Genomic DNA, 144,179 nt, shown 5'->3' with positions numbered 1-144,179 from the left:
TATATTAGAGAATGTTCCCAGCTACGTTTTATCCAGTAAAATCAATGTTCTTGAACTTATTTTTCTAAATAGAATGTGGTTAAACATTTGAGTGTATATCTAGTCTTTCCTTAATTGGGCCCATAAAGAAGGGACCAAGCTTAACATCTCATCTCTTTCCAATTTCTTTTTTTTTTTAAGATTTTATTTATGTATTTGACAGAAATCACAAGTAGGCAGAGAGGCAGGCAGAGAGAGAGGAGGAAGCAGGCTCCCCGTTGAGCAGAGAGCCGGGTGCAGGGCTCCATCCCAGGACCCTGGGATTATGACCTGACCCGAAAGCAGAGGCTTTAACCCACTGAGCCACCCAGGCGCCCCTCATCTCTTTCCAATTTCTTTGCAGAATGTTTTTGTTTCCTTGGTAAGAAATCAACTACCACATAGTACCTAATAGATGCTATCTCTCTGGAAAAATTTCACTTCCACACATGAAAATTTTAACCTTAAAGTATTCCTTTTAATTGAAGCTTTAGTTACTTATACTCATTTTGAATTGAAATAAAACTTGTTCACTTAGCTCAGTTTAAACTAAATTACCTCAACTGGAAACAAGTAATGTTTTTAGTTTAGTTTAATAGCTTGTTCTTAGTTTTAGTTTAGTTTAATAGCTTGCCCTTACCTAGAATTGTATCTTATCTAAAAAAAAAAAGTGGCTGGTGTATTTCCTACACACTTCTCTATATGAAAGTGCAACAACACAGGTTTTCTTCTAATTTAACAAACTATCAAGCATCAGCTGCACATAGGAACATATACCAATCTAATGTCAGAGGCCACTGAGTTTAAAATAGATTTTCTCTACTCTCAGGCAAACTTCATCACTTGCTAGGGCATATCTGATATCTTTATCCACATTATTCAGATGGAATATCAGCAAAGATTTAACTCAACTCTTTAGTGCAAAATTTCCAGGAAGCATTATAGTAGCAGCATGACACAGAAGCACACATTCAGTCTTTGGAGACAGGCAGGGATTTTAATTCTGGCTCTGTCCCCTATCAGCTGTGTGATTTGGAATAAATTAATTAACCTCTCTAAGCCACAGTGTCTTTATCTGTAAAATAATACCTACCTCTGGGATGTTCAGCCACCAGAGGTGATACAGTTAATAAATAATTGAAGCACTTCCCTGTATTGGTAAATGGCTACTGCCCAAATCTTGCCAATCCCCATACCTGCCCCCCTACACCAGGATCCTGGGGACCTCCCCCAAATTTGGGAACCAAAGGGTCAAACCTCACCAGGCAGAGAGACTTCTGGGATTCTACTCCAGTGCTGCTATTCTGATTGGTCAGTGCCCTTGCTCTACTGCTTCTTACACATAAAATCATAAACATAAAATACTTCGCAGTTGCTCCTAGGATTTAGTGGGAGAGAAACGCTTAACATTTAGCAGGGATTTGTGTCCTATGCCATCAACTGTTCTATCTATACACAACCTCACAGTGCTGAATGTGTCTGCTGTGGCTTATCAAGAAAATTTCTCACTTCATAAGATCATAGAAGCTTTTTCCCCCAAATTACCTCTTCCTTTCTTTGATTGCTGGCAATTCTGACTCACACATCCTATTTAGTAATCTTAAAATGCAGGAGAAATAAAGGATTTCTAAACTACATCAAAATGGGTTAGCAAATGGACTTTGGCTTTCAAGATGACTTTTTTTGACCTTCATAACAAATTAGTGAAAGTCTGTACATTGTTTCTATGTGTATATGGTTTGTTTGACATTATAGGATCACATACATACCATATTAAGGAAACAATAAGGTTTGCAATTTGGTTTAACTCTGAAGTAGGAATCCAAATAATTTTAATTTCCTTGTTTCAGGCAAAGAAATGTTCAATTCTCAGAAGAAACCATAAAATATATTCCTTTGACGCAACCTGACAGCTGAAGAAAATGGCTAATTCAGAAAAACCAACACGTAAGATCTATATAAATTTTTGACTTTGAAATGACCAAGTGTGAAAAAAAGAGTAAACAGATGCATTGCCAAGATTTTTTTTTCCCCCTGGTTTGCTGCTCATCCCTTTAGCAGGGTATGAAAATGTGACCATGCATCCCTACATCCCTACGTTTTCCTCCTCAAAACTGACTTGTGTGCATTGGGTTAGAAGCATTTCTGCTCCTCTACTGCTGTTAGCCTGATAAGGCATAATTAGCATAGAATACTAGGTAGGGCAAAGAGCAGGTAGCTTGCCAATCGGATTTACTACTGAAACAGTGGGTGTTGCCACTTCTAGCCATTTGTGACAGTACTGTTAGGAATTAAATCATGGCATCAGCTGAGTGCTATTTGGCGGTGGAAACCTAGTAGGTCATCAGTTTATGCCCCCACCCTCCAGACAAGTGGCAGGTGGAGCACCACTGGCCCCTGCTAGTGCCATGAGCTGGAGGCTCTGGCCCGTAGATGAGACTTTACAGGGTTTTGTTTTTTTTAATTCATCAGGCCATATGCTGCCAGGCTCTCATGCAAATAGACAAAATTACAAATAATAAAAGAGAACCAACTGTTTTAGTGGTTGGCTGTTTTGTGTCACTATTGCCATCGATGTGAGAGGCCAGTTAATGAAAGAGGAGTCTTGGACTCCCAGTGACATCAACCTAAAGGGATGGATACTTTGAAATCCAAGCTTCATTCAAACCGTGTTAAACCTCTGCCCTAGGGTAACTCAGCGCCAGTGTCTATTTGGCTGAAAAGCAGGGAAGCCTGGCCTTCCAGCTGGCCTAGAGACTGGGCAAGCTTCTCTAATGCTCTGTGCAGCTGAGACCCATTGTCCACTCATGTAAGAAGGGAGAAAAGGTTAAGTTTCATTTAGGATGGGTTAAGTCGGGGCTCCTGAGTTTATCAGATTCAGACACACTTAGAATAAGCAGCTTTTGAAATAAAAGAGATTAGTCAAGGCAATTTTCTGTTTAAAAATTATAAGAAAATTAGCATTTATAAAAGCTGGTTGGAAATCCCTAACTTTTTAGTATCAAAGACTGCAAGAAAAGCTCTACAAGCAGATTTAAACTCTTCCCCTGAAATACTTGCATTTAAAATTAAAATGTTGCTAAACTTTTGTATAATTTCTGCTATTTCTAGATTCATAATTATTACCAAGTTTCCAGTCTGTACAAATGGAGGATTTCACACCCTTGATAGCAGTCACACATTTATTTCCCATTTTAAGGCAGTAAACTCCCGACCAAAAAATGAAGTAGATGGACTTGGAATTCACATCTATATATGTATATTTAAAACGATTCTATTTTAGAAATGTTGTGCTAACATTCATTTGCACCTCTATCGGGTCACTTTGGAGCCATAATTTGCACCTTTCTAAAAACAATTCAGAACCAGTTGTACTTAATTAATATGCAATGGGTTGCCGTTCCAGAATTGTCAAAATCCAAGTCCAAGGGAATACATATACACTCATGTGTGATACTGGCTGAAATTTGTGATGAGAGTCTCTTGTTCGACTCCTGCTACACAGCAAGGATGTACTGATGAGCATGTTTGCCCACAGTGGCTGAGGCACAACAAAGGTCTTATAGGCCAAAAAAAATGCAAATAATTTTCCCTCTTTTTTCCCGACCATGCCACCAAAACCCGTGCTCCTTAGAACGTGACTGGGTTTGTTCTTACCTCCTGGCGAATTTCTAATCTCAAGTGTGCTTATGAAACCCACATGGGCTTAGCTCTACTTGTGGGGAATGGTTCCCAGATCTACTGAGGGGGCGAATCATAATCAGAGGCTGCAAAGGTTTGTCTCCAATAAACTGTCACAAATACATTTTTATCAAAATCTGGCAGATCTTCCATAAGGAAAAAATGTTAGTTCATAGATTAAATGAACATTGTGAGAAAAACTATTTCATGTTGTGTATAAACAACAAGGACAATGAAAGATAATGCTCCATTTAACTGTTCAAAAGAGAGTGATTATAGAGTCCTATAAGGGTAGTAATAAACTCTACTGTCATTGCTATTAGAATCCTGTATCCTAACATAATTGACTTTTTTTTTCTCATTTGAAAGGATTCACTGCCCTAGTAGGTAAGGCCCATAGTATAATGTCTCACAAAGAAAGGTCTACCTTTGCCACAAATTCACAGCTCAGAAAACAGCACCCACATTGACCTTAAATTGAACATATGTTGAAGCAAGGAGTAATTCAGCCAGTTCATGAGGTTTTCCAACGTTTTCATGTTATGAGAGATTACATAAGTGAAGTATGGAAGAACAGGTGATGTTCTAATAGCTTGGTAGGAGATTACAAGATGTACTACTTTCCACGATGAATTCTAAAATTTACCATTCACATTTCATGGTGCTAAAAATTCCTCTTGCACATGAAAATGCATGCCCCCAACAGGCAAATTTATTTATATCATCCAAAAATGTACCTAGACATTATCATGTGCTCAGGTATGACAGCTCATCATAAATTTTAGGAACAAAACGGCTAAATTTAGTTGCTAAAAACACAAACACATAAACAACTTACTGATGAAAATCCCACTTTTGATTAGCTAAAGTGATAAGCCATAAATAAATAAAATGCAGATGGTGTGTGTGTGTGTATATATATAGCAAAACATTCAATCGTATCCTCGAGTAATTATTTTACATAAATGGTAGTTTCAACCACATCTTTATTCCACTGAACTCCAAGCGAAGTTGTTTTAAAGGGTAAAGAGGCTGTACTATGGGGACAGGGCTGAATTCATGTACTCATTCATTCATTCAGCAAATATTTCTTGGACTCCTCATGTGGCAGGCACTCAGTTTTTCTAAGCACTGGGCATCGATATGTGAACAAGAGAGTTTCCAGCCTCATGAAGAGGCAAACCCCAAACAGGAGAATAAACAAATAAACAAGATAATTATAGGCTGTGGTAAAAGCTATAAAGAAAATGAATAGGTTATATAATCTAGAATAACTGACTAAAAAGAGCCATTTCAGATAGCTGAAGATGATTCTTTCCCTGGTGTAAATAGTGTAGTATCATTCACTTATGACATACTCAGAAACACAGAAAATTAGAGCCAAATCCTTTCAGAGCTAAAAATGGCCTTAGAGATCATAAAACACAACTCCCTTATTCTATACAATAAAACCAAACTTCAGGTGTGTTAAATGACTCCCTCAATGTCCTATGACTTAAGCTGAACAATTAGCTTTCACAGTTAAAGAGTAAAGGGAAAAGTTTTGTTGGTGTACATTGTCTAATTATTCCATGTTGGTGAGACATACATCTAGGTGGCATAACCAAATCTGGTTATCAATCTAGTTATGAGAAGAAACCATATAAATAATGGTTTTCACCTAATTAGAATGTTTCATAATTCTTATATAGCATGCAGACCCGAATATTTGATATCAAGTTTCCAAATTTATCCCTTCATAATGATTTTTCCTTCCTGAATGACCTAAGAAGACTCTATTGCTTAAGTACAAGATACATGATAGCTGCAGAAAAGACATTAGCAATAAAATGTTCCCGTAAACTTTGTAAAAAAGGTCAACATAATATTAAAATCTATAGGGCTAGATCAGATCCTAAAGTCTACTTAATAAATCATCAACATCATCATCATCTCAATCTTCACATATTTTCACTAGAACACCCATCCCCTCACAAACACATATTATAAAGCCATTGAGTACTTAACATGGTACCAAGATCCAGGACAGAAAAGAAGAGACATGTTCTTTATCCTTCAGCAGTTCATAGTGTAAATGTACACACACACACACACACACACACACACACACACATACACACACACCAAAACAGATAAGCTTGCTTGAAGAATTAAAGAAGCAATGGCCCTCAGCGGCCAGCTCTTTCTTCACAGCTTCTCACCCACACACATTTCCCTCTTAAAATGTCCCATTAGTAAATTCTCAGACATGAAAGTATTAGTAGTTCCCAGGGTGAGAGCGCTATCTGGCTAGCTTATCTCCCAGCTTTCTGAGGGCCATATTAAAGAATACACCAAAGAAGTGCACGAGGAATTATAACAGACTAGTTTGCTTCTACCATTAAAATAAATGCCGTATATTTAAACTATAATGGACAAATAGAGGCGGCCTGAGCTCAAGAAGTGCCCCCAGCATCAGAACGGTATCATTAAGTAGGAAATTTGTCACACCAGGCTAAAGAAATCCACTATTGAAAGATTGATTATTCCATCACCTTGTGGCCAATATTGCTATTATGTGAGTCCCGCTCAGTACCACATCCCTAACTGCAGATGAGGTAGCCATTGGGATTGCAACTGCTCTTGCAGAGGCTTGCATGGAAAGGTCAAAAATGGCCCATTACATCAGGTGGTTTGGAGGCATTTCACAATCCCGACTTCCAGAACAAGCATAGATAATTAATAAGGCTGACAGAGCCCATTATTTTTACACTCAAGTGCATCACATTAAATTAACAGACAGAGGCCACATGATGTGTGACATTTTTTCCACCAATAATCATTCACATGGTGCCACTTTTGCTACCACATTTTTCTCTTTCACTGGCTGAACTCCAACAGCCAGTCGCAATGCAGCCTTTCTATCAGCACCCAGTTTTTTGTTCTGTTGTGTTTTGATTCTCCTTGACTGGGAAAGCTATTTTGAGTCATTCTCACTGGTGGGACTTTGACATGGAGGGAAAGAAGCTTGACACCAAATATTAGCATAAAGACAGACAAAATACACAGCTGACACAGTCTCAGCCAAAGGATGTCCAGTGTAGACAGGGAAAAAATATGGCTTCAGAGTTTCTGTTAGCAAAGAATGGACTCTACCTTCATATATTAGGAGACGGTATTATATTTGTTGATTTTAATGAATTACTTCATAAAATGCAGTGATTCTTTGAGGAATTAAAAAAATATTCTTACTTGCTCTATACTTTCCAATTACACGAAGTGTTGTAAATTCTTGTTCTCATACATAAAAAATCTACCTTAGAACTTCTGTTATCAGTAATGATAAGATATAGTTCACGTGTATATTTAATTGGCTGTCATTAAGAAATTATAATTGAATGCTTGCTAAAATTAAGTAATTCATATGCATTAAATCTGACTGAAAAACAATGAAACCTATTTTGGACAAATGCACTGAAAGAGGTATATTCAACTGTTTACTGCCATCACAGTCTCTTTGGAATGAATTGTGAGGCCAATGCCGCTACCATTTGGAAATAAGCAAGAATTTTCATACATAAGTATAAAACTATTCTTCATAGTTACACTATCTTTTTTCCTTCCCTTCTCTTTCCTTCCTTCCATTCACCCTTCCTTCCATCTTTCTTTTGACTTAAGACAGTTAGTTAGAAATTGACCACCTAAGTAATTTTCATATATGGCTCCAGATGATCTTTGTAAGTAAAATAATAATCTTAATCTACCTTAAATATCAAAGAACAGCCACCAGCAAAATACTCACCCACCACATAGCTCATATTTGTAGTGCAACACGCCTTCTATGGAACTCAAAATTATGACACGTATTATTGGCCTTTAAACACTATCCATTTACTAATGTTCAATATAGCTACTAATTCATTTGATGAGGGGACATTTCTATGGCTATGTAGAGAGTGTTCACCCAAAAACAGAGTCTATCTAAATTACAATAAAATAATTTCACTTTGAAGATACTATTCCAAATTATTAGATCAATTAATCTTGCAATTTGCTACAAAACTGTCACCTATGGACCTTGCCTCCATTTAAAAACTCCTCTTCCAAACCCCTACATAGTCACAATTACTTCTCCAGCTTTCTGTGTTTGTGGCTAAAGTTGTTTTGAGACATTCTAGTCAGAGTAAAGAATATTTCTCACCATTCTGCTGATACATTTGAAACAACAGCACTGAAAATTCTCAGATAGCGTTCTCTGAGCTTTTTGTAAGGTCAACTCTGTCCGGCATGCTGCTCTAGGCTCTACATCTCACTGACTGAGTCTGCCATTTATTGGAGAGCTGCAGGCTTCTCCCTGTCAGCTCAGGTTTGTGTGCAGATAAGTCATGTGTGTAAAGCACATGGAATGCTACCGTAACAGATGTCCATAAAACATGAGATATGGATGTCATTTTCAAATATCTCAGAAACAAAATAATCTGCTGAGGTGGTCTTAAGAACCCAATAAGCAAATGTAAAGTTTTCTGATTGTCATAGGGTTGACTGGAGTCGGCCCCTCAAATTCTTACAAAACTGAGAATGGAAGGGTCCCTGTGTAGAGGACAGACCGTACATGAGGGCAGAAACCATGTGGCACAGTGTAGTTCAAAAAGATGTACTTGGTTTGGTCATCAGTCCCTCCCTGTATTACCCTTATTGGCATTTGCCATAATGCTATCTTCATTTTCTCATGTGTTAAAGACCAGAGAGTTTGGGTGGGTGGATGGGGCAGGTAAAAGGAGGATGACTGAAGTAGATTAATTAATTGATCTAATTAATGGTAGAAAGGCATTACAGATCAAATTCATTTTCTCATACTCTTGTGGAGGACCTCGCTTGATTATAAAGATAGACCTCTATGTAAAAATGTAAAGTCTTTTCCCCCTAAATAACACCTTCCATTAATTTAGAAGCAAGACTACTGATCCCAATACCTCCTTTTTCTCCCATACCTAAGGTCTACTAAATTAGATATGTTTTAGAAAAATTGGTATATATAAAATGCTATACTGGGGCACCTGGGTGGCTCAGTGGGTTAAGTCTCTGCCTTCGGCTCAGATCATGATCCCAGGGTCCTGCGATCAAGCCCCACATCAGGCTCTCTGCTCAGCGGGGAGCCTGCTTCCCTTCCTCTCTCTCTGCCTGACTCTCTGCCTACTTGTGATCTCTGTCAAATAAATAAATAAAATCTTTAAAAAAATTTAAAAAATAAAATGCTATACCTTGATTTGTATCTACTTATTAACTAACACTATAATTTTGGGATTCAAAAACATCAAGCCAAAAAATTAATTTAAAAGTCATCTTTTAGAGTATTAACAGTTACCGCCACAGGCTCTGGATAAGAAACTCCTACGACCAGGGACTGCATCACCATTGGCAACCCATCCCTACTTTGGTGTCTAGAATCTAAACCATTCTCCTCCCTCCCAGTTTTGAATTTCCTATTATCATGTTATCAATCTCTATTCTCTGTGGATCATCACAAATTACAGGATCATGAAAGAGCTAGCTTCCAAAACTTCACTTCTTTAATCGTATTCAGATTATATCTATTCCCCTCTGGTATCACAGAATGTTTATGTCCCCTCAAAATTGATGCTGAAACCTATTCCCCAGTGTGAGGGTATTAGAAGAGAGGGCCTTTGAGAGGTGATAAGGTCATGCAAGATGACCCCTCATGAATGGGATTAGTGCCCTTATAAAGAGACCCCAGAGAGTCCCATTGCTCCTTTTGCCCTGTGAGGTTACAGAGATGACAGAGGTCTATGAACCAGGAAGCAAGCCCACATCAGTCACCATATCTCCTGGTGCCTTGATCTTGGAATCCCAGCTTCCAGAACTGTTTGAAATAAACTTCCGTTGTTTATTATGTATTTAATATATATTATATTACAAAGTCACCCGGTCTGATATTCTGATATAAGAGTAAGAAAAGGACCTTAACCTGCCTCAATTTGCCTTCCCTCCTCTTTTAGTAAGACTTGGTGACGCCTTCCTATTTCAACTCCTGTACAGAGCATTCTATACTCCTTGTAGCCAGTGCTTTTAAAACTTCACTTCAAGTCACTTGGGCATCTGGTTAAAATGCAGATCTGGATTTAATAGATCTGGAAGGGGCCTGAGATCTTGCATTTCTCACCAGCCCCTGGGGGATGCCTGAGCTGAGGATCTGTGGCTATGCTTTGAGTAAAAAAATTCTCTTCTACGAGGGTATCTATTTCCTCTAAAAAGAGCAGACAGGCACCATGTATGATTTATTCATGTTTATATCTCCAGTGAATCACACTGTACTTGACACATCACAACACTCAATAAATATTTGTTGAGTCAATGATTGACTGAATGAATAAGTGTGTAACATTCACTCTGGCACTTAGAAAATTCTGCTTAAAATGGAATATTTTTATGTATATTTTTCCTTTGGCTGAAATTTAGTCGAGGGCGGGTATCACAGTGTACTTCTTTGTGTCCTTAAAGGGCTGTATATGCCCTGTGTGTCCACAGAAAACAGGCACTCAGTATAATACAGATTATACAGTCAGTTGATAAAAAGGAATTGATGGAATAAGTAACTGGCCAAAGAGAGGCATCAGGTGTAGCCTGCACATGAGGCACCTGGAATGCAGAGGTCATTTGACAAGCTTGCTATATAATACAGAGAAGGCTTCAAGTTCAGCAAAAGGCAGAGTAAGGGGGCAAAAATACAAAAATGAGCAACCAGGAGAAAAGGCCCTTTGTAGACACAGACACACTCTAATGAGAAAAGTGCTTCAGTTAGTTAAAATGCCAAGCCAGTGGTTGATATGCTTGGGAATAAAACCAAGCATTATTACATGGGTAGGCAGATGGTGCATTTTTTTTTCTTAATTCAAAGCTTCACTTTTGTAAATAACAATGGAAATTGAACAACTGACACATACCAAGCTTTGCAGACTGTGTTAAGGGTTTTCAGAAATGAATTTCCTCAACAATTTCTGCCTTTGGAGTATTTAAATGTATACTGACTTGCAGTATTATTTATTCAATATTTCACATCTGTACGTTCTCTTCTCAATCAGGCTACAGCTACAGCCACCCAGGGGTAGGGAGGGACCTTATCTATGCATATGGTGGCCCATGGTGATGCTTGCCCAATTAATAAAATACTTAGAAGAACTTGGATGGCACACCACTTTGTTTCCCGATATGCATCCAGTATTAAGGGGAGAAGAGCAGGACGGCTCAGGAAGCTGAATCTGAGGCATGTAACTTCAGTGGATTCCCAGACTCAAGAGGGACTTCAAATGTACTTGACATGGATTTCTTGGCTTTCTTTCCTTCCTCCTTTCCTTCCCCCTTTCCTTTCCCCTTTCTTTCCCTTCCCTTCCCTTTCCTTTTTTATTTACATTCCCAGAAGATGAACTGAGAATTCTGCCAGTGACTGGTTCTTAAAAATATTATGTCAGGTAAACAGATGATAACAGCTTTACCCTGGAGGGTAAGCATTTCACCAAACATTGACTGTCACCAGATTACAAGTAGGCCAGACACAAACAGCTTCTCAGTTGAGGCAGTGTGATATTATTTTCTGACTACATTATATTTGTCAGAAAAGTAATTAAGGTCTTGAATCTTAGAAATACACATACACGCACACATGCACTTAAAGGTACAGATAGCTATATGGTTCAAAATTTGCCTATACTGCCTCAGATTCATGCTTTAATCTATTAATTACCTATTCTATAATTACTTAGACAATTATGCTTTAATTCTTCTTAAAAAGGATTCTGGAAGAACAAAGGGGCTTCTCATAGAGTATTTAAAATAGAATGGAATTAGAAATCTGTAACTTAAAATTATACATGACATTTAGCTTCATTTAAAATTAGAGCACCAGAAGAAGCAGATTTCCATGGCATTTTCATTATGCAGAGAGGTAAACAACAAATAAATAAGCCATACATGAATATGAAATTAACAGCATGATAATTGCTTTACTCCTAGAGTGTATGCGATATTAAATCCTCAAATAAACACTTACTTAACCTCATTCTCACATATGCCTACTGCTTTTATCAAAAGCAGCCTACCTGGAAAGCTCCAACTAAGGCAGCTTCCACAATGAGGTATGAAGTCCACAGAAATGACTGCCACCCCCTGGAAATTTCAGAGTGATTTTTTCTAAGATCTAGTATCAGAGGTATAGTCGAGAACCCATAAAAGTGAGAGGAAATTTAGAAGTGGGTTTTAAAAAGGCATTTCACAAATCACAATTAGTTTACATATGACATCATACTTAACTCCTCTGCTAAGTTCTTCAAAGAGCCTCAACCAGATCCCGAGCAGGACCATTCCAGGGAAATCCGACCCTCCTGCTGAGACCAGGCCCAAAATCTCCCTAATACAAGACTTGTTGGTCTTGTGTTAGTCCTTGTTTGTCCCTGGTCACTTGTTTGACAACATTTATGCATGAAACTGACCAACCTTACTTCTCCTGAACTGTTTCTTCTCTGCGGTAAACAAAACTTTCGTAGTTTCCTTATGGAGCTTAATAACAGCTAAAGCCTATCTTATGCTCTGGGCCCAGCCTTGCCCTAACTTTAACCCCGAGAAATGGTTTCTCTAACTTACTCAGAACCTGAAACTGACTCATTCATAAAGAGGCTTCTGGCACTGTTGGGAGTTTTCCAGCAAGCAAGAGTTAAAGGCCCAGTAATAACGTTACCTCTCCCCTTACGAGTATGAAACTGTTGAGTTTCACAGAGTCCAAAGTTGTTCGATAGAACTTGAAAAAATGGCTTATCATTTTCCATCATGGACTCAAAGGTAAGGTTTTTAAGGGACATATGGCTTGTATCCAGATGACACGGTCTTTCCTTGAAGGAAAGACCAACCACTTCACTGGAAGCCAGTGACTAAAAAATAAAAGAAACAGGAAAAAAAAAAAAAAAAGAAAGAAAGAAAATTATAAAGTCCAAAAAAACCAAAAACAAAACCCAAAAAAAACCCTTGTTGTCTCAAATAAGCATCTTTTAAAATTATTAAGTTCTGTTGTCCCAGTGATGAAACTGGTATGTCTTTGTTGATCTGAACTTCAATTGGACACAATGGGTAAATTGAAGCCTGAGGCTTCAATGCCATTATCAGAGCCCTCTGTCAGTGAGTGCTTTAACCTAATTACATTTGATGCAGCAAATCAGCAAAGCCACTGCTGGTTATGACCTCTGCCAAGAGCACTAGCGAGCTAGACAAATGGAGCTTAAGATGCTATTAGTTGTTCTGTTGCAAAGTTCCAGATATAACCCGACAGGAGGCAGTTGCGGGGCCTGGGTGTGCACCCTCCAGATGGCATTCTGCATTGGCTTGTGGCAAAGCTCGCAGGGATACTGGCACATTTTCTCTGTCAAAATGAAAGTTTTCCAATTACAAGGAGATAATGTGAGGAGATGCAAACTTAATCTCTTGAACAAAAGGTTGCAAGCTGTGTCATAGCCATTTCAGGGGAGAGATTTCAGGATCGTTCAATTGATTTAAACATTACAGATCACAGAATGGGCTGTCTTTCCTAATAAAACCACGGAATCGGCTGTAGTTGATTTTATTTCCTCGAACAATGTTGTAACACTTTCATTATCTAAGGGAGGCTTCTTTTAAATTAGTGCTCTTCCACTGAATTGGACTCCGTGATTTTCTTTTTTTTTTCCCCCTAATGTGTTAACAGGTACTAAGAAAACATTTTTCTTTTTAGTTAAACCCCAAATGCCTTACATGAAGCTTCCGGTGTAATGTTCTAATACACTGCGAGTGGACACCAGATCATAGAACTTCATTAGGAAGACTGCACATGTTAAATGGCAAGACAGCACTATTATCATCAAAACCTGTGAGATAATTGAGCTAAAATGTTTGCTTCTTCATTGGCTAACCCAGCAAGCTCTAGTAAAACTGATATGTACAACTATCCACAGCTATGGAAATGAGGTGATGGGCCTCGAAGCTCCTCCAAAAACAGCCAGCCCATCAAAACAAGTCTGTTGGAACTTTGTTAGAAGGTTACTTCCCAGGAAGATGAGGATTTGCCACTTGACAAGATACACTGTGACAGAGGGGAGCCATTGTCTATCTGCCTCTTTGAACCACCAGGGACCCAAACAGGATGAGGGCGTCCACGTGCCAGCTTCCAAGCAGAATGTTCCCAGGTAGCTGCAACCACACCTCGGTACTGAATCTGTGATACAGAATTTCAGCAGAAGGTATATGCAAACGATTAGACGACTTCAATGGAAGCAGAGATCTTCGATATTTAAGCTGGTTTCCTTTGTGTGTGTGTGATTTAAGGGGAACTAACCCATCCAAAATTTCTAAGCAGAGATTCAGAATATTAAAATCAACAAGGTAGAGGGGTGCCTGGGTGGCTCAGTCAGTTAAAAGGGACAAGGTAGACTTTTAAAAATTAATTAAGCTAACCCACACACAGAAGACACTTTTATATCAAATTCTGAAATCATTTTAAATACATGTTTAACTCATTTAGATGAGGATCAATGTTGCGAGGTTGAATAAAACACCAGATTGCCATCGATAGGGTAAAACCATAGTAAGCAGATGCCTTTTGTCGTTTCCATAGGAAGTAGCTAGGAAACTGTCATTTCTTTACTGAAAATTCAGTCAGCTAAATAAAGCAGGATTATAAATTCTAAGTAGTCTCCACTGTAACATTGTAAGATGTGTAAATCAGTCAGAAATATAAGCAAGCCCTTCACATCACTCAGAAAACTTAACAGATTCCTACGGAAGAGTTAACATTTTCAAGCAATGAGCATTTTTAAGAAGTCTCAACATCAACATAAAGTGGTCCAGAACAGCTGTTGTAAAGCTCAACATCAATTTTATGTCGGCTCAACTGCTAAACAGCAATCACAATGACATCCCTTAGGAGGCATTTAAGGGCCCAAGTGTATAGCAATTTAAAAACTGAGCAGGAAATCAAAACTAATTCCATGTCTGTTTACGAAAATACTTCTCCCTATGTTCTCGTACCACCACCTAGTGGTTACATAGCTCTCAATTGGCCCATTAATAAAAACCAAACAGTAGCTGTTGGGATATTTTAAAATGAAAAGAAGAAATAAAGGAAGAGGAGAGGGAGGGAAGGAAGGAAGGAAGGAGTGAGAAAAGAAGAAAGGGAGGAGAAAAAGAAAGAGAGACAAGAGAATATAAAAAGAAAAAAGGAAAGAAAAAAGAAATAAACAAATACACATAAAATTTCTAGGTCTTTTGATCTACTTCATAAAATTCACAGAATGTTATCAGCTAAAGTTAAAACATCATTTAAAAAACCAATTTTGCTTTTTGCATTTATCAAGTACATGGAAATTCTATGGTTGACTTAACTGCCTGTTTAAAAAAAAAAAAAAGGAAAAAGGTGGGTGAATTTCTAGAAAATTGTCCCACACTATAGAACCTACAGATATACTGGCCTAAGATGATATAATTATTTGTGAGAGCATCACCACTGATCAGTAGAGTTGCTTGCTTAACTTATGGCACAGACATAAAGAATAAAATAGATCTTTATCTTGTTATGGAATAATCTCTTAAGTATTGGGTAAGTGGGGGAAAAGCAACATGTAGAACAATGTGTTTTGAATACTACCACTTGTATAAAAATATAGGCCTTCGTTAACAAGTATACAGTCTCTCTGGAAGGACAGAAAAGAAGCCAGAAAAATTACATCCACAGAGGGGAACTGGGTGAAATGGAAACCAAGGTGGGAAGGAGATATTTTGTAGTTTAAACCGAAGAGCGGGCTTACGGGAACACCAAAGGAAGGAAGCCCAGCGCAGTCCAGGGAGAGGAGAGGACATGCTGCTTCTGCCCACTGCCCTCCTAAAAGCGAAATGCGTCGGAATGCCTGACTTTTCTTTCATGACTCATTAAAAACTTTCTACTCTTGATTTGCCTCTTTTGTTGATATTCATCGTATTCACTAGATTTGAAAGGTCACTATCAGCTTAATTTTACGTGACAACTGGACAGGGCTGTGAGGTACCCAGATATTTGGTTTGATATTATTCTGTGTAGGTCTGTGAGGGTGTTTCTAGATACGATTAATGAGTAAAGCAAATTACCCTCCTAGCGTGGGTGGCCCTCATCTAATCACTTGAAGTCCTGATAGAATAAAAGGCTGAGTAAGAAAATTTTCTGTGCCTGTCTTTGAGCTGGGACATCAGCCTTCTGCCTCCAGACCCAAAACCAACCTTGCCCAAGGAGAAAAGGAAGTACGTCCAGAAATGACCATGTTAAGATTTACAGGAACGACAAGACCAGAATCCCACATGCAAAGGTCACCAAGAACAAAGTTGCATGACCTTCCTCAGATGTCTACTGACATCAGTCACCTTTTGACTCCAAACCCTTCCCTCTTTCCCCCTTTTGCAGACATAAAAGCAGCTTGGATTTCCTGCAGAGGGCAGGTGGTTCTTTGGGACAACAGTCAGCCATCCCCTCGGTTTGCTGGCTTTCCGAATAAAGTTGTTTTTTGTTTGTTTGTTTGTTTGTTTGTTTTGGCCTCTCAGCTCATTGGCCCATTGTACAGTGAGCAGAACAAGTCTGGGGTCTGGGGTCAGTTACATTATACCCTGGGCTCTCCTGGGTCATAGCCCTGCAGTTTCAGACTGTAACTACACGAGGCCCTGGACTTCTCAGCCTCCATAATCACATGAATCAATTCCTTATAATAAAGAAACACCGACGTACCTACCTACAAACACACACACACACACACACACACACACACGTGCGCGCCCTATTTTTGTTTTTCTGGAGAACTCTAATACAGGTACAAATTTTGCCGGTGTTAAATTCTATAGAAAGTTCTTAAATAAGTAAACATGTTTCTTCATTGACATTCTATTTAACCTAAGTCTATACTTAGACTTTCAACTACAAATAGTTTCTGGGACTTGGCATGAAATAGGTACTATATCCCATTGAAGGTAAAAGATATCCTGCATTAATGCATTCTGTAAACCTAACATTTGAAATACTGAAATACTGAAAAGTATTACTGAATGTTTTAGAATATCCAATAATCAGAAGGGACAGGTTCTGTTCAGGCAAAGGTATGGGGAAGAAGAAGATGTGGTCAAGAAACAATACCACAAAGCGAGACATTCTCACCAGTCTAGTATAGCCTTTTGCATAGAAATGCATCCAAAAAAAAAAAAAAAAAAAAGGCATCACTGCTCACTACCACAGGTGCTGACCCTTGAAAACAACATAACAAATGTAGTTCTCCATTAAATTTACATACTCTTTTCAACACGGTTAATTTTTTAAAAAATCACGTTTTTGTTTTGAGATTTTTATACATTAAAACGCAGTTGTGAGAAATAATACAGGAGATTCTGTGTACCCTTTACTGAGTTTCCCCTAATAGCGACATAATGCAAAACTGCAGCACAAAATCACAATCAAGATAGTGACATACAGTCAAAATAGAGAATATTTTCGTCAAGAAAAACACCACTCAGGCTGCCCTTTCATGGCCACCACCAGGGCTCTCCAACCCCCAGCACCTTCTTAACCCCTGGCAACCACTAATTTGTCCTTGATTTCTTAATTTTATCATTTCCAGAAGGTTATGCAAAGGGAATCGAGCATTATGTAACTTTGCGGGACTGGTTCTTTTCCCTTGACACAGTTCTCTGGAGATTCACCCAGCTGTTGTCCATACTCATAGTTCATTCCTTTTCATTGCTAAGTGATATCCCTTCATACAGACGGCCCCTGGCTTGTTTAAAAACACACTGTACGACATCTAGGTTGCTTCTAGTTTGAGGCTGTTACCAAGAAGATTTCTCTAATTATGTGTGTACAAGTTTTTGCATGAATATAACTCTTCCTTTCTCTGGGATTAATACCCAGGAGTTCAATTGTTGGGTTGTGTTGTAGTTGCACACTTGTTTTTTTGCGTTTTGTTAACAAAATGCGACCTGCTTTCCAGAATAGCTGTTCCATTTTACATTCCCCCCAGCAATGCATGCGTGATTCAGTTTCTCTGACTCCTTGCCATCATTTGATATGGTCACTGTTTTATTTGAGCTGACCTACTGCTGTGTCTAGTGACATCTCACTGTGGTCTTAATTTGCATTTCCCAACTAGCTAGAACATCTTTCCCTGTGCTCATTTGCCATTGGTATATCCTCTTCAGTGAAATGATTCTTCGCACCTTCTGTTCATTTTCATATTGGATTGTTTTAAAGGTTGACTTTTGAGGGTTCTTTATGTATTCTACAAATCACTTATTTGTCAGTTATGTTTGTAAATACTTTCTCCCAGTCTGTACTTGTCTTTTTATCCTCTTCGCAGGATCTTTCCCAGATTGAAAGATTTGTTTTTTAATTTTGATGAAATCTAATTCCATTTAGGGATTGGGGTGTTGCTGCCGAGTTTAAGAACACTTTGCCTAGGGGCGCGTGGGTGGCTCAGTGGGTTAAGCCTCTGCCTTCATCTCAGGTCATGATCTCCGGGTCCTGGGATCGGGCCCCAGGTCGGGCTCTCTGCCAAGCTCTCTGCTCAGGGGGAGGGACTGATTCCCGCCCCCTTGCCCCAGTCTGTCTCTCTGCCTACTTGTGATCTCTGTCAAATAAATAAATAAAATATTAAAAAAAAAAAAAAGAACACTTTGCCTAGCTCTATATTCCGAATTTTCTTGCATTTTTTTAACCTATAAGTTTTAGGGGTGCCTGGGTGGCTCAGTGGGTTAAAGCTTCTGCCTTCAGCTCGGGTCATGATCTCAGGGTCCTGGGATCGAGCCCCACATCGGGCTCTCTGCTCAGGGGGCAGCCTGCTTCCCTCTCTCTCTCTCTCTGCCTACTTGTGATCTCTGTCAAATAAATAAATGAAATCTTAAAAAAAAAAAAAAACCTGTAAGTTTTAGAGGTTTATGGTTTAAGTACATTCTCCAATTTAATTTTTCTATAAAGTGTTTTTTGTAAAAATATTTAATTCAAATTTCAATTTTTGGCCTACAGAGAGATGTTCAGTTGTTCTAGCATCCTTTGTTTTTTTAACAACATTATCTTCCCTCCATTGAACTGCTTGTGCCCATTTGTCCAAAACTAGTTGGGCATATTTCTGTGAATCTATTTCTAGGTTCTGTTCCTCAGCCAGTACAGCAGTCTTGATTACCATAGCTATATAATGTCTTGAAATTGGGTACACAAATTCCTCTCACTTTATTCTCCTTTTCCAAAATGGTTTTAGCTCGGGGCACCTGGGTATCTCAGTTGGTTAAGCAACTGACTTCAGCTCAGGTCATGATTCTAGAGTACAAGAATCAAGTCCCACATTGGGCTCCCTGCTCACTGGTGAGTCTGCTTCTCCCTCTGACTTCTCCACTTTCATGCTTTCTTTCATTCTCTCTCTCAAATAAATAAATAAATAAATAAATAAAAATAAAATAGATATTTTAGTTCTTTTGCTTTTCCATATTTATTCTAGAATAATATTTCTTATGTCTACAAATAACCTTGCTGGGATTTCGATAATTGAGTTAAAACACAAATATCAATTTGGAGAGACTGGACGTTTGCTCATTAAGTCTGCCAATCTGTTAATATGGTGTGGCTTTGCATTTATATAGGTCTTTGATTTCTTCCATCAGTGCGTAGTTTTCACCATACAGATCCCCCACGTTTGGTTAGATTTATGTGTTTCTTTCCTTTTGTGAGTGATTTTATTTATTTATTTTTAAAGATTTTATTTTTTTGAGAGAGAGAGAACCACAGAGAGCACTAGTAAGGGGAACAGCTGAGGAAGAGGGAAAAGCAGGCTCCCAACATGGGGCCAATCCCAGGAGCCTAGGATCATGACCTGAAGGCAGATGCTTAATCAACTGAGCCACCCAGGCGCCCCTGTGAGTGGTTTTACATACTGTATTTTGAATTTCTATGTCCATAGTTTGTCAGTACATAGAAATCTATTTTTTTTATGTTTGTCTTGTATCTTGTGGACCTTACTAAACTTATTAGTTCTAGAGGTTTTTTTTGTAGATTCCTTGGGTTTTCCTCATGAACAACCATGCCATCTGCAAGTATGGACAGCTTTATTCTTTTCCAACTTGCATTCCTTTTTAAATTTCCTTTTCTTGTCTTAATGTACAGGCTGGAACTAGTTGAATAAGAATGGTATGTGTGGGGGCACCTGGATGGCTCAGTAGGTTAAAGCCTCTGCCTTCGGCTCAGGTCATGATCCCAGAGTCCTGGGACAGAGCCCCGCATCGGGCTCTCTGCTCAGCGGGGAGCCTGCTTCCTCCTCTCTCTCTGCCTGCTTCTCTGCCTACTTGTGATCTCCATCTGTCAAATAAATAAATTTAAAAAAAAAAAAAAAAGAATGGTATGTGTGGATATCCTTGCTTTGCTCTTAGAGGGAAAGCATTCAATCTTTCATCATTAAGAATGATGTTAAGTGTAGTTGTTTTATGGGTTATCTTTATCAAGCTAAGGAAGTTCTCTATTTCTCTTTTTCTGAGATTTTTAATCATGAATGGTTATTACATTTCATCCAGTGCTTTTTCCGCATCAATTGATACGATGTGATTTTTTTTCTTCTTTAGTCTGTCAATATAGTGGGCTATATTGACTGATTTTCATATATTGAAGCAGGCTTGCATACCTGGAATGAAATCCATTTGGTCATGAATTCTGTTTAGATATTTCTGTTTCATTTAATATTTATTGTTAAGCATTTTTGTGTCTATATTCATGAAGGTTAGTCATCTGTAGTTTTGTTGTTGTTGCTGTTGTCTTGTCACTGTCTTAGTATCAGGTCACTGTCTTAGTATCAGGTTATTACTAGCTTTATATAAATAAATTGGAATTACTCCCTCATCTCCTCTTTTCTGGAAGACACTGTATAGAATTGGCATGAGTTTTTTCTTTACACATTCAGTAGAATTTTCTTGTAAAGGTATCTGTACTGCCTCTTTGTTTTGCTGTTTGCTTCGCTGTGCAGAAGCTTCTGATCTTGATGAAGTCCCAAAAGTTCATTTTCGCTTTTGTTTTCTTTGTCTTTGGAGACACATCTTGAAAAAAGTTGCTGTGGCCGATGTCGAAGAGGTTACTGCCTATGTTCTCCTCTAGGATTCTGATGGATTCCTGCCTCAACAAAGAGGCAACCCACAGAATGGGAAAAGATACTCACAAATGATAGTACACACAAAGGGCTGATATCCAAGATCTATAAAGAACTCCTCAAATTCAACAACACAAAACAGATAATCACATCAAAAAATGGGCAGAAGACATGAACAGACACTTCTACAAAGAAGACATACAAATGGCTAACAGACACATGAAAAAATGTTCATCATCGTTAGCCATCAGGGAGATTCAAATCAAAACCACACTGAGATACCACCTTACGCCAGTTAGAATGACCAAAATTAACAAGACAGTAAACAACACTTGCTGGAGAGGATGTGGAAAAAGGGGAATCCTCTTACATTGCTGGTGGGAATGCAAGTTGGTGCAGCCACTTTGGAAAACAGTGTGGAGATTCCTTAAGAAATTAAAAACAGAGCTTCCCTATGACCCTGCAATTGCACTACTGGGTATTTACCCCAGAGATACAGATGTAGTGAAAAGAAGGACAATCTCAGGGTGTCTGGGTGGCTCAGTGGGTTAAAGCCTCTGCCTTCAGCTCAGGTCATGATCCCAGGGTTCTGGGAATCGAGCCTCACATTGGGCTCTCTGCTCAGTGGGGAGCCTGCTTCCCTTCTCTCTCTGCCTGCCTCTCTGCCTACTTGTGATCTCTCTCTCTCTCTGTCAAATAAATAAATAAAATCTTTAAAAAAAAAAAAAAGAAGGACCATCTCTACCCCAATGTTCTTAGCAGCAACGGCCACTGTCGCCAAACTGTGGAAAGAACTAAGATGCCCTTCAATGGACGAATGGATAAAGACGATGTGGTCCATATATACTATGGAGTATTATGCTTCCATCAGAAAAGATGAATACCCAAATTTTGTATCAACATGGATGGGACTGGAAGAGATTATGCTAAGTGAAATAAGTCAAGCAGGGAGAGCCAGTTATCATATGGTTTCTCTTACTTGTGGAGTATAAGAAATAACACAGAGGACATGGGGAGATAGAAGGGGAGCTGGGGGAAATTGGAGGGGGACATGAACCATGAGAGAATGTGAACTCTGAGAAACAAACTGAGGGTTTTGGTGGGGAGCAAGATGCGAGGTTGATTGAGTCTGGTGGTGGGTATTAAGAAGGGCACGTATTGCACGGAGCCCTGGGTGTGGTGCATAAACAATGAATTCTGGAACACTGAAAATAAATTAAATTAAAATAAATAAATAAATAAAGGCTTCTGGGCCTGGAGATTTTTTTTTAATTTCTTTTCAGTGAAACAGAATTCATTGTCTATTATATATATTTTTTTGCCTATGGGAAGGCCTCAGAACTAAAAGCATCTGGTACCTCTGAAGGCAGAAGCCTGGGTATGTAGTATTGAAAGTTCAGTCTGTCCAACTGGCAATTGGACACCTAGACTCCCACCACCACCCTGTACAAACCTTCCACTATTCACATACTGTAAGTACATCCAGGACAACAACAACTAAAGAAAGGGTGAGATATCTATGGAAAATAGGGATACTAAATAAAGTATTTGCCTAACAACAGTAGCAATAGTCCATTCCTCACCCCACCCCCAACATCACCATGCTCCACTCTGTACTCAGATGCTGGCAAGCAAGATTATCCTCCTACACTGAACTGGAAGGTTCTTTCGATTAGTAAACTAAACCCAAAAGAAAAATGCTACATATACCAAAAGAAAAATCCTACATATACTGGCCCTTTCACCAGTTTTTACCATTGAAAATCCTGATCATCCTCTGGTGAAACCCACACCGTCAAGAAGCACAACCACACACGAAAAAATTTTCCATCAGCTTTTTAGTGACTGACTCTTAAATATGAAGAGTCAAGAAGCATGAGGCATTTAAGGGAAGCTTCTGATGTGAAAGACAGAAACCAAAGCAAATAAACAGGAATGGTAGAGTTTTGAAGAATCAGGACAAGGCAGTAAGCACTGCAGTAAGAAGAATGCAAGGAGAGAGAGAAGACAGTGCATTCATGAAGAGGATACCAGAAAAAGAAAGGAACATACAGAGAGTAATAAAGAGCTCCTGAAAACTAAAAAATATAACAGATATAAAAGATTCAACAATAGTCGGGAGGTAATGTGGAAGACTCTCGGAAAATAAAAATAGCTTTGCCTCTGGGATCCCGACATGCCATTCCAACTGAGGAAGACCTGGAAACGTTGGGGCAACATGAGCCAGGGACTCATTGGCAAACACAGGAAGCACCAAGCAGGCCGGGGTAATGTTGGTGGCGGGCGTCACCACAGGGTCAACTTCAATGACTATCACCAGGGTTACTTTGGAAAAGCCAGTATGAGTCATTACCACTGAAAGAGGAACCAGAGCATCTGCCCAACTGCCAACCTTGATAAACTGTGGCCCTCAGTCAGGAGAGAGATGCAGGTAAATGCTGCCAAAACCAAGACTGGAGCTGCACCTATCACCGAGGTGGTGTGATCAGGCTACTGCAGAGTTTTAGGGGAGAGATGGCTCCCCAAACAGCCTGTAGTCATGAAGGCCACATTCTTCAGTAGAAGAGCTGAGAAGATTAGGGGTGTGTGTTTGTGTGGAGGGGAGGATGCACTGTGTCCTGGTAGCTCGAAGCCCCACGGAGGGAGGTTCATTAAATGGTAACAAGTGCATTTCTAAAAAAAGAAAAGAAAAAAACAAACAGAAAAACCCTGAAATTAACAGAGAAGAAATAACAAAACAAAACAAACAAGAGAGGAGTTCCCATATCCATTAATAAGAGTTCCAGAAAACTAATTCAGATAAAATGAATGAGAAAGAAATTATTAAATGAAAAGTAGTATATGATTCAGACTAGAATGGAAGACAGAGTCCAGGAGTGTGGATTTTGAAGGGAGAATGGAAACTGATCTGTTAGCTACGTGCTAAATTCTAGAAAGAGTTTTAGAGATCTACCGAACAGTTTGAAAATGAGTTAACAGAACAAAGAAAAGTAAACCATATACAATTAGGGAATTCTCAGGGGAGAAAAGTTGTATAAGAAAGGAAATGTAATCATACACTATTATAGTGCTTTGCTGTGGAAGACTTAAGCTGCCATAATACTGTAACACTGAAGAGATAGTTAAGCCAAATGTGATGTGGTCTGGGAGAATGAAACGAGGGAAACCCGGAGAGGGCCTGCGGGAGGGTGACGGTAAACTCCATGTTCCACGATAGAACGTCCTGTCAGGAGATAATGTCTCAAACTGGAAAGCCAAGAAATAACAGTATAAATATGCTATTGGAAACAGAGTTCAAAACCAGAACGAAAGAGTTAAAAGTCAATGTCTGTGGGAACCAGGAATGGGGTGGGGGGGTAGAACAGAGGCCTATGAAATTCCCCATTAGCTTTGTAGTATTATTTTATCTTAACGATATGTATGCGTTATTTTGACTCAAAACTAATTTGAAAATATAACTAATGTTAATCCCAATGCATTCTTAAAAAAAAACGAGCAATGCAGAATGATACTACCAAAAAAGTAAGTCTCTCCCCCTTCCCCACTGCCCAGGGTGACAAATCCTCTCTCGTTTCGATGAATATGGTGTGGATGTTTCAGGACTTTTTTCTTTTTTCTACTTTTCTTCTTCTTCTTCTTTTTCTTTTCTTTTTTTTTTTTTTCTTTCTTTTTTTTTTTTTTTTTTTGTAACCTTAGTAAAAGCAGCAGCTCAGGGGTAAGTAGCTGTTGTGGTTAATTTTATGTGTCAACTTGGTGAGGTCACAGTACCCAGCTAATTGGTTCAACAGTATTCTAGATGCCTCTGTGAAGAAATTTGTCAGATGGGCCTAATATTTAAGTCAGTAGACTTTGAGTCAAGCAAATAACCCTCCATAATGGAGGTTAAAAAAAATTTTTTTTAAGATTTATTTATTTATTTGATAGAGATCACAAGTATGCAGTGAGGCAGGCAGAGAGAGAGGAGGAAGCAGGCTCCCCACTGAGCAGAGAGGGGCTCGATCCCAGGACCCCGAGATCATGACCTGAACTGAAGGCAGAGGCTTTAACCCACTGAGACATCCAGATGCCCCGTAGGTTGAAAATCTTCAGAGAAAACATTCAATCAGTTGAAGATCTTAAGAGAAAACAGGATGAGATCCCCAGAAAAGGCACTTCCTCCCTGGGTCTCCAGCCTGCCAGCCTCCTTGGCAGATTTTGCCTTTGCTACCCCCCTAAAATCATGTGAGCTAATTCCTTAACATAAACCTTTCTTGTTTTTTATCTGTGTGTTTCCCTACATCATATTGGTCCTGATTCTCTGGAGGACCTAATACTATAGTTTTTTAAAGATATATTGAGAATAGATGTGAAAGCTGAGAGGAAGAAGTCTGAACTGAGTAACAGAAGATACACTCTAGGAAAGCCTTAGAAAAGGGAAAAGCAAAGATAAACTGGTTAGGTGCTTTGTGTGATTTTGGTGCAGAAAAATGCATAAAAAGGATCATTAATATGAGGCATGTTTGTTAAAGGATTTAAATTTTAATAGTAATTCCAGAGATGACATGCTGGTGGTTATGCTCACATTCACACAGCTACAATTCTTCTTTCACTCGGGCAAAAGACTGAGGAAAAAAATTGGAAGAGAAGCTGAAATAGTAGAAAGTCGTTAGGAATCACATGAACTTACTTTCAAATGCCTGGAGACAGTGGGTTTCAAATCCTTATTTTGCCTTGATTTTGCTGTACTGTCTTAGAACCATTTTCCCATTTGGGTTCCATCTTGTGTTCTCACATATATTCAGATGGGGATAATTATACCTCTCTCGCATGATTATAGAAATGATTAAATAAGAGGATGCTTGTGAATATAAAACTCACATCATGTTGGGCAAGAAGTCATTAATAAGTAATGAATATTAGCTCCTTCCAGGGACCACGTTAAAGGACACCGAGTCTTAAGTGACTTTTGCTGGCAGGGGGAATTTCATAGCTCTCTTCTCAGCACCACAGAGCGAAGGGAGACAGGAAAGGGGAAGAGGAGAGAGAGAAGGAAGGAAGGAGGGAGACAGAGAGAGGACCCCGATGACCCAAAATAAAAAGACCGCCGCCTAGAAAAAGAAAGTAGGAAGAGTGTACAAGTTAGTGGAGGCAGAGAACTTGAGGTACAGGAGGTGAGAAGGAAGAGGAAAAAATACATTTTGTTATAATCCTCATTTGTCATTGTAGGTACAATGAGGTTAATTTTTTTGTAGGACTTTAATAGCTGGCATCAGAATTTTTCCTCAGGAGAGGCTGTCTTTATTCAGGAAAATGTGCTTGTGTGGTTGTTCCCACCGTGGCATACAGCACGATGTTAGCCGGCAACACGGCGTGAGGACAGGGAAGCTCAAAGGGAGAGATTTGTTTTTTTTCCCCTCTCAGTGGAATGAGGAAAGGTCAGAGTGAAGGAGGAAGGGGAAATCAGCAAGATGGGAAAAACCTGGGAGGAGGTGAGAGGAGTCGGCAAAGCCCTCGGGTGGTGGCGTGACCAGAGAGGGAATGCCTGATAGGGACTGTGCAACTTCAGGGGATTTGCTTTGCGGCTATAGATAGCAAGATGGTGTCATTCATGTCAGGCATCGGTGCAGGCTGCCAAGGGCACTGTGGCTAAGACCAGATATCTCCAAAACCAGCCCAGGTTGAAGATGCCCAGAACAACGCACAGAACCACAAGAGGCCGGCAAAGGCCCAAGACTGACAAAACTCCTTCAAAGAGGGAGAACTTCTGCAGCACACTGTCAGACTCTCCAGATGCGGATCCTTTCACTTCCGACCACATCAGAAAGGCAACTGCCACTGGGGGCTCCACCCAAGTGATTTCTGAGCAGAAAAGACCCTCCACGGCTTGAACAGAAGCAGCAGTAAGTGCAGAGAGCCGTCCAGGACGCAGAACCGAGGCCTCACCTCCACCACGCATGCAGGGACCCACTTCACATTTGGTTAACTTCCTAGCCCTTGCTCTACCCTGTTTGTTATGTGACTTTGTATTGAGCTTTGCTTTGTGTGATGGGTAGGAAGCCAATTTAGATGTGTAGGGAGGGGGGCTCAGGCAGAAGAGCGTCAACTCTTAACCTTAGGGTTTTGAGTTTGACCCCACAATGGGTGTACAGATTACTTCCTTACTAAATAAATAGGCATACTGAAAGGTCAATGAGTTGGAAATACTGAACCTGCTTTACAATGATGTTAACCTTGCCTTGTGATCAAATAAAGTTGATACTGTAAGAAGACACAACGAGGGGCGTCTGGGTGGCTCAGTGGGTTAAGCCTCTGCCTTCAGCTCAGGTCATGATCCCAGAGTCCTGGGATCGAGCCCCACATCGGTCTCTCTGCTCAGCCGGGAGCCTGCTTCCTCCTCTCTCTCTCTCTCTCTCTCTCTCTCTCTGCCTGCCTCTCTGCCTACTTGTGATCTCCGTCAAATAAATAAATAAATAATCTTAAAAAAAAAAAAAAAAAGACACAACGAACACGTGTGCCTTCATAGCATGCTGGAGACGGGGGTACCACAAGTCCCTATCTGCACTGTGGCCCCTCTCAACCTTTGTGGGAGGAACGTAAGCTCATGGATGTTGAGAGGGGCTTCCCTCTGTACACTGGTACTTTTATTCTTAGGAGCATGTATTTTGAAGACCCCGGGATAGAAGGTGTTGGATGTGCCCCGTAAGTCTCAAGGAAAGTACTAGTTTTTAAGAATTCACTTTTCCAGGGGCACCTGGGTGGCTCAGTTGGTTAAGCGTCTGACTCTTGATTTCAGCTCAGGTCATGAGATCAAGCCCCTCATTGGACTCCATGCTGGGTGAGGAGTCAGCTTTAGATCCTCTCATTCCCTCTCCCTCTATCCTTCCTCCTACTCAGGGGCTTTCTAATTAAAAAAAAAAAAAAATACACTTTTCCAGACTTATTTCTCACTCCATCTCAATGCAACTGTTCTCCTACAACTATTTCTCAGTACATCACCTACCAAATGCACCTTTTTTAGGGGTCTTACTTACACTCATTGTCTTCTCCTTACTTAATTTTTAAGTAAGTTTCAGCTCAATGGTCCCCTCTTCACTTCAGCCTTCTTAGTACTCCAACAGAGCCTCTATCGCCACTCCTACCCCTCACTTTACTGTCTTCAGTACTTCTGTGTGTATCATTCATTTGATGATCAATCCTTGTCTTTTCATAATCATATACCTTAGTCTCTAGACCACTGCAGAGATGGGGCAGGAAATCCAGTAAAAATAACCCATTAACAGGGTAACCTGTGATTGTTTAATGTTGTACAAACGTCAACTTGTCCAAGCTTTTCTAATTTTCAGCTGTATGTTTTAAGCAAAAACTATTCATGAAGCATAAAATCAGGTTAGCTCTCATTTGAGATTTTATACCAATTCCATGTCACATTGCTTTGGCTAATACTTCCAAATTAAGCATCATAATCACAGAGAACAAAATGTACCATTTGGGAAAAGTAGGACTTTGGCTCCCCTGGGGAGCAGAGCGAATCTACTGTGTGTATTGATTAGATGCTCAGTGAAGTACCTCTTGGAAAGGACTCCCTGCTAGTACTAAGTAGAGTTCCCTGCGCACAACATGTTTTTGGCTGAGGGTCCTCAATCAACATCTCATACCTATAATAACACGGATAGGTGCATCAAATTGTTTTATTGATCACTCTATAAATACAGAAATAATGGAATTCTGGAGCCACAAAGCTGTTCACAGAAACACTTTGCTTTGCTTTTTCTTGGTCGCTTTTGGCGCCCTGTGATACTGTTCAAGAAATCAGAGTGCTGGTGGCACGCTGTGTTCCCTAGAGACATCTTTTGCTTCCAGGGGCATTGGCTGAACATTATATTGGGGTAGCACTGCACAGCACTGTAATAGAGCATTAGTTGGGGGGAAAATATTCTTGGCTAACTCCAACAAAAACCACTGCAGATTACAACTACAGAAATTAAATCATACCATGAAAACTCAACACAATATGATCCACCCCCTTACTAAAATACATAACCTTTTAACCAGCAAGAGACATCTTTTTAATTTTTTTTTAATGATTTTCTTTATTTGAGAGAAAGAGTGAGTGAGTGAGAGAGAGAGAAAGAGCATAAGCAGGGGTGGAGAGGTGTGGGGGAGAGAGAGAAGCAGACTCCCCGCTGAGCAGGGATCCAGACCTGGGGCTTGATCCCAGGCAGACACTTAAGTGACTGAGCCACCCAGGCACCCCAAGACATCTTTTTAGAAACTGTTGCTATACTGTAGGTATCTTGACTGTAGCAATGACCATAAACAAATAAAAAGGAGGACTTTTTGTGTTCCAATCTATCTCAGGATGTCTATAAGAAAATGAATGAGGGGTGCCTGGGTGACTCAGTGGGTTAAGCATCTCTCTGCAGCTCAGATCATGATCTCAGGGTCCTGGGATCAAGCCCCACATGGGGCTCCCTGCTCAGCAGGGAGTCTGCTTCTCCCTCTCTCTCTAACCCATCCCCTACCCTCATGCTCTCTCTCTCAAATAAACAAAATTTAAAAAAAAAATGAATGATAGGTGGTCAAAGAAAAACATTTCTAAAGGCATGTTCTTTTCTGTTACCCTAGGAGGAATGCATCCAGTCAATGACACTATATTCCAACAATGGCCTATCTACAAACTTCTTGACCAGTGGTTTTAAACATTAGTGTACATGAAAATCCTATCGGACATTATAAAAATGCAGATTCTTGGGCCACTCAGCAGTAATTTCTGTTAAGAGTACCTCTGGAGTGGGGCCCAAGCACCCACAGATCAGCTCTCCAGCCAGATGAGTTGTGGGACCACACTTTAAAGAAACACTGCTTTGGATCTTGGATAATATAGGTCCTATGCTCTCTATAATGAGAAATGGAAATAATGTTGCTGGGTCTCCCCTCTCCATCCCAGTATCATTCTGGATCTGAGCCAATCTGGGCTCTGAGGCAGTTCATCAGGTCAGAGACAGTGTGCTGCACTAGGGAAGGAAGGATGTCGGTGCTGTATTTTTAGTGATTTGATTGTATGGATAAGTTTCTCTTCAATTAAATAGTTAGCATTTGGTGCAAACTGAGAAGTATGATGGGTTTCCTGGCATTTCAGTCCATAGGATCATTCTTAGAATTGGGGCTCGGTACAAGAAGCATAAGGAGCGTCCTCTCTAAGATAGGGTAGCATGTGTTCCTCTTTGTTATGGTATCACAAAAGGCCATGGCTTAGCAGTTATAGGGCCCTGAATATGAATCCGGATTCTGCCACTTTAGCGTTGCCACCTTGAGCAAATTCAGCTCAATAAAATCTCTTGAACTGTGGTTTTTTAAGGAATCAGAGAAATCTCATATGGACAAGGCACAGAAGTAGTGAGCGCACACTTTCTCTCACTCCCTTTCTTAGTAGCATTTCCTTTCTTGACTGACAGTATGACTACATTGTAAGTCTTCCAAACTAGCAGGTTCAGGGTCATTTTTAAAAATCCACCCCTTCCTCAAGTTTCTTATCCAATTAGTCACCAGGTCTCTCAGCTCTCTTCCTGAAAACCTCATCGACTGCCACCTGCTCTAGCAGGCCTTTATCTCTGACACCTCCTTTATCTAGAATGTTCTGCCCCTTCTATTCCTCTGTAGGAGAGGGGTGTCTCATGCTGTCAGAATGTCACAATGCCTTTGATCACTCAGGGCTGCATGGGCTTCCCAAGGGTCACAAGGCAGCTGAGCGCCATATAGTGCTACAGTCAAAGCAGTGACTCTCTCTCTCTCTACACGTGGATTCCTATGATAGAGCTCCTTCCTCATCTGGATCCCTTCTGGAGGGGTTACAGAGTGACCTTTTCACATAAGCTCTGGTGGAGTACTGAAGATAAATGTCATCCTTAATGTCTGTCACCAGTACCTGCATCTGCCCTCTTGAGGCTCCTAGGGCTGCCTATGCAAAACAACGCCTACTACCTGCTTACCCTGGGCTCACCTCTTAGGAAAGACACCTGAATCTCCCCTTGCACAGATCTCTTGGGTCAGATAAACGACACCATTGTTTCAGTTTGAGTAAAGGGCTTTTCCTTTGAGTGTATGTTAACAAAAGGAATTGAGATATAAAGATCATCTATGCTAATTAGAAATAGAGACATCCAGGCAACAAGAAATCAAGAGACATTTCCAGAGAAAAAGATTTCTTTCTAATACCTGAATTACGAATTTAAGAGTGAAAGGGGCACCTGGGTAGCTCAGTGGGTTAAAGCCTCTGCCTTCAGTTTGGGTCATGATCCCAGGGTCTTGGGATGGAGTCCCACGTCAGGCTCTCTGCTCAGCAGGGAGCCGGCTTCCTCCTCTCTCTTGCTCTGCCTGCCTCTCTGCCTACTTGTGATCTCTGTCAATAAACAAATAAAAATCTTTAAAAAAAAAAAAGAATGAAAAACATTTCAAATGATTTATCTTGAAGCACAGCTACTCTACCACCCTACCTGGGTTTCTGCAAATAGTTACTCAAAGCTGAACGCCAAGAACTATTGTTAGGAAACCAATAAATCCATAAACATCTGTTAAATAAGTGAAGTTCAGAAATCAATATATAGATGATAGATCTAGGTATTAAAGAGTACAATTACATAAAATATAAAGTAATGGTAAAAAACAGAAACAAAAACAAAACCCAAGAAGAATTTTCTTGCCTTGGTCTTGCTGCTGCCTGCTCCAGGAACCAAGTTTTGAAGGCTCCAATGTCCATGATTGACAGCATAGTCATACAACCAGCAGTAACCAACTTGAAACTAGCAGGGAAAGAAAAGCAGCAGGTGTGAACCCCAGGGACTGGTCCATCATGTGTGGTCAAGAAGAGCAGTCTTCAACTGGGTTAAAACACATTCAGGACTTTATAATGATTAAGAGATTTATTCAAGCATTTGCCTAATAAGAGCTTCAAGAGGTTACTACAAGAATGTGTTCTGGGACTTTGGTGGAAGCACTGATGCTTCTGCAAATTCATAAGGAGGATTTTCTAGGACACAAGTTACCTACTGCTTTATTATCCTTTAGTAGTATTTTTTAAAGTTCATTTATGGTTGGAAATGCTTATGGGAACTAAAGAAACGAGCCTCCTAGAAGGGGGTGAAGTAGGTACAGTTAATCATGAGCGCAAGGCTAGTCAGGATATCTGGGAAATAGGGTGCCTTTTCTGCAAATAAGACTCTCAGAAGCCATTTGATATTGTGTACATTCAAAAACCGTAACGGACATTGACGGAGAACCTGCCATGTGCCAGGTGAATGGTAGCTCTTTCGACCCTCATGGAATAAGTACTACTGTTATATACATGTTACAGATGAAATATTTAAACCACAGAGAGGTCAAGTAATTTACCCAAGGTTAAACAGCTAGCATGAGGTAGAGAGCACATGTTGTTAACTGCCACACTATATGTATGGCCAGTCTTACCATGTAATACTGAAATTCCTTTTAACTAATCACCTTTGTCTTCTTCTCATAAAGTAGCAAAATGAGACACAATCTTGTTAAAAGCTTTAAGGTAACTATCAACTCTTTCTTTTTCCTGAACATAAAACTAAGGATGTAATTAGTCCAGATAAGTGAATTATAAGGTGAAAAATATACCAGAAGAATAGAGAAAAGGAAAGCGCTATCTTGATGAAAATGAGGGTGTGGAAGAGCCAACAATGTTCCTAAGGTCTAAAACAAAGTTGTCCTACTAAAAACAAAAAGAAATTAATCCTGAGCAAATGTACCAGGATAGTACAAATGTAAGACCTGCTTAACATCTTATTTTAAACCCATAAAACTCTTAGAACACTTTATATCTACAACCCTTGCCAATAGCAACAATACTAAACGCAGAAATAAATTTGATGCAAAACGTTTGCTTCTATCTATTTCCTTAATGTCACATTTTAAGATATGAAAGAGCACTTTTGTAGTCAAAAATCTCCACCCCCTGTCCCACAGGAAACTATGCCAGGGAATGAGAGACACGTGGCCGGCCCAGGAGAGGATTTGGGACACACGAGGCAGGACACAGCCTGACTAAGAACACCTCCCTGGAAGGGGAAGAAGAAAAAGCTCAGGCTGGGTTGGGTTGAGAATGGTAAGAAACAACTCCTCAAACAGCTTCAGAAGCACCGCGAACACTGTGCCTCATTAGCTAGCCCCTCTGAAGACGGGCTCTCGGGGGTGCGGGGGGTGTTCAGTTTTACCAGAAGGAACAAAGCCAAAGCCTCAAGTTCCTAGCACTGAAGTAGAAAATACACCCCCCTCAATTATGCTTCATCCACAAGAATTTATTAAAGGTACAAAAATATGACAGTCATCAGGTTAGACACAGAGTCCAGAAAAATGACAAGTCTGTTTCCTAGGAGCCTATTTATCATCTAGGAGGAGACCAACGTGATTTTCAACAGTCCCCAGCACCAGGGGGCTGCTGAGTTCACCAGGAATGGAAACAGAAAAGTATGGTTTCATGATATGCCAGAGAAAGCTGACTCTGCATGCCTCAAGAGCTCCCACCTCCACGGAGGAGGCAGCCTTTGTGGGAAGGGCCGGCACCCAGGGCACAGGGGCAGGTGCTAGGGGGGATGGGGCAGCGGCCACAGCCATGGCCAGTGTGTTCTCAGGCTAGCCCTGGGAGATGAGGCAGAGAAAGCCAAAGGGGTCACATTTTAACAAAATGTTGGGAGACTTCCCAAGCAATCATCTCTCCTTTATTAACTAGAAAGAAATCTGAGGAACCAAGAGACAAAGTAACTATTAACACACATTTTGATTGGCCCCCATGCCAAGGACCTCGGGAAATAATATCTGTTACACAGGAGTGGAGAGGCACTTAGAATAGCAAATAACTGGTAAGTATTTCTTGAGCTATCACCATGCTAGGCCCCAAGCACGCCATGAAGATAAAGAAGGCCCAGTCCTTGTGCTCACCGGCTTCAGACGCTCAGGTGGGGAAGATCTACAGCCAAATAGATGCACATGGGAATATAGCCTAACTACAGACTGAAATGATTTATGCTAAGGAAAGAGCCTGGTTATAGGAGAGAATATAACAAAGAAAATTGGCCTAAGTGGGTTGGCGTGGTGATGAGGGTTTCCCACGTGAAAATCTTTTATAGTAATAGAACGGTACAGAAGTTAACTGAACTATTAGCGTTGAAAGTTATTTAAGAAATCCATCCACTACAGTCGATGACCTATAGGTTTCTGTAAGGAAGGAAGGAAAAGAAATGTGATTTGGATTTGTTCTGCTTAGCACTGCTAAGCACCAGTGTCTCACAATATTTGATGAATCTTATTATTGCAGATTCATATAGAAGTTGTTATGAAACCAGGGTTTCTTAGCTATTTCCAATTGTAATACCCAGCTGTGGCACGGGATACTTGATTATTTATCAGTTGTCTCACAAATTACCGACAAGGAAAGCTAATGTTCTTAAATTCATGCCCACTGAAAGAGATTTCACAAATCGCAGCACACTGTATAGTTCAAATAGAATGGCTATGTATAAATGAAAGGAGTAAATTTCCCTTAACATGTTTTAAAATGTATTTTTGAACATTATATTTACCATATTTAATCTTTGAAACAAATTAAATTTTGTTGACCCTTAAGCTGAAACAATTATTATCAAATACTGCTATGTAAAGTTTAAAGAACTGTAACCATATTTCTCGTAATGATGGTGATAGCACATTCAAAGATACTAAGAAGAGAGCTGATTAAAATGGAAAGGGAAATGCTAGTTGGAAAATAAAAATCTGAGTAACAGTTTAGTGTTTTAAGTCGTCCCAATAATGATTAAGATTGAAATTCCTTTCAAGGTAACTTATTTAATAAGTTACAATACTTTTATATTTAGCCTCATCCTTATCCTTTAACTTTAGAATAAGCATTGTTCTAAGGAGATGCAAACTTCTCAGCAGTTTCTCTACAGACCTTTTTTTCCCCAGTACTTTCAAAATGTTGAATTCTTAAAACACTTCTATCGAAGTTTCGAAGAGATTTTGCCAAGAAAAGCCTGAAATAATTAAAACAGTATCATTCCTAACTCCCGCCGAATATCCTGAAGCAAGGTGTGGATTTTAAGCAATTCTCCCCACCACGGTCAGGCAACCGCGACTGACGTAGTTTTGAGGTCCTGTGCCTACTGAAATTCTATTCTTCATCCTTCTGTAACTCAGTATGCAAGGCAATAATACAAAACCGTGACCTTACTGCGTGTGGCTAAGCTTACAAAGACAAAAACCAAAAACCAAAACCATCATGAGAGTTTGAAAGACGAGCTCTCCTAGCTGGTATGTTTTTGGCAAAAACACGAAAGCCGGGCTCACCTCGGCAGCATGTCTGGAAGCACCCAGAACCCGGAACCTCGGCACCTGGTGGCACATGGTAGGGTATCGGGCTCTCTCCCGGAGTCGCAGACACGGCTTGTGAGAGCGTGACCCCGAGCATGGCGGCTCCACGTCTGTTCTGGGCCTCAGAAGCTAGACTGACTAGTTCCTGGTCCTCGCTCAAGCAGAGTCTCTGTGGGAGGGGCCAGCAACCTCCCCACGTGATTCCTGGTCTCGCTCAAGCGCAGGAACTTCCGGTCTAACGGACCGCTGCGGGCCGAGGTATAGGTCTCCCTACAGACAAGCAGGTGAAGGAGTTTGGACGTCACCTGGGAGCGTGCTAGACAGACGGAATCTCCGGCCCCCGCCCTATGGAATCAGATTCTGCGTTGTAGTTGACAGTCCCATCTCCTCCGTTCTCCTGGAGGTTCCAGTCAGCCCTGCTGGCTCTTGAGCAGTAGCTGGGGGCGCTCTGGGCTTGTTTCATGCTCTCCTGTCAAAAATCTCCATTTACCCAACAGCTTGCTTAACCAGAGTGGTCGGGGATAGGGGGTGATTCTTCTGAGCTCATGAGCTTTAGCGTATAGTCACTGATCAACTCAATGTGCTACTGATTCCTGTAGTATCAGTAGTAAGAAGAAAAGATTTCTGAAATGATTATAAGTTAAGCCAAAGAATGAACTTCTAATGGTGGGATTCAAAGCACAGTGAGAGACCAGTAGAGAAAATAGAGGTTTTGTGGAAGTTACAGGTTTGATACGCCACAGATCAGACTGGAGGTAGGCTGAGCGGGTCTTGGTCTTCCTTGCATTCCTTTCCTTTATGGTAAAGAATTCACCCCCATTGGGAATCCAGTCACCTCCATTAACCTACCACCTAGATATATTCCAACGATCTCCTAACTCCAGACGATTGTGAGCCCCATATTCACGGTGTTTTAGGCCAGTAACAATCTAGTGGCTCCTAGGGCCCAAGAATTAATTTAAACTGAGCATACACCTGGGGTGGGGTGATTTTGCACCAATAAATGCGTATGATACATGCACCAGTATTTGGCAGCACCCTGAAAAGTCCTGGAATTGCACATTCTTGCTTCCTCCATCCACCTACCCCAGCACCACATCTGGAAATCCAGGTTTCCAAATGTCCCGGTTATAGGATAGGGCTGGTGTCAGGGAAAAACATATAGTTTAAATTTTCTAGGTGATTCGGATACACATGCCCCGCTTCTCCAACTGATAATCACTGATCATTTGTGTAAGTTTTACTACTGCTCATGAAATCTTCTTACATAATTCAATGTTGACTACTGTTATTACTTGAAATGAGATGTACCATAAAAGTACAAGTTTTCTTTCACATATGTCAAGTTTCTTTATATTTCAATCTGAAATCCATGTATGATCTGATATGTACAAGTTCTAAATCAGAACATAGGTCTAAGCATGTAAAATCAGCAGCTATTGTGATTTTTAATTTTGAAAAATTTTCTAACCTTACTGTAACTCTTCTAATCTTGCACCTTTCAAAATTAAAACATAGACTGAGGAGAGCTACATTTATTCAACACTTCTTCATCGCTATTTAGTTAACATTGACAGCACACTAAATACTACAGCAAACAGCCTGCTGGGATTTGGACATTTATTTTCAATTAAAATTCATAGTTAGGTTTGAAAACATGACCCTGTACTTCTGCCAGTTTAAGCTTGATTTCTGATTTAACTGACACAGTTGAAGTAAACAAACCAAATCAAATCTTCTTGAATTTTGATTGTTTACAATATACCTCATCGATATGAAACAAGCCTTTCTAAAACTGAGATCAGAAGAAATCTTTACAAGATGGACAGGAAAGGAGAAATCATTGTTTCTCTATTTTTATTTATTATAAAAACAATATTACCACATAAAGGGAAAGATTAAATTTACCCACAAATCCACCACCCTAACATCTCTTCTGTGGATTTTTAAAATCTTTATCCACAAACATAATTTTTACATAGTTATAACCTGCGTATTTACACAATTTAGGGAAAATCACTATTTAAGTACTAATATACAGGATTATATGTAGATTCCTCTTTAAGGAAATTATACAGTGTAAAACCTACAATATGCCTTGTAATCCCCAAATACCCAAGGGCTTAAAACTTGATGGCCAAATTACAACTGCCTTTCTTTCCTTCTCTACTTGCGTACATGAACGAAGATGAGGCTCACGTTAATCTGAGTTCATCCTCTCTAAAACAGGATATGTGAAATAAGGCTGTTACCATCTTGGTTGTTGAGCACATTGTCTTTGTACAATCTTGCCACAATCATAAAATTACACCTGTGATATCCCCATACTAACCTAACCAATAACCACAATGATCACTTTTCTGCTCTTTTCGAACTCGGTTTAGAGGCAAGGTAGTGAATACAACCAGCAGACAAAGGGAATCTGCAGCTAAATACACTTTCACACCTAACCACTACTTAGGTAGACAGGGTGAGACGACAACTATGTGATCTCGGGCCAATCATTCTGTCTGTCCTCATGTACTTCAGCTTATGCTACTGGAAAATGTGAAACGAATATTTGCATTCTATCGCTTTGAGGATATGATGGCAAAATGAGAATACAAGGGAAGAAATCCTCAGATAAAAGGTACTGGATTTTTTAAATAAAATAATTCACTTATTAATATTGACTAAGACAAATATAACTTATTACTAACCTGTATACTAAAAGTTCTCTGTATCATTTTGATTACAAATCATAAATTAGTTCCTTTCTGATGTGTTTCAAGAACAGATCTGGAAAGCATGCTGAACCAGTTTCATTTAGTGACACACTGACATCTAGTGGAGATTTATGGTGCACAATGGGATGGGATGCTTGCACACCCCAAATTAACTTCACAGTCTTAGTGGGGCCAGAGAGAAACCAAAAGCTCTTTTTGGCCTTTATGCAAAGCATCAAGAAAAAAATATAAATGAATTAAAAAATAAAGGTACAGTTCTTATATATTTATATTTGGCTTGTTACTGAATTAAAAACACTGTCCAGTTCACAAGATACTGAAAAGTTAGGGGATGATAGGAGAGGGTGGCAAAGAGCTGGTTAGCGTTGCAGTCTTGAGATATCCCCAAAACCCTTCCTCTGACTCAGTTTGAAAGAGTAAGTGTGTGTTCGCCTGCTCTTTTCTTTCTATAGTGAGTGCAGGGAAGGGTTAGGGAGGAGAAGTGATGGGAAGGGAAACGGAAGAAGTTAAGTTTTCCAGGTTTTTCATTATATCCCTTGAATATTAATTTCTGTACCTCTCTGTGGTGAGAATTTTATTAAATCCACAGGTAAATTTCCTTTAAGCAAATATATGTGTAAGCTTTTTCACCTAACATTAAGAATTTACCTAAACATGCTCATCTAAATATATTGCATTTACTTTGTAATAAATATATAAAATGTTTCTATTGCCCTGGGCTTTCACAAATGTCTAGCACCTTCAGTGAAGTGTGGCTCTATTTCCTCTCTGTCCTTTCCAGAGGCTACAGGAAATAATGTTGAGTGGCTTTAGGAAAAAGACAATTTGACACCTGCAAAGTTTAACATGTGATTATTTAAATTAAGATCACAAACACTCATTGGAACATTGTCACCATCTCATTATGTGAGCTACAGGACAAGTTACATTTAAATGTTGCAGCCCCCCCCCCCCCCACCTTTAGAGATTGTGGGAAGGACTGAATGCTCAATCTACATAAGCCTTCGTCTTTGTTTCTACCAAGCTTCAGCCACCGGATGGGACTTCTGTACAGGTCCACTTAATGGCTTCATTATTTCATTAAATAGGGAAGGTTGAAGAGGAAGAATTCTGGAAGCTAGAAAAAAGATTTTTAATTTTTTTGTTTGTTTAATTGCTGTATTTTTAGCCTCTGGTTCTGACAGACCCTCTACCACCACCACTCCTCTTCTAGTGGGGGGCGGAGAGAGAAAGTAAGAAAGAGAAGGAAGGAACGAAGGAAGGATGGAAGGAAGGAATGGAGGGAGGAAAAAAGAAAAGAGAGAGGGACGGAGACAGGAAGGAAGGAGGGAAGAAAGAAAAAGAAAAGGAAGAGAAAACATCTTACTTTCAGACTGGAGGAAATAGTGGATTAGGAAATGCGTGATTTTTCTCTTGAGAAGAATGTGCATGAGTTTGTTCCCACAACACCCAGAATGCTGCTTAATTCTTTAACTCCTTCAGTCTTTCATTTATGTCTGAGAATCAGAAGAATCATCTAGAAATGATTAGACTAGACCAGCTCCCAAATGTAAAAATCCTAGAAGAATCTTAAGGCAGCTACATTGCTTAATCATAACCAAACACCCTCCAGTAAATATGTACCCATCATTGGTGTTGTTAAACTTAAAAGAAGAAATATACTCACTTATGTCCTTCTTGGGAATTAATAGTACACTCCAATCTTCCAAGCCCAGAGACAAAAACAAACAAAAACAACAACAAAAAAGATATGACACAACCTATTAGCATAAGCAAAAACAATGTTCTGATAGTGAAGCTTCATACTGCACTCAAACATATAATTATTCATACAATTTGCAATTGTCTTTACTGCTTAAAAAGTCTTTCCAGATCCCTTATAATGCCATGTTTTACCAATTTTTTCTAATCACTATAATATTTCCACAGTGTTGTTCATTATTTTTTGTTCAATCATAGAACTGAGAAAACTCAGGCCCAGAGAAGTAAAAAAAAAAAAAATTTTTTTAAACAAACAAGACAGTAAGAAAGGAATTTGAAAGCTTACTCTCCTGCAGGCTGGTGGTTAATTAAACTTATGGCTCTAGAGTTCAGTATCCTAAAGACCCACAAGTTGCAACTGAAATTATTGGGTGTTTTACTCACATACAAACTGTTGTGATAAATCAATGACTTCTATTTACTGTAAGTGATAATACAACTAAAATTTGAAAGTCGTGATCTCCATATTCATTTCTTTCAAGAGAAAGTGTCAAAATATGTCAGGCTCCAACCCTTGGTAATTTGCTCTCATATATGTGTAATTCAGATTTCATTTGATGATATTTGAAATTATTTTAAAGATTTCTGGGCAGCACCCGAACTTTGGAGTTAAGGTCACTAACCCTACCGTGCTGAATAAGCAGAGTCCCGTGATATTCAGAGAAGTCATTGGTCATTTGGCATGTTTGGGGTGGGGGAGTGTCCTCATCAGTCACTCTTCTAGTTCCATGCTCCCAAAGTGTGCATATGCCACTACGTAATAGATAGGAACAGAGTCTTCCAGACATGCGAAATGCTGTAGCTGCTCAAGAACAGGCCATTTACTAGATTAGTCCACGGGTATGTAACGTGACACAAATCTCGAGGAGTGGTCAGTGTACAATGTGTGCACAGTACATTTCATGTTAGAAAAAGAACTTACAGTAACACTATAGAACTAATACTAATATTCCCACCACCAGAATCCACCAGTCTTTGTGGGCTTGACTTCCAGGAAATGTAGAGAAAACAGAGACAAGTCTGATTTACAGAATCTGAAGAAATTTTTATTGATCTTGTTATCCTTCCAGTGTTATGAGAGCAGGCAATATAACAATCTCAAAAGTGTATTCTTTTTCCCAAAGCTTAAACCGTCTGGCGTTTTCTTCACCATACAGGACCTTCTCCTAAGTCAACTATCATTGCTCTCCATCAACATCATAACCCACAACCTAGTGCCGAATAGGGGTGCTTTGGCTCTTTTTCTTCAGAGATCCCTATTGGTGTGTCATCTTGTGGGCTTCTGGCATCCTATATTTAACACCCAGTGTTCCCCAAAGGATAACCACAGAGTTACATAAGCCCTACTTTGAAAACACATGAATAAGAAAAAGTACATTTCTAGCTAATCACCAAGAAGGCTCTAACAAGCTGCACATCAAAAGGAATACAAATGATTTCTAATTTTGAGTAACAAAATATAGGGCTTTAGAGACGTTTCTCATTGCAGTCTTCCAGCCCGGCCTTAAATAAGGAAATGCCGTCTCTGCAAGGGGCCTGAGAAGAGGTGTTTAACCAGGGGAATGAAATGAAACTGGGGACAATGACCAACAGGAGACTTCAAAACCTCTGCTCCTTTAAACTCGTGTCCATATCCTTTGGGAAGCTTCCTTTTGGATCTTCACTGACATTAGCCTAGCTAACAGTTAACTTTAAATCTGCAAAGTTTGATATGCCTGTGTTTAAATGTGGCCAAATACTTGTTAATCTTACTGGAAACAAATCACTGTAATGAAAATAAAAACAAGCGGTGCCATATGCCAAACTGACACACAGGGCTTATCTGTTGGTTATGTACTTACCTGCACCTGTAACGTCATCTGAGGAAGCCACTTACCGTTAATATATAAGCTAAAACACTTCCAAATATTCAAATCCAGCAGAAAAAAATGTACAAAGTTGCCCACTCATCACTGAATTATTCTGGACCGAACAGAAGGCTCAATTTCAGCACTGCCAAATGCTCTTAGCACAGAAGCAATGCACCATCTGTCTTGAAGCACCAAGTGTATCAATTCAGATTTAAAATACTGGTGCGCCCAGCAACGTCTCTTAAGCAATCCCTTTTCTGAGGCTTGAAACTTAACATGGCCCACAACAAGGTTACAGGCATCCATACTCTGAACTGCTAGTTGTAAAAGAAATTACAAAAATGTCAGAGCATCAAGCATTGTAGTTCTACGAGCAGAAAGCCTTGAAGAGGAAGAGGATTAAGAGAGTTCTCAATGAGTCACTATTGCTATTTCTCTGAGCAAATATTTTTAAGTGGGAAATAGCACCACTGCCGTTGGCCAGAGTGGCTCTGGGATTTCACTACGAAAAGCTGGGACTGAAAGTGGACCAGGCTTCATCACAGGAGCACACGGCTGTCCCTGACCAAAAAGCAAAGCTTCTAGGAGTTTGCACTTTGTAAACAATGGGCAACCATTTGAACTAGTCTTAGTAGCAAGGCGTATCCTGATAAAGTGCTTACTCTGGGAAGATTAAAGTGATAGGGGTGTGAAGGAGACCAGGAGTCCTTTGTATGGACAGGAGGGTAACTTAAAAGGCTTCTAGAGATAAGGGATGACTGTGAGAGCCTGAATAAAACAAGGACAGGAACCAGTGGCTATCTAAATTTAAACAATACATTAAGATAATAGGGGCACCTTGGGGCAAGGGCGCAGTCGGTTGAGCATCTGACTCCTGATCTCAGCTCAAGTCTTTCTGTCCGGGTTGAGAGTTCAAGCCTCACACTGAGCTCCACACTCAGTGTGGAGCTTCCTTTAAACAAACAAATAAAATAGAGATTAGAACTGGAAAGGAGAACAGAACATGGAAAACATGTCCTCCAGAAATAAGAAGAGACAGCAACCATTAGCCCGTATAAGATATGTGAAATACTCTAAAAGACATGGAGAAAGAAGAGTCATGCCCTACTTAATTTCAGATCTTTAAGTATAGCTAGGTTTAAATGTGCAATAATCACAGCAAAGGTACTGTCCCAGAAAGACTCAATCAGGAAAAAAAAAACTGCAACTTGTAACAATTTGTTGACTCTAAGAAAATTAAGTGGTTGAACCAGTGATGAATCAGGCCTGACTAGGTTTTCAGTGAAAATAAGCTAAGCTGCGCCCCCTGTCTTAGGTATGGATCCTTGGGAAGCAGGAAGTCAGAAGAGCAGCAGGAAGGTGGGAGCCCTAGTTCACTGCCCCTTTGGTTCTCTAGAAATGAAACCTGCTCTTCAAATTCCCTACTTCCTGGGCAAGGGAAGGCTTCATCCAAAGGGATGCAGGCTGGAACTGAGAGTGTCTTACCACGAGACTAGCGTAGAAGTGAGGGTAACAGGAACTGGTGTTACTATGTCTTTCTCTGACCATCACATCCACAAAGCTGACCTGGGGTAATGCTCAATTTCTTAGAATCATCTGAATGGGCAAGAAGGGATCTCTAATAAACCATTCTGCTGTACCAATTAAGAAAAGTCTTTTGCAAAATGAATAAAATGTTAAAGAAAAAAAAAAGTGGGGAGGAGGGGCATCTGTCTTCAGCTCAGGTCATGATCCTGGGGTCCCGGGATGGAGTCCCACATAGGGCTCCCTGCTCAGCGGGAAGCCTCCTTTCCCTCTTCAGCTGCCCCTCTCCACCTCACCCTGCCCATGCTTGTTTGCTTGCTCTCTCTCAAAAATAAAATCTTAAAAAAAAAAAAAAAAGTCTTCTGCCACATCATCTCTCCAAAGCTCTCTGTACTTAACTAGGACATCACTTTTCCTGATTAGCCTATGATGAGCTCTTTAAGACACCAAAGTTTCTTCCACTTCCAAGATGTACAGCAGTATTAGCTTTCAATAAACACTTAAATTCCTCTAGTTAAACATGGTGTCAAAGTAGATTCTTCAGTGACAAAAGGAAAATCACTTGAAGGAAAGAAAATATTAAGGTGCTTAAGACTGAAACCAACTAAGCTGATAAAAAGAGCTGTTCCAAATGTTATTGGAATTTTAAATTACTTCATTCTTATCATGTTAACCATGAAATTAAAGGCCCATCTAGATAAACAAAAATCACTTAGTCATACATTGATTCTCCAGGGCACAGAGGAGTCACACAAACACATGAGCTCTTGTCCTGACATCCTCGGTTTCGGTCAATAACCACCTCCTAGTCCAGGGAGGCGTAAGGACAACGAGAAAGCTTGGCAGCTGCATCTCCCCTCCAACCTCGCCCTATCCTCGTGTCCTCTGCCTCCTGTTGACTCCGGATGTGATGAGATGTCTGAGTTCCCAGCAAAGGACAACCGCTTTGCTTGTGTGTTAGATCCCATCCCCTCCTGCCTACCTAGGAGAATTTAAGAATTTTGTGAAGGCCTCGACTGCTGTACAGCCTCGACTGCTGTTCCGCAAAGGGTTCGTCAGTCAGAAAGAGAGGAATGTCCTAGGCAAGTGCAGAGAGCTTTGGAAACACCCACAGGGAAAAGTGGAGCGGACGATTGTCTCCAGGATATTGCTTCTCTGCCCCACTCATTCGTTTCTTCCTATTTAATCTTTCCCATCAACAATCAGTCGTTTTTTTCTATCTAAAACAACCACCCTCCAGAAAACTCCAATTATTCCCTATTTCTCAACTTCACAACAAAATTGTGAGGTATCTCCAGTTTCTCTCTTTCCATTATCTTTGAAATCCACTCCAGTGCAGCTTTGGTTCTCCCCACTCCACAAGACTGCTAATAAAAGTCACGAATGTCCACTACCCACCAGTCACTAAATAAAATGGACACTTCAGTCCTTATCTTATCTGACTTACCAGCTGGCACTAGATCCAGAAGATCACTCCCACCTCCTCCAAGAAACTCCTCACTCCTTTTCCAGGTACCCACAAGCCCCTGGGGTTTTCCTCTTACTTCTCTGATTGCTCCCTCCCAGGTTCCTTGACTGATTCATCATCTCCTGGCTTCCAAAGTTGGAGTGCCCAGACTTAGTTCTTCTCTAGCAGCCCTCATTTCCTTGATGGATCTCATACAGTCTCATAATTGCATCACCTATGCACGCAGGAGTCCCAAATGTACATGCCTAGCCCAGAATTACTCCTGAATTCCAGATTTGCTTATCTACTACTCTGACACCTGCATTTGCATACTGAATAGGTATTTCAAACTTCACCTGTCAAAAACTGAGCTCTCAATTTTCCCTATTCCTGCTCCACCTCCAGGTTCCTCATTTTTGTTAACTGCAACTCCAGCCTTTTAATTTGCTCTGGTGCCAAATGGATTTCTTTTCCACACCACACAGTTAAATGCATCATCAGCCAATCTTGTTAGCCCCACCTTCAACCAGCATCTGATCATTTCTCACCACCTACTATTACTAGCACCTGCTACTGCTACCAAGGTAGATGTCATCACATATCTTTTACCCTGCTCCCTCCTCTTTCTCCCCTCCACCAATTCTCTTCCCTAACAGTAATCAGAGATTTTAATAAAACACACCATATCCTATCACTCTGGCTAAAAAACCTTCCAATGGCTTCCCTTAGAAGTCTACCCAACTCCCTACGATGGACTACAAGACCCTATGGAGTCTGTCCAGCTGTCACAGTCCTGATCTTGCCTTCCACTTTCCCTAGCTGCTCACTCTTGTCCACCTTCCACAGCCGCTGCTGGTTTTTGCATGCACTGGGCATGATCTCACCGCTGGGTTTTACATTTGCTATTCCCTTTGCCTGAAATACTCTTCCCCCATGTGGCTTCTCTCTCCCCATCTTCAGCTCCTGACTCACCTTTTTGGTCAGATCTTCTCTGACTACCCATTTTATAACCACAACGCAACCTCCCCTTCCTCCGGCTCAGCACACTGTGTCTCTTTTCCTTCCCTGCTTTAGTTTTCTCCACAGCACTTAACCATCTAATACACACACACCTTTTTTTTTTTGTTTGTTTTTAACCTTGTAAAAACTTTTGTCTGGGGGAGCCTGGCTGGCTCAGTTGGTTAAAACTTCTGCTTTCAGCTCACATAGTGATCCCAGGGTGCTGGGATCGAGCCCCATTATCAGGCTCCCTGCTTTTTGGAGAGCCTATTTCTCCCTCTCCCTCTACTGCTCCCCCTGCTTATGTGCTCTCTGTCAAATAAATAAAATCTTAAAAAAAAAACAAACCCCCACAAACTTTTGTCTGTTTCCTTCCAATGGCAAATAAACACCATAAAGAAAGGGATTCTCATGTGCTTTGGTCACTGCTATTTCTAACCACCTACAATATTTAGGTGAGTATATAACTGGTAACTTATTGACTAAGTGGAGTGCATTGGATCCTTGATCTCTAGGATCTCATGATCAAAAAAGATGACACACAAACACAAATAAAATGTGTCATTAAAAAGAACATCAGGGTGCCTGGGTGGCTCAGTCGTTAAGCATCTGCCTTTAGCTCAGGTAATGATCCCAGGGTCCTGGGATTGAGCCCCACATCAAGCTCTCTGCTCAGCAGGAAGCCTGCTCTCCCTCTCCCACTCTCCCTGCCTGTGTTCCCTCTCTCACTGTGTCTCTCTTTCTGCCACATAAATAAAATAAAAATCTAAAAAAAAAAAGAAAGAAAAGAAACATCATCTTGGGGCGCCTGGGTGGCTTAGTTGGTTGGGCATCCGACTCTTGGGTTTCGGCTTAGGTCATGATCTCAGGGTCCTGGGATCAAGCCCCACATCAAGTTCTGGGGCTCTGTATGGAATCTGCTTAAGACTCTCTGCCCTTTTTGCCCTCCCCCGACACATTCTCTCTCCCCATCTTTCCAAAATAAATAAGTCTTAAAAAAAAAAAATCATCTCACATGTGTATTTTAAATGACTTTTACCATCTGGGAGTTGAGTGGCCAGAAAGTTTAGTAGAGGGGGAAAGTGCTCTAAAAACATGATAAAGGAAATCAGGGAAGGGGTGCCAATGATCCACTGGCGTAGAACTTTATTTTTCACTGCTTTGTGTTCCTAAGTTACTTTTCTTCATCACTTTGTAGATGAAAACATGAAATGTTTATATAAAGACCTGTCAAAACACTGAACTTTACCTACTAAGGAATCTAATTTTCCTTATAGCCATGGCCCCATAATTGTCAGGATTTCTCTTGGTGTCAATATCCCCTTGGTCTGAGCTGAGTCTGGTGTAATGGGCAGCTAGCCTACCTGAGCTTACTCAGCTGACCGATGAAATACTCTTGTTACAATGAGTGAAAAGTTGCTGGAATTACATTTCTGGAATTGGGGAGCTTCTACCCACTCGCCTTTCAATTATACCTACTGACGTTACATGTTACTCAATAACATAGGGCAACAAAGAAAAAAATAGCCTCTTTGATTCTTTATCCTATTCCCTTTCTCACAGAAGCTAGAAGTGGAGAAGACAAATACATGAGAAGACAGAGATAATATTTCAAAAACCAACTTGCAACACTCCTCAAGGACTGCCCCTCCATACTACTGTATAGTATACTAGTTCCTTTCCCCTAAAATATTTATCTTAACAGAATTTTTTTCAAAGGCTGTAACTTTTCATTTTTTCTTAGATTTTCCTAAAAGAGTACTATAAACAGATACATGTATTCCTTTGTGTCTTTTTTCTTTTTACCAATAAAAAAATACATCAATTCAAGAAGAGAGTAATAACATGGGAAAATTATGTAAACTCTATAGGACAAAATGCATTTTGGTATATTTAAGGACTGTAAAATTACAAGATTAAGTTATTCTCCATTTTAAACAAGCAGACATCAAGTAGGTTATTGGAACAACCCATTGCTACTTCAGATATTTCAAGTTAACAGGACTATATCCAACACGAACTACATATTAAGCACTGAATCAGTACAACAGGGAATTAAAGAAGACATGACTGATTTGTTTCTTATGGTCTCTGGATAACCTTCTGGAAAACTTGTACCTATGACATAATATTAATTCATTCAGCAAACATACATCATGTTAGGTATTATACTGAGATACAGAGACAAGGAGTATAGTTATCCTCCAAAAGCTCACTGTACAGAAATATGTGGAAGGTATTAAACTGAATGTAATAAAATGCCAAAATGCACACTATAGACACTGGGTACTAAGAGTAGCCTGAAAGAAAGTTAATTATTTTAAAAGTGCCAAATAGTATTAAGTATGTTTAATATCATATAGATTGGGTAAAACAAAAGTATTATACCAATATTTTCATAACTAAATCAGCAGGGACATCTGCTCAATTTCTTATTCAACAGAAAATAGATACACATTAGCAAAGATGTGTTCTCCTCTGCTAAGATGAGGGGAAAATCTCATGGAAAATGATAAACTATTTAAGGATGTGACAATGTATTCATCTCTGTATGCATCACTGTGCCTGGAAGAATCTTCAATTAGCAAGCACCTAAAATGTGTAGAATGAACTGGAGGTCAGTTAAGGGGTTCTATAGCATAACCAACCTAGACCCCCTCCGACAGAAAAAAAATAAAGAAAAAGAAAAAAGTATTCTTGCTAAGAAAGGCTCCTGGCTTGTTCCTGGCACTTGGAAATACACACATGCTTAAATTCTTTCTATTGTATCTGAGGTTTGTGCACATGGTTTCTCAGGGAAACAGACGGACTAAAAGTACATGATAGTAAAATGCAAGGGTTTCATGGAAGGATTTGGACTTGAGATAAACTTTAGGGATTGGAGGATTTAGGGGAAAAACTGCTCTTAATGTTCTGTGTTGGGAAGACTGGCGTAATCGGCTTTAGCCTTAGTGGATTTCAACAAGGTAACCAATAGCTGTGGCAGACTTAAAGTGAATTTAAATTATCTCCAAATATACTCATTGGTAATATCTAGATTTGTTGACCAATTCCTTTGCTCTGCCACAGCTCTGTTTATTTCTGAATATATCCAGGGCTAGGACCCAGAACTCTGCTGCCTAATCAGAGTAAAATCACTCTTTCTCATAGACAATGAAATTAATGATAATACTGTCAAATGATAAATGTTTAATACTGTGTACTTCAAGCTGGATCTTTTTTTTTTTTTTTTTAATTTTTAAACTTAGCATCTGAACATTTGGTATTGCTAATAGGATACTATCACTTAAAAATCACCTAGGGCTTCCTGTTATATGAGCACAAGAAACCACAAGAAGCTGAGAGCACAGATGGCAAAATAAAACAAGAGACCCTGCTCAAAATCCAGGATATCCCCTTCAGATAAGTGCTTATGAGTGTATGGAGAGCATCAGGGAGAAAAAGAGGTCAGTGAGGACAGGTGGCAATATGCATGCACCTCAGAGGATCATTTCTCATTCCTAATTAAAAAGGTTTATTCTGTCCGACAAGGCTCTAACACTAGCCATCCCTGCTGGCAATTCGGTTTACAAACTAGTCTCAGAAATTCTTTTTTATAGAAATTCATTTTATAACATCATTTTGAAAGGCCTATGTAAAATCATGAACAAACTTTACTCCCAAAAAAGTTGACAAATTAGTTATAAAAAACTGATGTTTCAAATAATGCCTATATATCAAAATGTAATTATGAATTCTTTTCTATTATTTGTGAATTACTTGAAAAACCTAGTAATGTATTTAGACATGAAACAAATCTATTTATTTATATACTCTACTCATTTAAAATAAAGAACACTAACTGAAATATGTGGATAATGTAATCATTGTAGATTAATTATCTCAGCCTCTTAAAATTATTTGCATTGGTTTTATAAAAATAATGTTTTCATATCATGCCATAATTCTGTCCAAAGACCACAATGTAAATGTCAAGTGAAAATGTGTTAATGCACTGCATTAACATAGCTACAACACAAGTTAATATGTGAAGTCATAGGATGGAAATTGACTTAAATTTTATAATATAGTCATTCTTGTATTGTTATAATACATTTAGACAAATTAGTGGACTGACTCTAAGTCCAACACCTCAAAGTTCTTATTCGAACTCTTAGGGTCAATCCAAACCACAAATGCCTACACAATTTTATCCCTTGATTACTTAAGATTTCCTGCTTAAAAAAAAAAAAAAAGCCACCTCTAGATAACTAATACATCTTGTTAGCTTGAAAAAGGTAGTTATTAAATGCTTGATACATATTTATCAATATAAATTTCCTGATGGGGTTATGTGATGTATAACTAAAAAAAAAAAATTAAGATGACATTTATCTCATTTTCCCAATTAACAAAGGGAAATTAGTGATGTTAAAAGTATTCTTAAGTATCTAAGGCAGAAGATAAACATATCTCATCTTCATTGGAATCAATTAATAAAGCCTTATTTTGTAAGGTTACATTTGAGACTTTAAACCAGAATTTAAAATAAGAATTTACTAAGATGCAAATTGTACTTTATTCTAGAGAGTCATTTTCAGAAGTTATCAATCTATGAATATCTGCTGTTACATAGATACAGTCAATATTAACTGTGATGTTACAAATCACAACCTGGTGAAGAATGGAGACTGTACCTTCCCCCACCGTACTGGCCATGTAATATGGGCAAGTTACTGAACCCACCTGTGCATCAGTTTCACTCTGTCAACCAAACATGGTCAGAGGGTCTCCTCTCATGAGCTCTGCAGGGAACATTCAGTAGCTAAGCAGTGGCTGGCATGCAGTGGCTGCATGGCCCTGCATGGCACACTGCAGGGCTCCTCTGAGAGCACTGGACCAAAATTTGAGCACGGCAGGCTCAATGCGATGCTCAAGGCCATGACTACTCTTGAACACCTACAAAGTGATATTTGGACTTTCACTTACACAATTTGTTCTTAATGGGTAAGAAAAAAAATCCAGTTTCTGAAATACCACAATTTATATCCAGAGCAAAGTTTTATGGGGAGAAAAAACCCCACCCTATTTGTAGATGAATACCTATATAACTGAAAAGCGGACCTACAGTTTTTCAGAAATAGAAAACAAGGTAAAAAGAAATAGTCAGGATTTTAAGGGAAACTAATAGTAAAAACCAAATGACAATTGTTATTTTTCAGTCCCTTTGAAATTGTAGCCTGTTTCCTGAAAGAGAAAGCAGAACAAGGATAACAAATGTTATAGCATTAGACCTACTGAGTTTGAGGGCTAACAGAGAATAAGGAGATAATCAGAATCAACTTTTGTTTCATATATGAATAAACTAAAACTCAAAGAAGTTAAAGTGTCTTACTAAGGCCATAAAGGTAGTTTGTGAAAGAGCCAGGAACATTTTTAAGTAACCACGTTCTTCTTCTCTGTCTCAAGTAAGCCTACAAAGTAGCAAAAAGGTTGGTGGTAGTAATTAGGGGGTAACAAATAAAGAAAGTCTAATGATAGCATCCGAAACATCCTAATACTCATTATGATGAAAGCTTTTCTGGCATCAGAGAGAGGTTCACTACTTTAGGATGCAGAATATACGATACTGGAAGTGGGGAAAAAAACACCTTTTGCAGCTCACCTACACAAAAATCCTTACAGTTTACATAAAAGGTCCTCACTCTCATCACACTGACTTGAACTCCATTATCGATTATTACCACCTAAAATAGTCAAGCCTCAGAGGCTTTCATAGACCTAAGCCTAAATTCTTCAAAATACTACCTATTTGCTTAGTGTTGCTCTGTAATATGGAGAGATGGAGTAAGACAATTTAAGACTTCTATTGAAAATTCTCAAGTAGGAGGCACATTACTCTTAGTGAGGGTATGCGCAACTATAAATGTTTTATTTTATTAGCTTAAAGCAATGTATTTTTATGCTAATAACTCCACTCTATAAATTTTAAGATGGTACGCTAAACTAGAGAAGACATTTGTACCACATTCCACAACCTTGGCTACAGGACCGGAGAATTACCTCAATAGTTATCATAGTCATAGAAAAAAATTAAGCACATTTATAACATTTACCAAACCTGAATATTGCAAAGTAATTCTCCTATAAGAAATCTAATATTTGATAACTATAACCAAAAAGAAGTAACCTGTAAAACCCTTAAAATTTAGTTATTTTTTCAAATAAGAAAAAAATGCCACATTCGTACACTAATCCAGAGTTCTGTCCCATTTCCAGGCCAGACAACGGTTTCTGTGTTCAACTCTGCTTCATCTGCTGGCTAAGGGCCTAAAAAGAATGGTAGTACACACAATACACCATGAAAATTCAAGACCAGGATTAGTAGCAAAGTAAAAAATGTACCAATGACACAGAAGTACTATCAGATTAAAGTTATCTGACAACACTGTCCAATGGTGGATGGAAATCACCACTTGGGAAACAAAATGTTCCATAAGTTAATACCAGATTCCTGAGTGAGTCACAATTTACATTATCTTTTGCTTAAATATCATCTTATCGAAGTAGAGCATTGTGTGTTTTGAGATCAATGATTTAAAATCCAGTTTTACATATTTAAGCTCATTATATGCTCTCATTAGTAAGTACTTCAAGGAAAAAAAACTACACATTTAACAAGATTTCAAATGTTTTCACTTCAACAATTCCTTTATTTGTACTGGTCCTTAGTAGTCAATCTTCATATCCGCATTTTTGTTTCATCAACAATCATCTCAGACACACCTTCTAACAAGATTGACTTAAAATATTACGACAGGAAACTATGCCTTCAGGAGCATGTTTATTGTGTTTGAGATGATACATCAGGTGCTCTCTGAGCTACAAAGGGTAAAAGGAAATCCTCTCATTACAAACTGACAAAGGTAAAAGGTAAAACATTTTTCACAACAGCATGAACCACATACTCAGAAATAGATCTGGGTTTAATACAAATGACATAATTCCTAGTCATCTACGGCTACTTTTATAACTTCATACAGATAATGAATTAGGCTAAAATGCACTATAATATTTGGTAGACTTCAGGACCAGTATCCTTAGTACATCACAAAATACATTTTGATATCCCAAAGAAGCAAGACTTGCAAGTAGGCGTTTTAAACATAACTAATCTACAGCTACAAAGTTCTACTCTTGATAGCATTTACCTTTTTGGGGAGTCTCCCAGTCTCCAAAGGATAAAAGCAGAGAGTAGAATCAGTATAACATATACACAGAAGTCCGTATTGTAAAGGCTATAAAGATTTGCAGCACAGTGGGAAGGGGCCCTCTGCTCCTTCACACCGCATACAAATTCTGTGAATTATGTGGCGTATCTCTTGGTCCACTGTCTGGCTATCCTGTCATGTTCTGCTCTGTTGGTCAAATACTGAGTGGCTATGCTTCCAACCAGAGGATCCGCTGGAAAAATAGAACAGTAAGAGATATTACACAGTGTCTTATTACAGTTTTAATACTCTATTAAATTTCAGCAGCACCTTTTTATATAATGGCTAAATTTTCAAGATTAAAATGCTTTAAATAACATAAGCATCTGTATATTTTAATATTCAAATTAGAAAAGCCCTTTTAACTAAAAAATACATGCTGACTTAAACTTGATTTTTTTAATACTACTACTCTGCATTTTATTCAGCAATGGAAGTGTGGTTGGTGATTATATTTCTACCTTCTTCTGGATGTTTAAAAATGTGATTTTTAAATAAAAATGCTAATCTTACAATATAGTTTACAGCATTTCTATCTAGATATTATGCACATTCACAAGCATTTAAAATATTATTAAGCATATGTACTTTCCTTCAGTGCCTTGCTCTTTCCCTATCAGTTCACTTAGAGCTGCCTCACCCTTTTTAATTCTATTGGGCATAGGTAAAACTGCTGGGCTTACAATAAAAGTAAAAGCCTTTGGTGATTAGTTCAATATGTAAAAAAAGTAATTCAACTTTTTAAAAAATGACCACTTAGTAAGATAACATATGTAAAATCCCAGGCTTTCAAGTCAACTATACATGTTAATATGTGGTAATTAAGCATTTCTTGAAAATGTTAGAACTATGTTATTAATGACTTTATCTGAGTTAATACAATCATAATCTAGTCCAACACATCAACTATAACTTTAATATCCACTATTACTACTTATAAAACCTAACTATAAGAGAGAAGGGAGAACAAGAAGCCATACATTAATTACTAAGTAAGCAGTTGCTTTAGAGCACACGACAGCATGAAGGAGCTAGAAAAGGAGGCACTGGTGCCAGTCACAGCTTTCTTCCTATCAAACAGGTTTGTACCACTACATAATTTAGAAAAAAGTCCATCAACGACAGAAAGAAAGTAATTATAGGTAGCATGCCATTAATAAACTAAACAAAGTTACTCTGAGACTTTTGGTCTATTCTAAATGAAATGGCTTTGATAATTTTCTTGCAAAATGATTTATGCTTATCTTTCCACCAACAGCATTTACTTCCTCAAATCCATAGTTAAGGCAAGAACACAATGGTTTCTGTAGCCCCACTGCGTGTGTTAATAAAGGTTTGCTTACCAGGGTTGCAATCTGTCAAAAGAGAACAAATCGACAGCAAAACCTTTGAAATAGTCAAAGCAGGACTCCAGTTGTCTTTAAGGATGTCCAGACAGATGACTCCCTGACTGTTGATGTTGCAGTGATAGATTCTGGTGCGGAAAGTAACCTAAGGGCAATTCCATTAAAAACAAAGAAAAGGAATGCTTTATTACCAACTAAAACTCTCATCAGCAAAAGTAAAGTACAATACATCATAGACACTAAATAGAAAATAATTTACTGAAGAGCTAATAAATATCAGATTTAACTAATATCAAAAGTAAATGATTTTAGGGGCGCCTGGGTGGCTCAGTGGTTAAGCAACTGCCTTTTAGCTCAGGTCATGATCCTGGAGTCCCCAGATCGAGTCAGGCATCGGGCTCCCTGCTCGGCAGGGAGACTGCTTCTCCTGCTGACCTCTCTCTCCTCTCATGCTCTCTCTCTCTCACTCTCAAAGAAATAAATAAAAATCTTAAAAAAAAAAAAAAAAGTAAATGATTTTATTTGGGACACCTGGGTTAAGCATCCAACTCAATCTCAGCTCACGTCTTAATCTCAGGGTAGTGAGTTCAAGCCCCACACTGAGCGTGGAGCCTAGTTTAAAAAGAAAAAAAATAAAAATAAAAAAGGAAATGGTTTTATTCAGTTCAGTTGAGATTTTTTTACCCAGCGGGTTAGGTACTATATCAGTTTTACACCAAAGTAAGCGCTGATTTGGTTGGTTTACTGTAATCAAATGACACAAAATAATTTTGTGTATGTATGACCATATATATATAGACCATATACACATGCACACATGTGCACGCACAGCTCTGTTTTAGCATCAAAGGTAAGAAGGAACTTAGGAAGAATTTATTTTACCATAAAACAAAAGTTACATTAGTTTCTTAGTAGAAAAGATCAGTATCAACTCAGCTAATGTCCTGTCATGTATCAGAAAATACTGGACAAAGATTTAGAGGAAGGTTGATGAAATCACCAGTCTATTTTTTAGCCTTTTGTTTCTGCAACTGGTTCAGTGCCTTGTTAGACTAAGACAGTAAAATGAAATAAAAGCAAGGTTGTTAGGTAATGAATAAAGGAAACTATTTATCTCTTAGATATATGAAAAAAGGGGGTAAATCGTAGGAACAAATACTGGCAAGTTTCAAAACAGTCACAAGGGGCACCTGGGTGGCTCAGTGGGTTAAATAAAGCCTCTGCCTTCAGCTCATCAGCTCAGATCATGGTCCCGGGGTCATGGGATTGGGCCCCGCATCAGGCTCTCTGCTAGGCGGGGAGCCTGCTTCCTCCTCTCTATCTGCCTGCCTGTGATCTCTGTCAGATAAATAAATAAAACCTTAAAAAAAAAAAACAAACAGTCACAAATACTAATGGGTTGACTAATTCTTAATTTAGAGTAGCTGAGAAAAAAGAAAAAAACAGCTCCCGATCTCTTGGAACTACCAGTGTACTATATGATCTCTCTGGTAGAGTCTAGAAAGAAAATATTAAAAGCCCTTTAAAGGGCAACTGGGTGGCTCAGTTGGTGAGGTAACTGCCTTCGGCTCAGGTCATGATCCCGGAGTCCTTGAACTGAGTCCCGCATCAGCCTCCCAGCTCCACGGGGAGTCTGCTTCTCCCTCTGACTGTCTCCCCTCTCATGCTCTATCTCACTCTCAAATAAATAAATAAAATCTTTAAAAAAATAAATAAAAAATAAAAGCCCTCAAAAGTATATTTCTGATAAGGATGTATAATTAAAAACAAGAAAGAAACCAGTGGTCTAGCAAGGAAGAAAAAGGGAAGAATCTGTACCTCCAGAACCTCTGTGTAACAGAGTGGACATGTTACCTTTATAGCTCTTAAAATACGGCTTGTTGAAGTGAGACCGGCTAAAAATATACAATACATACCAACATTTCAAAGACACAGTACCAAAAAGAGAATGAAACCCTGACATTAATAATATGCTTTCATTGATTTTATGTTCAAAAGACAATATTTTGGATATAATGGATGTTATTAAAATTAATTTCACTGTCTTTTTCTACACTTTATAATGTAGCTCATAGAAAATTTAAAATTACACATGTAGCTTGCATCAGATTTCTGTCAGATGCTTCTGCTCTAGAATATGGGAATAATACATGTTTAGATTACCAAGAGCTGACTACTTAACAGACATGCGTGATTTATAAACACAATTAATAATATGAGTCCTTTTGGGGCACCTGGGTGGCTCAGCAGGTTAAGCGTGTGTCTTTGGCTCCGGTCATGATCCCAGGGTTCTGGGATCAAGTACTGAGTTGGGCTCCCTGCTCAGTAGGGAGTGGCTTCTCTCTCTCCCCCTGCTCGCTCGTGGCACGTGCGTGTGTGCAAACTTTCTCTCTCAAATAAATAAATTTCAGAAAATCTTTAAAAAATACTTCGAATCCATTCAACTATTAATAGTTGATGAACAGAAGAGAATTAAATTTTTATTATTCCTCAAGAAGTTCAACACTTTACCTGAACTTCAAGAATAAGCAGAATTGTATAGAAATAATTGCATCTAACACCAAAAATAACAGCAGTATTCTTTCTTTCTCACTTGTTCAACCACAGATCTGGATAGTGCTTCATAATACTGTGTCAGATATCTTAGGCAAGAGGAATGATTCACCATGGAAGGATTAGAAAATTAAAATACTGAGACTTCAGCAAAAAAATTAAATGCTAAATTAAAACATAACCACTATATTAACCAGAACAACTAATAAATCATACACAGAATCACGGTTTGAAAGGTTTTTGTTAGTCATTTTCTATTTTACATTAAAAGAGGCCAAGAAAAATAGGAAAGTCCTTTTCTTTAACAAATATTCCCTCATAAAAATAATTTGGTAAAAAATAAATCTTGCAAACTTTTTTCTAATTTTGCTACCACATTAAAACCAATTTCAAGAAAAATGAGGCATCTAGAAATAAGTTATCACTATTTATCAAAGACAGCTATGATTTTGTTTTCTGTAATACCGGAAACTTAACCAATGAATACAAATTGAGCAGTTAGTGATACACCAGCACTTAACACGTGTCATTCTGAATGTTAATACAATTTGTAGTATTATTCACATGAAGGCTTTGTTCCTTTATTTGAACTAGCAAGATATACTCTACATACGTGAGCTCATTCAATAAGACAATCATTTAAAAATCTTAAATTCTAATGGGATCACATAGTATAATACTCAAAAAATACTGATAACTAGTTCACAGCAAAATACCTCTAGGTGATAGGGAACCTTGGTGTCTGTACTTTGAGGTAAATACCACTAGGTGGAACTGTTATCTTATTAGATAATGGGAGAAATAATCCCAGGTCTAAAAACAAACAAAAAAACAAACAAAAAAACCTTAATTTTTACTCTCCAGGCACCCCAACCCAAGCATGCAAGTGAGCACAGGCATTAAATTGCCACGCAGGCATTAAATTGCTACATGTATTTTAAATAGTGTAGGGAACATAAGGAACTATGTTGAAAAGAAAAACATTTCATCATAGTTCAAGGCTTGATAACAACATACTTTTCCCCTGACATATCAGAAGTCTCTGTAACTAGACCATAATTATGTTCAGGCTTAACACTGGCAGTTTTTACCTGTTGGCTTGACCACTTTATAATGAGAAGTGAGAGGAGGAAACCATCCAGGTAATTGTTACGTTTAAGACTTGAAAAATAATTGCCAGTCATTACAAGGTACAACTCAACCCTTCTGTTATCCATCTAGTTCATATTGTGAGCCAGCTGAGACATAAGCCACCCAGCCACCCTTACTCCCATTACTACATCTTATCTACAGAGGTCACAGAGTAAGCTGATTAAATAATAGTAGTTTCCCTCTTCTTTGCTGTTTTTCTAGTTTTTGCTTATCTGTAAAGATAAGGTATTGAGCATAAAAATTCAAGTTATTTAATTCTTATTTCTGCAAGTTGTCCAACAGGTTTACTTTTTTTTTTTAACCCCAATATCTTTCTCAAGGAAAGTCCATAGGATATTTTCCCTTACAACATAAATCTAAAATGTATGCTGGTATGCAAAGTGGCATACTTTTATTTACAATTAACAAACCCTCTTCCTGCTGATTATAAAGTTATTTGTATAAGGCAGTAATCAATTTCTTTCAGTTTTAAAATTCTTGGTTACATGAGAGCTTCTGTATCAATTCATGAAAAATAATGAAATAAAAATGATTACATCAATACACATTTAACCTCTAGAATTTTGGAAAAGGATAAATATTAAAGAATGGACTTCTAAGGTTCTTACCTTTGGTGGCTTAAATGGATAATCAGATGAAAAAGTGATATCCAGAAAAAACACACCACCTTCATATACAGAACCTGGTGGACCAAGTATAGTTGATCTCCATTCATAAATGTTATCTCCTTTAGGCCCAGCACTATTTAAAAGAAATTAAAAATCAATGTGTATATCTGTAAGTAATGAACGTTAACATCTAAAACCAATTAAGTATTAAGAGTAAATTAGCAATCTAGAACAATGAGATAAATATAATTCCCAGTGTGTGCATACATATATGTATAAAATTATTTGCAAATATTTCAAATTTACAGAAAAACTGCAAGAACAAAGAACACAAGTATAATCTTACTCAGACTATTCCTGTTAGCATTTGGACCCATCAACTCTTTCATCTTCTCCCTCCCTCCCCCGCTTTCTCTCTATGTACGTGTATATGTACACATACACACACACACGGACACCCACAGTGCTTTTTTTGAGCCATGTGAGAATAAGCTGAATGAATACATCTGGCCCCCTCCCCATAAATACTTAAGTGTGCACATTTCCTAAATTAACCTCCAATATAATCACAATACAGCTACAACTTCAGTAATATATCAATAAAACACTTTAACCTATAATCTGCAAAATAATGTCTTTTAAAAAATTTAATTTTCCTTCAGATACAGAATCTACTCTTGTGATCATCTTGTGATCACCTATGTTCTACGTCTTTTGTTTCCTTTAATATGGCACTTTTCCACCTTTGACTTTTATAACAAACATTAACATTTTGGAAGAATACAGTCATCTTCCTCCCTATCACCTCCTTCTTCTTTTAATAGAATGCTCATCTTTTTGGAATTATCTGGTTTCCTCATAATTAGATGCAGACAGTGAATTCCCGGCCAAACAGTACATAAGTGATGTGTTCTCAAGCTACCATGGTATTCATTTACCTATCTCTAATTGGTGATGTTAATTTTTATCACCTAGATCAAGTGCTGTCTGATTTTCCTACTGCTTACTATTTTTCCCCGCAACCAATAAATAACATTTGGATAGACACTTTAAGACCATGCAAACACTCTGCTCTTCATCAAAATTTCTCCCCTAGATTTAACATCCAAGCTATAAAATATAAACTATATATAGTCACAGTATATAAACTATACTGTGATGGTGATAAAATCATGGTTTTTCCAATTTCAGTATTTCTTCTACATTTACCAGCTAGCCCTTGATCCCTCTCATTTCCCATTTGTATGAATCTGTGTATTACTGGTGTGGTTTTCATGGATTTTTTTCCCTGATGATTTATATAATTCATTACTACCTTTAACTGTTTTTGATGACAAATTTGGCCAGTGAGAGCCCCTTCCCAATCGCCCCTCTATTCCTGGGACAGGCTGCTGTGATGTTAGGAGTACTTCCTTACTTTCTGCCATAACTAGATGTCCCAGAATTCCAGCCTTGGAATCAGCCATTTCCTCAGGGAGCCCTGGTTCCTTTTAGTCTCACATTTAGGGAATGTTAGAAACCAAAGTCTGAATGCTAGATGCTATTAAGTCCCAGGTACATTACATTGTGCTTAACAATACATCATTTCACTTACAAAATTCGAAACAAGAGAATTAATTCAAATACAATCTAGCCTCACAATTATTTGCTGGTAAGGCACATCCATTACTCCTTAAATTCTCTTCCAATTTTCCCTCAGACTTCCTTTCTTCCCTAATCTTTGCCATCATGAATTATCTTGACTTTCTGAACTAACTAAATATACAGCATTTCTTCTTTAAAAGTAACCACCAGTTTAGAAATTCACCTGCATGTTTAATTTAAAATAAGGGTAAACCAGCATTGATAAATCACCCACATTAATCACAACAGAACTTTGAAGTATAGTTACAATAATTTGACTGTATCTTATTAATTCTGTAAAATAAACTGTGAATTGTAAACATGATGGTAAGTGATGCTATCAATAATCAAATGTGTGCTCTGAAAAAATAGTTCATACAGAGATGGTGTAGAAAACTTGATGGTATACTCAAAATGTTTACAGCATGTTTTAAAGACCTATCTTTAAGGTACTTAAATAAAAGCCTTACTATTTTGGCCTATTTAGGGAAAAACATTTTTCAAAATAAATACTGTTTTATATGTTTCAAGTATACACAGAAACAAACTAATTACAATAATGGCTCACTGTTCTGTCATCATTTGAGAATCAGGTATATTCCCTAAGTGAATTTTTACTGTAACTAAAAACATCAAACTGAGTCCTAATTTTGTAAACAAACAAAAAAGGTTTAACCCGATTCAAAAGCATTTTCCTTTCCAAGTTAATTTTTCCCTTGGTGACTTAAGGTAATCATTATATGATTAAATTATAGTGTCAAAGACATCTATGGTGTGGCTGTCTTACTAAAATGATTCTAAACTACATGTGCCACACAGTGGTGGTGGTAGTAGTAACAACAGTAGTTAAGGTTTAGCCCATCCTTATTACATGCCAGGCATTGTTCAAAGCATCATAGTGTATAACTCATTTAATTCTCCTTAAAAATCCATGAAGTAGGTACTGTTAGTACATTCCTATTTTTAGATGAGGAAACAAAGGTTCAGAGAGTTAAATAATTTTCCATGTGTCCCATGGCCAGAAAATGACTCAGACAGAACTTAGACAAAGTCTGTGAACTAGTCTGCATTGTCCTCAATCGTTCACTATATTTCCTCTTATTAATTTCAGTGCTACTACACCTAATTTAATCTCCAAATTCTGCTGATACTTACTTGTGTAAGAATCCAAGGGGCGCTGTTATCCAAACAAAACAAAACAAAAACCCCAAAACAAACTTCCTCAGTGATATTAGTTCTCAGTAGAACTATGCTATGCTTCAGGGGATATATTCAAGTTAAGTTGGGGATTACTACATTTTAATGAATCACAGAATTTCAGACTGAAAAGAATCTGGTAGAAGCCACCCCTGCCCCTGCCCCTTATACTTGAAAAAGCCAAGGCAGAGAAAGCAAATGATGAATCTTAAATCCCCTCTGCCAGTTGGCAGAACTGGGATTCCTAAACCAAATTCGTACCGGTTCTTAAGTTTGCTTTCTTCTCACTTAATGCTGTTTTGCCATAGGACAAAGGATATGTTTATTATAGCAGAATATTAAATGTGACTTTCCTTCTTGTCTTAGGGGAGACTGAGCAAGGCAGAAGCTTGTAGCAGTATGATTCTTTTACTATTCCAAGAATCTAAGCCTAGGGTGAGTGACAGCTAAAATCCAGCCCTTGTTTTAGCTGCTTTGTTTAGAATAAGGATCCCTTTTTCTTCTCACAAGGGTGCCATCTGCAAATCAAAACATTCTTGGTGGTGCGGGTGGGGGGGGTGAGATGTTGGATGCAAAAGTTGACTCCATTCAAATTCAAGCAAAGGATTTTACAGGCTAGCATCTGATCTGCCACTGAGGTTTCACAGCTGAGTAGAAAATGACTGATCAATGCTAACAATCTCAAGACAGGTACTATCCATACCTTCTCACTAGTTCACCTTCTTTCTTTTTTACGCAAGCAGTTCCACATGCCATCCTAGATCATTTGTTTTTCCCTCTCTGGTGAATCATGTTCAGAAGAATATCACAATACTATTTTCCCAACCTTTTTTAAAAAAACAAACTTCTATTACTCTATGCCTTCCAGGTCCCATCTCAATATCTCTTAGCAGGCTTTTACTCCTCTTCACTACACTGAAACAGCATTCATCAAAGGTCACCAATGACCTCACAGGAGACCCAGTGCTTATTTCTCAATCTTCATCTTCTTTGGCCCAACATTAGACACAGTTGATCACTTCTTCCTCCTTGATATAACTTGTCTGTTTTGTTCCTAAAAAAACATACTTGCTGGTTTTCCTCCTAACTTTTCTGGTCCTTCCTTCTCAACCACTAAGTACAGCTCCTTAACTCCCTAACCTAACAATACAGCCAGTCCTCGAGAACTCAGTGCTTGGACCTCTTCTCTGTTGTACTCACAACCCTTTTTTTGCTGACCTCATGCCGTTTTATGGCTTCCAACAGCACCAGTAGGCTCTCAATTCCCAAATCTCTATCTCCAGACCAGATTTTTTTATCCTGAGTTCCAGAGCTATACATCTAAATGCCTACTAAACAGTTTTTATTTTGAAATCTAATATTTCAAAACCTATTTATTTTGAAAAGTGCCTCATTTTTAACATGTCCCAAACTAAGTTCCTGGACTCCTCATACAATCTTCCCTGTTTCAGTTAATGCCAACAACATTCTTCTAGTTCCTCAGAACAAAAACAAAGACCTCACCTTTGATAACACTCTTTCCCACATCCAGTATCTTGACAAATTCTGTTGATTTTATCTCCAAAACAAACTCAAAATTCTGCTTCTCCCACTCCTACCATCTCGACCTTGATTCAAAACACTAGAATCCTCTCCTGGTTAGTTACAATAGCTCTCTGCTTCCACTTTTGGCCCTATTTCCACAGTGGTAGTCTATTTGCAAACGACAATTAGGCAAAGCAATAGTTAGTAAATCAGATCATGTAAGTCTGGTCAAAACTTTCCAAAGACTTATTACCCTATTCTGTGTTCAAGTCAAAGACTTATGAGACTCACAAGGCAATGTTGAGACCCAACAATCTGTTGCCACCACCATTACCAATATCCTTCTTATCTGTTCCTCTCTTCCTTGTTCAACTGGCTGTAGCAACCTGTTTCTCCAACACACAGCATACACTTCCACTGCAGGGCTTCTGCAGGGATGTAGCTCTGCCTGGAATGTTTTTCTTCGTGATGGCAACATGGCTTGGGTTCATCACCTTCTGCAGGTCTTGACAAAAAAGTCACCTTTTCAGTGAGGCCTTTCTTGGACACTCTATCTAAAAATGTCACACATGAGCTCCACACATTTTATGTATTCCTTTCAATGTTTTTCTCCATATTACTTATCACTCTCTAACATATTATATAGTTCACCCATTTATCTTACTTATCATCTGTCTGTCTCACTAGAATGTAAGCTTCAAGAGGTTATAAGATAGAGACTGGGCTCTACAACTTACAGTGGATTGTGCTTTTTATGCCCTGAAAGTTAAAAGTATTTGAGTAACCCAAAGTGACAGAAGAGCTGCAGGACCTGCCCGAGAAGAAAGGGAGATGCCATAGAGGCACTTTAATAGCAGGGGAAAGGAAAGGAAGGGAGGGGGATGGAAGGGGAAGGGAACGTTTTCTTATATTACCTTCATAAAGAGTTCATTTACTTAATTTACTTCATCAATACAGCAAAAGTAAAATTTATTCCAGTTCTAAGTCAAGTTATGGGAAAACAGAGACAAAATTAACAGGAGCTTTGTTTACTGAAACCTCAATGTGCACAAATGTCAAAAAAAAAAATCAATTATTAAGTTCCATAATTGAGGACGCAATTTTTGGTTTAAATGCTATTAAGAAAATGACAAGTAGCTTTATTCTATTGTTTTTTGCCCTACAAACATTCATCCCTTCTTTTAAATACCATGTTTCCCATAAGCTATTATTGTATGTTCTATACAAAACAACAGAAGTAAAAAGCAGGTAAAAAGCTTAGATAGCAACAAACTTAACCTAAAAATTTTTTGATACTAGTTGCTCTTATTGTTAACCAGTGACATAACTTTAAACATTAGCAGCATGTGGACTCATATCTTAGCAAAATCCATTTTCTCATTGCTTGAATATTAATTCAACAATTACGATCACTTCAAGGATCATTAACACTATCCTTTTCCAGCACTGGAGTGATTCTCAATACAAGGTTTCAAGTGTTCAATTTAATAATTGATTCATTCTATAAATAAGCATTTGTTTAAACAATGCTTTTACATACAACTTTTTAGTCCCCCACCAAGATAAATGCAAAGATTTATACTAAAATTCTATGTTTTTTTATCCCTGTGGAAAAAAGTTTTATCTTAAAATGAGCTAAACTAAGTTCAAAGAGAAAAGGACATAACAACAACTTAAGTCAAGACTTGACATAACTGTGAAAATTGTGGTATAATGCTGTGTTCCATTTTAAATCATTACAGTGTTAAAATGAATATTCCTATGTATATTGCATATGTGTGAATATATACAATGTAGGATGCATTTGAAATTAAAAAAAAAAAAAACTAACACAAAGTTCTTATTGAAGCATGGGTTACATAATGGAAGAGCCTGAATTAAGATGCCGTATTGATTTAACTTCAATAGGACTTATCCACCCCTCCCTGAGTTTTAACATACTATGTAGTAATACAAAACCTATTAAAAATACCAATAAAACAAAAAAAGAGAACTAAATACAGGCAGAGATACTTTATCTATGTTTATGGGTAAGATAACTCAAGTGTCAACATGTCAGTTCCTCCCAACTTCATGTATAGGTTCAGTACAAACCTAGTCAAAATCCCACCAAGTTAGTTTGTGGCTAGCAGCAAACTGATTACGAAGTTTATATGGAGAGGCAAAAGAATAGCTGACACAATATTGAAGGAGAATCAAGCCAGACACTACCCAACAACTCTAAGACTTAGTATAAAAGCAACAGTAATCAAGTCAGTGTGGTATTGACAAAAGAACAGAAAAACAGATCAATGGAACAGAATAGAAAGCCCAGAAATAGACCCACATAGATAAAGTCAAGTGACCTTTGACAAAGGAGCAAAGGAAAGAGAATGGAGCAAAAATAAAGATAATCTCAAAAAATGATGCTGAAACAACCGGACATCCTCATGTAAAAAAATAAAAGTTAGAGACCTTTTATCTTCCACAAATATTAACTCAAAATGGATCACGGAACTACTATAAAATGCAAAACTTTAAGAACTCCTAGAAGAGAACATAGGAAAAAACCTATATGAGTTTGGGTATGGCAGTAAATTTTTAGCTAAAACAGCAAAGACACAGTCCATTAAAAAAAAAATTGATAAGCTGGACTACATTAAAATTAAAATCTTCTGCTCTGTAAAAGACAATGTCAAGAGAATGAAAGAGAAGTCACTGTAACTATCCCAGCTTCACAGATCAGAAAACCAAAGCTCATTGCAGCTAAGCAGCTTCCCCTAAAGTCTTCTGGCTAGTAGGAGGAAGGCAGATGATTATATCCAGAGAGGGATGGAAGGATGAATGTTTTAGGGCAAAAAACAACAGAATAAAGCTACTTCTCAACTTCTCAACAGTGATTCTATCCAGAAAGAATATAAGCCTAACCACATCTATGTATTTCCTTCCAGACTTCAGGCAATTTGTTTTAGGTAAACAAGTGCTATTCCTAAGTGCTTTGGAAACAGTCATAGTTCTTTAGTTTGAATGTAGTTAGAAGTTCACGATTTATTAGGGTGAGATACAAGACAATGGGAAAGGGGAGATGGTTTAGGAAACAATACAAGGAAATAATTCTACTAACTAAAGAGAGACCAACCTATCTGCTACCAGATCACAATTATTTTATCTTCCTATTCCCCTCCCCCAGAATGACTTCTTTCCAGTAAATATAAGACCTGTGAAGTCTGATGGAAAATGATGGTATTTATTGCTTATTAATCCATACTGTACCTTGTGCACCATATGAATTCACTCTGAATCTGAAAAATGCATTTGAGCTTTTATGATATGCAAAGTACAGCACTTTGCATACTTTCCTCAGTAGATTCAATGGAAAAAATAGAAATAAATTCATTCATTCACTAAAGATTTAACTGTCTGCTCTTTTGTGCTGGGTTCCTATGCTGGAAACTAAAGATATAATGGCCATTGCCTTCAGGGAGATTACCATCTAGTGGGGGATATAAATATTATTCAAATATAAGTGTACACACAAAAAAAGCAAAATAGAAAATTTGCTACAAAGGAGCAAATACCTTGCTCAGTGCCAGAGGAAGTGACCTAGTTAGGTAGATCAGGGAAGTTTCACAAAGGAAGCAATGCTTGAGATGATATTTGAAACACCCAACGGAGTTAACTAGGAGAAGGTAAAAGGGAAGAGCTGGGGATGACTAAACAGCATATGCAAATGCCTTGAGGCAGTAAGGAGCAAGGTGGTGTAGCAGGGACTAGAAATAAAGCCAATGTGGCAGGAACAAAGAGAACAAAGGGAGAGTGCACTAGGAGATAATGAAAGAGGGAGGTAGTAATGGATGTCCACGCAGGACTTTGTCAGGCTATATTAAAAATATTTGGCTTCATCCTAAAAGCAACAGAAAGTCAGTAAACAATTTAAGCATGGGGGGGGTGTCATACAATATTTACATTTTGAAAGCTTCCTCAGGTTGCTGTGTGGAGAATGGTCTGGAAGAGGACCAGAGGGGCTATGGGTGGACTACTGTGGCAATCCAGGGGAAGATGGTAGGCTAGACTAAGACAGTATTAGAGGCAAACAGAAGAGGATGGATTTGAGAGGGATACAGGAGATAAAAATCAACCAAAGTTATGTTTTTGCAACATGGAACATGAGAAGGGGCTATCAAGAATAGCTCATAGTTTTCTGGAATATACAACTGAGATGGATATAGATGGCATTTACTAAGATAGTGACACTGAAAAAGGAGCTGATTTTGGACATTTGGGGATTATGAGGTCTCAGAGATATACAAGAAATAGATATGTCAAGGAGATGCATATTGACAACTCAGTAATTGGGGCCTGGGCTGTACATATATATTTGTGAAACCTCGCTACTTAGTTGCGGATGAAGTACTGGAGGTGGGATGAACCAGACTGAGATAAGGGACACCTGGGATGAGAGAATCATATAGAAGCCATGAAAGGGCAGACCTGTGAAAAGTGTTTAAGAGAAAGATGAAGAAAGTAAATGGAATCAAAGCAGAGGAGAGATTAACTACATGAAGAGATATAAGAAGAAGCTGGGTTTGAAAGGGATGTTAGAAAAAGTAGAGAAGACTTCACCTGGTAAAGATACAGAGATCGTACCAACTCACAATGAGGAAAATTAAAAAGTAATCTAGAAAGATATTTAAGACATATTATTAAGTTTTTAAAAAAGGAAGTGTAAAGCAGTGGATATCAATGTTTCTATTACAGTATAAACTACAAAAGCTATCTGCATGTGTATTCTGGCCATAAGAATGGACTCTCTGGAAAGATAAACAAGAAAATCCTAATAGTGGTTTCCTCTAAGAAGGATCTGATACTCTGGGATAGAAAGGAACCCACTTTTCACTGAATTATTTCAACCCACTTTTCTGAATTATTTACTTGTCCAAAAAAGGTTTTTTTTTTTTTGTTTTAGCTTCTTTTTTTTAAAAAAATAAAGGGGAAAAATTCCCAGTGAGTTTTATATCACTGAAGCACTAATAAGATTACAGAAGAAAATCTAAACCATAAAGGATTTTAAATATGCAGAGCGAATTTATATGACATATTTTGTTATCCTCAATTCTAGAACTGGAGAATTCTGGCGCCAGAGACTCCTTAATTCTGAAATAACATAGATTTAAGAAGAGCTTTTAGATATGCTGGCTAGAGCTACTTACACTTTCTTTGGTACCTTCACCCCATTCTTTATACTGTAAAATTAAGGGCTCATCCAAAATTTAAGCCATTTTGCCAATATGCTGTAAATCTGTATCACAAATCAAGTACATTTGACAGTGTCACCTCATTTTTAATTTCCACCTTATACAAGACAGACTATGACTGGGTAAAATACAACTAACAGGCTGATATATGTGCCTAGACTCTAGTTTATCATGCAGTTTAAACTAAGCACAGACTCTTAAGAGTACCTGTTTGTTCACTAGCTTTTCTATACGTTCTGGTTTGACAGTTGATATGAGGGTCAAATACGCAAATGCATACTTCTACCAGTAAATGTTTGTATTGTAAGCTCAATTCTGTTCAAACCTTAATAATGTCCACACAGAATCCCTGACCTGAAAAGGACTTTCAAAATTTAATAACTCTATTTCCTGTTTATGTTCTGCTTTACAGATCTTTTTCCTCAGTGGAAATATAATTATAAAGCTTAATAATATAGGTAGGTAGTGCATACAGACATAAAATAGTGAGGTATTCCCAAAACTCAGTGTTAATGATTCCTTCTTGTAACATTTACTGAGTACCCACTATGTGTTGGGCACTGTTAGGTACTGAAAATAGGAGTGATGAACAGAACAGATATGAGAATATGCAAATAGCGAACAAACACCACAAAATCATTAATATGTGGATAAATGCAAAGTCACTTACATAAGCAGAATATCTACCAAAAAGAGTACAGGAAAACAGTACTTAAAGGTATTGATTCTTTGGTTTTTTGGTCCTAACTCGTCAAAGGCACAGGGGCTATACTCCCATCAGTTAACACTGGTTCACTTAAGTAGTAAGGGGAAAGGGGAGGGAAGGAACACTGTGGAGAAATCTTCCAGGTGATTTGAATAAACAGCCCCCTTAAGAACTACGAAGTTCACTGATGGCATTACTACATCTAAAATCATAAATCAAAACCCTGGCCGCCCAAGGAGCTTTTAAATTACTGATTCCTAGGTCCTACACCTAGGAGATTCTGATTTACTCAGAACAGGTGTGATCCAAGCTTAGCAAAGTTTAAAAACTCTCAGGTGCAGTTGAGATTCAAAACAACTGCGGGAAAGAAGAGATCTGACATGCAAGAAGGGTGGGGAATGACAGAATGGAATATAAGAAAATATTCCAGTTCTCATATATGGCATAACTACCTGGGCTCTGTAACTGTTATTCCTACTGGGTAGACAGATGTTAAGAGACTATAGTAACTTTTTGCCAAAACTCATTATGGTCTTTGGACTACAGTGAATTTACTAAGGTAATGCTGCTGCTCTGCTGGGCTCAGCCAGGTGCATGCCAGCCTTCCTGGACAACTTCCCTATCATCATCTCAAAAAGTTGCAATGATAAAACCAGCAGAATACAACAACTTTTTTCAAAACATTGGTCATGAGGAAAGGTCTCAAAAGTACTCTTACTCACATAATGCGCAAGTAGTTGTGCCTATAACATTTGTCATTACAAAGTAAAATGCTGTTACCACAGTTTAAGATCCTTGCTCTTTCTGCTCTATGCTTTCTTGCCTTTTCCCTCCCTTTCTGCTACAAAGCAGAAAGAATTAAAAGCGTAAACACGAAGCAGAGCTATCAAAAACAGGTAAAATCTTACTTTAAAATCCTACTTAAGGGGCACCTGGGTGGCTCAGTGTGTTAAGCCTCTGCCTTCGGCTCAGGTCATGATCTCAGGGTCCTGGGATCGAGCCCCGCATCGGGTTCTCTGCTCGGCAGTGAGCCTGCTTCCCCCTCTCTGCCTGCCTCTCTGTCTACTTGTGCTCTCTCTCTCTCTCTCTCTGTCAAATAAATAAATAAATAAAATCTTTAAAAAAAAAAATAAATAAAAAAAAATAAAATCCTACTTAAACATTTATTAAATCCTCTCACTTTATAGTCGACATTTAGAAAATGTTACATAATGGGAAAATATATTAATTATACATAGTATATAATTATTAAGTCTAGAATATGCACTAGTGATGTTACTAGTTACTGTATGACCGTTGTGTTATAAAATACTTTTACACAGAATTGAACAGTTTTGAGGCCTGTAACTGCCATTCAAGGACTTCAGTAATACCTTACCATCTAAAAGAATATAAGAAGCAAAGATTCACTAGAAAGATCAAGAATATATTAATCCATGTGACATAAAAGTATTTTATTGGTTTAACAGTAGAATATGGAGATTGGGTCGGAAATCTGAATTACAAAAGCAGTTGCTATACAGTAAGTAAAACCAAATACTCCTTAGGATAGGCCTTAGAGAAAATATAACCTGCTGCTAATATAAACCCACATTCTGTATCATCTCCTGCATCGTCTTTCACCTTGAAAGACCCTTTTCTCCACTTCCATCCTATATTACCTGGGCTTTCCCTGAATTTCCGTCTTTAGCTCCCCCTTTTTGCCATATGTAATGCCACAGATACAATTACCCATACTATATATCTTTATTGCTTAGAAATATCCTATTTCATAAAACTATACGTAGAGTTTCTAAATCTTCAGTTGTAGCATTATATATTTGCATTTATCGCTTTGCTTCTTCTAGTACTACTTACTAAACGTTGTACTTGTCTGTTCAATTGTCACCTGAAACTCCACAAAGTCAAAATAATCTTCAAAACAAACCTGGCCCTTCTAAAGTCCAACAATTATAGTATTTGATAGCCAAAGTGTGAGAGGGACAATGATGCTTATACACTACCAGTGGAAGGAGAAAGGAGCACATTTTAAAGGTTCCTTAGCCACGTGTGTAAAACCCATTTGATAAGTAATCCCACCCCTAGGAAACTGTCCTAAGAGAATAAATACAGATGTGGATAAAGACTTTTCTATAAGGAGGCTAAAAGTGATATTATCAGTAATGAGAATCAAGATAACTTCAATGTCCAACAAAAAGGTAATAGTTAAATCACTTCTGGTATTCAACAAACTATGATGTAGCCACAAAAAATCAAGTTTTTGAAGGCTATTTAATGGTGTGGAAAAATATGATGGATTAAGGTTAGAAAGGTTACAAGAACTGTATATCCGGGGCGCCTAGGTGGTTCAGTGGGTTAAAGCCTCTGCCTTCAGCTCAGGTCATTATCTCAGGGTCCTGGGATCAAGCCCTGCATCACGCTCTCTGCTCAGCAGAGAGCCTACTTCTTCCTCTCTCTCTCTCTCTCTCCCTGTCTCTCTGCCTACTTGTGATCTCTGTCAAATAAATAAATATAATCTTTAAAAAAAAAAAAAAAGAACTGTATATCAGTAATCTAAATTTGTAAAATATGTATATGTATAAAAACATCAACAGTGGTTTTAACTACAGTAAACTCAGTTTTTATTATGCATTTTTTTGCCTGTGTGTCTTACCAAACATTTATGATAATTATACTTTTATAATAAAAAAAGTTGTTTCTTTTTCTTAATGGCACTTTCATTTATGATTTCAGTGCAGACACAAAACTTAAGTTTTAAGCTTCCTTCCTCACTAGGGCCCACATCCAATCATTCAGGAAGTGCTTTTGTGCCATCCTTCTTATATCCCAAGAATGGCAGTAGCAAACCAACTGTACTGAAAAGGCACGAAGTCCTTCAGAATCCTTGCAAATATTCTCAAGCCTCTGTTCATGTCATTTCTTCTACCTCCGTAATTACCCTGCTTCTCTCAATACTCTATCTGAATTCATTAATAAATAGAAGACCTTCCACAATGCCACAATACTCTTCCCTCTTTTTCAACTTCTTTGGTACATACTGCTGTTTGGCTTTTTGGTTAGGACACAATGACGAAAGGCCAACTAGAAGAAGAGCAAGGTGGCTTGAGGTCAAGGCAAAAACATGAAATATGTAAACGACCTCTGAAGGCACAGAATAGTAACCTGTTTCAAAATACAGCCTTGAGTTAACAAGAAAAGACTGAGTGATGTTCAGCACATACTCTGTTTCCTAATACAGGCAAACATTAATTTTCAGACATCTGCAAAACTTAAAAAGCACTTGAAAATTACTATGTTAGACCAAGGAGACGTAACAGCCAAATTCAACGTGGTATCCTTGAATAGATCCTGGAATCAAAAAAGGATATTAGTGAAAACTGGTAATATATGAATAAAGCTTAGAGTTAAACTAATAGTAACTTACCAATATTAATTTTTTTTTTAAAGATTTTATTTATTGATTTGACAGAGAGAGATCACAAGTAGACAGAGAGGCAGGCAGAGAGAGAGAGAGAGAGAGAGGGAAGCAGGCTCCCTGCTGAGCAGAGAGCCCGATGCGGGACTCGATCCCAGGACCCTGAGATCATGACCTGAGCCGAAGGCAGCAGCTTTACCCACTGAGCCACCCAGGCGCCCACCAATATTAATTTTTAATCATCTAGTATTAATTAGTTTTAACAAATGTAGCAGAAGCCTTCAAAAAGTAGTACTCATTTACAATTGCTTTCTATTTCCTAAGGGACAGGCATCTGTACAGTACTAAGTCAACAGTATTAAGAAATACTTTCCCTGACCCTCCACTTTATGATGGTAGAGAGGAGGTCTTCTGCTTGGTCACTCCAGCGCTCTTCTGGACCACACCCTTCATGTCCAAGGCTTGGTTTTCATTTAATCCTCTGAGTGAACGTATCAGCCATGAATAATTCTATTTGACAACAGCTTATTACAATTTGCAGTATTAAGAATCCTTCTGTTTCACAACATTCACAGAAAACTCTGACATCCATTTTAACAATTAGTTAGGAGCTATAATGATCATTTATATAAAAAATACTTCATATTAAGCTACTATTTCCTGTTAAATGCCCCTAGGAGGAGAGGTAAAGGTTTTATCTCATAGCTATTTGACACCCTATATGAAGACTGAGATCTACTTAAAAGGGTAAAAAAACAACGAACAGTGAATCTCAGAGGCACCATTCTTTCTTGTACTTCTTTAGAGAAAAGGAAATATGCTGAAGCATTAAAAGGAAACTCTAAGAGCCTACTTATGAAAATTCAAGTCTTCCGTTCTTCTAAGGTGAAGAGCATTTCATTTACTGCACAGTCCAACTTTTTTTATCAACCTAACAATGACAGTAAGGAGAATGGTTTTATAAAAATCCCAAGAAGAGTTTTGTTAAATAACATTTAACCTGTGAATGTTTTGAATATTACGGCTGAAGTGATTTCTTCTGTCATCAAACTAAACAGTTTTTCCAGTTTTTTTAAACTATGATCTACCTAAAAACTCTAGTGATTACCTACCCTCATCCTTTTTGTTGTACCTTTCACTAAATAGAGATTACATTTTATTCTAACCTTAAAAGTTTAGCTGTTACAGCATTTTTATATGTCCCAAAGCAGCTAGTATAATGTTTTCGACATAACACTCAATAAGTACTTGCTGAATAAATACCAAACACTATAAAAGGCATGATGGCACAAGACTGATTCTTTGTAAAAATTGTTCTGTCCTATCCAATTTTTTTACTTTATGTATACCAGTAGCCAGGTACTGTAGACTGTGGTAGGGATAAATAAGATATCACCTAACTAAACTTACAGATACGGAAATGTTAGATCCAATACAGTGTAACAGGTACAGAACTAGACACAGTTCAACGACCCATGCAAGGAAGAAAGAGGATTTAATCAACTCTGTTTAACTGGGTATAACAAGACGCTCTGTGCATGCCTAAATATATGGCAATCCTCCATTTTCCTTGTAAAAAAGATAAAGACCCCCCCCCAACTTAAATGTATGATTTTTAGAATGCCAAGGAAAATACTTCAAATAACTAGTTCAGCTACAGATACTTAAAATCACCCAACATAATAATAAATTAACTTGCAAATAATGCTTTCCTAAACTCTGTTTCATTAAAATTTTATTCAACTCCTTGAGATTAGTGTCATTATCATCACTAGAATCCTTTTCCAGAGTACATTATCTTCACTTCTAAGTTACTGAGATGCAGCACTTTTTCACTGTGCAATTAATGCCGTTATCAAAAATTTTATCAGCTAGAAGTATCATTTGTACAATGTTAAGATCAATGTTTTTCTCCACTCAACCTAAAAGTATGTTCATTAAATACTCAATATAACCATTTATTACATTCTTTTAACTGCTTTAATCAGCTTTGTTGAGGTAGAATTTACTTATAATAAAATTCACCATTTTGAAGTAAATAATTTGATAGGTTTTAACAAACATATACGATCTTACATCACTGCCATAATCATGATATAGAACATTTCTACAATCTGAAGAGCTCCCTGGTGTTCCTTTGCAGTTAATCTCCTCTCTCCACCCTTGGCTCCTCAGAACTACTGACCTACTTTGCCATTACAGTCTTGTCTTTTCCAGAAGGTCCTATCACTAGCAGCATACAGTATATAGAATTTTGTAACTGCGTTGATTCGTTGAGCATAATCCCTTTACACTTATCCATGTTGTGGTGTGTATCAGTTCATTCAATCACACAAGTATGTCACAATTTGTTTATTCATTCAACTACCAGTAGACACTGGTAGATTGCTTTCAACTTTTGGCTACTAGGACTAAACAACCACTATGAACATTCAAGCACGTATTTGTGAACGTATGCTTTCATTTCTCTTAAGTAAATGCCTGTAAGTGATATTACTGAGTGGATTAGCTTCCTAAAGCTACTACAACAAAGTATCACAATATGGGTAGCTTTAAACAGAAATGTATTCCTTTACAAGTGTTTAGGCTAGAAGTGTGAGATCAAGGTGTAAGGTAGAGCCATGTTCTCTTCAAGCCTTTAGGAACGAATCTGTTCTATGTTTTTTTTTTTTTTTTTCTTAGCTTCTCCTACAGTACTGATACTGGCAGCCCTTGGTTTAAAGCTGCATAACTAACCTCTGCTTCCATCCTCATATGGCATTCTCTTTTTATGTCTCTATATGAGGCTATCTCTCCTTTGTATGTCTTCTGTGGCTCACTCTTTTTGTAAGAACACAAATCATACTGTATTAAGAACTCCCTACTCTAATATGACCTTACTTTAAGCTGCAATGACCCTATTTCCAAATAAGGTCATATTCTAAGGTACTGAGGGGCAGAGAACTTAAATAAACCCTTTTGGAGGGACACAGCTTAACCCCCTGTACTGGTCATAAGGTAAGTGCATGTTTACAATAACAAAATACTAACCTATTATTCAAAGGGATGATATAATTTTGCCTTTTCAAAAGCGATGTGTGGCAACTCCACATCCTCCCTAACCCTTGGTATATGTTTTTTCTCTTTAAAATGTTAAAGTCCATGTGTAGTTGTACCTCACTGTGGTTTTAATTCAAATTTCCTTCATTACTAATGATGTTAAGCATCACTAAAATTTATAAAGTTTTGTAGGTGACCTGTCTATTCAATCTTTTGCCCATTTTGGATTTTTCTCACAATTAAGATGTCAGAATTTTTTTGAACGTTCTGGATACAAGTCTTTTATCTGATATAGGTTTTGCAAATATTTTCTCCCTGTCTATAACTTGACTTTTCATTTTCTCAACAGAATCTTCTATTTTGATGAGGTCAATTTACCCATTTTTTTTCTTTTCTTTTTTTTTTTTTTTGGTATCCTAAGAAATCTTTGCACTAAGGTCATGAAAACTTTCTCATGTTTTATTCTTGAAGTTCTATCATGTTAGTTTCTACATGTAAATCTATGACCCACTGAGTTAATTTTTGTGTACAATGAGAGGCAAAAGTTAAAGCTCATTGTTCTACAAATAGAAATAGGAAATTCAGTTATTTTAGCACTGTCTGTTGAAATCCTTTCCCTATTGAATTACTTTGGCACTTTTGTCAAAAGTCAACTGACCATATTTATGTGTAGATCTATTTGGGGGCTCTCTACTCTGTTCCACCGATCTATAGGCCTTTCCTCTTGCCAGTACCACACTATCTTGATTACTGTAGCTTTATACGGTATGTCTTAGAATCAGGTAGGGCAAGTCCTCCTATTTTTTTGTTTTCAAAAGTTAGAATGTCCAAAATGGTACGAGACACAATCCAGTCCCTTCAACCTGTCCATTTCAATTAAAAAATTGGTATTTTAGGGGTGCCTGAGTGGCTCAGTCAGTTAAGCATCTGACTCTTGATTTTGGCTCAGGTCATGATCTCAAGGCCCTGGGATCAAGCCCCATGTCTGGCTCTGAGCTTATTAGCAGGGAGTCTCCTTTGGGGGTTTCTCTCCCTCTCCCTCTGCCCCTCCACCTGCTCACCCTCTCTAAAATAAATACATAAATCTAAATAAATTCTATTTCAAAAATACCATTCAAGAAGATAAGACATATCTCTGCTGTTAAAAGAATGTATTTTATTGACTTCACACTGGAGGCTTACTTTAACATATACCAAGAACTCAATTTCACATAAAATCAATCCTGAACCCTAAGACAGCAGACTACTAAAAGAGCAAAAGAATGCATTACAAGCTTACACTGCCTATTAGACAACCCTCCTCTTGCCCCTACTCCCCCAGGACAAGAACCCTGAGAACATATGGAGTAAGATTTGTATTACAAATAATAATAATTTAAAAACTAATTCATACTCTTTAAAAACACATTTAAAATTCAATAAAATAATTCCTGCATATGAAGAAGAAAAGTCGCTATAAGGACTATTACAATGCCCAAATACCTCAGGAAAGGGATATTATTATATATATATCTAAATCACTGTATATCCCCTTTATATACTCTTACATATCTATATCTATTTACATACCTACCTATCTACATAATTTCCATATATGTCCTTGCATTATACAAATCACAGAACAATATGTACCCCAGAAATTTTTTGAAGATTTCATTTTTCACTATTGAAAATGGTGTTGTTCCTTAAAGAGAATGCATACAAATACTGGAAAAAAAGTTATCTTCCCTTAATACACACAAATTAATTATGAATATAACTCTAAAAGTTTATGATTTTTTTAAGACATTTTCTTTTATTTATTTGACAGAGATGACAAGTAGGCAGAGAAGCAGGCAGAGAGTGGGGGGAAGCAGGCTCCCTGCTGAGCAGAGTCCGCTGGATCCCGGGACCCTGGGATCATGACCTGAGCCGAAGACAGAGGCTTTAACTCACTGAGCCACCCAGGCACCCAAAATTTATGATATTTATATTATAGATATTACATAGCTTTTCCAAATGAGAGTTTGCCGTTTATCTAAGTAGAATTTATCTACCGAAAATAATCTAAATACTAGTGCTTTACCTTTCTTTTTTTCCTCTACCTTTCATAAATCCTAAGGGTCAAAATTTCTTCCCTGAATATGTTATCACATATCCTTTAAAAATGTTAACTTTAGAAAAATTTCCATGACAATGATAAAGTTGTATTTAAACGCAAATTCTCATTTTTTCTAATACTCAAACCATTTTACCTAGTGAAAGCCACATTTTATTATTTTCAATACCTCTTCTGTACCATCAATATAAATAGTAATGAAGTACAATTGATATACATACTATAATTGGAGTGGGGCATAAAATAATACTGCAATATGATAGCTGCAACAAATTTCGGATAGTGTTAGATAAAATTACTTCAAATGTCTGCTCATAAATTTCAGTGGTTCTGAATCATAGATGGGAATAAGTAAGCAGGTTTAAAAATTGTATTTTTTCAGTCTCAATTTTCTTTGTATGTCCAAATTATGATGATACACTTAAAACTTTATTTTTCAGACTGAATTTTTCTTATTTAGAAAAATACCAGCTTAAAAGAAAAGCTTTAGAGTTAACAAAACAAAGTGTACAAATGAGAAAGTGCTAAGATACAAAGAACATATTCAAATACAGAATGATTCGCTCTAATAATACTTTTGAAACTTCATTATTTCATCCACATATCTACATTAGAGATTCCCTTTGATAGGGACCATATGAATAAATTAGTCAAATGGTTTTTCTGTAGTCTCTATATATGCAAGAATAATACACATTTTTATCACATAGCAGAAGCTGATTTCCAGAAAAATAAATGCCACCACTTAAATATTAATGTTTAATATGTGTTATTTCATACAATTGTTACCAGATGAATAAGTAAGGCCAAGTTCTACTCTCTTCTCCTCTGAAATAATGATGTTCACTTTAGCTTTCATAAGATATTACTTCAACATAAAGCTTCTCCCAACATAAAGACGTCTCCCAACAAAAGCTGGGCATAGAACCTGCTCCAAGTAGTAATGGAAGCTTCTGCTTCTTCAAAGAATAAAAACTTCAGAAGAGTGATTATTGGCAGTTTTTGGTTTCCAGGTTTGGTTAATGGAGTACCTCCCTGACAAAGGTTCCCCATTGTAAAAAATAACTTCTGGAAGTTAAGAACAGGTTACTTGGCATTTCCAAGTTCGCATCTGTGGGCCTGGCTAACTTTGAGTTAGACTGAAACAACAGCATTTAAAAAGTCATTAGTCTGGAACAATTTAAATCAGGGAAGAAGCTGACCAGAATTAAACTGTTCCACATCCCTGTATTATATAAGAAGGCATTAAGATACTATCAGGATTTAAGTAGGCATGGTAAAATTTCAAAAGAATCATAAGAAAACTAAAATAGTGTTTATCTTCCAAAATGGATGTGGAAAAAATAAGAATTAAAAAAAAACCCAAACAACTAATAAACAAGTAAAAAGCCTTCAAATTTGTAATGGGAGGAAGAAAAAGTATAAGAAAAGGGGGGGAGGAGGTAGTAAGATAGAAACAGAAAAGATAAAGTAATATGTAGATGGCAGAAACAAGCCCCAACCACAATAAATATAAATAGATCACTTTCCAGAGACTGTCAAACTGAATGCACAGACAGACACATACACCCACCCACATACCACAGTAATATGGTATTTTTAAAAGATAAAAAACAACAGCTATGAAGATAAATGTTTCAATTTATTGAGGCATATCATTCTCAACTTGCTTTACCTAATAGAATAACCTCAAGATACAGGAAAGATTAGACAAATGCATATATTCCCATACATCTTGTTTTATTTTTGGTAAGTCAAGCAGGGAAAAAAATCTGAAGACATAAAATATTTGAACCACACAGTTAATACAATGGAGACATACAGAGCTTTATATAATGGAGACACATAGAACCTTATATAGCTAACAGAAAAGACAGATTTTTCTCAAAAATAGTAACAATACTTATAAAATCCAACCATGTATTAAACCAAAAAACAAATTTCATCAAATATTTAAAATCACCACAAAAGCAGTAATTAAAGGTAAAGTTATAGTTTAGAGGCTTAAAGTAAAAAAGCTGAAGATCACTAAGCTGGATGCCCAACCTAAAAAACTACAAAAAGAACAACAGTATTAAGTTATATAAAAGAAAGGAAGTTATAGAGGTAAGAGTATAAATTAGTGAAACAGAACACAAACACAAAATACAGAATCAAGAAAGATTAAGTTTTTTTTTTCTTTTTTCCTTTTTTGTAAAATATCTTGTCTCTGACAAGACTGAATGAGAGGGCACAGACATGAATAAATCTTAGACAAATGATCCTATTCTTAGAAAAATGTAAGTTATCAAAAGGAAAGGACTATGAGAATACTGCTATAATAAAAATGTAATGGATTGGTAGTTATTCTTTATGTTTTCCCTACCTCAAACCAACCCAAATGCAAAACTTCCAGATCCAAATATTACTTTACAGAAGAGTTCTAACAAATATTAAGCAATAAATCATTCCAATTCCCAGAAAATATCTTCTGAGCCCAATATAAATTTGGTATTTTAAAAAAAAGGCCTTAAAAGTACAATTCAAACAGAGTTAAAAGCTAATCTCATTAATGAACACAGATGCAAACTCATAATAACAAACCATATCCAAGAATAAAAGAATGGGGCACGTGGGTGGCTCAGTCAGTTAAGCATCTGGCTTCAGCTCAGGTTATGGTCTTGGTGTCTTGGGATCCAGTCCTGCATCAGGTTCCCTGCTCAGTGGGGAGTTGGCTTCTCCCTCTGCCCCTCCCCCTGTTCATGTTCTCTCTCTCTCTTCTCAAATAAATAAAAATTAAATAAGTTTTTAAAAAGATAATATACCATAACCAAATTGTGATGCAAGTTAGTTTGACATTAGAAAAATATGCAAATGAAAGAAAGAAAAAGAAAAATATACAAATGTCATTTCTCATATTAACAAAGGAAAACCACGATTATTTCTTTTTTTTTAAGATTTTATTTATTTATTTGACAGAGATCACAGGTAGGCAGAGAGGCAGGCAGAGAGAGAGGGTGAGGCAGGCTCCCTGCTGAGCAGAGAGCCCTAGGGGGGCTTGATCCCAGGACTCTGGGATCATGACCTGAGCCAAAGGCAGAGGCTTAAACCCACTGAGCCACCCATGCGCCCCACCATGATTATTTCTTGATGGCAGATGAACATTTGATAAAATTTAATAACCAATACATGTTTTACATAAGAACACCACTAACAAAAACCACCAAAGTATTTTCTTAGAAAGTTAGGAGAAAAAAAAAAAAAAAAAGGCAGGGGGACTTTCATTAACTGATAAATACCCATAAGAAACATCATATTCAAAAATGAAAATGTTTATCATTCTTATTTAAAAGCTGGAGCAAGAGAGGAAGCACACTTATGACCCTGTAGACCTGAACATTACAGTAAGAAAAAGAATGAAAGGAAAAGGTCTTAAAAAAAAAAAAACTGTCATTCACAGATAACAGGACTGTCTATGTAGAAAGCTCAAATATATATATAAGCAAATTATTAGATCTGGTAAGTGTTTAAGTAAGGGTATTAGATTTAGATACAATAACAGAAAAAAGTCAACTTAATTCCTACACAGCATAATAGGAACTGAAATTTTTAGCTGATGTAATTTATAATATCATCAAAAATATTAAGCACCTAGGCATAAACCTAATAAAATATATGTGATGTTTATATGTTAAATTATAACTTGGTAATCAAAGAAATCCTAAATTAGTGGGGTGATATGCTACGTACATGTACAATGAAAGTCAACATTTTTAAGAATTTTACTTTTAATTTTAATTTACTGATTTGGTAAGTAAATTTAACAAAATTTTAATCAACACTACAAAAAGAAATTTTCAAGGATTTGATAAGCTGATTCTCAAATTATATGGATAAATCAAGCAGCTCTTGATGGGAGATGTGGATTCTTGCCCCACCAGATATCAAGATTCATAGAATTACGGTAATTAAAACAGTATAATGTTGTATTTCTACATGACAGACAACTTGATCAATAAAACAGAAGAACCCAACATAGAAACACACAAATACAAAATCATGAAATGACAGAGATAGCACTCCAAGTACTGGAAAGACTATTCAATAAAAGGTATTACAACAAACAGTCATTCCTATGATGAAAATGCAATTGGACCCCTAAGTTACACTGCACAAAGAATCAATATTCCTGATAGGCTTAAAATAAATATGAGGAGCAAAACTTTAAAAATAAAATATTGATATTATCTTCAAGTCCTTATAGCAGGTGAACAGTTCTTAACCATGACATTAAAAAAGCGGGGGGGGGGGGGGGGGCGCTGACTACACAAGAGGCTGATACAACAAAATGCAGAAATAAAAGTTAGAATGGAAGATAAAGATAAAAAGATGTTCAACCTCATTATCATTCAGGAAAATGCAAAACTAAACCCATGACAAGATACCATTTTTACACACATGGATTAGGATAAAAAATCAAAAGGTCTGAAAACTGTCCCTAGTGAAAAGCATACAAAGCAAAAGGAGTTACACTCTGCTGGTGGGACTGTAAAATGATGTATCACCGATTTAGCATTATCTTGCATGGATGAACTTGTACATACCCTGTAACCAGCCCCCCACACCTATTCCATTCCTAGATATACAACTAAAGAATCTACTCACATATACCAAAACTCGTTAACTTGCTCATGACAAAATAAACATTGAACACCCAATATTCCCTACTGCAGTAGACAATATCAAGGTATATTCACATAATAAAATGATATACAGCAGTAAAATTTAATGAACTACAGCCACACGCCATGACTTAAATCTTGAACAAGATGTAAGAGAAAAAGAAGTTTTGCCTCGTGGTGGCAATGTCGGAGGATCCTGAACTCACTTCCTCCCTCGGATACATTGAATCTACAGCTACATACTGAACAATGCTCTGTGAAAGAAACCTAAACACCAGTGGAGTTACTCCTATACATTGTGTGAACAAGAAAAACCCCACATTGAAATGGGCAGAGGAGGCTGAGACATGATCTCACCACACCCCTGATGTGGGGGACCCACATCAAGAGAAAATTCACAAGTCTTGAGTTTCTCCCTGAGAAACAAAGGGCTGCTTCTCTCTAAAGAGCAAAGGTTTGACCCATATCTGGCACCACAACATTTAAGACCTGCACCTAAGAGACGAGTCCACAAAACATCCACTTCAAAAGCCAACAGGGAATATGCCCGCAATATCCACAAGGCTACCACAAACTGAGAACCAGGTCTTAAGGGGCTCACCCATATTCATGGAAGCTATGCCACAGAACCCAGAACAAAAGCAGCTGACTGAAATACCCAGTCCTTCCATTAAGAGGCCTACGCGCTTATTTTGAAACTGTCTACCTACAGGGTATAGGCATCTTATTTAACACACATCTAGAAGCCTATGGAAACACTCTCCAAAAAACTGCAAAGGCCAGTGGGCATCATCTTCAATCTCCCTTTACTTCACTCTAGGTCACTGGTATCTCCTAGAAAGGAGCTTATGAACATATCTGGCACCTCCTTGATAGCCCAGCTCTGACAGCCAGCAGGGCTTGTGCTGACAGGTTCAACAGATGGCAGCAAACAAAAAGTTCTTAATCAGCTATCACCAGGGCTCAGTACAGAAAGAACAGAGAGAACACCCATCTCCCAGTTGTTCTCTAGAAGAGGTATAACTACATACTTTAAAAGATACTACCTGGGGCACCTGGGTGGCTCAGTTGGGTTAAGCCTCTGCCTTTGGCTCAGGTCATGATGTCAGGGTCCCAGGATCGAGCCCCACATCTCTGCTAAGCAGAGAGCCTGCTTCCCCCTCTCTCTCTTCCTGCTGCTCTGCCTACCTGTGATCTCTCTCTGTCAAATAAATAAAAATCTTTAAAAAAAATAAATAAAAGATACTACCTAAAAGCTCACTTTCTAATGAGCCTGAATCTGTGCTGACTGAGATCCTCTTCTCTGGAACACTGACAAATGTTGACATACCCTGAATTACTGGGAGCACCTAAGAACAAAAGAAGCTGAATGGACAATCACAAGGTTTGAAAGACAACTAAGAGCTGGAGCAAGGTTTAATAATGAGTTTCATCTAAACTAGGCCACTCCTTTAAAACTGGGAGAAGTGGCATTTTATCTAATATATAAAAACCAATACAGAGTTGTCAAGGAAAATGAAGAAACAGAGGAATCTATTTCAAATGATGGAAGATAAGCCTTCAAAAAAAGAGCATAATTAAACAGAAATAAGTGATTTACTTGATTAAAAGTTCAAAATAGCAGTCGTAAAGATACTGAGGTCAAGAGAACAATACATAAAGAAAGTGAGACTTTCAACAGAGATAGAAAATATAAGAAAATACCAAAGAGAAATCACAGAGCGTAAGAATACAATAAGTGAAAAATACAAGAGAGGGCTTCAACAACAGACTAAATGAATAGAAAGGATCAATGACTTAAAGACAAGGCAGTGGGATTCATCCAATCAGAGCAGCCACACTCATTACCAAAAACAAAACAAAACAAAACAAAAAAAATCCCCCCAAAACCCCCAAAAGACTAAATGAAGAAAAGAAGTGGAGATTGCTTAAGGGACTTATTGGACAACATCAAGCATCAAGTGAACTAACATTTGCATTATAGTGCCCCAGAAAGAGAAGAGAGAAATAAAGGAGAAGAAAACTTTTTTGAAGAAATAATGGCTGTAAACTTCACTAACCTGAAGAAGGAAACAGATATCCAGATCTTGGAACCCTAGAAAGACGCAAATAAGAGGACTCCAAAGAGATCCACATCAAAACACAATATAATTAAAATGTCAAAAGTAAAAAACGAGGAGAGAATCTTAAAAGCAGTATGAGAAAGAAAACTCATAACATATTCCAAAGACTATAAAAAGATTTTTTAGCAGACACTTTGTAGTCCAGAAGGGATTGGAAAGGTATTAAAGTGTTGAAAGAAAAATAAAATGCCAAATGAGAATACTTGACCAGCAAAGTTGTTCTTCAGAATTTAATGAGAGTTCCCCCATGAAAGCAAAAGCTAAAGGAGTTCATCACCACCATACTGGCCTTACAAAGAACGTTAAAGGGACTTCTTTAGCTGAAATGAAAGGGTGCTAATTAGTAAAAGAAACACATATGAAAGTACAAATCTCTCTGGTAAATACATAGTAAAATTCAGAACATTCCAATGTTGTAAAGGTGGTGGATTAATCACTTATGAATCTAGTATGAATGTTAAAACACAAAAATATCAAAAATAACTGTAACTACAATACCTTGTTAATGGATACACAAGATAAAAAGACATGTTAATGGATACACAACTGTAACTACAATACCTTGTTAATGGATACACAAGGTGGTAATATATAAATGAAACATAGGAAAGGAGAGTAAAAATGTAGACACTCAGAATGAATTCATTCAAAGTTAAGTTGCTATCAACTTAAAATGGATTGTTAGAAGCTGTTTAACATAAAACCTCATGGTAACCATAATGCAAAATCGTATAGTATATACACAAAAAATAAAGAGAAAAAGAATGTAAGCATATCACCACAGGAAATAAATCACAAAGAGAGCAAGAGAAGAAAGGAAAAAAAAGGAATTTCAAATAGCCAGAAAACAATTAAAAAGGTTAGAGCAAAAATAAATGACACAGGGACTAAAAAGACAAAGAAAAGATTACTGAAATGAAGAGCTGATTTTTTTGAAAAGATAAAATAGACAAACCTTTAGCCAGACTCACCAAGAAAGAAAGCATACTCATAAATAAAATTAGAAATGAAACAGCAGATATAACAACTGAAACCACAGAAACACAAAGGATCCTAAGACACTACTAACAATTATGCACCAACAAACTGAACAAAGAAAAGAAGAAGGTAAATTTCTAGAAACACACAATCTACCCAAGATTTAATCATGAAGAAATAAAAAACCTGAACAGACCAATTACTGCCAAGGAGACTGGATTAGTAATCAAAAACCTCCCAACAAACACAAGTCCAGGACCAGATGAGTTCACTGGTGACTGGTACCAAACATTTACAAAAAGAATTTGTACTAATCCTTCTCAAATACTTCCAAAACAAAGAAAAGAAAGTAACACTTCCAAACTCATTTTATGAGGCCAGCATTACTGATATCAAAACCAGACAAGGACACCACAAGAAAAGAAAATTACAAGCCAATAATCCTGGTGAGTATAGATGTAAAAATCCTCAACAAGATATGAACAAACAAAATTCAATAATACATTAAAAGGATCATACAACATGATCAGGTTAGATTTACTGCAGGAATGCAAGGATGGTTCAGTATATGCAAATCAATGAACGCAATACACCACATTAACAAAATGAAGGAGAAAAATCATGATCATCTCAAGAGATAAAGAATTTGATAAAACTCCACATCCATTTATGACCAAAACTCTCAACAAAGTGGGTAGAGATTGCACCTCAGAATAAAGCTAATAATAACAAGCCCACGGCTAACATCATACTCAATCTTGATGAAGAAAAGCTAAAAGCTTTCCTCTATGATCAGAAATACGACAATGGTTAACTACCCTCACCACACTTTTATTCAACACCATACTGAAAATCCTAGCTGGAACAAGTAGGCAAGATAAATAAAAGGGATCCAAACCAGAAAGGAAGAAGTTAAATTGTCTTTGTGTGCAGATGGCATGATATATACAGATAACCCCAAAGACTATCTATACCAAAAAACCATTTGAACTAAGTAAATTCAATTGCAGAAAACAAAATCAATATACAAAAATCAACTGAGTTTCTATATTCAATAATGAAGTAGCAGAAAGAGAAATTAAGAAAACAATTCCATTTATAATAGCATCAAAAAGAATAAAATACCTAGGAATAAATTTAACCAAGATGAAAGACCTATACAATAAAAACTTTAAGACATGCTGAAAGAAACAGAAAAAACAAATAAATATAAAGATAATACATGCTCATGGAGAAGACTCAAAATGTCCACACTGCCCAAAGCAATCTACAGATTCAATGAAACCTCAATCAAAATTCCAATGACATTTTTCATAGAAACAGAACAAACAATCCTGAAATTTGTATGGAGTAACTACAAAAGATTCCAAGTAGCCAAGGCAGTCTTGAGAAAAATGAACAAAGCTGGAGGCTTCACACTTCCTGATTTCGAACTTTATTAGAAAGCTATAGTAATCAAAATAGTACAGCATTGGCATAGAAACAGACACATGAAATGACTGGAACAGAAGGAATCCAGAAATAAACCCATGCATATTTAGTCTATTCATTTACAATAAAGGAGACAAGCATATATATTGGGGGAAAGGACAGTCTCTTTAATAAATGGTGTTGGAAAAACTGGACAAACACATGCAAAAAAAAAAATGAAATCATTCCATTATCTTACACCACCCACAAAAATCAACTCAAAATGGATTAAAGACTTGAAGGTAAGACCAGAAACCATTAAACTTCTAAAAGAAAGCACAGGCACTAAACTCCTTGACACCAGGCACAATAGCAAGGGCAATGAAAAGAAAAATAAAGAAGTGGGACTAAAACTTAAAAGCTTCCAGAGAGCAAAGGAAACCATCAGCAAAATGAAAAGACAAACTACTAAATGGGAGAGGATATTTGCAAATCACTCCTCTAATTAAGAGGTTAATATCCAAAATATATAAAGAACTCATACAACTCAAAAGCCCCCCGCCCCCGAAAAATTTTTTTAAATTAAAAATGGGCAGAGGCACCTGGGTGGCTCAGTTGGTTGAGTGTCCAACCTGATTTCAGCTCAGTTCATTGTCTCCGGGTCCTGAAATCTAGCCACACATCTGGCTCTGCACTCAGCAGGTAGTCTGTTTTTATCCTTCTCCCTTTGCCCCTCCTCCCACTCATGTTCTCTCTCTCTCTCTCTCTCTCTCTAAAATAAGTAAATAAATTCCAAGAAAAGAGAGAGAAAGAAAGAAGGAAGGAAGGAAAGGGGGAGGGAAGGAGGAAGGAAAAAATGGGCAGAGGATCTGAATATATAGTTTTTCAAAGACAGGCAAATGGCCAATAGGCATATGAAAACATGCCCACCATACTAATCAGGGAAATGCAAAAGAAAACAATGGTGATACCATTACACCTGTTAGAATGGTTATTATCAAAAAGACAAAAAAATAACAATGAGGATGTGGAGAAAAGGAAACCCTTGTGCACCACTGGTGGTAATGTAAAATTACTAGAGCCCCTACAAGAAACAGTACAGAAGTTTCTCAAAAATTAAAAATACAACTACCATATGAGCCAGCAATTCCACTTCTAGGTATTTATCTGCAGGAAATGAAAACACTAACTTGAGTAGATATATCCAACTTCATGTTCATTACAGCATTATTTACAAGAGCCAAAACATGTAAGCAAACTAACTGTCCACAGATGGATGAAGAAAGTAAATATGATTTATATATCCAATAGAATATTACTCATTGGTAAATAATGAAATCTTGCCATGTGGAACAACATGGATAGCCTGGACACATAATATACAGCATGGTGACTATAGTTACCAATATTATATTTCTACTTGAAAGTTAGCAAAGGAAATCTTAGAGGCGAGTGAAGTAAGTCAAGCAGAGAGAGTCAATTATCATATGGTTTCACTTACTTGTGGAGCATAAGGAATAACACGGAGGACATTGGGAGATGGAGAGGAGAAGTGAGATAGGAGAAATCGGAGGGGGAGATAAACCATGAGAGACTGCGGACTCTGAGAAACAAACTGAGGGTTTTGGAGGGGATGGAGGTGGGGAGTTGGGTGAGCCTGGTGGTGGGTATTAAGGAGGGCATGTATTGCATGGAGCACTGGGAGTGGTGCATAAACAATGGATTACAGATCACTGAAAACAATTTTTAATTTAATTTAAAAAAGGAAATCTTAAAGATTCTCATCAGAAAAAAATAAAATTTTTAATTATCTGTAATTATCGATGTTAACTAGACTTACTGCGGTGTTCATTTTGCAATATCTACATATAATGAATCACTATGTTATAAATTTGAAACTAATACAAGGTTACACATCAATTATATCTCATTAACTTTTTAAAAGAAACGACAGACAAGAAGACTGCAGAAATCTAGTTACATTATGATACCCAAGTATATAATGCTTAAAAATAAGCAAAAGATTTACTGTTCAGGAATATACATAGAACCTGTATTTTAAAAATAGTAAGGAAATAATTTTTAAAAATCTCATCAGGGTGAGGGGAAGCAGAGGCCTGGATAAGGATGAACATTATAAATAGATTCAATTATTTATTCCAGTTCTTAAGTGATGAGTCATTAATGTTTATTTTATTATTATGTTCATAGTATGTTACACTTATTCTTTTCTATGCATTATGTGCTGCATGAATATTTAAAAGTATACTTAAAAACAAAATAAAAGAGTATACTTTTCTGTAGAATGAAATGACTAGGAAAGTAGAGCTACAGTGATATTAAAGTGGGGGACAGAAAATAAAACCTAGCTGAACTACATTCAAATTCAACACTGTATTTAAAAATGAGAGAGAGAGAGAGAGAACTTGGACTTTTCTGTCAGTCTAAAAGACTTCTGAAAAAGATGCAATATGCTTTAGTTCTTCTGCTTCTCATAATTACATATGAGGTTTTTTTTCCTCAGACCTTCAAATAAAAGAAAGAAAATCTCTAGCCTTAGTGATGTGCAAGTAATAAAACTTTTACCCATAAAAGAATTCTTATTTTTCAAATTCTTAAATTTTTAAGTTAGATCCCCAAATTAAATGACTTGACATCTAGGAATTCCTGGTGAGATCTTTCCATTTAACAGGTCAAACAGTTCTCCTTTTCAAGTTTATTTGGCATTTTTAATTATGGCTCACCATGTCTCTTATTTCAAAGAAGAGGTTTAGCTGGCCATGATATAATTACTAATATATTACCCAGAAAAGCCAAAAGGATACCATGACTATAATCCCACACTTTTTGTTATAGTCTGCCTTTCATTTTAAAATTTATACACACAAGCATGTATGTTACAAATCTGAAATTCACATGTTACAGAATATATAACCTTTAATTTTAAAAGTTGCAGATACCATGTTAAAGTAGTACTGATGACCAAAAAAATTACAAATAATTTTTTAACAAATATTAAGAACATTCCTAAATGTAGTGAAAATCAGTAAGAGATAAAATCAGAAGTCTGAGTATTCTATATAAATCTTGTTCACAAATCTTACTAACAATTAACTTCATGGACAAAGATATTTGACTAGTGAAATTAAAATCAAAACATTTAAAATTTCAATTGTCTGGGTAACTGTTAATAAACTTTATCTTTATAGTAACCAAAGAAGTATATAAAATGTCATATGGTCCACAGACTAAAGTTAGACATGAATTTCAATCAGTATCAAACTAATATAAGTTTGCTGACAATATATGTACAATACATCCAGCATTGCCATTGCCACAGGTTTAATTAAACACAACTATAGTGCTGAAGCAAAAGACATATATATCTCATCTACCAAAAGGTCAGAGCCAAACGTTGAAATTAATGGCATTATTGCAACTTGAAGAACCCTAATTATTCTATCTAATGCTCATTACATGCAGCTTTTCCTCTTTTTTTCCTCAACTTTTAGAGGACATATTCCCTCAGAATTATAAAAAAATGGCTGAAAGATCTAATAATTGGCTGACAGAAAACATACACACACACACACACACCCTTCTTCTCCCCATCTTCGGACAAAAAAGATATAGAAACCAAAGGAATCCAAATGCTCTATGAGAGTCTGGAGTTGTTTTTTCAGGGAATTTAACTGAAGGAGTTACCTAAGGCTTATTCTTACATTAAAAAAAAATTAAAAATTAAATTTAAATTTAAAAATTAAAATTAAAAAAATTCAGATTAGAATAAAATGTCAAAAACAATCTATAGAATGTATACTCTATATCTGCAATATTAAAAACCTGTTTTTCTGTTTAAATGAAAATATCTAAAATATTAACCTCAATCACTATATTCCAAATTTTTAAATAAATCTTCCATGAGTTTGAGTTTGCTTTTTCTAGTTTTTCCTGCTGTTTCAATTAGAACTATTTGAGTATTCATTGCCCCAACACATTTGAGCCTATGACCAAGTCTCTTCAGTTCTATCACCATTTTAATAACTATTCTATGGACACCCTTAATGAAATAAAATTACTTCTTGCTATTATTCATATTTTAACTTTTTTAAAAGATTTTATTTATTTATCTGACAGGCAGAGATCACAAGTAGGTGGAGAGGCAGGCAGGGAGAAAGAGAGGAAGCAGGCTCCCCACTGAGCAAGAGCCTGATGCAGGGGGGCTCAATCCCAGAACCCTGGAATCATGACCCGAACCAAACCAGAGGTTTTAACCCACTGATCCCCCCAGGAGCCCTCATATTTTAACATTTTTTTAACACTAAAAATAACCTGTACACTTTTAGATAAAATGTGAGTGGACGTTTACATGCCAATTTCCATAAGTCCATTTCCTGTTCTTTTGAAAACTGTTTCCATATAAAACTGAACTATCTTATGGGTGCCTGGGTGGCTCAGATGGTTGAGCATCTCCCTTTGGCTCAGGTCATGATCCCAGGGTCCTGGGATAGAGCCCGAGTCACTGGGCCCCCTGTTCAGTGGGGAACCTGCCTCTTCCTCTTCCTCTGCTGTTCCCCCTACTTGTACTCTCTCTCCCTGCCAAATAAATAAATAAATAAAATCTTAAAAAAAAAAAAAAACTGAACTATTTTAGAATGTCTTAAAAAAGAAAGGGCTGTACATTGACATCAGACTTGCTCTTACAGAAGACAAGGTGTAAACTCAAATTTTTCTTTTTTGTTTTCTATTAAGTCTAACAGATTGTCACTAAAATGATTCTTTCCTCCTAATATATGTGGATTTGATTCTGGAAGATTATTAATAGCCAATAATATGATTCAAATACAGAATTAATTTAATATAATGACCATGTATTTCTATTATTTCTGAGACAAGTTCAATAACACAACATGGTTGTTGCTTAAATCCAGAAAGTGACATGTAGTATTTAATAACTATGATTAAAAGTATCTCTTAGTTCTTTAAAAAAAATAAAAAATTAAAATTTAAATTAAAATTTAAAAAGGGGCACCTGGGTGGCTCAGTGGGTTAAAGCCTCTGCCTTCGGCTCAGGTCATGATCCCAGGGTCCTGGGATCGAGCCCCACATCGGGCTCTCCGCTTGGTGGGGAGCCTGCTTCCCTCTCTCTCTGCCTGCCTCTCTGCCTACTTGTGATCTCTCTCTCTCAAAATAAATAAATAAATAATTTTTTTAAAAAAAAAGTATCTCTTAGACAACTGTTCTAAAGAATACCTTTAAACGCATACATTCCACGCAATTATACCCATTTTCACAATAAATACTGGAGAAAGATATTAAAGTTATCTTGCCTACCAATCTGAACAGATTTTAATATCAAACAGTTATCAAAAATAGATAACATTTTCATTGAGAAAATCAACAAAATGCCACTGCAAAAGTGCATTCATTTGTAAATAAAATGTTGGTAATGAAAAGGAAAATACATTCAGAAAACAAATTCACTTCACTTCACTGTCTTTATTTTATCAAGAGCAGGATTTCTGTTCTATTTAGGAGTGTCTAGGCTAGTGAAAACAGTTAGGAATTCAAGTACATTGGGCAAAGTGGTCTGGTTTGTGGACTAATGCCCAGACCCAAACTGAATCCAAAACTGTACCTCTAAACACGGTTGTCCCTAAAAATTATTTATTAATTTTAATTCTCCAAGAATACTTCAACTTTGGTCCCACAACCCACCCATGTGTGACTAAAACCATAAGAAATGGTTATGCAGGATTCTAAAACTCTTTATTAATAAATTTTTTCAAAGTAAGCTCCACACCCAGCATGGAGCCCAACAAATGGCTTGAACTTGTGATCCTGAGATTAAGACCTGAGCTGAGATCAAGAGTCAGAGGCTTAAACAACTTAGCCACCCAGATACCCAAACAATTTATTTTTTTTAATTGGCCATCCTGACAGTGGGAACATGACAATTATTCTATTACTTGACTTCTATTAATGGAGCTAACATGAAATAATATGGAACTATATTATCAGAAAAGCCCATTTTTGAAATTACTACATTTGAATTACGATTCAAGCAAATTATGTAAGTTAAAAAAAAATCAAATGACCTTTCATTACTATTAAAGATTTTTTAGTCAGATATTTTTTCTTTCTTTCTTTTTTAGAGATTTATTTATTGGGTGTCTCAGTCATTGTTTAATTTGTATAAATAAATAGATTTATTATTTGAGAGAGTGTGCACACGTGCTCACAGGCGGGCCGTGGGGAGGGAGAGGTAGAGAGAAACCCAAGCCAACTCTGCACTGAGCGTGGAGTCTGCCCTCAGACCCTGAGATCTCAGATCTTGATATCACAACTTGAGCCAAAACCAAGGGTCGTAAGCTCAACCAACTGTGCCACTGAGGCGCCCCTCACATATTTGCTTTTTAGAGGGCATGGTTTTTCATTTGTAATACTGCTATACCAAATTACCTTTATAAAAATAAATTACTCAACGACAGAATCTAGATGGTGGGCATACAGGTAGTCACTGTAAAATTTTTAGCTTTGCTGTATGTTTAAATATTTTCATAATAAAATTCTGAGAGAAAAACAGATTATACTAACTCTTATCTACATAGCAGAACACCGCAAATTCCATCATTACAAAATCATTATATACAAAATGTGAAGTTTTAAAATAAATTTTAAAAAATTTCAAAGTGTAGGGGCACCTGGGTGGCTCAGTGGGTTAAAGCCTCTGCCTTCGGCTCAGGTCATGATCCCAGGGTCCTGGGATAGAGCCCCACATCGGGCTCTCTGCTCTGCAGGGACCTTGCTTCCTCCTCTCTCTCTCTGCCTGCCTCTCTGCCTACTTGTGATCTCTGTCTGTCAAATAAATAAATAAATAAAATCTTTAAAAAAAAAAATTTCAAAGTGTAATTTGTAGTTTTAGAATTCTTTTTTATTGGAGCTTGACCTAACCTACTTATTGCTTTTTCATTGCATGATGACTGAAACTCAGTTTTTAAAATACATTATTAAATCTTCCTTCCTTTTTGAACACTTCTCTGGATTATTTTTCATACAAGGTATGTGGATAGTTTGGCAGGATCGAAGGACAGTCTCACTTCTTCCTAATGAAGTCTTAACATAATCCTTAATTCACTGTAAGAATCAATCTTCCATATACACTCTCAACCATTTTCTGAGAACAAGTCAGTCAAAAGATGAATCTTGGAAGAAGACAGAAGAAGATATTAGCACGTATTTAAAAAAATCCCTCGTTGATCCATTACTAAAGTCCCGTATTCACTTTTGGCTCATAATGGAGGACTAAATATACATGTTTATCTCTTAGGTGACCTCCTGCAATGACAGTAAAAATGGGGAGGAGGAGCATAACCAATCAGATCAATGATAAACATGAGTGCTGGGAGAGGTTGCAAATATGAGAAATATCATAAAACACAGATTTTTCAATTATTTTATCACCCCTGACAGTAAGGGGTAGGGAGAAATAAAAAGAGTCTACTTAAATTCAGAAGAATAATAATATTAATGGGGATAGCTAACATTTACTGAGCACTAAAACTTAAGTGGTGGGCATTATTTTAAGTATGTTCTATGTGTCAGTTCACTGCATTCTCCCACCAAAATCATGAAGCAGATACTATTATTAGCCTCACCGTATAAAAGAACCGGTGGCACAAAGAACTTAACAGACCTAAATTCACACATCAAGTAAGTGATGGTATCAAGATATAGTTCATGCTCTTAACCCTTTTACTATACTGGATGTCCCTGATTTTTATGCCCAGAAACACCTGGAGTGTGAAAGAGTGGAGTTACTTAAAGAGCAGGGCTATTACTGAATCAGGTAGTGTAAGGATGTTACACCTTCACTACAATGATCGAAGTCCTCTATCCTTCTTCTGGTACCATGGAGCAATTCAGGATTCTTTTAAGTCACAGATTCCTTATCATCAAATAAAAGGGCAAGGTACTGCATTATTTGTTACAAATATCAATGATAATGGAGATTTTGTGGCTATATTGTCTGAGAAATTAGAAGACAAAAGATAGAGGATGTACTGTTTATTGCAAACATAAATTTAGGAAATTAGGATAAAAAGTATCTGAATCCAACCGTAACAACTTAATAACTCATTCTTTCACTGTTCTGTATACAGTAGCCTCATTCATCCCCAGATTTTGAAATTGTGAGTTCACCTACCCCTGAATGTATTTACATAACCCAAATGAGTATCAGCAGTATATGGTGCAGTCATTGGAGGCATATGCAGAGTGGCAGAAAATTTGAGTCCCCGCTGAGGTAGAATAAGGCAATACTCTGCCTTCTTGTTTCAGCTCTCATACTGTAAGCAACTGCTCTTTTCATGGTCTATTTAGTACATTTTTGCATTTTTTGTGCTTTTCACTGTTTGAAATGGCCCCCAAGCTGAGGGCTGAAGTGCTATGCAGTGTCCCTAAAAGTGCAAGAAAGCTCTTGTGTGCCTTACAAGAAAATACATGTGTTCTGTAAGAAAGATTCATTCAGCCATGAGTTATATAGTGTCACTTGCCATATATTCAGTATTCAGTATTGATGAGTTATTCATATTCAGTATTAATGAGTTAACAATATTTAGTAAATAAGGTGTCTTTAAACAGAAACATACATCATGTATTGACTTGATGAAGTGTAACCAGAAGCTCACAGGAACATAATCCTGTATTTCTCTTAGGAGCAATGGTTCAGCGTTCACTAATTCAGTGTTCAGGGCAACATAACCACTGCAAATAATTAAAATCAAATGAATTTCCTTTTCTAATCATCTAATAAATCTTCCTGAAATGAACGGAGCTAGCAAAATTAATCATATTTTCAAGAGTCTTACTGAAAAGTCTGTATTTCCTAACAGATAACTATGAAACATTCATTTTTAAAAAGTGGTCCCTGATTCCTAGACTTATAGTATATTTACCATAGCAAACATTAATTGGAAAATATCAATACAGATTGCCATTTAGATTCTAATACTATTTTTAAGATTTTATCCATTCATTTGAGAGAGAGAGAGAGAGCATGAGAAGGGGGAGGGTCAGAGGGAGAAGCAGAATTCCCGCCAAGCAGGGAGCCCAATGCGGGACTCGATCCCAGGACTCCAGGATCATGACCCAAGCCAAAGGCAGTCACCCAACCAACTGAGCCACCCAGGCACCCTGAAATAATTAATCTAAAAGAGTATTAAGAAATATATCAGTTCAAATACCACCAAATCACTTTACTAGGTACCAAGACCACAGATATTAATACATTACATATGTAAAAGAAAAATTCTAAGAACAATTTATAGTTACTTGAATAATTAATTTTTTAAAACTTGGATAAGAACAGGAAAGTAGAATTTAAATGAATATATAATATCAAGAGAAAAAACAACATTCCACTGGGATTAGTATCTTGTTTGCCAGTAAAATCACCACAATCTTGACTTAGCTCATGTTTTTTAGTTTTAACTATGTTATTATATATGCAAGTCCACAAAGACTGGTATATTGCTGTAGCAATTATCTACTCCATATTTCTGTACCCGTTAAGCAACCTTTCTCAACATAATTACTGTTTTTTATGCACAGTAGTCTATAAAATTGTTGACAAAGTATGCAATAACCCTTCCATTAATTTCAAATGAATTAATTTTTTTAAAGATTTTTATTTATTTCTTTGACAGAGAGAGACACAGTGAGAGAGGGAACAGAAGCAGGGGGAGTGGGAAAAGGAGAAGCAGGCTTCCTGGCAAGCAGGGAGCCTAATATGGGGCTTGATCCTAGGACCCTGACCTGAGGCAAAGGCAGACACTTAACTTAACCAGGGGCCCCTCAAATGCATTAAAATACCTAAACATTTCCAAATAAAATACTATGAAACAGGAAAAATAAAATCCCCCCTTTCTTTTTCTGACTCTATCATTCTCGAAATCAAAAAATTTAATAAAAACTTTAATCTCCCGATCAGCTACAACCATGTCACTAGATTTTACACTACCATCAAGGAATTCCTTGATATGTTAAGGTGAATTTAAAATTTTCTAGTTCTTATGACTACCTAATTTTTTTTTTATTATTATTACCTATGAAACCCACTTCTAGCTGTTCACCTTCTTTCCCTCAGCTTTATATGAAAACCAGTTTAAACATTTCCTCTGAATCTATACTAGGGCTTCTATGTGATCTTAGATGCCAGAAACAAAAGAGTTCAGTAACATTTGCTCAGCAGATGGAAAGGTAGTAGCAGCAGTGTTGAAAGAATTCGGAAATGAGAGAGTAAAAGGACAATAATCTGGGTTTAGTACATTATTATTTAGTACATTATTATTTATTAGTACATTATTATTTAGTACATTATTATGTTCCAGGCCCCGCCCCCCACCAAAGATGTTTTGAAGTCCTAACTTATAGTGTGCCTCAAAGTGAGACCATGTTTAGAAACAGAATCACTGCAGAAGCTGAGATCCTAAGTAAGTAAGGCTGGCCCTTAATCTAATATGGCTTCTATCTTTATAAGAAGAGAAGAGACACAATTACCTTCAAGAAGATGGCCATGTGACAAAGGAGGCAAAGACTGGAATGATGTATATACAAGCCAAGGAAATGTCAGCAAAGACCAGAAGTTAGAAGAGGCAAGGAACGATTTTTCCCTACAGGTTTCAGAGGAAGCATGACCCTGCCCATACCTTGCCTCTGAGAACTTTTGGCCCCCAGAACCATGAGACAATTAATTTATATTTAAAGCTATCCAGTTCAGGGTACCTTGTTACTGGAGCCCAAGAAGCTAATACATCAACCTTCGAAACAAAACAAAACAAAACAAAACAAAACAACTACTAGTAAAAAGACTTAAGAAAAATTCTGGTACGTTATGACCTACAATGAAAATAAATTGTGCTATAATTACAAATGAAGCTCCCAACTCCTGGAGTTCTGTAGTTGCTATTATTCCTTCAAAATGCAAATTAAACAAAATCTATGCTGTTTTCAGAAGTAACAACCTGAAACAGTAAGTTAAAAATGACACTGTGCACTGTATTTTCAAAGTCTGAAAGTTTATACTGGTAGGAAGGAAAGAGATTAATGCAAAGTTCATATGCTTCTGAGTGACATTAACGGGCAGAAAATTTTGAGCACTGGCTGAACATGCTCCATGATTTAATGTTTGCCAACCAAGAACTTCACAGACCCAAAATGTTACCAATTTTAGAGCAGCAAGGAACTTCAGAATTTTAGTTTCCAACTTCCTCATTTTACAATGAAAAATCTGAGACCAGGGAATTTAGATCTCTTCTGCTCCTAGCCTAAATAACTGTTTATCAGGATAGTAATTCTCTCCTATAAAAAAGGCATGAGCTTTTCTAGATAATTTATTGAGATATTACCATTGTATCAAATCAAATACAAAGAATCCTGGTAGAATGAAAAACAAGGACTAACTCCTACAACTAAACTAACTCTTACAATTAAAATTACTTCCTTCTTCAAGTTTTTCAGAGCCTGCTTATTAAAAGGTCTAGTAAAAGAACAAACATTAGAAATTGAAACAAAACTCAGAGGTGTCAGCAGTAAGAAAGGTATACAGTTTTAACTACCTACATTCTCCAGGTCCTTTGACCCAAAAGCTAACAACGAATGAATCTTCTGCATTGAAATATGTACTTATGTATACGTATATATACACAGAACACCCTTGTAGATATATATTACACACTACATCTTCCCATAGGCCAAATATTTTATGTATACAGATAAAAATATTAACCACATGCTTAAATATGGGTGTTTACATGTGGTATGTGTATATTTATGTACATATGAACAACACCGGAATACATTCTTCTGAGGCAGAATTTTTAAACATAAATAGTATTCTTTAGATTTTAGTGGCATAAGGTACTACTATAACATACATTTTTTAATTAGTTGTTCAAGAATACCAATTTTAGAAAAGATGGCAGACAAAATACCAAGAGCAAAGAAAATCAAAGTCCAACAGGAATGAATGAGCCCAAAGCACAGTCAACATGGTAGTCTCCTCATGTAGAACTAAGTGAAGACTTTAATAACAACAAAATCAACTAAGGTGAACATATATGTAGAAAGAGAAAGCAGAAAGTAAAAATACTATTGAAAGACAATGGAAAAAAAAGTAAACCAAACTCAGAGGGAACTGGAAGATGATGGTTGACAACAGTAAAGATGGGATTCCTATGACCCAGAAAACCCGAAGTAGGACACTTAGTCTCTGAGATCAATCCCTCTCTTTAGAAAGACAGACTAATTCCCCTCCTACCCCCTGCTTACAAAAGTCCCCTTTTTAGTTGGGAACTGAAAGACAAAAAGCAAGCTATAGCAGTATTCTAGATATAAGTATTATTTAAATTTTTAAAATGTTTAAACCTTTTATTTAGCACGGTTTTTAAATAAACATGTAACAGAACAGAGTAAGTACTTGACAAAATAGGTCAAGGGAGAACCCAGAACTAGAAGGGACAGAGGAATCAAATCTAGAAGTAATCATACTTACCAAAAGGGTGGTGTACTTACTACCATATACAGTCTTCTGGAGAAAATTTCCCAGAACTGGGGCACTCATGACCCAATCTCTAGAGTCCCAACTTCAGATGTACCCATCTTTAAGCTTCCATTTCTGAGCCTCCCACTAAGACCTCAGCCTTCACTTGAGTGCTCCTTCAATTTCTGGAGAGCTCTGACTACTGCCCTGCTTTAATCTGAACTCCCAGTCCTTATGACCCTCCTTCAAGCTCTACCCTTCTCCCCTCTCCCAAGAAATGTTCCAACCTCTTGGTTCCAGACCCTCTGATAATCCAGATTCCATTCCTGGCCCAACTTTCTCTCCTAACCCCCAGCTGTTTTAAATCAAATGCAGGTGTTCCTGACATATTCCCATCTTCTTATCTGTGATAACAGTTCTCAAATGGGATTGAAATCGCCAGTCCCAAATCCACTTTTCTGAAATGTTCTGGCATTTCCAACCCCTGGCCTTTTAACCAAAGAGATTTCTTTCTCTCTGGGGGCTTGGATCTTCCTATTTTTCATTCATCTTCTCTCTTACCTCTCTTCCTTTTATTTCTTCCCCATGGAAGGAGGGAGAGCTCCTTGTCTTTTCAGTCTTTCGTATCAGTTTGTTTAGTGTTGATTTTATTTATCCAGCAGTTTCCTTCTTAAACAAATTTGACTAAAATATGTGAATACAGGGACGCCTGGGTGGCTCAGTTGGTTAAGCAGCTGCCTTCGGCTCAGGTCATGATCCCAGCATCCTGGGATCGAGTCCTACATTGGGGTCCTTGCTTGGCAGGGAGCCTGCTTCTCCCTCTGCCTCTGCCTACTACTCTGTCTGCCTGTGCTCGCTCGCTCGCTCACTCTCTCTCTCTCTCTAACAAATAAAAAATATATATATATATATATATGTGAATACAGGGTCACCTGGGTAGCTCAGTCAGTTAAGTGTCTGCCTTCAGCTCAGGTCATGATCCCAGAGTCTTCTGGTATCAAGTCCCACTTCGGGCCCCCTGCAGCCTGCTGCTCCTTCTCCTTCTGCCAGCAGCTCCCCCTGCTTGTGCGCTCGCTCCCCACCCCTCAAATAAATAAATATTTTAAAAATATATGTGAATACAGATTTAAAGAAAAATATCAAATAAATAACAGCAATAGTGACACACTGATAACACAACAGTTTTTTAAAATGGTACAAAAAAGGGGCACCGGGGTGGCTCAATCGGTTAAGTGTCTGACTTCTGATTTTGGCTTAGATCATGACCTCAGTGTTGTGAGATCAAGACCTGTGTCAGGCTCTACACTGGGCGTGGAGCCTGCTCAAGGTTTTCTCTCTTCCTTTCCTGACCCTCTCCCTCTTTAAAAAAAAAAAAGAAGTATAAAAATGAATGAAGTTTGTGACACACTGATGCTGTTTAAAAAGTATCAGTTTGGGAGTCAACAGACTTGGGTGGGTATTATACCTTTAACACTTTTCAAGTTACCTAGCCTCATCTGTAAAATGGAGCTAACGTGGGAAGCTTCATGGGATGGCTATAAGGATTAAATGAGAAAGTTTTAAGAAAATGACACTATGCTTGTCACACAGATGCTGCTTAATAATTTGAGTTTTTTCATAGCCCTGTCTCCAACTCCGCCATTTTACTGACAAACAGAAAAGTTATAGGTCGTACCCAGGTTTGTGCAGCTAAATTGGTAGCAAAGTGAGGATTAAAATTCAGCTCCTCTAACACTGAACCTGTTTCACTGTTCACTATCATTTATTTCAAAGCCTGCATATGAATGCCAGAGGCAGTATGCAGGTATTTTTTACTTCCTAATAATTCCTGCAACTTGATAAAACTAGGCTAATTGGACATATTTTAATCTTCACTCAATTACCCCAATCCAATTTTCATAGCTCTAACATGCTCCATGGTGTTATACAACATTCTCAACAGGGTGAGAAGAGGACCCAATTCCTACCTGGGCTCTTACAGTATATAGTTAGCTGTAATTTCTCTAAGTCTCATCTCTAGAACATGGGGGCAAGGAACAAGTGATTGCTTAGTGATTATACCCATTTCAGACTACTTTACATTAAGTACTTGCCAATTTTTTGTTACCATTCACTGTTGATGGAAATTGTAGCATCTGTTTTTTAAATGTCTATTATTTCCTGGGGACTTCCTAAGCCAAGTAGCTTGTTTTTACCAATTCTTATCCTGTTGAAATGATAAATTCAAAGTAAAAAGTAGTTTTGCCTTTATCTTTTAATGGAAATTGTTTATTTTTCCAAGCAATGCAGACAATATCGTTTAACACTGCCACTAGTTTGTTTCCACAAGATTATACTTTACCATTTACTTCACAACTTGGTTTTCTAAAAAATAAAATCCTTTACCTTTACTCATATTTATTGCAAAAGCCCACCAAGTACCATCTATTCCTGATTTATTTCAATAAATACTGAAGTTATTGACAAATGTTCCAGATTTACTGGAAACAAACAAACAAACAAAACCCAATTTAGTTTGTGAAGAACACATACAAGCTACATGATAAAATAAAGCTAAGTAAAAATTTGATTTTGAAAATGGCTAACTGTGGCCATAAGCAGGAGTGGCTCCATAAATACCTTATTTCAATTTTTAAGTATCCTTTTGTATGCCCCTTTAAACTAAGTTGACAACATATATATATACTTCTGCCCTGATTTTTCTCTCCCTCTTGATCCTTAAACATTGAAAGGTACCAAGCCTGCTCCTTCCATTTTAAAAAGGGAAATTTTTTTTGTTCTTGTTCACAAAAAAAAAAAAAAAAAAAAAAAAAAAGCATCTGCCTTCAGCTCAGGTCATGATCTTAGGGTCCTGGGATCAAGCCTCATGTTGGACTCTGCTCAGCAGGAGCCTCCTTCTCCCTCTAGCTCCCTGCTTCTCCCTGCTTGTGCTCTCTCCCCCTTTCTCTGTCAAATAAAAAGTATCACAAATGAAAATTATATGAAATATAATAAATAAATAAATAAATAAGGAAAATTTTCATATTAAAAAATCTCTTTACTTGTTTTTCCTCTGCAGCTACTGGCCTTAGTCCCTCTTCTCCCAACAGTGACTCAACTTAAGAGTTGCCTCACCTAGCACCTCCATTGCCTTCTTTCCCACCCAACTTTTCATGCTATTCCAATTTGTCCTCACCACAACATTCTTCAAAAACAATTTTGCTAAAGTCACCTCAAGAGTCAAATCCACTAAACATTATTCAATCCTCAATTTACTTGACTTTGATACACCCTTGAAAGACAATGCTCCTTAGGTTTCCTTGACACATACCTTCTTGGTTTTCCTCCTACTTCTCAGGCCACTCTTTCTCAGCCTCACTTGCTGATTACCCTCCTCTAATCAACCATTAAAAGATGGTATTCCTTAGAGCTCTTTTTAAAATTTATCTTCTCAGTCTATATTCACCTAAGTAAACTTTATCAATACCTACACTCCTAAAATTGCCACCTATATACCTGAAATTCTCACATAATTATGTCCAGCCCAGACTGCTTCTCTGAGCTAGACTAGCCACTTTCCATTTCCACTGAATATTTCTCATGTAACTCAAATTCAGTTTATTCAGAAATGAACTAAGAATCTTCTCAGTAACTTAACCCACCACAACCACAACCACTAAAAACAAAAACCAAACCAAAACTCCATACCCACTTTGGCCTTTATCCAGGCTTCCCTACCCAGATATAGCACCACCTTCACTTGATTGCTCCTATCAGAAACACGGGAGTCATACCTCACATCCCATCTCCTTCACTATACACACCTTTCCAATCACAGGTTTCTTTCCATCTTCTGGCATATCTCCTACAGGTATCCACTTCTCTCCATCTCTCCTGGCACCATCATCACCTCTCCTGAACCACTAGAAGCATGTTAACAGATCTGCTAACATCTCCTCTTGTTCTCCCTTCCACAGCAGATTACATTTTCTAAAAATGACCACATCAATACTTTTGGTGCAAATGCTTTTCTAGGACCTTGTCATTCCCCATTAAAAGGCATGGTCTATCTCTCCTCTTTTGAATTTAGGTGGAACTCTAGAACTAACTTGATAAACAGAATACAGAAGTGATGCTGTATGAGTTCCAAGGCTAGATCACAAAAGCGAAGGAGGCTTCCACCTAGTCCTCTCTCTCTCTCACTCAATCTTTCTCTCAGAATGCTTGCCCCAGTCCCAGTGCTTATTCTGAGGCAGTTAGCTCTATATTATGAGGACATTTGTGCAACCTATGAAGAGGCTTATGTGGCGAAAAACTAAGGCTTCCTGCCAACAGACAGTGAGGAACTGAGACCTCCTGCCAATAGCTATGTGAGTGAGCCATGGAGAAAATGGATCCTCTAATCTAATCAAGACTGCAGATAACTATAGCCTGCTGATACCATGATGGCAACGTGGTGGAAGATCTTGAAGCAGAATCACTCAGTTAATCCTGTCCCAAATTCCTGACTCATACAAAGTATAAGATAATACGGTTTCCTATTTTGGCCTACTAAGTTAGGGGCAATTTATTGAGTAGCAATATATTAACACAACACTTCTGGTACACTATCATAACACTTAGTATTTTTTCTTTGTTATATTTAACATATTTGCAATTTAAACAAAAATAATGCATGTGGCTTCCTAAATAAGAGAGAATATGCATTGAGACAAAGCCTCATTTGTTCACTGTTACATGCTGGACACCAAGTAATGGCTAATGCATAGTAAGTACTCCAGAAATATTCAATGAAAAATGTCAGTGTTTACCAGTATCTCTAAATTCATAACTATAAACATGTTATAATGATAAACTTTTAATGTGTGATGCCATCAAATACCTCAATTTAAAACACAGACTTACAAATAAATAAATAAAATATATATAAAAATATGACAAATAGAAATAGGTTTGCATGTGTGTTTATCAAAAGTATTAGTATACATAAAATATACTATACTCATTTTACTATGTAGATCTTCCAAACTGGCTTCAGGCAGGCATAAAAAAGAGATTATTTTGAGACATTAAATCTTAAATCTCTGTGTGCTTATCTGACAATGTTTGGTTGTCATATAAATAACTTAAATCAATTACACACACAGACATGAATCCATGAAAATGAATGTACGTATGTATGCATGTATGTATAAATACACACACAGAGACAGACACACACCCCCTAACCATGTTTGATTTTTAAGGTCTAGCAAGGTACCTAAAATATACAGCAAACTACCTAAGAAATAATGTAAATCGTAAGACAATACTGATTTCAAATGACAAGTGTAAATGATAAACCTTCTTGACTTTTTATCAATTGAGTAAGCCAAAATAAAATTTGTCTGAGCTATGATGCAAATTTACAGCATACACTTATATATACTAGATTCGTTAAAACTCATCTAATTGGTGTTGCTAACGCTACTTCTGAATAAAAAAGGAATATGCATACTATTCAAAACTGTCGTACTTGGCAGGGAACAAAACAAATCTGTAGCTAGTGACCAATCACAATGCTTTCTCTCAAAAGTAAATGATTAATTTTTCCAGCTCCCAACTAGTAACTGAGTCCTCTATACTTTGCAGGGAAGCAAAACAGAGCTGCCTTTCCACATAAAATGATAGTTTAATTCCGAAAACACAAAGGTGACAGGAAAACATGATGTATTCTGTGGAGTCCACTTTGCCTAACACACCTTACTCAGGGAATCTAAAAGCAAATAAACAGAAATTACTGTCCATAAAGTGAAATGAAGTAATCAGAAAACATGTTAATCTTTATCATTTGTTCTTCCTGAAAGCAGTTAAAAGGAGGACATATGGTTTGTTCATTTCAAAAGCTAAAATAAGAAAAATAAATAATGGTATGATCCAATTTTTATAACACTACTTGCCAGAGAATCTCAGTGATTAAACTGTTATAGCTTATACAATGCTGACATTAAGATTAAAGTTGAAAAATAGAAGAACATTACCTGGCAGCTAATATAGTTAGAAATGACACTTCTATATCATGGCTCCTTTGCTGTCTCTGGATTATCTTTCTAAAAGAAAATTTTGTTTGAGCAGCACTAGAAACTACACAGGACTGGAGCCCAGAGATTTGGACTTTTGTTCTGGCTCTGATCTAAAATGAGTCAAGATCTTGTGGCCAAGTCACTAAATCACTCCTTGATTTTACTAACAAAGTGAGGGGCTTACAGTTGGTTAAGTACATAATGGCCCTGCCTGTTCTATGATGTGCAGCTAAAAGCTGGTAAGTCTTAAGCAGGAAATTTTAACTCACAACACTCACTAATAAGGAAGTGAGTAGGTTCATTTTTGTAGAGGTACTCAAAACACACATAAACGTCTGAGACATACTTGAATATTGCCAATAAGCACATCCATGTAAGAATAAAAGGCAAAAAAGAAGAGGATATAACAAACTACCAGCAGGAGGTATATATTTTCAATAATCTAAAACATCATACTTCTTTTTATCAAAAAAGATTTTTTTTCCTTAATGTCAAAAGCTGTTTTAGTTATTCTGAAGTCCCACTAGAAAATGTTGTTTATCCAAATACAAAAAAGGAGAAAGTATAATATGATATTGAGAAAAATTCTACTCGCTACTTCTTTCCTTTTATATCTAACTGTAAAACCAACTTCACATGTAACTTCTGAATCTGTTTTTGGCAGCTACAAAACAATTGCCAAAATCTAACTAAAACAGTGCCAATCCTACCAGAACTTCTACACCATGGCAAGGAGAATCTTACAGAAATATTAAAAACCTGCATAGTATCTGCAAAACAGAAACAAAAACAAAAACAAAAAAAAACGCTCCCTTTCTATTAAAGAGCACATGAAAGGATTAAGGCAGATAAGATAGGCAAAACTGAATACATGACTAGCCCTTTGACTTCTACAGCTAAGAAAATCAACTACTCTTATTTTAAAAAGGAATCAGTTAAAAGCAACCACCTCAAAAAAGAACCCTCCAATATTACAAACAAGAAACAGTAGTTCCGTAACATGTTAACAACCAGTTCTAACATACCTAAAACTGCCCCTACTACTTACTGATTTCTCTGAATGAACACAGGAACTATATAGAGACACACAGTAATACAAAAGAATATAGTCTACCTACCACAAATATGTTAATCTTCTAATTATTACACCAGTACTACAGCAGAAGTAATAACTTTGGGCAACTTTCTTCTTACTCTGTTTCTAGTTTGTAAAACATTACCACAGTCCAGGAAGTGTTTTTGGCTTTTTGGGTTTTTTTTTTTTAAAAGGATGAGGGCACCTGGGTGGCTCAGTTGTTAAGTGTCTGCCTTAGGCTCAGGTCCTGATCCTGGGGCCCTGGGATCTATCTAGCCCCACATGGGGCTCCCTGCTCAGCGGGAAGCCTGCTTCTCCCTCTCCCACTGCCCCTGCTTGTGTTCCTGCTCTATCTTTTTCTCTGTCAAACAAATAAATAAAATCTTAAAAAAAAAAAAAAAAAAAAAGGATGTGACTGGGATCTTATTACAACTACATATCTGGCTAGAATAGGAAATAGTAACAGCGTTTATAGTATCAAAATATACATACATTGGAGGACAATTAATGAAGAATAAACAAATGTATTAAACTGGAATGGTTTATCAAGAAAAATAATAATAGACTGTATCTTTATGAGAAGAAAAATTTATAAAGTAGCTAAGTGCCAATGTGCTTTTAATACCACCTTGAAATTCTAGATATCAACAAAATCTTAAAACAGTGCTTTGTACATTTCTTGAAGGAATTAGTATTAGCATGTACTTTAGAGTACAGGAGGCATAAGAAATTTTTACAACAGGCACTTAAGAAGAAAATAAATACTGAAAGGAAGAAAATTATATTTATTCACTGACTCCAAAGCAGGTCTATACACTACAACAAACAAGTATAATATGACAATTTAGTAATTCATAGATAATAAAAAAAAGTCATTTACTTTGTTCTGTAATGTGCCCAATCTCTCAACATCAAAAATATTTCATGGCCAGGAAAAACATCACACTGGCATTAAGTTAACCATTACTGAAGACAGTCAGGGATTAGTCAGGATATTCTTTTTAAAAGGGGCAGGCAGGTGACAAAATGTCAGTTGGCTTACAAAAATAACTACATCCTTTGCCTTTTTGCTATTTTATGCAAATAGTATAAAATATGCTGTTTTAGGATAACCATCTTTAGCATTCCTAAAGTATTTAATGCATCAAGACCCAATGTTATTCTGTTAAAAAGAAATTAAAGCCTAGTCTGATGAGGAAAGAATAATACGAGACTGACTGACTTTGTCAAAGACTACCAGGGACAATCATGGCCATAATCTATCAATTATTTCAAACTTAGATCTCAAGAAATTAAACCATCACCTCTCAGTAACTGTTTAATGTTTGCTTTTAAGAAGGTGACCTGCCTTAAGCATGGCCAGCGCTGTCTGACCCACTTACAGTATGCCCTTTGCCCAGCCTAAAGCCACTGAGGAATTCCCTTCAATCTCCATTACCCTGCCTTTATCACTGTCCACTGTGTCGGAGCCAGGTCCAATATATCACTGCTAGAACCCAGAGTGCCTGTAAAACTGCCCTCAATGGCTTAGAACTGGGAAACCTATCCTGACACAGTCAGGGCTGTAATATATATCCCTGGACCTCAGATGGAACAAAGAATGCCTTTTCCACCACTGGAGTCAACTTCTGTGCATACAAACAAAATGTCCACAGCCACTTAAACAATTTGCTAGACCAGTGCAGTGCAGCAGTTAAGAGCATGAACTCAGGAACCTGAGTTCAAATCCTGATACCCCTTTTACCAATTATATGATATTAGGCAATTACTTTAACTCCCTGTGCCTGTTTTCTCATTTCAAAGTGAAAATAACATTCATAAGACTGCTATAGACTTGCAACAATGCCTGGCATATAGTAATTATTGAATATTAACAGAATTATTTGCAAAGTGTCCAGCCAAACCTCAGGTTATGCATTTATGCAAAACAACTGCTTGGTTGGCATGGCAATCATATTTGTTTGTACTGTAGAGACCCCACAATGTCCTAACTGGTTATTTCATCACTAAGGCAAAAGCTTAAATGGATTATCTTGATATCTGTCAAGTCCTACTTTTATAAAAGCCAGGTTACATGGGGTGCCTGGGTGGCTCAGTGGGTTAAGCCTCTGCCTTCAGCTTGGGTCATGGTCTCAGGGCCCTGGAATCCAGCCCCACACTCTGCTCTCTGCTCAGCAGGGGGCCTGCTTCCCCTCACTGACCCCCCACCCCCGCCCACCAGCATGCCTCTTTGCCTACTTGTGATCTCTCTATGTCAAATAAATAAAATTTAAAAAATAAATAAATAAATAAAATAAATTTTTAAAAAGCCAGGTTACAGAATATTCAGAATACAAAATACTGTAGTTATATGATTTTATTTTTAGTGTATGCTTGGGGTATAAGCACAAAATTAATTTTTCATACCTGCACAAGTTTGGATAAAGGTTCCAGACTCCATTCACAGTATGACAGCCACTAGCCACATGCAGTTATTACATGTTTAAATAAGTAAAATTAAATTACAAATTCAGTTATTTAATGGTACTAGCCACATTTGAAGTGCTCAATTCCCACATATGGCAGATACCAAACTCTGCTACCATTGTAGAAAGTTCTTTTGGATAACATTGGTACAGACAAAGCCCTCCAGCACTAACCACCTGCTCTACTGGCCTCCATTCACTGTCTTGACATCCGCTGAGCAGTGGCAGAAAGAACAGCTAGATGCAGTGCTCCTCCAGAGGAAGTAAAGTTGGAGACCAAAACTGATCCAATGGAGGTCTGATGGCCTAATGAAATGCAGCTCCAATTTCCACCTCCCCATTAGAAAATAATGTTCTATAGCTATTCACCCAGGTTATTTCCAAGCATAAAGGAAAAAAGAGATAATCAATTTTTACTTAATTCAGTTTTACTTAGTTCCACTTCCTCTTCTTTTCCCAGTTTAGTCTACTTGCTTAGTAAAACAAAAAAAGTACTAACCAGGTCCATTTACCAATGGAGAGTAACAGCTGCAACAGACTAACCAGCTGTGTGGGAAACAAACTGGATATGTTTCTTCCTAGGCCCTACCACCCACTGTCCAGATGAGGAAAAGGATAAGGAAGCAAGCTGTTCTACTTTGACTCAACAGCTCTGAAAACCTGAAGGATCACTTCTTTTCTTTTTCTCATCTTATTCAAAGGAGTGGTTGGCAGAGAGGATATGACTTATTCAAATTATAATTCCAGCCTGAAATCACCACAAACTGCAGGAAAAGATAGGATTATAACCCTCTTACAAATCTGGGTCAAGAGAGTTGGAACAACTTTGAAAGACTAAGGGATGAAAGAGACCTGCGTCTGGCTCAAAATATTACATGCTCACGGATGCCACAAGCTACATTAGTTCATGGTTTCATAATATTTCCAATGTATTACATCTTGCTAGAAAGGAGATTGAATCACAGAGCATCCTAAACCCCACATGGCTTTTAAAGTAATTTTATTCTGAAATTTATAAATGTTTAAGTACTTTTGGTAGTATCTCTCCTCAGAGAGTATTCTTTCAAATATCAGTCTCCTCTGAAGTGTTAGAGGGCCCCCAAAGGTTTCTAACAGGTATTTATTTTTTGCAAAGCACAATCGTTTTGAGGTTGGGTTACCTTACGATGAAAAGACCCAGAGTTTGTTCAATTTAGCAAATAAAAATTCGGGATGATCTCTGTGAATTACTTCTTATACCTGCACATAAGTCTAGAATTATTTCAAGATAAAAAGTTTAATTAAAGAAAAACAAAGAATAACAGGTAAATTTGAAATTTAAGATAAACAAAGAATATTTAGCATACATATATCCTATGTCTATTTGGGACATACTTACTAAGACAGTATTTGTTATTTACTTGAAATTCAGCTTAAATGCGGTGTACTATATTTTATCTGGCCTCTCTAGACCCAAAAGTATTAGCTTTCACAGAATCTGGAAAGGGAAAGAGTGGAAATTGACAAAATCTGAAATCACAATTAATATGGATAGAGTAAATAGAGATACTACAGAGGTGTGCTTTTAAAACAAGTAAAGACATGCATATGAGCAAACCCTAAGCCTCTGAATCAAAAGCCAGTTCATGAGAATCTTGTTGGAGAAATTTTTTCTCATTAGTTGTGCTCAATTCGAGCTCCCACTCTGATAATTTCATCCTGTTGACACAAATCCCAAATAGTGGCACAGACTTGTGCCTCTCTACCCTCTTCAGTTCAGGCTTATACTCAGAGTGAAAGACTCTGGAAATGTCTCCTGATTTTGTTCCTACAGAAGATCTAGGCCTGGACCCTCTCCATTCCAGCTATGGCAGCCACCTGACCCTCAGCCCATCCACTGGGTGTTTAGATCAGTAGCTCTTGGTAGATGTAACTATACCTACAAACCCACTCTGGCTACAGGCTCTTCTAAAAACTTGCCAGAAGCAAAAACAAAAGACATCCAGCTGAGGTGTAACCAACAAGTAAACTTGTCTTGGTAAATTCACTCTAAAAAAACTAATTTATTTAATTCCTCATACAGGCATACCTCACTTCACTGTGCTTTGCTTTACTGCACTTCCCTTTATTGTGCTTCACAGATGCTGTGTTTTTACAAAATTGAAGGTTTGTGGCAACTCTGCCTCAAGAGGTCTGTCAGGGCCGTTTTTCTGACAGCATCTGCTTACTTTGTGTCTTTGAGCTACATTTTGGTAATTCTTGTACTATTTCAACTTTTTTCATTATTATTATATTTATCATAGTGATCTGTAATCAGAGATTTTGATGTTACTACTGTAATTATTTGGGGACACCACAAACAGCATCCATAATACAAGGAACTTAATAAATGTGTGTTCTGACTGCTCTAGTGACCATTCCCCTGTTTCTCCCTCTCCTCAGGCCGTCCTATTCCCTGGGACACAAGAATACTGAAATTAGGCCAATTAATAATGCTTCACTGGCCTCTAAGTGCCCAGGTGAAAGGAAGAGTCACAGGTTTCTCACTACTTCAGTAAACACACCAATGATAAGTAAGTGAAACAGTCTTACCGCTTATATGGATAAAGTTCTTGTGGTCCAGAAAAAATATCAAAACAACTACAACATTCCCGAAAGTCAAAGCCTAATCTAGAGCAAGGCCCTAACTCTCTTCAATTCTAGGAAGGTTGAGAGAGGTGAGGAAGCTGCAAGAGAAAAGTCTGAAGCTAGCAGATGTCTTTCATGAGGTTCAAAGACAGAAGCTGTCCCTCTTAGATAAAAGTAGAAAGCAAGTCAGCAAGTGCTGATGTACAAGTTGCAGCCTGTTATCCAGAAGATGCAGCTAGGATAATTAAAGAAAATGAGAACATGTAGCTAAAATAATTAATGACAGTGGCTACAGTAAAGAACAGATTTTCAATGTAGATCAAACAGCCTTGTTTTGGAAAATGACGCCACCTAGTACCTTCATAGCTAGAGAGGAGAAGTCAATGCCTGGCTTCAAAACTTCAAAGGCTGATTCTCTTGTTAGGGGTTAATTCAGCTGGTGACCTTAAGTTGAAGCCAGGTCTCATTTATCATTCAGAAAATCCTAGAGCTCTAAAGAATTTTGCTAAATATACCATGTCTGTGCTCTGTAAATGAAATAGCAAAGCCTAGATAACAGCACATCTGTTTACAACGTGGTTTACTAAATATTTTAAGCCCACTGTTGGGACCTACTGCTCAGAAAAAAAAGATTCCTTTCAAAATATTACTGCTCATTGACAATGCACCTGGTCACCCAAGAGCTCTGATGGAGATATACAATGAGATTAATGTGTTTCCATGGCTGCTAACTCAACATCCATTCTGCAGCCCATGGGTCAAAGAGTCATTTCAACTTTCAGGTCTTATCATTTAAGAAATACCTTCTGTAAGGCTATAGGTTGCTATAGAAAGTGATTCCTCTGATGGATCTGGACAAAGTAAATTGAAAACCTCCTAGAGAGGATTCACCATTCTAACTGCCATGAAGAACATTCGTGACTCATGGGAAGAGGTCAAAATATCAACATTAACAGGAGTTTGGATGTTGATTCCAATCATCACTGATAACCCTGAAGGGTTCAAAAGATTTCAACAGAGGAAGTTAACTCAGATGTGGTAAAAACAGCAAAAAGAATTAGAAATGGAGCCTGAAGATGTGACTGAATTGCTGCAATCTCATGGTAAAACCTGAGGGGAGCAGGAGTTGCTTCTTATGGATAAGCAAAGTGGTTTCTTGAGATGGAATTTACTCCTGGTGAAGATGCTGTGAAGACTGTGAAAAAAAACAAGAGGTTTAAAGTATTATATAAACTTAGTTGATAAAGCAGAGTCAAGGTTTAAGAAAACTGACTCTAACTTTGAAAGAAGTTCTACTCTGGGCACAAGGCTATCAAACAGCATCACATGCTACACAGAAAATGCTTGCGGAAGAAGTCAATCGATGTGGCAAACTTCATTATTGTCTGTCTTTAAGAAACTACCACGGCTACCCCTACTCTCATCAACCATCACCCTGACCAGTCAGTACTCATCAACATCAAGTCAAGACCCACCAGCAGCAAAAAGATTAGGGCTTGCTTTAAAGCGTATATAGATGAACAGGGTTTTTAAGCTATAAGGCATTTTTAAATTAAGGTATGACATTTTAACATGACACTGCACACAACAGACTACTGCAATAGTGCAAAGAGAACTTTTATGCACTGGGAAACCAAAAAATTCATTTGGCCCACTTCATTGTGATATTCACTTTATTGCAAGAGTCTGGAACTGAACCCCCACCCCCCAAATCTCAAAGGTATGCCTATAAACATCTTTGCTGCTTCACAACTCAAACAAATATACTTATGAGAACATCTAAGACACAGATATCCAAAGATTAAAACTATAAAAATAAATCTGTTAAATTGAGAAAAATGCACATTTATATAACCACAAGTTCTCCAACAGTCCTTGTAATGGGAAGCTATAAGCCAGGGGAATCAAACTCAAATGCTCTAAAGTGCCAAGTAAGTAATGCATATTAGTTATGTAAGCCAGCATACTGGGAAGAGTGAGGACTATGGTGAAATAGAAAATGCCTGCCACCCCAAAAGAGATGCATACTGCATTTGCTTTTTAGCTCTACACGCTTGACCTGCGGTAACTCATTACACATCTGCAGTCCTTCTCGGTACCTACATACCCCTCCAGTGGAATTGATGCTACCCCAGTCTCAGGGACAGAGCAGTCACCTAGGCATGAACCACATGTACAGAACCCTTCACTCCACTTCACTCACCCCATTGTGACTAATTCAATGGTGAATCCAATTAGTGTTAATGAGATGCAATTAGACTTCTGATGAAAATACTGGAGCCAGGATCTCACACTATTTCACACTGCATCTGAGCCTGAAGGATGTAGCTGGGTGATACCAGCAGTTATCTTGTCACCACAACAAGAAAACCCGTCTCATGATGGAGTCAACTAAATGGAAGCAGAGCTAGCAGATGGAGAGGTAAGTCAGATGCTGATGACATACCTAATGGCCAACTCTCCCCTGAACTTTTCAGTTATGTGAAACAACTTTTTTAGTAGTGCCATTATTCAGTTATGCCAACAAACATGTTCTTCTTAAGCCAGTTTGTTTTGAGTTTTCTACTAATGCAACCAAATGAGTCTTAATACATGCATTCAAAGTCAATATTTAAAAATAACTCACAAACAGTGCTGAGTTTGGCTTATAGGCTGCCAAAATGCAAGTAAGTATATGCAAATAGAAGTCCCTGGGTTTTAGTTAAAATTCTTTCAAAACATATTCTATATGAGAGTCTCCCTTAAGATTTAACATACAAACACTAGCCTTTAAAACTACGTTTGGCAAAAGGCCAAGAAGCAACAGTGGTCTTGCTTATCACTTACTATTACTTTTTTTTTACTTATTTTATTTTTTTTTTCACAGTAGACTATACCACCTTCACCTCTTTAAAAAGAAACAAGCTCTACGCATGTGCATACAACATAAACATAAACTGACAAGTATTCCCTGTCACAGAGTACTGTCCAAACTGATTATCATTACTCTTCACCTCCGACCCTGCCCACACACACCTGATGTCATGAGAGCATCAAGGCAGTGTGAAGAACAGCACGACCTCTGGGACCAGACAGACTCTGAGTTTGAATCTTGTTTCCATCATTAATTAGTATGTCTTTAGACAAGTTACATAATCCCTCAAAGATTTATTCTTATTTCTAAAAAGATGATAATACATCCTGGAAAGAACTAAAGAATAATATATGTAAATTATGTAACAAAATTACCTAAGCATAGTCAGTAAGTGATAGCTATTGTTTCAAATGGGCATGCACAGCTGCAATTAACTAACACTTGTCATAATTCAACACAGACAAAAAAAGTAGATGGCAATAAAAATGCACAAGGCTAAACATCTTGGAAAATACAGTTTGGTTCTATCAGGAACTATGTGCAAAGTTTCTAATATTAAAATTTAGTGTTCAAAAACAGCAAATTGGGGGCGCTTGGGTGGCTCAGTGGGTTAAAGCCTCTGCCTTCACTCAGGTCGTGATCTCAGGGTCCTGGGATCGAGCCCCGCATCAGGCTCTCTGCTCGGTGGGGAGCCTGCTTCCCCCTCTCTCTCTGCTTGCCTGTCTGCCTGCTTGTGATCTCTCTCTGTCAAATAAATAAATAAAATCTTTAAAAAAACACACACACACACAAAAGACAGCAAATTGCCTTATGGCATTCGGGCAGTGAATAGAAATCACAATCCAAAAAATGGAACTCTATCTTATTTAAAGTTTATCAAATAAAGTCCAACAAACTATAGTTAGATTAAGTCAACTTCAAATCCTGAAGCAATGCTATCCCTCCTAGAAGTAAGTTCTTAGAAAGACATAAATAATTTCAATTAAAACTACTTACAAAAATTAAGTCCAGAGTGAGAAGACTAAATCTGCTCATTACAGGTTGCCTGAAATATGAGTATTGTTAATGGCAAGATGATCTCTAACAAGATAGAACATTTAAAATATGTTAGCTCACGTTTGTTGAGAAAGTGTTACTTTAAAAAAATCAAACTCATACTAAATGACATTTCAGCTTATAAAACCAATGAAACCAATAAAAAAAGAACAGAGAGACTCCCTCTCAATTATGCACATACTACCATAAGATACCAATAATGAAGAAGCATGGGCAGAGAGACATATGTTTCAAAACAAAATCCTTTAGAAAACAGCCTGCATTTCTGTACTGACTGTTGAACTTTTGGACCTTTCACGTCTAATTACCTCTAGCCAAAAAAAGGATTATAAACCTTGCTTTTACAAACAGGGGCGTGCCCCAGTTTTTGATATCTATGCACAATAAAAAGAGGTAAAGGGAGTAACAACAAGTTAATCCATAGTATGTGGAAGGACTCAGGGCAAGCATTCTAAATCCATGCTGTCCAATACAGTAGCTCCTAGTTACCTGTGCTTAATATTAAGCACTTACAGAGCAGCTGGTGTGAATTAAAGTATGTTGTAAGTGTAAAATATACACCAGATTTCATAATATTGTACCAAAACAAAGTTAAAATAGCTCATCAATAATTTCATGTTGATTACATGTTGAAATAATAATTTTGGATATTTGAGTTAATAAAAATATATTAAAAATTAACTTCACAGATTTCTTAATTTTTAATGTGGCTATTAGGAAAAAAAGTTACATAGCTGGCATGCGTTATATTTTTATTAAATAGCACTATTTTAAATCATGCCACCTGAACTTAGGAGTTTAGAAAATTTTCTTTTGTAATCCTTCCTAAATTTGTTTTTAACAGCAAAAAGAGGTATGTATCTGCTGCTTTACACAATCTACATTTCCTGTACCCCATCCACACATTTTCATATAACCACTTAGCATGCCTTGCTAAAAGCAGTGAATATGAAATAAACATATTAATATATGATACAGATTACACTTGAAAATAGATCAGAAAACATTGTGGTGTAACTAGCAAATTAGTGTTTTTATCATGCAGCCAATAACTTTTATACATTTTCATTAAAACAAATCCATGAAAATGAATCCATTCCAAGAGGTAGGTAGTAGGCCAACCATACGTCGACCTACTGCCTAGAATTCCACCTGCAAGCAAGGTGTAGAAGGCCACATACACCTCCAGCTAATGCCAACTAGGCTTCCACTGTATTGCCTGTTGCTTGTGATATTCAGGCCTTTGAATCTCCGTGTCTAACAACTAGGAAAGCACAACTTCCTTGTAAACTTCCATTACTAAAACAGACATGGACAAGCATCACATCTTTTTCTTTAGCCACTAAATTATTTCATAGTGAGGAGAGTACTGTCTTACTGGAGGATTAAAAGAATAAAATTATAAAATCTCCTTATCCCTATTTGAAAAGAGTATTTTTTAACAGATTTCAAGTTGAACTGCATCCGGACCATTCTTCCCCCAGAATCATCCATTTGTCACTTAGTTACCCAAGTCTGTTTAACCACCACAATTCAAGTTGCAGGCTAATCCGCTACTTCTTTTTTTGTTGTTAAAGATTTTATTTATTTATTTGACAGAAAGAGAGAGATCACAAGTAGGCAGAGAGGCAAGCTGAGAGAGAGGAGGAAGCAGGCTCCCCGCTGAGCAGAGAGCCCGATTTGGGCCTCAATCCCAGAACTCTGAGATCATGACCCAAGCCGAAAGCAGAGGCTTAACCCACTGAGCCACCCAGGCGCCCTAATCCATTACTTCTAAATCCCAACTCCTCTTTCAATACCCTCCAAACACTTCCTACTGCCCTTGTCAGGATGCTTACCTTCAGTTGTGAGAGGACTGACTCATCAGGCTACTTTTGGCTTTTTTCTACTTCTCTGCCTAATCCTCCCCATTGAATTTGAGGTATTCTCTCAACCTACCCTGTCTCCAAATCATCTCCTTTGTTCTATTTCCACGTCTTGTTTCCTTACACATTCATCATTGACAGGTGGACTTCCAGTACTGAAGGCAAAACATAATTTTATTTTTCCTTTCCCTGGGTATTTAAGAAGCTCCTTAAATTCTACTTTCAACATGCAAGCTCTCAATTTTCTGGAGGCGATCTAGTTATTTTTCTCCCACCTATCTTTCTTGAGTAAGTGACAGACATATTTTACTTTGTTTCTTTGCACTAATGGACATTAAATGTAATCATTATTTATAAAACTCCAGAACTCAGAAAGAACTTTGTGGTCCCCTAAACTTCCTGAAATGTTATGGGTAAGTATTTTTCTGAAGAGTGGGTTCATAGCTTTCAAAGGTTTTGGAAGCAGTCCAAGTAGTGTTACCCACCCCTCTCATGTTGTTTCCAGTTTGTGCCTCTCTAAGAGCTTGTGTGAATTCATATCCTTCATCTAGTCATTATTTATGAATCTTGATATTTTTATTACTGATATAAGTGCCTTATAATACATATTCTTTGCAACGCTGCTGCGAATATTTTTCCTGTGTTTAAAATTTTGTTCCTTTCATAGCACAAGAGCTCTTACTTTACATATATATATTAGAATTTCAATCACCTTTATGATTTTGCTTATGGATTAAAAATTAAAGTTAATTTTCGGGTCTGATCACAGCCACCATACTGCACAGCTCCAGGGTGCCCCATCTACCACACTCTATGCTGTGCTCAACAGACTACAGTATAAATGATACCCCCTGCGGTCGTTCGATGTGGATGTTCCAGAACAACCAGCGGTACAGATGCCCATTTCCCAAAGGTTTCCAACAGTTTGACTTTTTACAATATACTTAAGAATTTCATCCATCTGGAGCTTATATTATAAAAGTTGCGATTAACAATTTTTTAAAACTTACTTGTTTATTCCAATTTCACATAACAAATAATCTTAACCCCATGTTTTGGAAAGTCACTTTAACAGAGTATTTTTAAAAGTATTAGTTTAATAGATTAAGTCTCATATGAACCTCTATTCAGCAAAACTTTAAAACAGAGATAATATATCTTCAGTGTGCCAGAAACTGTGCTAAATGCTGACAATAAAAAATGCCAATGATGGTTCCATAACACAGAATTCCTAGCCTTACCACAGAGTAAGTCAATTACCATAGTGTATTGTATTTTTTTAAAACTTCATCCCACTCATCACTGCTCTTTGTGAACTAGAATTATTTCATCTTTATTTTTTTTTTAAGATTTTATTTATTTATTTGACAGAGAGAGGTCACAAGTAGGTAGAAAGGCAGGCAGAGAGAGAGGGGGAAGCAAGCTCCCTGCTGAGCAGAGAGCCCAATGCGGGTCTTGATCCCAGGACCCCTGAGATCATGACCTGAGCCAAAGGCAGAGGCTTAGCCCACTGAGCCACCCAGGCGCCCTATTTTGTAAGTCTTTATACATAATGACTCTAATAACTTGTTTTCAAAATCCTCTTTCATAAACATGCTGATTTATTTTTCCATATAACAACTGCTATATAATATTATGTGTAACATACTCTAGGTATACAATTTAATACACTAAAAGACAGATGAAACAGGATTATTATCCACATTTATGAGAGAGAAATTAAATAACTTGCTAAAAGTCTCACAGTTACCTTGTGGAGTTGGGACTTGAACTTCTATTTGTCTAGTCAGTTGGAGTTCTTGGATATATTAAATATATTTGGATATATTAAAAAAGACATTTGGGGGATAGTGGGGAGGTTCTGTCTGTCTCTGCCTTCCAATATTTGTAGTCTTTGTTCTCTGTTCTTTATACTATAGTCACAGTTATTATATAACCACAATGGGAGCATCCCTGGCTTTTCTCCCCACAAATTTAAAAGAACTGTTCACAGTATTTTCAATAAGCAGAATATTGGCTTTTTCAAAGAACAGTATATTTTATTATTTTAAGGGAAAATTCAACTTCAATGTTTAAATTAGGAGTCAGTTAAAATATACCAAATGACACACAGTATTACAAGTGACTAGGCAAATGCAAATATGAACCACAAGGAGATGCCACTTCACACTGACTAGGATGCTTATAGTCAAAAGCCAGAAAATAGGTGTGATAAGGGTATAAAGAAATTGGACCCCTCATACATTTATTGGCGGGAAATTAAAATGCTACATACAGCATTGTACAAAGCGATCTGGCAGTTTCTCAAAAAGTTAAACAGAGAACTACCACATGACACAACAATTCCACTCTTAGAAATATACCCCAAAAAACTGAAAACAGGTATTCAAACAAATACTTTTACGTAAATGTTCATATCAGCACCATTCACAGCGGCCAAATGGTAGAAATGACCCACATGTCCATAAATGATGAATGGATTAAAATATACCAAATGCTTTTATTTTGTATTCTACATCTCAAAATGCTCTGTAATTTTCTTCTGTAGCCTATGGTAAGTAATATGTCACAGGACTAGAAACGGCCACTCTACACGGTCTTCTAACAGACATCCTTTGATTGTAGGGTTAATAGTCTAATAAATGAATTCTACTTGTTTTTACAATTTTAATACTGCTGGTCTTCGGTGAAATTATACAACTGTCATGTTAGCAGTGTTGGGGTCATGCTTGGGGATTTAGATTATACTTGCCTCAAAACATGTTTAAGGTAGTTTTTCATTTCTGGAATAAAAGATAAGAAAATATCTATGCTCTAGAATAAGAGATAAGAAAATATCTATTGCTTAGAAGTTTAACACAACCATAAATCTACGGAGAAAACTATTTAGCAGAAGTATAAGATTTTTAAGGTTATTCTACAAATAATCTAATGTTTTTGACTGAATCATCTTCTGTTAATTACCTGAAGAGACTACTGTTGACATTGTTTTGTTTTTTTAAATAGAAACACATGAATGAGATTTAGAGATGTCTCTGGCATAATTAGCTCAGCCATCTTCCTCCAAAGTTGCAACTTACTAAGTTCTGATTTACTTCTATTTTCAGCTGTTTGCACTAAAATTTCATGTCCTCAATTAAGTCATTAGTTACACACACAAAGCCTTTAGGTTTAGTAGACTCATCCCACACACACTTTTACTAATACTTTTGTATTATGACACCGGCATTCAAAGTATAGGTGATGCTTAAAATATCTAGCCATTACAATCAAGTAAAAAACATGAGCTTAACTGTTCTTCTCTACTGAAAATAAATGGCATTTTATTATCTCCTCTGCCCCTTCCCCACTAGCTCTATCCCAACTAAGACCTTAAGTCTCAAGAGTGCTAGTTCTCAAAAAATTATTAGAGGGCCACCAGTATCTGAATCCTAAGACATGCTTCTTAAAATGCACATTCTCAGGCCACTCTTACAACTACTAAATCAGAATCTCTGCTCTGGATAATTGATTACGAGAATCTTAATTCACCAAGCCAAACCAGAACACTGCCCACATATAGCACCAGAGTAAGATGACTAAGCATACTGACTAGGGAATTTGTGAAAGTGAAAAAAATGCTACTAATAATTATAAATCAGGATGTATGGTAAGAAGGGTTTCTATAGCATGCTCCATACTTTGAGAATTTGGCTAGTTTCAGAACCACTTTCAACTAACAAGTTTATTGAAATTATTCTAAAATGTAATGCAAGAACATTACACTAAGAGATGAAAATATAAAGAAACATGAGACCCATACCCAATTCTGGTACCCAGTTTAGCTGGGAAGAAAGGGCAAATGACAAGAGGTAGTTAGTAGCAAAGAATAAATAATACATAAGCCTCTCAAAAAGGAGATGTGCAGGAAAGGCTTCACAATATGCAAGATTTGAAATGGGCCTTAAAAGATCACTACTGTTTGGATGAAAGCCAGTCTGGGCAATGAGAGGAGGTAAACACAGATGCAGAGCCTAGAAAACCCATGTTTTGCCCAGAAGGTGGGATAAAGACCCATTTTCATTGAAGCACAGGACTTTTGTATACATTAACAGGAAAAAAAAGTCAGGAGCCAAATGCACAAAAGTTTGATCACTGAGATTGCTAAGATTTTTTTTATTTGAGAGAGAGAAAGAGAGAATGAGCACACAAACATGTAAGAAGGGGGAGGAGAGGGCCTGAGGGAGGAAAAAGAAAATCTGAAGCAAACTCCCTATGGAGCATGGAACCACATGGCGGGGGGTTCAATTTGAGGACCCTGAAGATCATGACCTAAGCCAAAACCAGAAGTCCAATGCTTAACCTACTGAGCCAAGCCACTCAGGTGCCCTGTAACCACTGAGACTTCTGAGGAAATTCTGTAATCAAAGGCTCCTCTGACACAGTGTGCCAGGAGTGCCCACAGGAGATAAGAGATAAAAGATACACACGTGGGGCCACTGCGTGGCTCAGTCAGTTAAGCATCTGCCTTCAGCGCAGGTCATCCTGAGATCAAGTCCCAGGTAGAGCTCCCTGCTCAGTGGGGAGGCTGCTTCTCCCTCTGCCCCTCCTCTCCACCTGTGCGCTCTCTCTTTCAAATAAATCTTAAAAAAAAAAAAAAAAGATACACAGGTGAAGAAAGAACAATATCACGTGTAGGAAGAAATACTAAATACTAAAGAAGAGTAATTAGGAGAGGAAAAAAAATTTCATGAAAAAAAGAAAAGAAGTTGAAAAGTAAAGAGACATTAACAAGGTGAGCACTTAAAATAAAATAAAAAGAAATTACAAGTAAGTCGTATGAAGAAAACACTGAAAGCTAAGATTGCCAAATGACATTTCCTAAATAAAATAGAAGACAACAAAAAGTCAGATTACAAAAAGATGAAAGAAATACATACAAGACAGAAAAGTAGAGAAGTAACTATATACATGGCTCACTAAAGATAAATGAGATGCCAGAGAGGAGATAATGAGAGAAAAGAGGACAGAATTAAATGGGCTTTTAAAAAACAGAAGAGGTTAACATATATTAGAAATAAAAGAAAGCAGAACAACACAGTTTGAGGCAATGGGCCAGCATAAAAATCCCATTAGGTATACAGCTTTTTCACTAAATAAAATAAAATTCACTAAATAATAAAAAGACCAAAAGAATATTCAAAGATACATATCTGCAAGAGAGTGTGTATATACATATGTTAAGCTCATGCACAAAGTTCAAGTTTAGTATGATAGTTCAGAATCTGGCGGAGCTATAAAAAGTAAAATGCTAGAGGAAGAAAATATCTATATTTTTTGCATGGAAGATAATTACGTAGGCAGTAAATTCGCACACATTTGGTCATGACAGATTTTACATTAGAAATTTACTAAAAATTATTATACATTATTTGAAGCAATGCTACACAATTTTATTACAATGTTATGATTAGCTATCATTACAATGTGGAATCTAGACCAGTAATCTCTAACTGGAAGTGATTAACCCCTTTTCCCTCCTTAAGACATTTAGAAATGGGAGGAGAAGGTAGTTTCTGGTGCCCATTATACTAGGACAGGCACTATTAGCATTTAGGCAACAGAATCCAAGGATGCTCAAGGTCTTCCGGGGAAAAGCACAATCCAGCCCAAAATACAAAGGGGGGCCCTAATGAGAAACACTGTAAGTAGACAGGAAGGTTGCTTATCTTGTATATTTACATTACAAGGGGGTTGATTTTTAAATTCATTTCCTGTGATAAATTAATTTGATTCTGATAAAGGTCTTTATATTCCACCTTGATCTATTTTAATTCAGAACTTAAAAACAGACCTGTAGTTCCAATAAAGGTATTTCAGTCATCCTAATGCTAAGACTTACTAATTATCCCTTGACAAATGATGAAGAGGTGGCTAGGGGAATATCACATGTTTAAAACAATAGCTTAGGTATTCAGTTTTTTAAATAATATCTAAGGCAATGGTTAAGTTGAATGTATGTATTTGCCTTTGCATTATTTTTAACCTGAAGTATGTCCAGGCAATTTTTATACATCTAAAGTTCCCTAAGGTAAAGCAATTTAAGCTGAAGTTTATTTAAAACTAGTAAGATCTATAAGGATTATAATGGCAATATACAGAAGTACTGCAACAGACTGAAACACAACAGATTTGAGTTCACAATGATTCTAAAAAGGATACTAGGAAGCTATTATTTTGAAAAAGCACTAAAAATAAAACTGGTAAACAAGAAAAAGAATTAAACACTTAACTCTGCCTTCACTAGGTAACTCACCCAACTGGGTAAACAAATGCAAGATGCGGTTAAGATTCTTTAGAGAACTATTCCAATGGTTGCTAACAGCACAAAAAGAAAATCAGATCTTACAAGTATCCTGATAGAAAAGCACACTACCTATGATGCAGTTGTGTCAAAAAAAAAAGAAAGAAAATCAAACCTGAATCTGATCAGACCTCTTGACCTAACTCCCAAATTTAAAGGAAATACTGAACACAAATAAAGATATTAAAACCACACCATAGGAATGCAATATCCAGACTCTCAGAAACACCACCCAGTTCTTTCATTAAATTGCAAAAATGGGGGGGGGGAGAGAATTTACAGATTAGAAGAGATATAAAAGACATACCAACCAATATCTCTGTCTACTTTATTTGGATACTGATTCAGGTAAGTTTTGAGGGGGCACCTGTCTAGGACATCCACGAGACATTTGTAAATTTGAACAATTAAGGAACTTAGACTTTAAAAATGTAGGTGTGCTAATGACACTAAGTTAAGTTAAAAGAGTTAAAAGAGTCTAAGTTAAAAGAGTCCCTATTTTTGAAAATACATAGCCAAATATCTGCTCTTTAAAAATGTAGATGAGGGGGCACCTGGGTGGCTCAGTGGGTTAAAGCCTCTGTCTTTGGCTCAGGTCATGATCCTAGGGTCCTGGGATCAAGCCCCACATCAGGCTCTCTGCTCGGTGGGGAGCCTGCTTCCCTCTCTCTCTCTCTCTCTCTCTCTGCCTGCCTCTCTGCCTACTTGTGATCTCTGTCTGTCAAATACATAAATAAAATCTTTAAAAATAAATAAAAACGTAGATGAAATGATGTCGGAAATGTGCTGATTCAGTGTAATATGGGAGGGTGAAACGGATGGACTTGCAGATGAAACAAAACTGGTCAAGGGTTGGTAACTACTGAAACTGGATAAAGGCTACATGAGGATTCATCATAATAGTCTGTTTACTTTCGTAGATGTTCAAATCGTCCATAATAAAAAGTTAATTTAAAAAAACTAAGAAACCTCAGCAGGAGGGGAAAGCAATCATTTGCAACATGTTTATTTTAGGGTTTTAAAAAAAGAACAAAATGAATGCTTGGCATAGTCCTCTAATGGATATGGGGATATTAAGCATCTGGGAAGATAAAACAGAAATGTCTTTTAAAATTTTAAACAGTGGTGTAAAGAAAATAAAGAAAATCTAAAGGTATACTAGTTAAAACTGCCATTGAATTCCACATGGAACACATGCATCTAAGTTCGTGTTCAAACCCATCAAATGCCAGCTTTTTTCTCATTGTGATAGCAGGTAAATTTAGCAGAAGCATATATATCACAAATCCAACAAATATTACCAATACCCTTAGAAGCAAGTGTGAAACAAAAATAAAACCATAAAGCCAAGGCCTTATGGTGCCCTCTATATTTTGTTGTTGCTACTGTTTAAATTGAGAAGACTACAGAAAGCAATAGGAAGCCATAAAAAATATGTAGCCACAATCTTCTGAGATCGATTCTCTTGGGGGACCCTGAATAAATGGATTCTTGACCTACTAAAATTTAATGTGAAAAAATGATCCATTTGTAAAGGACCTATAAGATTGTAAATGGCAAAACGAACTACAAATAACCACCCTCAGAAAGGGAATGAATGTTGTTTATAAAAAGTGAGAGGCATGGATATAAAGGGAGGATCATCATGATGATTTAGAAGTAAAGGAAAATAAAATAAAAAGGTAACAAAATTCATGTTTCCCTAGGCCTTTCATTCAGACCATAACATGTGGAGCTATACTCCCAAAAGCAATTTCAGACAAGAGGTGTCTTTATTTTTCCCCAGACAAGCTAGAAGTTAAACAGAATGACAAAGTGTATTTGCTCTGGGACAGTGAAGTAGCAAAAAAAACTTTGGAAGGGCATAACTGGTCCAAATCCTTCCAAACCAGGCAGACTAAACCATAGACAATGAATGAAGATGGAAAGACCACCAATTCCTTTCAGTTTTGTTTGCTGCAAATAACCAATAAATTAAAATAATTATAACATATACTCAGGACCAAGAAGGGACTAAAAAATTTTTTAAATGTAATGATCCTAGAAATTTGGTCCTATTGCTGTTATTCTTGAGGTTAATCGCTTCCGACTGACCATCACATCTGAAACAGGTGTTATTAATAAGCTTATGCTGTTTAGCTACACACCCTTATAAAACCAATGAAATGTCAACAACAGAAAAATGTCAAAGCTTTAGAATCCAACTGTAAGACCGCCTTTAGACAAAATGCAAGGCACAGGTTGATTCATAAAACTCAGTTTCATTAATATAAAACAAACCATATAAACCGAGCAGGTCACTCTGAGAACATTAGTAGGTCTGTTTTGCCAAGTGGACCAGCTCCTTTTCCAAAGAGATTCATAAGAAGAAAGCAAATCCCCATACTACTGTCTGGGAATAATTTCTGTACAAATTCACAAATTTAGGAAAAACAGTGATTAAATGAATTATGAAACTATAAAAAACAAGACAAAATTAAGAGGACTCTAACATGAAGCCAAATTTGTTAAAAGGTGGTGGATTTAGTGCCAGTATCAAAAAAACAGTAGTGCATACGGTGTTGTGAAATCAGCATTCAAATTCTCCTAAAATCCTATGTGATTGGACTTTTCTCCATAAAGCCAGGAGTTCTTATCTGCAGAGTGATTTTTTCCAACTTCAAAGCAATTCATAAACATGGACTGCTTCACAATACTCCAGAGAAAAAAGCAGAGGTAGATTTAAAGATATTCCTTTGCCCAGAGGAAAGTCATATACAAAGAACTACAAGGCAGAGAACAAAGATTTGCCTTTTCCGTTATGACTATACTCAGTCCCTGACCTTCTTTCTTACAGGGGAAGAGAATAAGGCAAGAGAGCTGACAACTGGGAAATGCTCCCTGGGGCGGGGGTGGGGGGGTGGCGGGGAAGCTTAAATTATTTTTAAAAATTAAGGAACTTAGACTTAAAAAATGTAGGTGTGCTAATGACACTAAGTTAAGTTAAAAGAGCTTAAATGATTAAAAAAAAAAAAAGGTAAGAAAACCTAGCACCCCCAAGCCAAAGAAGGAAACACTTTTCTTTCTCCAACTCACCATCTGGACCTTACACACCAGGTTCTAAAACCCTACAAGCAGTATTTTTGGATCCTTCAAGGAACTATAAACAAACAAAGGGGAGATATACTTAAACTAAGCATGCACCTACAAACCCATAATCAACTCTGAATGTTTTTGCCAGATCTCTTAAGCAGTTCTGTACAAAAGCAGAAGTCCTTACTTTTATGTCAAAAAGTAAACCTAGATTTTTGCCCCGCATCTGTTATGTATATGCACTATATACGTGACATTTGGAAATCTTCTCAACTACTCTTAAGATTCAGGTTTGAAATCTTAACAAGAATGACTTTTTAGAGGGTTCTTCTGGGAATGAAACAAGTTAGTGTGTTAACATGTACTATACTATGGAATCCAGTCCAGTGTCAGGCTGGATGCTCAATTATTTCCTCTTTTGAAGTAAGAGTGAAAGTCATCTACTAATGGAAGTATATATCCTTTGTGGCAGAAAAACTGATTTCTCACTGAATATCCATATGCTCCCCCACATTTTCCAGCCACCGTGCAGTTAGCTGAGGCCAGGAGATTAACTCAGGTCTACTTCCAGACCAAAGCTCTTAAAAGCTGGCACATGACCCTTTACCTCTCTTGCTTAGACACATGCTTCAAATGGCAGAGCTACAAGATGCAAGAAGCACAATCTGAGTCCACAAGTGGAAGAGCTACCCAGGAGAGCTCCTGGACCTACAGCAGACTTCATATGAGCAAGAGAAATAAACCTTTCTATGTTTATGCTTATGAGCCTTCTAGGTTGGTTTGTTAGCACAGCAAAATTTAATGTATCCTTTTATTGCCCAATTGTACTCAAATGCTGCAGGACAAAATGCATACATAAAAATGGCAAGTCCTATGTTTAAGTATTAAAGGATGTCTTGCTTTTGGTATAATTCTTTATAGAAAAAAATGGAATGATTAAAAGACAATATTTAGTAACCAAGTGGAAAAGTAATCCAATATACACAACTTAAAAAGAAACTGATGCTTACAGTTTCACCTTAAGAGGAAAGAATTCTAAAACCAAGAGTCTAAAATTTTTTTCTAATTAAACATATGAGTCATATAACAACAACAACAAAAGCAATTATCCAAAAATAAAAAGTAAGAAATTGAAAACTGCTATTAGGAAACCGGTAAAAGAAAGGAAAGCAGACCAACTTCAAAACACTCTTTCGTGTAAGTGGCTGCAGTCAACTGATCCACAATTCTGGAATCCCAAAAGCTCTAAAAATCAAAGGTTTTAAAAATAAGTTTGGAGAAAAATAATCTGGCAGAAACACCAAACATGAACTAACCTGAAACTACCTGTATTCTCTGTTTATCCACTTAATATAAATATTCATACTTTTTGGTGTAGATATATTATGTGTTTGAAGATCCCACTGGATTTGTGACATAAGGTACAGCAAACATATCATATTCCCTTTCTGAAATCTAAAGTTTTCTGTACTCTGAAACACAACTGGCCCCAAGGGTTGGAAATAAAAGATTGTGGACTTAGAACAATAACAGAAGTGAATAATCTCTGTACTGTCTTAATGATGAAACTAAAAACCAAATCAAGACCATGGCTCTCTAACCTGTTTATAATTCAATGTAAAGCTGAATTTTAATGATTTTTCGTATGGTATTTCTCCTTGATGCACCACACTTCAATATTTCTGGTAGAACACAGATACAACTACCTAAAGCTAGATCATGCAGAGGTATAATTAAATGGTAGAAGACAGAAAAGAAATGAAAATACTGCCGAAAGCATTTCTGGCTTCAATAGACCATAATTTAACAGGTATTCAAGGTAGCCATTCCTGTGGTTTCACATAAAAAACAACATACACACATGTCAAAAAATATACAATAAATGTAAACCATAGCATGGGAGAAGAGGAAGGTGTATGAGAATGTACTAAGCAGTCATCACTAAACACAGGAAAATGGGGGGCACCTGGGTGGTTCAGTGGGTTAAGGCCTCTGCCTTCAGCTCAGGTCATGGTCTCAGGGTCCTGGGATCAAGCCCCGCATTGGGCTCTCTGCTCAGAGGGAAGCCTGCTCCCCACCCCCCCGGCTTCTCTACCTATCTGTCAAATAAATAAATAAAATCTTTAAAAAAAAAGAAAAAGAAAAAAAGACAGGAAAATGGTAAAAAGAAAACTATGCAACAATTCAGGTGGCAAGCTATCAAAGTAACTACAGCAGGATTTCTCAACCTGAGCACTAGGGACATTTTAGCCCAGATGATTCTTCGTTGTAGAGGGGTTGTCCTACACACTGCAGGGCATGTAGCAGCACCCTTGACCTCTACTCGCTAAGTATCAGTAGCAACTCCTCTTCCCCTAGCTGAGAGCAAAAAAAAAAAAAAAGTTTCTCCAGGCATTGATTGACAACTGTTCCTCAGACTTTTTTTTTTTTTTGAAGAGGGTGGAGCTCATAGGGAGGAGTATGGAGGCAAAAATCACCCCCAGTTGAGAACTACTGATCTAGAGGCAAAAGAAAAAGTTTAAAGAGACCTTCTTCTTCTAGATTCTAATAAAATGTCAAATATACTTCCCTGTCAAAAGCAGTATAGGAAGAAAAAAATCATTTCTATTTCTCTCAATCTACAAGTGGTTTTATCATGTTTTTTATCTCTCTTTTGTAGGGAAGATGAAAATGGCAAATCAAGCTCACCATTCTCAATCCGAATGCCCCTGCACTCAAAGCAAGAAAAATTTGCTGATTTTCTTGTAACTAAACATATCCATCTGTCGTTAGAGCAACTCTTTTCAAGGAGGGAATAAGGTACCAATTGGTTAACTATAGAAAGTAACAAAACAATTGGTAGTAAACGCATAGACGGTTTTCACCTACTTTCTAACTGTATTATATGCTTTGAACATAATAGATCCCTAATAAAAACGTGACCTTTTGGGGTTAAAATATTGTTTTCAATCAAGTCATTCTTTTGGAAAAAATTTTTGGTCACAACAGCACTGGGTCCTCCTGCTATGCTGGCACATATGAGCCAAGTAATTAAGCTTACTGTAATTATCAATTTCCTTTTATAATAGAAACAGGAGCTAAATGCTTCAAATAATTATACTACTAAAAATCATAACTATGAAAAAAAAGAAAAGAATTTATGGGATTTTTAAAACGATTTTACTTATTTATTTGAGAGAGAGATCACAGAGAGGGAGAAGCAGACTCCCTGATGAGCAGGAAGCCTGAAGCAAGACTCTATCCCAGGACCCTGGGATCATGACCTGAGCCGAAGGCAACCACTCAACTGACTGAGCCACCCAGGTGCACCTATATGGAATTTTTAGTGGACCTTCTCCAATCCAAAGTCAGTTTTGCCTGGAATTTCTATTCCTGTCAATTTGACAGACTTCAATGTATCTACTAATATAACAAATCTTCCAATGCAAAACACTCTAAAAGCAAGAGTTACAAAAATGTGTAAGACCATCCTCCTTTCAAAGGAACGCTTTACTATTGCAGGAGGTAGACAAGCAAGTAAATAATTATAGTATACAGCATCAACATAAGGTATTACATATTTCATGTGTAGAAGCTCATATTAGCTTAATGAAACATAAAACATCATTTAAAATTATCAGTAATGCCCAAGTCTCCAAAAACAAATCCTCATGATTTTTCAGAGTCTGTGCATATGACAATATTTAATTAATAAAATAATAAGAGCTATCCATCAGTGGATGACCACAGAGGGGTGGTAGGGAAAACATCTTCAGTCAGAGTAGTTCCATATTTATCTGTTTAAGAAAACAAGCTGTCGGGGCACCTGGGTGGTTCAGTGGGTTAAGCCTCTGCCTTAGGCTCAGGTCATGATCTCAGAGTCCTGGGATCAAGCCCTGCATCGGACTCTCTGCTCAGCTGGGAGCCTGCTTCCCTTCCTCTCTCTCTGCCTGCCTCTCTGCCTACTTGTGATCTCTGTCAAATAAATAAATAAAATCTTTAAAAAAAATGAGCTTCCAATTAAGATTTAATTTTTATAAAAAAGAGTTCTAAAATTTTTTTAAGATTTCAAAATACAAGAATAGATGACTAAAGAGATACAATTTCATTTTACAAAAGAAGTATCTTCCTTCACATAGCATACACTGCCTAATATCAACAATAACAACAATCAGAAAAAAAGCTATATATATATATATGCGGAAGGCTTTAAAATCAAGCACTGTAGGGACAAGGGGGTGGCTCAGTCAGTTAAGCATACAGATTCTTGATTTCATCTCCAGTCATGATCTGCTCTGGGTATGGAGCCTACTTATTAAGATTCTCTCTCTCTCTCCCTCTCCTCCCCCCAAAATAAAGTAAAATAAAATTAAAATAAAAGGATGTATAAGCAACTAAGTTATGTAAATATCACATGTTATTTTGATTATTACGTTTCATTATTACAAAAAGCTTCCAAAAATTAAAGACAAGGAAAAAATTGCTCTGTTTAGATAACTGGCAAACTATACCAATTCAGAATCTTAATTTTATAAATATTGATATAATCTCACTCTCAGTAAAACTGCAAATTTTTATAACAGGGTATTTAAAAGGGAAAACATAACTGTCACCCTTATTTTTAAATTTTTCATTACAATTTACTTCAGAGAGAGTCAGAGCATTCCCTATTGAATTAAGTATCATTAACCTTATGCATATTCCTTTAAAAGGGATATACTATTTCTTCATCTTTGCCCAATGTCCTTAGATTTTCTTTTTTACTGAAGTTCCAAGGAATATATATATTCCAAGGTATATATATATAAAAAATATATATATACATATATACACACAGATACACACACACACACAAAATTTTGTTTGATGTGTTCTCAAATAGACACTAAACTGCTTAAAGTAAAATTACTCCTATAGTATGATGCTGACCCACTAGAGAAAATGCTAGCAAGAGTAAGGGCATGTGTTTAAACAGCATCTCTCCCTTTAATTATGCTATGGTCACTTTACTGATCCAATTTACACTATTACTAAACTTTAAAACATACTAACTCATTTAATCCTCACAAATAAACCTATTGTGGGGGATTATTTTAATTTCCATTTTACATTTAGGAAAACTGAAAGACAGAAATATATCCTAACTGATCTAAAATAATACAACTAATAAGAGGCAGACCAGGGATTTGAACCCAGACCAATGTTTTGAAACCTTAACACACATACAATTCACTTGGGAATCTTGCTGCAATTCAGTTTCTGATTCAATATTTCTGCAGCAGAGGCAAGATTCTGCATTTCTAACAATCTTACCTGTGATGTAGACACTGCTGATCTGAAGAGCACCCTATGAGCAGCAAAGTTCTAGTCTACCCTAGAAAATGGTGGCAAGCAGCAGTAACCCACACAAGGGAGAGTTCACCCACAGTTAGACAATGAGAGGTTTATGAGGAAACAAGAGTTGCCAGCTTCTGGTATAGAACTTAATTGTTTCTTGTATTAATTTTATTTTTAAAAGGGGATGTTAGCAAAATTTACAAGTATTATAGTATCTTTCAGCTCTACAAGCACACACATTATTAATACTGTTAATAACCTGATACTACTACATCTCCCTCCAATGAGAAGGCCTTTCCCACATCCAAAAACTATGTACAAATGCTCCTGAATATCTAACTTTAACACAGATTCTTTAATCTCAATATATTGAAGAATAGTTTAAGAAGTGAAAATTTGTGCCTTTTCATATATGGAAAGAATTAAAGGTAGAGTTAAAAATCCAACAATTTCCTAAACATTTGCCACTTGTATAAGTGGTTACTGTGAGAGGACAGGGCACCCTCTGGGACACAGTGGGAATGTAAATGTCTTAATAGAATATTACTCAACAATTCTAGTCAATCACTTTCTCCAAAAACATATAGGGAAATGCCCATAACACAACTTTCCTTCATTCTCACTGATGTACGAAATATTTATACCATAATTTAGAATACAGTATGTAAACAATATAAATTAAAGCCACTACATAAATATTAAATTCCTATGCTGAGAATGCTCTGGCCCTGGGGCGCCTGGGTGACTCAGTGCGTTAAAGCCTCTGCCTTCAGCTCAGGTGATGATCCCAGGGTCCTGGGATCAAGCCGCAGGTCAAGTTCTCTGCTCAGCAGGGAGCCTGCTCCCCCACCCCACCTCTCTGCCTGTTTGTGATCTCTGTCTGTCAAATAGAAAAATAAAATATTTTTTAAAAAGTTATAAAAAAATAGAATGCTCTGGCCTAATAAGGAACTCTAAGACCTAAAAACTGAAATGCCATCAAATCATTGGAAATAACATTTTATCAAATTTTATACTATCAGGAAAAGAAGTATCATTACTATCAAAATATATTCAAACCTGTTTAAGCCACACACTTAATTCAAAGTTAAGATTATCCTAAGATCATTCGTGGTACATATGTATTAGATGCAGCTATATAATAATAAGGAAATACATAACATAAGAAAAAGGGTATTTTATTAATAAACCACAGGAGGGGAGTAAGGGATCTAAGAGAATTCTTAATCTCATCTGAGTAATTTTGGTTTTGCTGAGTTTTGTTGTATTTCAATCAACTTTTTCCTGAATGTACACAGATATACTTTACATTTCTTCCCTAAGGAAGAATTAAATCTGTCACATACTTTGATGAGCTTGTAAAAATTATTTTCAAAACCATAATGGAATTCTGATTAATTAGCTACATATGGAAGTCAAACATCAAAGTCAAAAAAGTATTAGGTTTCACAGATTCAAACAATATGAATTCACACATTTTAGAATTTATTAATACAGACTTCCATCTTAAATTATAACATAAATTAATAAACTTAAACTGTATAATCACTGTAAAGCTAAAATTCTCACCCATGCACCTATGAATTACAATACCACAATCTATCACATATCTGATATGAAGGTAAAAATACAACACAAATTCAGATTTAGCTCTCAAAATCCTAAAATGCTTCCACTAAACAATATTCCAAATTCCTGTCAAGGACAAGAACTAGATCATCTTCCACCCAAAAAAATTTCTTGACACTTAGAATAAAAGACACAAAAGTACCTGGCTATTACACATCAGACATATGAAAACGACCATCCCCAAACTAGTTAAGACACAACTTCTCCCAGTTCCCTATTAAAACTCATAATTTTCTGTTTATTTTTTCTTTAGTCACACAGCCACAATGAAATTTAAATATTAAAAGAACTAGAGAACTGAAATATGTAATTGTTTTGTTTTGTTTTTTAAGATTTTCTTTATTTACTTGACAGAGACCACAAGAAGGCAGAGAGGCGGGGGGGGGGGGGGGGGGGGGACAGACTCCCCACCAAGCAGAGAGCCCGATGCAGGGCTCGATCCCAGGACCCTGAGATCATGACCTGAGCCCAAGGCAGAGGCTTAACCCACTGAGCCACCCAGGTGCCCCTGAAATATGTAATTTGAAAAAGTTTGCAATCATCCCAAGTTGTGACCAGGGAAAGCACAGATGATCCAGTCCATGTTATTGTTCCCAAGCCCACAGGTTCGCTATTGCACTGATCACTAAATTTGAAGCATTACTTCATGGACTGAAATGAAATATGGCATACAAACAGAAAAACAAACAAGTTAAACTTTCTGCCTCCTAGAAACATTCGACTTCGACTACAGGATGAATCCTCAGTGACCTTGTGCAACCACTCCTGGGTTAAACACGTAAAGCATACTTCTTCAGCAACTGCAACACTACACTACTGCTCCAAGGGCATTCAACACATTGTCTACTGGGCTCTCTAGATTTATGCATGTACACTAGTTTTTGCCATTTGCAAAAAATCAACAGCAACCTTTAAAAATGATTGACCTTACATGCAATTTTGAAACATTAAAGAGTATTAAATTGACAGATCTTTGTATCTTTTATAAAGGGAAATATCAGAATACACTCTGCAAGTTAAGTGATTCTTCCAGAGAGCAAATTTAACCTGACCTCACTAAATGGCTACAGATTTGACACACCAACGAGAAGGCTGGAAGGAATATTTTGATTTATTTATTCTCTGAAGCAACAGTGTTCAAAAGAAATGTAATACAAGTCACACACATAATTTTAAATTTTCTAATAACCATATTAAAATGGTAAAAAAAAATAAATTTTTAAAACATTCTATCTAAAAACATATCCAACATATTATCATTTAAACATGTAATACATACTTTTAAAAATCAATAAGGTGTTTTACATTTTTTTCTTCATACTAAATTTTCAAAATTCAATGTATATTTTATCTTTAGAGAACATCTCATTTTGGACAACCAAAGTGGTCAGTCAATAGCCACAAGTGGCTAGTCTCGACATTACTGGACAGCACAGCTCTTAATCCTTTGAAATCTGACATACCACTACCTGTTTAAAATTAGTTTACATTCATGTTTGCCTTTTCAACTAAATAGCTGATCATAAATATGAGCAAAACTGTTAATTCGCTGGATAAATCAGGATCAGATCACCTTATCTAAGGATCGAGTTAATACACACAAGAAGCAATTGAATTAAACCCAATTATATCTCAAGTAGACTGCAGAGATAGGTCTGATCATCACAAGTGAACACAACTCAGAGCAAAAACACAGGTAAGACAAGAAAACATCTTCATATCAAACCTTAACACTGCCTTATTTCTAGCCGGCATTATCGCTCTTGAGCACATATCTGTATGTAAATTATCTACAAAACTATTTTTCTGAGTTTGATGAATTTTGGAAGCCATAAAGTCACTGTTGAAAATAAAGCACTAAGTATGACAACTGAAAAAACGTTTACAAACAAAATTGTCAACCAGTTACTTTTTAATGCACCTTACACCAACCAACAATTTTAAATTATTCTACAAGAGTTTCATTGAAATGAACTGCTCCTACAAATTCCAATTCATTTACTCCTTTTCATAGACATATTTCAAGAACCAAAATTATTAAGAATTTTCCCAAATAATTAAGACATTTGATTAAAATACAAATAATTGCAACAATGCATTCTCTAGAAAACAACTAAAAGCATTAGCTTAGCACATAAAATCTGTCCTTAAGGCACATTACTGAATATATCAAACAGAAACTATACTCTTGTTTACTGCATTTACATTTTGTAACACCACATTCAGCAATTTCTAAATTTGGAAGGTCAGTTCAGATTGCACACAAGCAGTAACTTTAAAGCTTAGAAAATTTTAGAAGTTTCTGCAATGTACTTCTGAGAAAACACTCTACAGAAATGTTACAACAAAACAAAAATCAGCACCATTCACACTAATCTCAGTAAGAAGCACAAAATCGGTATATTCAAAAATCTAAAATGTATGATACATGCTAAGGAGTATCTTCCCCCAAACTTGTTTAATTCACCTTAGACAATTTGTATTTAATCCACTTGCAAAGCTGAAGAGAAGCAAATGTAGCTTCTTCTGCAGCACACATATCCAGAGCCGATACATTAATCTTTTGATTATTTTCCCACATTTTATCATCAAAACAACAAAATTTGTTTCTTACCTGCAGTTAGGAGGAGGATCAAGAGTTATTTCAGCTAGCTCCTTCTGAATTCTGTTAGTGAAATGAAAACAGACAAAAAGGATTTGAGATAGTCTACAGAATAACCGGGGAATTACACTGCCCTCTACCACCATGCAGTTAAATGCAAGGCTGGCTTTGCCTTCAGTAATGCTAACATGGCTGCTTCCTCTTTGTTCTCAGAGGCATAACCCAAATCCCTTAACAGAAACTTTGCAGCTTTTTTCTCACTTGCTACTGTAAATAAGTATGACATTCACACCTGATCTGAGAAATAGTCCTCTACTAGTACTCAATAAAGGATATAAAATCTATTTTAAAACACTTTTTACCAAAGAAATTCTCTTTTCAAGCTTATATGCAAATGAGATAAAAAGGGAGGAGGGAAAGCAGTAGAATATTTGACAATGACTTCAAGTCACTTTTACAGAGGTAAGAATTAACAAGTTATTACATGAGTATGTTAACAGTTTTGACAATATTTTATGTCAAAAAAAGTTTAAAATTTACAAACATCTTTATCAGTGAAAAACTTCTAAAGGACTCTGACATTCTTATTTAAACCAATTCTGTTTCCTTAATCTTAACTACAGCCCTAAAATTGAATAAATCTGGGAGGAAAGAAATAATAAGATAGACAGCCTATTTAAGGGGGAAAAAAGCAGTTCTCCGATTTTATTCAAATTTAAAATGCTTTCAAAACTTAAGAGGTGTTTAACATGTTCCTCAGCAAGATTACAGCAAATTGAGGACTCTAAATTATTTAAAATACTGCTGCTATTTAATAAAACATTCTCAAATCATTAATACTTGGTTATTAATAAAGGTGAAAGTTCATAGAAAAATAAGATTACTTCTAAATCACTACAGAATGCAATATTTGAACAGTTTTTGTATTTTCCTTTTCCTTTAGTTGTGATCAATAAAAATCAACAAAATGTCAATATTGGCGAATGCTATAGACATATTTGATATATAATTAAATAGATTTCATGGATATTCCTCTACTACTACAGTGGAGACAGAATCTTTTTTTTTTTGCCATCAAAAATAATAGAAATCAACAGAAAACAAATGACCTTTCATATATACCCAACAAAATGTTTCTTCTGCTGTTGAGTGTTAACATGTCAAGCATATCCACAAGTTTCAGAGTGAAGAGTCACAAATATAATGAAGTTTTCAATAGCCAAGTGCCACCCAATCATAAATGGCTACTTTTTTATTTGCATTCACAAGAATACAAGCCATAACCATAAGTTAACTACAAAAAAGTAGTACCTGGGATGCATGACTTCAAGTCATGTTTATAAAACTGAAAGCAAATTTGGAGCACAATTTTAAACCTTTCAAATATAGCCAAGGCCTTGAATTTACAAATTTTCTAGCAAACATAATCATTTCTAATCATTAAGTTTCATGGAGAAGCACTGCTGATCTGTAGAAGTGTCAATTTCAATGAAGAAGAGTATGACTCATAAAAAGGAACATCCTCAATGTACCAGCTAATTTGGGCTCACCAAATTTTCCTTGCCAACTCCTAAAACAATCTGTCAGAATGTTAGTCCAGGCTCTACTCAAGGACACTCTTACTGAAGTTACCAAAGCAGAGTAAGTTCACTTAAAAGTACAATTCCAGGGAGGTGGCTTATATACCATCTAAAGAATGACAACTCATTCAAGTGCAAATAAAAGTGATCACGAAGTATTTCTGAACCAATGCCACTGCTCTGTAAAACCAACAGAAGTGTCCAACCATTTGGAAGACAACATGATAATGTGCTTTATCCTTTGACACATTACCTTTTAGCACTAGTGGATAACTTAGCAGTGGTTTTGCTAGAGAGTTTGGTGTTTTTCTTCTGCTGGGTGGCAGAAGGTTTTCTTTCTTCCTGTTCTTCAGGCTCTGGAGCGGCTGGGTCTCGCTGGTCCGCATCTGAACTACCACTGCTGGTGCTGGGGCTCTCATCATCGGACCTTTGCCTATCACTGGACATCTTGGTGAAGTTATTTCTTGGAAAACTTTTAAAGAGAAAAGGAGGGGGGGAGGAAATATTAAGTCTAAGAAATAAACCAATAGCATTTTCTTCTCTCGATATTCACCTGAAGTCGGATTTTAATGAAAAACACTTCAAAGTGTTCACACTTATCTCATCACACAGCAAGGTTACAGGGGAGGTGATGTGTCTCGCAACGCCAGCGTTCAAGGATTTACCGAACTCAAGTTAGAAAACCCACTCACATTTTTTCCATCCCTTGGACAATCTATCAATTGTCTACTTTCTCAGAAGGCATGAAACAGATTTGCCAGGGAACTTAGGCAACGAGCATTAATAACATATGACACACTGTAAATAACAGATCTCGCTGAAAAATGTTAAAAAGTCACTAATAACGTCTAAATATTTACACACTGACATTGGTCAAAGCTACCAAATTCCCTTTCCGAGAGGAAAACATACCCTGTTAATCGCCCATATGCTTATTTAAGGTGGCGATTCCTCCTCTGTGCACGTAAGCCTTTAAATACAACACTTAGGAATTTAAAAATCAACTAACAAGCTGCTCTAGCCGTTTCCACGGCCAGCAGCGAAGATTCATCCGGCCAAGACCGAGCTGCCACCCTGGGAAAAGCAGAATCCAAACTGCACCTTCTGCAAAGCTCCCAATGCCATCAAGGTTCCTCGCTCAATTTTTACATCACGGACCGACATTTTGTCCAAAATAACGAAAAAAAATAATCAGAGGCAAAACAAACAAACAAAGCCCCAAGAAGTGCAACAAATTTCCGCGCCTGCGGAGGCGAGCCGCGGCCGGCGGCGGCGGCCACGCAGCTCCGCGGCCCTTTGTGGGGAGGGCCGCGCGGGGGCCGCGGGCAGCGCTCGCCGCGCCGGGCGCCAAGTGATGCGAGCAGCCCGGCCGGCCCCGCCGCGGCTCGCGGACACCGGCGGCGCGGGCGCCCGGCGCGAACAAAGCTGCCCGCCCCCGCCCCCTCCCCCACCGCCGCCGCCGCCGCCCCGGCCGCCCCCCACGCGGCCCCCCGGCCCCGCCGCTTACCTCGGCCGCCCGCCCGGCCCGCTCGCGCGCCGCTACGGTGTGGGGGAGGGAGAGAGAAAAAAACCCTTCCTTAAGGAAAAGGGGGCGGCGGGGGGGGGGGGGAAGGGGGGGGGGAGGGAAAAAAAGAAGCCGAGGAGGCTCTGGCCGGGGAGTGTGGAACATTGAAAGTCGGAGGGGGTTGTGCAGTGCCGGGCTCCGGCCGGAGGGTGGCGCCGCCCAGCGCCTTCGGAAAAAAGGGGGGGGTAGAAGCTCGGCTGGGCGAGGGCGCGAGCTCTCGGCGAGGCGGAGGGGACGCGGGAGACCCCCGCGCGCTGTGGCCTCCCGCCGCCGCCGCCCGGCTCGGCTCCTCCCGGCCGCGCAGTCAGCAAGTTCCGAGGCGAGCGCGGGGGGAGGGGCGGGCGCGGCGGCAGCGCGCGTGCTCGATGCTTGCCTGGCGGAGGGGCGCGCGCCCCCGGCGCCCGGCGGGCGCGAGCTCTCCCTGCGCGCTCCCGCGCGCTCTCTCCGCGCCTCCCTTCACCCGGGGGGCGCACGCGTCCGCCCGCGCGCGGCCAGGACAAAGAGCGCGGCGGGGACCCAGCGGGCTGGCCCCTGCCGCCCTTCGCCGTGGAGCCCGTGCCGGAGAGGGCGCGGGCGCGGGCGCCGTCTCGTGGGGCCGCTGTGCCGCGGGGTGGCTTCCGGCCTGAGCCCGCCTCCCGAGCGAGGCTGCCCATTGGGCTACCCGCCCCGCAGGCTGTGGCCGGTGTGCTTTAGGGGCGAGCTGGCCGAGGTCATCCCCAGGGCTGGCCACATCCTTTCTGTCTGCCTTGGGGACGGCGTGGACCCCGAGGCCCCTACGCCTGGGCAAGGACCGTGGACGCGTGGTCGGGAGTCCCCCAAAGCCCTAGAAGGCTGGAAACTAATGGGTGTCGTGGACGAGGCCAGGCACACCCGTGGAGGGAAGGTGCCTCTTGCCCCCCTGGAGGCAAAGGGCCAAGATGGGGTCTAGGGCACTGAAGGAGGAAAAAAGAGTTTAGAGACGGGGAGACCAATCTCTGCTTCTCTTTGGCCCTCAGCCTCCAAAGGGAAGTCCTTCAGAATGCTTTAAAAACTTAAAAATCCAAAACATTATTTTAAATGTCTTGCTCAAGATTTTTTAAAGTGAAGGAAGGGAGTTGTGGGGGAGCGGTGCTCAAACCTGACTCTCCTGCGGGGCTATTCTGATGGGCATGCTAGACAACAGTTCTGGTAAAAGAAGCCCTGAGTGATACTGGGTCAGAATGTCCACACAGAAAAAACTTCAGATGAGGATAATGAAGGTTACTTTTGTTCTGTCATTCTCTTTTACGGTGTCCAGGTGGACTCTGCAGCTTTTGCCCCAGGCACAAAGTAGCCAGAAGTATGAAAACTTCCTGTTTGCAACCCAGATCTCCTCCAGCTACTAAGAACTTGTTCCACTGATGGAGCCCCAGAGGAATTTGTGGATTCCTCTCCCACAAGTGTCCAGGGGCAGGGGTGCTGGGAGAATGTGCAGTTCACAGAGGGAGTAAGAATGGCAGCCATAATAGATGAAGCTGACTAAAAGGAAAAAAGAAGGAGAAGACGACTGAATGAGCCAACATATTTACTTATTTTTCCTCTAATAAACAGAAAAGTTTTGTTTAACGGTTGCTTACAACCCTGAAGAGTAAGTTACATTTCTGTAATTTTCCAAACAGAATCATGCAGTGAACTTTATTGAGGGCTATGCTGCTAGGTGCTGGACACAAAATCCACCCAAATGCTGTGTGAGGCTAAAGCCAGTTTTCTCTGTTCTGTGCCAGAAGCTCCCAGTCCAGAGGGGGAACAGATCATTAAAGTTCACCAGGCTGATAAGAAGGAAGGATACCCTAGTCAGAAGGAACATTGAACATGGTCTCAAGAGATGGGGAGGAAAGAGCATGGTGTGTGTGTTGAAAAGCATTCTGATTTGTGTGAATCAAAGGGTGCTTGTGGAAAGAGCTTGTTAGTAGAAGTATAGACAGAAGCCTCCCCCTTTCAACTTCTATACTGATGCTACAGTGCAAGCCAACCAATCTGGAATTTGGGCTTTGTTTGGAATGGGGAGCTTCGAAAGAAAAGCTGTATTTAAAAGTGGGTTCTTTTAGAAAATATGTGTCGTAGAAATAGCCTGAAGGTCCAAAGGCCAATTGCTGATAGGATTTGGGTGGGGCCAGGAGATTGGGAAATAAAGATATTTACTTGTATTTCCTTAGCATCTGTACTGGGCTGAAAAGCAAGGGAACTGGATTCTAATGTCATTCCACCAGGTTTATGTCACCTCAGGCAAGTTACTTGTTCTAACTTAGTTCTCATATGTGAAAGAAGGTTGTAGATAGCAAAGGTTCCAAGTGCCCTCCTGCTCAGCAATTCCATGATTCTTCAATGATTTTGAAGTCATGAAATTCCACTTAACATTCACTCAACAGAATATGGTACTTAGGAACTACCAGATGCTGGGAAATTGGAATAAAACATGGGCACTGGTCTTATCAAGTTCAGTAGGTAGTAGGATAGTTAGAAATGTAGGCTATGGAAAGAAGTGTTGCATTAAAGGAGTGAACAGGATGAGTAGAATGTTATTAATAATCAGTTAATCAAAAAAATCAGTTAATCAGTAATGGCATTATTAATTCAGCTTGGGGTATAAGTCATGGGTGGGGTAAAAGAACAGTGAACTAGGCTTGGAGGAATGCATAGGTGACAATATAGTTAACACTCTTGGCAAAGTACCTGACATAATAGATGTCCAATAAATTGTACTTACCATATTGTTAAAATCACCATACAGAGAAGGAATAGGTCCTTAAGGTTAGGGAGAGTAGTGGCCTGCCCCCAAAATATTAGGTACCCAGCTGCCTTTATTCACCTAACTAAAGGTATCATTCAAGTGATTCTTTCCAACCTATATATCTCCAAGGTAAGATCATATCACCATCTTCATCGGAAATAACTTGTGAATTATGGGTTCTTTTTAACATGAAGTTTTTCCTCACAAGACAACCTTTTTTTGTAATTATTTTATCTCTTTGTTTTTGCAATGTCTACCCTTGAAATTAGGGATCATGTTTTATAGGCACTCCTGAGGGCATATAAATTTGACCTAACACAAATTATTCCATAAAGTATGTAATAAAAACTTTCCCATATGACCCCTCAAAATAGTACCACAAAGCAGACACCAGCTACCACAAGAAAGTTGTTTCCTCTCAGTTTTCTGTTTTTTTCATGTTGGTATGCGGTCCTGCCAGCTTCTCACTCACAACTCTGAGAGAGGCAGGGGTAAAGAAAGATTCTAAATCCAATGGCAACAGATAGTGCCATAATTACTTCTCTCCCTTTCCCCCCAAGACTTTGTGACTAAAAGGGACCTGTCACTATAAGGGCAGGAAAGGCAGGCCCCAGAATTTTTTATTTTGGGAGATTGCTCTCCTGAACCTTCCAGTGAGTCTTAGTGTTATATGTGTACTTAAGAATATGTGTGATAACCAATAATTTTACAGGAATATATCATTTGAGTTGCCTATGAAGTTTCTGAGTTGATGAATTACATAAACTTTGGTGAGGCTCCTGATCTTTTTTAATAACCCACCGTAATAACATACCTCACAACATAATGGATATAGAATCAACACTTAATTTGTTTTGTTGATTTCTGAATGCTTTTGTTTCTTTCCATTCACTAGCCCTTCATTTTACCCCCTTTCTTTTTCTCATGCCACCCAGTTACTTGTAACATTTTGCCCTCTGGCTATAGCTTTTTTTCTTTCCAGTGATAAAAATGGAGGGTTTACTAGGAAATCATTTCTTGGTCCAGGCTTAGTTTAAGAAGTCATGTTTACCATTGTCAGTCTCAGCGTCTCTGGACCCCCAGAATCCAATGCACGGCACTTCACCTCTGTGTGTTCCTCCGTTGAGTCATGGATGGAAAGCCTGCTGTTTGCCAGACCCTAGGTTGGGCCCTGAAAATGGAAAGGTGTGTAAGCCTCCGTTTGACTTCAAGTACTTCAGGATCCCAAACTCAGAGATCATTTTGCTTTTCTCCTTTGAGATAACTCTGAAGGAGGGTAAATACCAAAAAGTCTCATGTCTTTATTCCATAAAGAGCTCATATGCATGAAAATAAAACATAAGCATCTTAGAGTGAAAGCATGATCAAAAAAATTTTCAAAGAACTACATTTGTTTAACCTTATTAAAAAAAAAACTTCAAACCTTGCTAGTTATCAAAAAAGGAAAATTAAAACTAATTAAAACAACAGAAACAATTTTTAGTGATTATAATCACTGAGGACAAAATGGTAAAAAGTTTCTTTTTGTCCATTTCCAGTAGCAGTGAAGGTTAGTACTTTTAAAAAGTACTTTTAAAAAGCAATTTGGAAGTTTGTGTCAAGAGCCTTAAAAGTGTTCATGTCCTTTAACCAACTTTCTCCATTTCAAGAAATGTATCTTAAGGAAACATTCTAAATGTGGAAAAAATAACATTGAAAAATTGGAAATGTCCAATTCTATGAAAATTATGACTCAAAGTGATTCATATGACACAATGAAATTTGCAGTTATTAAAATAAGATACATGAGGAGTATGCTAAATATAAGAATGGATTATGATAAAATGTTAATGAGGACAGAGTTTGTCTATTTTGTGAGGTCAGAGCCTGACTCAGTGCCTGGTAAGGTATCTGGGACAAAGTAAGTGTTCAATAAATATCTGTCAAATAGGTACCCCCCACATCTTTACAACTAGTAAGACAAAAGTATCTAAAAGGAACATACTCCAAAAGGTTGACTATGCTTGTATTTTAAAGCAACAATGAATAACCTTTTTCATTTTATATTCAGTGTTTTTCTAATCATTTTTAAATAGGCAGATACTACTTTTATAATGAAAAAAAGATGTCAATAATTGCAGAGGTGTACATTTGGTGAAAATTCTGAGAGAACAGGTTTTATTTTAAATTAAAACAATTGTTAATGAACAGGGTTTTTAAATGTTATTTATAATGAAAAGAAATGAAAATTCAAGCAGACTGCTTTAGAATTTGTCAAGATTTTCAGGTTGATATTTTAAAAAAGAGGAAAGACCATTTTTTAAAAAATCCTTAGAAAGCCATTTGGGGGAAATCTACATTAAATAAAAAAAATAAGCACTGGCTCAAGGATAGATAGATCACTGAA

The 144,179-nt window shown here is 37.4% G+C and overlaps 1 protein-coding gene and 1 pseudogene across 3 annotated transcripts; one reads left to right on the top strand and one right to left on the bottom strand.

Moving 5' to 3' along the window:
• Positions 1-22,967: 22,967 nt before the first annotated feature.
• Positions 22,968-23,505, top strand: LOC116866952 (annotated as a pseudogene).
• A 28,683-nt stretch (positions 23,506-52,188) lies between these two features.
• UBE2E3 (ubiquitin conjugating enzyme E2 E3) lies at positions 52,189-139,394 on the bottom strand. 3 transcript variants are annotated; one of them, XM_032856048.1, is made up of 6 exons: positions 138,988-139,394; positions 137,734-137,952; positions 135,913-135,963; positions 58,427-58,559; positions 54,111-54,258; positions 52,189-52,960 (listed from the first exon to the last, which is right to left on the bottom strand). In XM_032856048.1, the coding sequence occupies exons 2-6, from the start codon at positions 137,925-137,927 to the stop codon at positions 52,863-52,865; spliced, it is 624 nt and encodes a 207-aa protein (XP_032711939.1). In that variant the 5' UTR covers positions 137,928-137,952; positions 138,988-139,394; the 3' UTR covers positions 52,189-52,862. The 3 variants fall into 3 exon arrangements, with proteins under 3 accessions (XP_032711939.1, XP_032711941.1, XP_032711940.1); XM_032856050.1 differs by lacking the exon at positions 138,988-139,394 and adding an exon at positions 138,582-138,717; XM_032856049.1 differs by lacking the exon at positions 138,988-139,394 and adding an exon at positions 138,393-138,548.
• Between the last annotated feature and the right edge of the window lie 4,785 nt (positions 139,395-144,179).

The sequence above is a fragment of the Lontra canadensis genome, unplaced genomic scaffold, assembly GCF_010015895.1.
Source record: "Lontra canadensis isolate GAN:19392208 unplaced genomic scaffold, GSC_riverotter_1.0 scaffold11, whole genome shotgun sequence".
In the NCBI taxonomy this organism is placed as follows: Eukaryota; Metazoa; Chordata; class Mammalia; order Carnivora; family Mustelidae; genus Lontra; species Lontra canadensis.
This window is presented reverse-complemented; position numbering and strand designations above follow the sequence as displayed.

Coding starts and splice junctions, on each gene's coding strand:
- UBE2E3 (XM_032856048.1), bottom strand. CDS start 137,927: ATGTCCAGTGATAGGCAAAGGTCCGATGATGAGAGCCCCAGCACCAGC. Junction 135,964..137,733: donor TTATCCACTAGTGCTAAAAG/GTAATGTGTCAA, acceptor TTTCACTAACAG/AATTCAGAAGGAGCTAGCTG. Junction 54,259..58,426: donor ATCCATTTAAGCCACCAAAG/GTAAGAACCTTA, acceptor AATTGCCCTTAG/GTTACTTTCCGCACCAGAAT.